At 45.9% G+C, this 144,179-nt stretch overlaps 3 protein-coding genes across 6 annotated transcripts in view; 2 read left to right on the top strand and 1 right to left on the bottom strand.

Moving 5' to 3' along the window:
- Positions 1 to 52,936: 52,936 nt before the first annotated feature.
- LOC119823197 (eukaryotic translation initiation factor 1) lies at positions 52,937 to 53,580 on the top strand. Its single transcript, XM_038343049.2, has one exon. It carries the CDS (start codon positions 53,068 to 53,070, stop codon positions 53,407 to 53,409), a length of 342 nt encoding a protein of 113 aa, XP_038198977.1. The 5' UTR covers positions 52,937 to 53,067; the 3' UTR covers positions 53,410 to 53,580.
- A 9,623-nt stretch (positions 53,581 to 63,203) lies between these two features.
- Positions 63,204 to 134,149, top strand: Fhl2 (four and a half LIM domains 2). Of its 4 annotated transcripts, none has more exons than XM_038344274.1 (6): positions 63,204 to 63,285; positions 105,602 to 105,781; positions 117,820 to 117,994; positions 126,665 to 126,834; positions 129,529 to 129,715; positions 133,564 to 134,149. In XM_038344274.1, the coding sequence occupies exons 1-6, from the start codon at positions 63,277 to 63,279 to the stop codon at positions 133,713 to 133,715; spliced, it is 873 nt and encodes a 290-aa protein (XP_038200202.1). In that variant the 5' UTR covers positions 63,204 to 63,276; the 3' UTR covers positions 133,716 to 134,149. The 4 variants fall into 4 exon arrangements, with proteins under 4 accessions (XP_038200202.1, XP_038200205.1, XP_038200203.1 ...); XM_038344277.1 differs by lacking the exon at positions 63,204 to 63,285 and adding an exon at positions 94,112 to 94,335; XM_038344275.1 differs by lacking the exon at positions 63,204 to 63,285 and adding an exon at positions 94,112 to 94,372.
- An 8,853-nt stretch (positions 134,150 to 143,002) lies between these two features.
- Positions 143,003 to 144,179, bottom strand: part of C9H2orf49 (chromosome 9 C2orf49 homolog) — an 18,685-nt gene continuing 17,508 nt past the window's right edge. The window contains 1 exon segment of the mRNA XM_042055767.1: positions 143,003 to 144,179. This exon segment is cut by the window's right edge and continues 1,568 nt beyond it. The gene's annotated coding sequence lies outside the window, so the exon portion shown is untranslated.

Here is a 144,179-nt window from a genome sequence, read left to right as displayed (position 1 = left end):
TATATGCACATGTATATACATACATGCATACACATGCATATATGCTTATATATGGTACTATTTCCCCCATGTATTATGAAAATGTCATTTAAAGCCAAGGCATGAGTAGCAAGTGAAGCAATTCCTTCCTACATGTGGTGCTCAGAGTCTGGATACAGATGTTAGCAAAAAATTGTAGAGCCTGGGACCTTGGACATCCAGATGCAGAAGAGACCAAGAAAGCAAGTGCCATGGTGTTGGGGCTCCAGCCAAGTGCACACAGTCCCTTTCTCTCCAGCTAGGGAGAGGTTAGGGTGCCTTCAAAGACATTCAAGGTTTCTCCCATGCCTGGAGTCTGCAGTCCTTCAGCTGCAGGTGATTAACCTGTTTGGTCAGATCACAGGTCTCCCCAGGCAGGTATAATAGAAAAGATGCCAGAACTTGGAAGCCCGCCCAGAGCCTGGGCTTCCTCGGAGAAATCCCACTTTAGTGACCAGGGGCCTGTAGGTATAAGGCGGAGTATTTGGAGCGAGGAAATTGTGACAAACTTTGTGTCTGGTTTGTCCTTAGGAAAACGGTGTGGGACAGGTCCACTCCTACAATCTTTTTGCTGCAGAAGGCTCAGAATAAAGGGGACCAACTGCTTGCTTAGCATTCAGCTCACTATCCAACGATGGTTGCTACTCATTCACAAAAACGCGTAATGACCTGTTTGTCCACAAGGGGGCAGAGTTGACTTTCCTTTGGCACTTAAAAAAAAAACCGCCAAAATGCTGCTTGGTTTTCTACAGCCGCCTTTTTTTTTTTTTTTTTTTTTTTTCCCCCGATAAAGCCCTTTCGCTCTAGCTGATGGCATAATCAAAGGACTCCCCCTTTTTTTTTAAAGTGTTGTGTTGTGAATGGTATCCGCCCCCCACCCCCCACCCTGCTTTCTTTCTTGGTGATCTTGTTAATAATATGCAGAAAAATTACTGATTTTCGTGTGTTGAATTTGGTCAGTGACTTTTACTTTGCTGAAGTCCTAAGAGTTTTCTGGTGGGATGAGAAGCCCCCTTGGAAGACGCAATCCTCAACACAACTTGGAAAAGACTAAGCAAACGGCTATAATATCATAATAGCAAACCATACAAGAGATAGAGAGACGCTTAAAACTGTGTCCATCCCACTAAGTTATCACCAGTGGTAGTAGAACAGGAAATGTCAAAACTTATGTAGGATGCCATGTGGCCAGAACCTTGCTGGTGGGAAACCATGAGCCTCGTGGTAAAATATAAATAATAGAAATGGGTTAATTTAAGAGCTAGCTAGAATACGCTTGGGCTATTGGCCAAGCAGTGTTTTAATTAATACAGTCTGTGTGATTATGTGATTATTTCAGGTCTGAGCAGCCCGGAATGAAAGAGCAGCCTCCACCCACTGGCTTTCATGTTAGAAAGAGTGACAGTTGAGACTCTGGTCCCCTGTTGACTCAGTCACCCGACAAGATGCTGTCTCACCAAAACTTAAAGGGAATTCAAGGCTCATGAAAGCTATGGGCTTGTGCTGGGGGCATGGTGGTCAGTGAGTGTCTCTTCACCAGGGTCCCTGGGCTTTCATTCTGGATAGTGGTCCTTCCCCCACCCCAAGCTGCCGTGGCTTCTTTTCCATGTGTGATGGTCAACCGTTCGAACGCAGCCATTGTGAGCTGTGAAAACTCTTCCTTTCTTAGCAAGAAAGTCTCTTCTTAGGCTGACCTGGGCCATGTGAAGGCAGCGTCTGGTCTTCCAACCTGCCCTAAAAGTGTTTTCTCTTGTCTCCATTTTATTCTGCATTAAATCTGAAGGGCAACGAATCCGAGTGAACTTCCGGTCTAAGAAATGCCCTAGCTTATATGTGGCCTGTTATCTACACTATTGGTAACTCCCTGGGCTACCACTCTCAAATACAAACGGCTTGGAGCAAGGCAGTGAATGTGTAACGAATCCCTGCAGTACCAGCTGAATGGTCACCCAGGTGCTCAACCGCTTGGTCACTCACGTGTCCAGGGCTTATTGTGTTAGTACTTTCCTATAGTATTTTAAACTCATTCATTCATTGTATTAAACACATTGTGATCAACTACTGTGGGTGGAATTTTCTTATATAGAAGAAAGAACCAGAACCAAATATATTTTATTTTCATAAATTTCCCGAGTATCTAATGTTAAAATCAGCCAATTTTTTATCGATTCTTACTCTGAGCCAGGCCAGAGCCACTAAGTAGTGGGTTTGTTTTGACGCTGGGAATTTTGCATAAACCCTGTGAATGAAATCCCCTTCTAATGCTATTGTGCGCATGAGGACGACATGTGCCTGGTCCAGAGCCACTCAACAGCAGGTGGCAGCAGCGGCCCTGCCTTCAAGAAGCACAGGACTTAGCTACACAGCTCCAGTAAATATGGGAGGAATTGAAAGTGGTTTTATTGTTATTATTATTGTTAATTATTATTACTTTTTTCTTTGAAGTAAGGACTGTGTGAGCCGCTGTGCTCATATGGAGGTCAGAGGAGACTTACAAGAGTCTAAGGGTCCTGCAGTTTAAAGTTGGGTCATTAGACTTGTCAGCAAATACCTTTACTGGCTCAACCATCTTGCCAGCCTTGTGTCTGTTTTGTGTCTAAATGAGCAGTTTTCCTTTTCATTTTGTTTTTGTTCCCTTTTCTTTCTTTCTTTTTCTTTTCTTCCCCCCCCCCCTTTTTTCTGGCTAGACTCAAACTTGTGAGTTCATGTGTTCATGTGATCCTCCTGCATCAGTTTCTCAAGGAACTGGGATTTTAAGTGTGCACAATCAACATGCAGCAAGAACATGTAGTATTTATGCATTACAGACTGCTCAGTTCTAAAGCCAGATGATTAGAGCTTGCCTCCAATTGGCAACTCAGTGCTGGGGGACCCAAAACAAGGGGGCAATAGCTTCCCTCTGAACAGGTGAGGCAGAGGAGTGTCATTCAAAGGGAGCATTTTAGGAGGGATTAAATTAGACCATGGTGACCCAGAAATTTAAGCCAACAGGCAGAATAGCAGTCTGTGGAGCAGCAGAACCAAGCCCTTGTTCCTGGCGGTGTAAGCTGTGCAGCTGGTCAGGAGGTGCAGCCAGTGCAGAGGGGCGTTCTGGCCAGGCTGGGTGTTCTACAGGAATCTGAAACGGCTCACGGTTTTTTCTAACAAGGTGACTCTGTTGACTTTGGACTGACCCTGTCTGTGGGAGACAGTGACACATGATGCAGTGCCAGGGAAATCAAAAGCTGGGAGAAGACAGGCGTAAGCTTCGGTCGGTTGGGGGTATTTGGAGGGAAAGAAGCCAAACTCTTGAAGTGGTGGTGAGGGGAGAATGAAACTAGTGCCTGGCTTGGCCACGTGCAAAGAATGTATTCATCAATGTGTGACGTCAACAACCGTAGACCCTCCCTCTAGCGTTAGGCTTTTGTGTCCAGGGCAAGAGTGGACGTTGCTGAAGACTCAGAAGTATTGATCTCCATGCTGCCCTTCTGTGAACCCCAACACTTTTGAGGTTTCAGCATGCCACCATTGCAGGGACGCTGAGCAGAAGTGAGTTGTGTAGACCAGCTGGGAGGGTTCTAGATTCACTCTTGTCCTTCCCAGGCAAGCATAGACCATGCTTGTTAAGCGTCCATCATTCCAGAAGGATTCTGAGTCTGTTTGCCCCTACTTGCCCCAACCCCCCACTAAGTCACAAGAGCACAGCAGGACAAGATGGTCCCACTGGAGCTGAAATCACAGCCTTTGATGCCATTCATGCTGGCATGCCCATAGAGAGGCAGCCACTGTGCCTGTCAACACTCCTGGAAGCAGCTAGAAGCAGGTCCCCTGGGATGGCCTCCAGCCCACACGGCATTCCACTGAGGGCAGGAGGGCAGTTATAGAAGGCAGCCTGGCAATGGCCCAAACCTGGCTGCCAGCCTCAGGAACCTGTCCCACACACTCCTGATCCTCAGCCAGGAAGACTCCTGTGACAGAAATACAAGGGAGCTGGATCTTTGTTCCCGAAGGAGACCCAAAGTCCTTTTGGAGAAAACATCTATATACATGTTAAAACAAAGTCACACATTTAGACCAGCCTTGACAGCAGGAAACAGCTCTATCGAGATTGCATGGCCACATTACTATCTGGAAACCAAAGTTTACATGCTAAAGGAGGGTTTCAGCTGCACAGAAGAGATCAGCGGGAAGGATGAGTGAGTGTGTGTGTGTGTGTGTGTGTCTGTGTGTGTGTTGTGAGACAGAAAATGTTAGTGTCCTTTACAGGTCACGACCCATCAAAGTAAGACTAGTTAGATTACTCTTTCTCTAACGACTGACCCACAGGATAGCCACTTATTTCCCAAAGGAATTTCTTTGCAGAATCCTTTCTTCCCAAAGTCTACATACATACACCACCTATGGCAGAACAAAGTCGGGGTATAAGGCAACCCCTTGGCTCCCTGCAAGCCCTTAGTGGGTTGAGTCCCAGCAAGGACCCCTTACACTTGCTTGCCCTGCCCCGGCATATCTGCTTGGTTGCTGTTTCAGGCCTGTGTTCTACAAGCTCATTCGACCCATCACTTTGTTCTAAGGTGAGAGTTCATGAGCTATGGCTTAGGAAGTCTCTCTGAGACATATTCATCAACATTCCTTCTCTCTCATAGGCTCCGGTGCCTTTCACTGGGGAGTTTGGCCTGAGGGCACCTTGATGCATTTGTCGCTGTCAAAGTCCTTTTAAAGAAGTGTAAGCATCCTGACCTAAAGTCAGGCAGGACAGTCACTGGTTTCCCACCCCTTGGGCAACTCCTCTGTCTGCTCTCACTTCGTCCGATTCTGCATTTTCATTCAAACGAGATCATCCCCCAATATGGCTCCTCAACACACACACACACACACACACACACACACACACACCACACACACACACACACACACACACACCACACACACACACAAATGAAACTGTCCCAAATTGTGTGTAAAGGCTGAGATCCCCTCCTAGTAGGAAAATAACAGCACAAGCTTGAAAGTGCCCAAGCAGGAGTCTGCTTGATGTGTTAAAAGGTATTATTCTCAGAGTTACTCTCTCATAGGAGCGGGAACTTCTCTGGGAAGGAAACAATTTTACTAGTGCAATGTACATACATGTATGTAGATGCTCACATACTAGAGAGACCTCAAAAACAGCAGTTAATGTGAAATATGCTATCATATTAATGATAAGTGACCTCAAAGCAGCATGGTTGATAGTAGCAAGCCTTAGCCTCTCGCTCCCAACTAGGAAGGTCAGTGGGCTTTGCTGCTCTTGACTCCAGGCTGTTAGTTAACTTTAGCCATGTTCCTTGTGTACAGATCCAGGGACTGGCAGACTGCTTGGAGCCTGCTTTCCATGTGACAATGACAGAAACAATAGAGGGGTAGAGGAGAAACCACAGTGCATCTTAAGGACTTGTCCCCAAACCGGCCTGATGCCCCTTCTGTCCACCTTCTCTTAGCCAGAGAGGCTTGTTTGACCAGGTTCAGCATCAGTAAGCCAGGGCGAAGAAGGGAACGGACTCAGCCACCATACGATGACACAGAGGTCTCAGGGGCATGGCAAGGGCTCAGAGGTAGGTTTGGGAACAGGACAATGGGGACACAAGTGTTAGAAGATGAGTTAAGGGAGATTGGGACTGACTGTGACAGGCATTGCTACCTTGCCAAGGACAGTGGCTTTTATCATGTAGGCAGTGGAATTACACTTAGGGGTAGGCATGGCTTGGCCTTGTTTTTCTTTGCTTCAGCGGCTCCAAGGAACACAAGAGCATGTGATGGCTGAATGGAAATCACTGCCTGCTGCCAGGGACAAGCAGAAGCCTTGGGGACAGGTCTGGGCTCTTGGCCAGTGTCACTGTGGGTATGCATGTCACATACAAACTTAGCTCTGACTGGGCTCATAGATTAACTGAGCTCCCTGAGGGTGCGTAAGGAGCCCCAAGGGTAAGGGCTGGAAGCACCTTGCTCTCCATAAAACTAAGTGCTCAGTCAGAGAGAACCTTGCACTTCGACCTCGGTTCCGCTTAACTAGAGGATCAGTTTCCACACTGATAAAACGGTTTTTGTTCCTGCACTTCCTAGACTTTGAGCCAGGATGAAGTAATGTAGGCCAAATTGGAATGGCTAATGAATATTCGTAACACTTGGATTTTCCTTTTTCTCTTTTGCAGTACTGAGGATCGAATCAGGTCCTTCCATACCCCAGGCACTGAGCTATACCCCCATGTTTTATTCCATTTTCCTTTGGAGGTATGGTCTTGCTATATAACCTAGATAGGCCTTCAACTCCTCCTGCCTCAGTCTCCCAAGTAGCTAGGGTTCCAGATTGCAGGCCAGGCCCACTAATCATTCCTTATATCGGGATGTAAGATGCTTACACGGAGGTTCGCTCTAGGGAAGCCAAGGGAAAGGTCCTCTTCTAGTGCGCTAACCCTGGACAGATGGTCCTCGACTCTAAGTTCACAACAACAACGAAGAAGTACACACTCAAAGAGCAGCTTAGAAAACCTTTCTTGAAATACTCATTACGTAGCTCTAGCTGGCCTGTAACTTACTATGTAGACCAGGCTGGCCTGGAACTCAGAAAGACCATCCTGTCTGCTAAAAGTCCTGGGGTTAAATTATGTGTATCTCCATATCCATCCAGACTTGAACTTTTGCATTTATATCTTTGTCTATGCCGGTCTTCTCTCCAGATGCTGGACACAGGCAGCAAGCTGCAACCTCAACTCAACCCTGTGGTCATTAAGGAGACAGTCCATATTCCAGAGTGCTCTGTCTGTCAACCGTGATGTCCTTCAGGTTAGACATGGAGCATTTTCAGCATACTTTCATGTATGGTACATGTCCTTATCAGGATTTGCTCTCATGGTGAGTCTAGATGCAGCTGTGGGTTTTGTGGTCCTAGCCCCAGCAGGGACGCCAATGAAAAAGACGCCAAGCATGGCTCCAGGAGATGAGGAGAAGACCCCAGTGCTCACACCACCAGCAAAGCTGGAAGGATGCTGAGCACCGAGACTCTTCATATTTAGCAAAATCAAGGCAGTACCAGCAACAACTGTGTGAAAACTGATTGGTGCTTACCAGACCCCGAGGGCTAGGAGAGAAAGCCCCTAGGAGATGTCATAATGGGTCTACCAAACAGCCCCTGTCACTGTGAAGCCATTTCCACAGGCAGGAGGAACGACTAGGAGCTCACCTTGCTTGGCTCCTTTGGAACGAGATACAATGTAATGATTTTTCTTCCACTCCCTGCACTTGAGAAACAAATGGCATGGGGTGAGGGTGTGGATAGGGGTCTTAAGCTTCCTGCATGGTAGATCCTGAAAAAGGAATTAACAGAGAGGAGGAAGGGCATGACAAGAGCTCAGTTGGTGCTGTAGAAGTGTAAAGTGTTGGGAGTACTCATTTCAACTAAAAATAACCATGAGAAAGGAGACACCCTGAAGTGGAGTTTGTTTGTATATTTTGCATCTGACAACGGAGAGAGCCCCAGAGAGATACCTTGGCCAGTTTCAGAGATGGAGACTTATTCAATTCTGGACCTGCTAGTGGGAGCATCAGGTTCCTCAAGTGGACTCATTCTTTGACAGACACGCTGGAAGCTAACGCTGAAATCCAATAGCTTCAGCTGGTTTGGATGCCAGGTTAGTGCATCTTCAGGAAGCTGGAACATTCCCAGAGGTGGTGAGTGCAGAAGGTCAGCTCGCCATCCCGGGGATGCCTGCTTGCAGCAAGCAAGCTCTGACAATGCCATTGTGGCCAGGTAAAAGCGTAAGATGCAGACTGCTGGAATTATCTGAACAGCAGTCGGGAAATAGATTTCCAACCCTGATACTTTGATGATTTAATGGAACTAATGGGACTAATAGACCCTGGAGAAGGCCCATGACAAATTCCCCCTCATACTGTTAGCATCAATGGAAGGATCTAGACTGTACAAATTACCTTCCTAGATTGCTTGCTTTTACAGGACCCAACAGAATATAATCTTATCAAATTGAATTCACACGCAATGAATTGAGAAAGATGAAAAGAGTGGGTGAAAGCTAAAAAGATTTGGGTTTTATTTTGGGCTCGTTCTCAACAAATACACACTCTATAATTTAGATCAAATTTTGCAAATGCAACCACGCGACACAGAGCCATGTCTTACTCAATAACGGAATGCATGCTCCACTGTAGGCTTATCAGCTTATATTGCCTAGTGACATCCTAGCTATCTTAGTCGGTGTGAGTCCTCTCTACAGGGCCGCATAATGATGCAATTACCTAACATTTCTTTAAATGCGTCTCATCATTGAGTAACACTTAGCTTCCAGCTACCCAATTCTGACCAGCTGTGGCTTGGGAAGAGAGATGATTATAACACTGAGATGCTGGAATAAATGAAAGAAAACACAGCCTTGTTTCCTTTCAGGGGAAAATTTCTTGAGGGTAGATATTATAAGTCTGCCTCCTCCCTTTGATCAAATCCCCAGGAGCCAGGATGTATGGGAAGACAGAATGTGAGTGTGGAACCTCAGATGACCATTGGGGAGGAGCTGTTAAAGGATGTGGGGTTTAAGGAGAGCAGCGGACACAGCTCACTCTGCCAGGGTGGTGTAGCCAGAAGACAGGTGGTGGGTGTCTGTCGACTTGAACATGGGGATCCCAAGGAAGATAGATTTCAGCAAATGTTTGGTTTTCGTTTTCATTTTCCTCCTCTTCGTCTCCACCCTGCTCCTTCTGTTATTCCCTTTGAGGGTTTGTTCTTGTACCAAATGTGTCCTAATTAAAACAAAAAAGATTGTTTATAACTTCCCTATGCCAAAGTATCCTTTATGAAAGTCAATTTCGTTTAGATTGTTTATAGTGTGGGACAATTTATGGCAATATTACTAAAATAGATCAAGGAATTGGGTTCCGCTTTTAATGCCTCCATGAAACTAAGGCTTGGAAAATTTCTTCCTTGTTTTACAAATATTCTTTTATGGAATATTTAATGTCTGTCAAGCTCTATGGTACATTTGGGAAACATTTCCCAAGTGCAAAAAATAGGAAGAGTGATATCTTATCTTCAGCCTTCCCAAACATGTCTTCTTAATTATTGGCTAAGACATTGCAAAGCAGAGGCGTCTGTGGTCCTCTGCATCCGTGGTCCATTCTGAGGCTCTGGGAAGGACCCACAGGCCTCTTACCCAAGGCCAGCTGGGGTGGAGCAGTAAGACCACAACAGGGGCTTCTCTGGTAAAGGAGGAGCTCTTGAGCCAGAACAATGCCCAGACCTGAAACTTTGGAGAATTCAGTATTATGAATCACAAATGAGATTTTAAAATAATGGCATGTATGGTGGATGAAAATTCTGACAATGAATTTGGAACCATGAAACCGACATAGAAATCTTGTGATAAAGAAGCAGAAGATTAAAGGTCTGCTTTGGCATCACACAGTCACACATTCCAGAAATGGACACAGAGAGATGGATCAGGGTGGTGTCATCTTCAGGTGTGGACTAAGATGCCACACTCAGTGTCTTCTTTCTGCCTATTGTCAACTTTCATGGGACCTCACAAGCAGATAACAATAATTATTATCACTTATTATTTTATTATTAATACTATTGAGATTGCTGAGAATGGTGATGTCATGCAATCAATCTTACACAAACATATCCAGCTAAGAATCTCTGGTTCCAATAATACCAAAAGAAATGAAGGAAAATCTTCCCTAAATCAGCTATAAAAATTGTACAAAATATTTAACATCTGTCTACAAGAAGTCATTTAAGAACTAATAAGATGGAGAATTATGGGGTAGCATCTGAGGAACAAGAACTCAAGGGATGAATTTGGAGTAGCAGGGTACCCCCACCTCTGAGAGAGCAGCCTGAAGTTTGTTGGGAACTGGGCGAGATTCTATAATAGTCCGGAGCTTTTCAGAGAAAGCAGATGGTGTCTCTGGGATTTTTACACTTTAGGTCATATCCTTAGAATAAGAATGAAATAGAACCAAATAAACTCATCCAGTACCTCAGATACTTTTAAAATTATCTCACATTCTGATCTTAGATAGGATTCCCAGATGTTTAAATGCCCTCTGATAGAAGTAAAGGAGCTTCTTTGGAGAAGCTTCTTTGGGGCTCCCCAAATTTATTTCTACAAGTTCACAGGGCACACTATACTTATACTATAAGATTGTGTTTCCTAGGAATATCAGAAAAGCTGAACTCATAAAACTTAAACAATTTGGCTTCCTAAACATGACCTGAACAAAGGCAACACCAATAGACAAGCTAACGTGGAAGTGGAGAAGCTCAGGAGGCCTCCACCCTAGACAAAGAACTACAGGCAGCTACCAAATGCAGAGACTGGGAGAAATAGGCTTCTCCTTGGAAGATCTCACCAACTGGTCATCTAATGCCAAGTAGTCAGCCCTGAAAATAGACACAAGTAAGTACCATTGTTCAGACTGAGCAGGCTGTATGCATGTATTTAGGAAAGAGAGAGAGAGAGAAAGAGAGAGAGAGAGAGAGAGAGAGAGAGAGAGTGTAAAACAATTAAAATGAGGCCATGTATTTGAAAGAGAGGAAGGGAGGATACATGGGAGGTTTGGAAATGAGGAAGGGGAGAAATTATGTAATTATATTATAATCTCAAAAAAATTTTAAATATTTAAAAAATAAATTAACAAGGTAAAGAAGAAAAGCAATAGAATAAACAAGTAGCAACAACAGATATAGGTCTGCAGGGCTCCCTACTCTGAAGTCCATAGATGCAAATAATGAAATAATCTTATATATATACATATATATGTATATATATATACACTATATACCACAGAAAATAGAAATTGTTTTCAAGAAATAAATCTTGGGCTTGGAATTTAGCTCACTGATAATTTACCTAGTTTATGTGAGGACCTTGGTTCAACCCCAGCACTATAAGGAAAAGGAAAATGAAATAAAACTATAAATGTATCATAAAGTCAATAAGTAGACTTTAGTGGACAATGACAAGGCTACAGTATCCAGAGTTTAACAACAAAATGAGCACAACTGAGAGAAAATAATTAACTAAAAAAATATGCGAGAAGGGACCATCCACAGCCAAGCACGAAAAGATGGAAAGATAGAGGTGATTATGCACAAACTGTCAGGGTAGAAGAAAAAAGTCCTCAATGCGTAAAGGAGGGGGAGGTGGCTCCTTCAGTAATGTGCCCGTCACGGCATAAGGGCTTGAGTTTGGATCCACCTGTGTAACCTGGAGTGGGCACACACAGACTCCAGCACTGAGGTGGGGAGGAGAAAGGAAGCTTGCACACAGAGGCTCAGCACTGAGGTGGGGAGCAGGACAGGTTCCTAAAAGATCTTTACCTAATGATCTTTCTGTCTACTGCCTAATGAACCATGAGCTCCAGGTTCAGTAAAAGGCCCTGTTTCAAAATAAAGTAGAGGACAATGAAGACACACAACACTGACCTCTGGCTTCCACCTGAGCTCTACACAGTTGCGCACAAACTCATGTGCACACACAACACACACACACACAGTCTTTATGTGGAATCAGAATCAGAGGAAAAAGTAAGGAAGAAACATAGCTTAAAGTGATAATGGCAGAGAAACTTCTGAGCAGTGATAAAAGACTTGGGCTTTCAAATTCAAGAAATTCTCTGATACACAACAAATGAATTCACACCAAAGGTCTAAAATATCTCTAAAGACAGGCAAGAAGAGAACATCTCAAAGAAACGAGAGACGAGAAATGTCAGCAAGAATGGGACACAAAGTCCATGGAACGGTGAAGCTACCGTAAGTTTTTAAAGGAAGAACTTGTCGTTTTCTGGCTATAAAAACATCTTTAGACACACTAACTGAAATTACTTGTGACCAGTCCTATATTATCCTATATTAAAGGAAATAGCAGAAGTATTCTATAAGTCGAAATGAAAGGAGCCCATAGACGTTTGACAATGCATGAAGGAGTAACAATTTTAGCAACTTGATAAATAATTGATTACATAGAATATTTTTGGTGACAAAAACACAGGAGACTTAGATGACAAAAATAAACCATGAATTATGTAAAGGACTCTATGGATAGAAACATGTTATTAGATTTGGTAAGTCAAGAATGCAGGCTGCCGTCCCTGGAGTAACCACTAAATGAAAAATGCATGGGACCGACCTAGACCCTCTGCATACATGGGACAGTTATGTAGGTTGATCCTCTTGTGGGACTCCTAACAGTAGGTACAGGGACTGTCTCCAACTCTTTGACAGGCCTTTGGAATCCTACTCCTCATACTGGGTTGTCTTGCTCAGTCTCCATACATGGGGAAATACTTAGTCTTACTGCAACTTGATATACCATGTTTTGTTGATAGTCATGGGAGACCTGCCCCGTTCCTACACAGACATGGAGGAGAAGTGGATTGGGGGTAGGAGCAGAGGAGGGATGGGGGAAAGGACTGGGAGGAGAGGAGGGAGGAGAAACTGTTTACCTGGATGTAAACAAATAAATAAATTTATTAAAAAATTCTACATCCACAAAAAAAGAAAACACAAATAAAGCTCTATCAGGGAAATAGTCTAGCATTCTAGTGTGCAGTCTGAAGACCACATTAATAAAATTCTGCTGATACAGGGACTTTATAGAAATAGGCAGATTTTTAGTGACGTGTCTTCCACATAAGTAAGTGAAGTGCTAGATAGGTTGCCTGGCTTCATTATAATAATAATTTTGCTGTCTGTATATATCCTGTAGCATCACGTTGTAAACTTAAGGTGTGCAAAAAAAAAGTTTTCCTAGAAAGTTAAATTTTAGGACATCTAGACATAGACACATCCAGGGGAGAAAGACAATAAAGAATAATGAACTGAAAGAAGACAGGAGACAAACTGAGAAGAGCATAGCAGGCTGCAGGGATGGCTTAGTGTTTAAGAGCACTCGCTACTCTTGCAGAAGACTCCCGTTTGGTTCCCAGCACCCACATGGTAACTCACAACAACCTATAGCGCAAAATCCAGGGTATCTACCGCCCTCTGCTGGTATGTGGCACACTGACATGTGGGCAAAACACACACATAAATAAAATAAATCTAAAATTTAAAAAAATAGCAAAAGGTGTACCCATCAACTCCTTGAGAGAAACTGCTCACATTTTTTTTTTCATGTACAGCTCACTAGTGTCCTGGAGCACAGGAACCTCAGGGCTGCCCTTGAAGCTGACCTTCTCAACAGTGCTCTGACTTCCTAAAGACCTCTGTAGTATCTTTCTAAAACCTCAGTTGTGAGTGGATATATAAGCTTTGTAAGCTTCAGCCTCTGAAATTGAGTTTAAAGGCAATTTCTGGATTTAATAGAACATTTCATTTCTGTCAGACACATCTGCAACCTCACCACCAACATCCCACTGCTGAAAATCTTCGTGTGGTAGAGAGGGAGAGATGGTCTGGCAGCGTGAGCCTTGGGAGCTCATGCTGGGAGCATGTGGGAGGCACGTTTAGTTAACTTTTGGTTTGCTTATTACGGTTTTGAGAATTTTATATTTCGTTACCGTATTTACAGCATCTGCACCTCCCATTTCCATCTCCAGCTGCTCCTGTATCCCCCTCCTTCCCAAACTCATGATCTCTTCTTCATTACTATTACATATAAATATACATCATCATCATGTATGTCCAGCAACTCTTAAGCATTCACGGGCAGCCTGTTTATGATGGTTCTCCAGTTGTTCCTATCCTAGGCAGTCCTAGATGCTTGTGTTATTGTCCTACCCAAGGTTCCACAGTCTTCCTTTATGCTGTCTATCCAGTGATTTGGGGCCTTCCTCTTCTCCTCATCTCGTGCACTCCTCCAAGCAGTGCTATCTTCGGGGTCAGCTATCATCATTCTCATTTCATGGCAGAAGGATCTCAAGCGCCGTTGCCGTATCCTGTAGTTGACTTCCTTCTGTAGGTGGAGAAGTTTCTTAATGCCATCAGGCATGTACATATGGATACATAAATACAACCTGTCAGCCGGGCAGTGGTGGCACGCGCCTTTAATCCCAGCACACGGGAGGCAGAGGCAGGCGGATCTCTGTGAGTTCGAAGCCAGCCTGGTCTACAAGAGCTAGTTCCAGGACAGGCTCTAAAAAAGCTGCAGAGAAACCCTGTCTCGAAAAACCAAAAAAAGAAAAAAGAAAAAAAAATACAACCTGTCAAGGCCATTTAGTGTTGCTTGTATGGATATGTTTTCAAGGATGCTCACTTGGGATTGGCTAACCAATCAAGGGGGTCATCCCTGGCAAAGACTGAGTCTCCCTCTCTCGGCAGCCATTCATTGCGGTCGCTCTTCATCTAGGGGAAGAGGCTAAAGCACGCAGGGTAGTGGTGGGAGGGAGGGAGGAAGATGCATCCCCTGCAGATGAGTGAAGAAACCCCAGTTGCCTTTCTGGGGAAAGATGGGCGTTTATAGACGTCAAGGAACTGTCCAGGCCTAACATTGTCTCCGAGAAGCTTTCATCCTTCATCAAGACAGCTGGTGGGAAACGAACTCTTCTTGGGAAGTCTAGATAGAACGTGGAGCCTCTATGCTCTATGGAGTTTGCCAAGATACTTAAAATCCCTATAATCTTCCTCTACCCTAGGGATAATGCTGGAGAGTTTTTACTGTGCTATGCAAGATGAAGGACAGCTAGGAAAGTTGACAGAAATCGAATCAGTATTGCGTCGGTGACGCGAAGCCAAGTTCTGCTGCCCGTCCATCTTCCCAGTGTTCTCTCCAGTCTACAGCTGCTGTCAGGACTGAGGTATTTCTCAGGGCTCCCAAAGTGCAACACCGCTCAACCTAAGGGGATGCACAAACACCTGCCTTGACTCACCCTGTACTCCCTCCCCAGGGTGGCAATCATGCCCCTCCTATCAGGCTAGGTTGGCCACTGAACTGGCACTATAGTTCTAGCTATGAGTCTTAAATTCTGAGGCTTTTAAATATATATATAAAGGGTTCACATAGATGTTGGAAGCAAAAACATCACTTTGTTCTCTGGGCTCTTTGCCCATCCTCAGGCTTATGAGGAAGTGAGAATCTGAGTTCTTTCAGATCAGGGATGACATTTTAGTATCAGAACTGTTTCTAAGGCACATGGTAGAGGTTGAGGGGTGTAAGGCTGAGTGCAAAGGGGAGTCTGTGTCAGCAGAGTCTGGAACAAGTGCTTTCACTGCCACCTAGCCAAAAGTGTGTTAGGGTTTCATCCCAGGTGGTGATGCCGGCTGAATGGGCCTTGTTCTCAAGGCTGAATATCTGAACCTTGGCTTCTCTGCTGGGAAGACTTTACTCAACATCCAAACAGCGAGAACTGGCTGGGATTCAGCAGCTCTGTTTCCTAGACACAACGTCGGCGTGCTTACACGCCTTTATCCTTTCTTCATCCTCAAAGATGCGTTTGGCTACAGACACACAGCTCAAGCAAAACTGAAGTTAGAATTTCAACAAGAAGAAATATGTGTGGTGGTTTGAATAGGAATGGCCCCCCTATGTGCGGCCATAGATTTGGATGCTTTGGTCATTAGGGAGTGGCACTACTTGACCGGCGTATGAGGTGTGGCCTTGCTTAAGTGCATTTGGCCTTGTTGGAGGGAGTGTGTTACAGGGTTTCAAATGCTTGAGCCAGGCCCAGCGTCTCTCTCTCTTCCTGCTGCCTGTGGATCAGGATGTAGAATCTCTCAGTTATCTCTCCAGCACCCTGCCTGCCTGCAAGCAGCAGTGCTCCTCATCATGATGACAATGAGCTAAACCTTTGAACAGTAAAGCTGGCCCCAATTAAACGTTTTCCTTTATAAGAGTTTCCATGGGCATGGGGTCGCTTCACAGCAATAGAACACTGACTAAGTAAGACAAGATATCTGAAGTTAACTCTAAACATGGTTCTCTGGGATTGGTAAGGGGTGCGTGAGAGGACTGGAGAGCTAGGGCAAAGAATGTTGGCACAGTTCTGAGGACTGCATGTGCAGGCTCCATGGTTCACAGTGATCAGCAAATATGTACCTTAGCTTTTTATTCAAAAGCATCGAGGAAAGGATTGGTAGAGATGGTTCAACAGTTCAGAGCATTTGCTGCTCTTAGCAAGGACCCAGGTTCAGTTCTCAGCACCCACGTGGTGGCTCACAACCCCTGTATTTCCAGTTCTAGGGAAACTGATGCCCTCTTCTGACCTCCTCAGGCTCCTGAAGGCTTGGTGTGCAGCACACACACGTACAGTGGAATAATAAATGTTTAAAAAGCATTGAGGAAACCCTAACCACATGGACGCTTATGAGATCAGAGAAGAAGAAACAACATGCCCTTGGGAGAGACACTTTCATGAATGTATACTCAAGGGAGCAGGAAAAGTACCTTGGCCTGAGTACTTCCGTTTGTCTTCAGACTCCATCTTATCTGTAGGGTGAAATTAAGTTCAGGTTCTCAAGCCCTAGGGGAGCTGAGAGCTTCCAATGGCTGACCAACCTCCTCCCCGAACCACTGACACAGTCTATTCTCCAGAAACATCATGGTTATTCCCAACAACAAAGAACAAGTGAATCTGATTGGCTGGACTGAAAGGCTTGCATTGTAAACTGATTGACAATGACGGAGCCCACAAAGAAGCCCCTCGCCTCTAAATCCTGATGGGTGAAAATATAACTGTAACTTGGCAACAAATGTTTGTGATTTTTGTGTTTCTAAACTCCCGCTCCTGCCCCAGCTCAGGGCTGTCAGGAGAAACAAGGCTCCCGAGTCCTTGCCCTGGAGCCCTGATCGATCGGTGACCTGCTTACGGTGAATTATTAAAGTGTTTGGAACCCAAAAGTGTTGTCTCTCTCCTTCCTCGTGGCACATAACGGGCTAGGTGTAGCCATACTTTAAAATACAATTAAAACAAGGCAAACAGGAAGTTAGCATGCTGCAGAAAGGCAGCTAAAATGGAGTCTGTGTGACGTTATCTGAAGTACTAGTGAGTAGCAAAAAGTGTGGGTTGATGGACTTCTGCGTTAGCATATTGTATTCCGACCGCTTCTCGGTGCTTTAGTTCCCGTTCTGAAAAACAGCCGTAATGATAATTATAAGATTTCCAGAAAGACTAACTAGTGCACGCATCACTTATGGATGGAATTCAGTGAAGTTTAACTCATAGCAATGAAGCAGATAATGACAGGTACCAGAGGGGAGGAGAGAAGAGGAGTGAGGAGGGGGAAGAAGAAGAGGGGAGGAGAGAGGGGAGGAGAGGGCAGTACAAGAGGAGGAAAGAGGAGAAGAAAGGAGAGGATGGGAAGGGAGGGACATTTGGTACAGTTTCACGCAAAGGGAGAACAGGTTTTGAGATCTATCACACAGCAAGGTGATCAACCCAAGCAGTGAGTAATAAGGCACTGCGTATGTTAGAATAACTAAGTCCATTTCAAACATCGCTTCCTAATGAGATGTCAAGTGAGGCGATTGGTATGCCAGGTACCATGATATAGCCGTGTTATCGTCTGTGTGCATCAAAGCATCATATTTCAGACACACAAACCAGTTTTAACGTGTCAATAAAAAAAACCTTAAATTAATTAAATCTAAAACACTAAGAACAATGCCTGACTCTTAATAAGGGTTCTCCTAGGAGGTTCATGATTAGTTATAAGGGGCACACTGCTAACTGTCCATCTATTATTCATCTCCCACAATGCACCACTTCTCTGCACAGCTCACCTCCCGCGTTCCCCAGCTGTTAAGATTCTGAACATCATTGCTTCACAGCATCTAGATATAATTCCTGTCACTTAGGCTTCACCATTTACTGTGTCCAGCTCATTTGGCTCCCTAAAAATGCACAGCACAGGGCTGAACAAGAGGCAGGTATCCATCAAATGTTATCAGAGATCCCCGTAATTACTGCCATCCGTGTGTAAACCAAGGGGCTGGAAGAGGAAGTAGGAGCCGTGGCCACCAAAGTAGTATGTTAAAACAATTCCTGCCTGAACCAGAGGGGGATGCTCTCCTTCACTAGGATGCAAGCAGTGATTTTCCGTAACTGCAGCATTTAATTCTCTAATAAATTCAGTAAATTAATATCACTCTTCTCCATCTACCCATTAACAAATAAAAACTCATACAGTTACGATATTTTTGCAAATGCTCACATCTGACGTGAAATGAAGAGGAAGCCGGATGCCAGGCCTGCTTTAAGAGAAACCCATGTCATTTCCCACCAGGTTACAGTATATTGATTTTTTTAAGGTTGATTTTATTAGTCTTTAAAATACATACGTTCGTGTATGTCTGTGTGTGGGTGTGAGCACATGCGTGTGTGTCTGTGTGTGGGTATGAGCACATGCATGTGTGTCTCTGTGTGGGTGTGAGCACATGCGTGTGTGTCTGTGTGTGGGTGTGAGCACATGCGTGTGTGTCTGTGTGTGGGTGTGAGCACATGCGTGTGTGTCTGTGTGTGGGTGTGAGCACATGCGTGTGTGTCTGTGTGTGGGTGTGAGCACAAGTGTGCAAGTGCTCAGAGATGGAGGCTTCGGGCTTCCCAGAGCTGCAGTTCCAGGCAGTTGTTCTTGTCCCATGTGTACAGCAGAGCCTAGGGGAGGACCCCAAACTCAGGTCCTCTGGAAAAAGCAGTACATTCTCTTAACCACTGAGCCATCTCTCCAGCCCCCTCATATTGATCTTTCATGTGGCGAAGCGTGGGGAATAGTTACAAATAAAAAGAAACCAGAAATAGACCATTGGTTTCTTTTCTACTTTACGTTAACACACAAAAAAAGTTATGTCTGAGAGTTCTAGTGTCTTATTTCAGGCCACTAATGTATACGGGGCACAGTAGGTTTCCCTGAATATTCTGGACAAGGCTAGGCACTGCCTGAACTGGGACTCACTGACTTTGCCGCTGGGGCAAAGGTGCTAAGGGACCCCAAGTCTGGCACTGTGATTTCAGAGATTCCAAGCAGGCTGTAAAAATAGGAGCCGAAAGCTGGGCGGTGGTGGCGCACGCCTTTAATCCCAGCACACGGGAGGCAGAGGCAGGCGGATCTCTGAGTTCGAGGCCTGCCTGGTCTACAAGAGGTAGATCCAGGACAGGCTCTAAAAACTACAGGGAAACCCTGTCTTGAAAAACCAAAAAAAAAAAAAAAAAAAATAGGAGCCGAGAAGAGAAAGCATCTCGCTAACGAGACAATGTTGACACGGGAAACATCAGGAAAGAAGACAAGGCAGCAAGTAGATGAACACACTGTGTGCTGACAAGGCTCAGGAGGGAGACCGGGGAGAAAGGCGGGTACTCGATTTTCACACTCCGTCACTCACCACCTGCTGGTTCTTTTGCTGCCCACTGGTTAGGCGCACACTCAAGGTGAAGGACTGGCTCGGTGCAAGAGCATCTCGGGCCTTTTCCTGTTGTATGTGCTGGTGGGAAACCCCAGTGCACTGATGAGCAGACAGAGCTAGACTTCGGTGACACCTTTGATGTGGGAATCTACTTCCCGGGTGTTTGTCATCCAGGAATGCCAGAGCCGACGTGGCAGTGTGGCTTCCTTCTCCCGTAGTGTCTGGCACAATGATTTGGTGCCTTTTGATTTCTCATGAATAGAATAGATCCATCCTTGCCTTTGGATCTCTGCTATTTTACCCCTAAAGTCTTCTCTGACTTTCCCACAAGTCTAGGAAGGTAGAGCTGGCACCTGTTAGCACATTCAACACGTTAGACCACGGGCTCCCAGCCCACCCCCATTCTGACCACCTCTCAAGTCTGAGCAGCCCAGACACTCTATTCCCAGTGTAAGTCAGCTACCAACAATGTTATCGTGATTGAGCTTGATCAAGTTTTCGTTCAAGGACCCGTGTGCCAGACTCCGTTGCAAGCACTTGTAGGAGCATCTCATGTCACGCTGGAGGAGCCTGTAACACCTGTGCTCTTTCAAGGTAAAGATGCCAGAGGCAATGGACTCACTCCAGGTCTCCGGGCTAGCATCAGGAGAAGCTGCAGAGCACGCATATCAGGCCTCCTCCTGCTCTCCAGACCATTCTCTCTGGACAACTCAGACAGGACTTCTACTGCGCCCTCAGTGACCACGTCTGCCCTCCGTTTCCTTTTCAGACTTGTCAAGAGCACATAACTGACAGGAAAAGTGACTCCTGGGCTGACAGCCAGCTGCTCCTCTGGGGGCAGTGCCGTTGGCCAGGCTGGCACACAGGAACACGTGCTCCCGTCTCTCCATGCTGGAGCAGCTGTCGAGTACACAGCCTTTGACATGACCTTTTGGGATCCTTACTAGCCTGCTCCAGGCAGTTGTCTTCCGTGAGTTCTTGTGATGCAGATTTCCACACAAGAGTTTTTATGTCTCCATGTAAAACAAGCATATTTTTTTACTAAATATTTACAATATAAGAGATGAATTATTTGTTTAGTTTCCAGTTTCATCTCTGATTTTTTCTGTAAGCTTACCTATCTGTTGTGTGTTTCTAGCTGACATACATCAAGACCTCAAAATGGAGAGACTGGGTAATTTGCATTGTGATCTCTGCTGTCAAACCGGCCATAGAAATACTGTTTAGATTTCAGACTGTTTATGTCTGGGCTGGGGGTGGGAGGGAGGTGGGTATACAAAAGCCACAATCAGGACACTGGGATCAAAACCACTTAGATATTTATCTGGGACAAATCCTTAGAAATATTATTCCTCGGGAAAACAGTGTGGGTTGGGGCAGCGTGTACACTTGTGTGATGTATAATATGGGAGGTTGAAAGGGAACTCCAGAGATAGTTGTGGTGGTGTGAATAAAGATGCCCCATAGAGACTCATATTTGAACACTTGGCCCCCCTTTGGTGGAACTCTTTGAGAAGGATTAGGAAGTGTGGCCTTCTTAGTGAAAGTACATCACTGGGGGTGGGTTTAGAGGTTTCAGGAACTCGTGCCATTCCCAAATTATCTTTCTCTGCCTTGTGGTTGTCTCAACAGGTAAGCTCTCAGCTGCTGCTCCACCCCCAAGCCTGTCTGTCTGCTGCCGTGCCCCCTACCATGATAGTCACAGACTCTACCTCTCTGGAATTATGAGCCCCAATAAACATCTGTTATAAGTTACCTTGGTCATGGTGTCTCTTTACAGCAGTAGGAAAGTAACTAGGACCATAGTGCATAGAGGTGGTAAGTGAGCCATGTGAGAAGCTTCTCGTTATTCCTCTGTCCTAATGAGCACACAGTGGCAGCTTCCTATGGCTCAACTGAATAGCAGAGAGGAGGGAGGAGGAAGGTGGCAGTAGATTCAGAAGACAGACTGAAGAAGACATCCACTGTCCCAACGGATGGCCCTCTCCAGGCAGGGGATCTGAAACAACAGGGGTAAGAAGAAGCTCAGGAATATTTCGCGGATTTAAGAAATACCAGGAGGACAAAGATATAAATGAGTTGCCGGAGATTCATTTATTACTAAAACTAAGGTCCATATCTGAAGCCTTGTGTCTCCAGTGCTCTGATGGCCCGGGGTTTCAGGGACGGAAGTAAGATCTAGAAAGAGAGTCAGGCTGATGATACAGATAAACAGTTTCCTTGGGACCAGAAAAGTATATGAGGGGTGTGCAACCGAGGCCATTCGGTTTACTTGGTGCATGAACTATGTGTTGAGAGTCCTTCACTCCAGTAGTAGGTCTGACTGTGTGTGCCTGGTTTGGGGGACAGGACAGTGCGGGGAGGGGCTAATAAAAGGAGACAACATAAATCCAGGTCAGTGGCGCTGGCAGGCATCTCCCTGAACTCCTCACATCCCTGTGAGCAGAGGACAGGGTAGAGAATAGGCCTTGGAATGTCCTGGGATCTGGTGCCCCATGTGACCCTGGTTGACAGATACTGATCAAAACTGCCAGTTGGATACTAACTCCTCATTCCTGATCATTAAACTGCAGAGGGCTTCAAACTGTGAGAACAAAGAGTGCAGCCAGCCAGCCCCAGGCTGCTCAAAATATCTTCCCCAGGGTCCCTCGGTAGGTAGCAGGCTGCCCTTTCCAAGAATGTGTTTATCAAAAAGGCAACTGGAAACTTTGCTTTCCTGAGAACTCTGTTAACTGCGCAACTGGAGATAGCCACACATTGCTCCTCTTTGGAGAAGGGAGGGTCACTATTTATAATACCGTCTAGGTCCATCACCTCTCCTCTGAGGCCTAAAAGTTAGGACACATCCATGTGCCCCTCCCTGTCGTCAGTGGCCTTGGATGCACCCACTGCAGCGTGAACTCCAAACACTTCCTTATAGGTGCAGGCTTCTTCTTCAGCAGTGTGAGGAGCTCCTGGAAGCAGCCGCTCGGGGTGTATTTCTGGGGCTTTCAAGAGCTGTGCACCTCCAGAAAGAACTTGCCTGGCTTGTACTGCAAGATGCAGGCAAGACCCAAAAGGACAGCAAGCATGATTCCATAGTGAAATTTTTATCTCCCAACTAGGACTTCAATGGGGTCCCTCAATTTTCTAGTACAGGAAGGAAAAAAAATGGATGCAGAGCAGAAAGATCCTGCTCTGTTCTAACCAAGTGGTTGTCCTGCCACTTTTAATTTAAATTCTCAGCTCAGCTCAGTGTGCTAGTCTTAAGCCCGGGTATATGAAATAGCCACAGGAAAACAAAACCAGAAATTAAAAAACTGCCAAGCCATCCAAATCAGCACAGGTTTGCCCTGCCCTTCCGGTGCACCCCAAAGTACAGTCGCATGCTGGTTGGGTTTCCCTGTGCACACTGGCTTCTTCGAGAAAAATCCTAAACCCTCCAGAAGTCTATCCTCTCTGCCCACAGGCCCTGTTGCAGAATGCCCCTCCTCACCCCATCCCTGGATCTGAAGCTGCCCCCCCCCATCCCTGGATCTGAAGGTGCCTCCTTCCTCCCCCGTATCTGAAGGGGCCTCACACACAGCTCATCACCTCTGAAGCACCTTGAGCAAAGTCGCCAGATGGGAGCTACCAGCAGCCAGCGGCCTGTGAAGGGACCAAGAGTGCGGAGTTGTGAAAGGAGGGCCTCAGATAACGGGCAGGTCGGAGGCCTTGCCTTTCTGAGGAGAGGTCAGCCTACCTCGCAGTAAAACTGCATCTGAAAATAGGAAGGGCATGTGGCGTCAGAGGGGGCCCCAGGAAGAGCTGGCCAGTAGTTGTGCCAGTGTGTCCCGGAAGTCCCAAAGTATAAAGTATGAAAGCTCAACTTTTCCGAATAAGAAATCACACTAAAAAAAATCTCACCTCATCTCTGGCCCTGAATTAGTTACTTTTCTATTGCTGTGGCAAAAAAAATACCATGACCGTGACAATCTATAGACAAAAGAGTTATTTGGGTTTGTGATTCTAGCAGGATTAGAGTTCAAGACGGTGGAGCAGAGGCATGGTGGCTGGAGCTGGGAACTGAGAGCTTACATCTTCAACCAAAGCAGGAAGCAGACATTGGGAACTAGAAATGGTACAAGTCTTTAAACTCTCAAAGTCCACCTTCAGGGACATCTTCTAGAGCGATGGCGGTGGGAGGGGGTATTTGATTCAAACCACCAGTGACGGTTGTTTCTTCTGAGATGATGCTTTAGACTCCAGTCTAGGGACTGAGCAGCCTTCCAAGTCGTGGGTTTTGGAGTCAGCCAAACCTGACCTTGAAGTCCAACCCTGTCACTTCCAACACAGTCCTGATCAATTTCCTTGATTTCCCCAAGCCTGTTTCTATAAATGCATGTGGTGGTTTGACTAGGAATGACTCCCATAGACTCACAAGTTTGATCGTTACGAGGTGTGATCTTGTTGGAGTGGATGTGACCTTGTTGGAGAAAGTGTGTTACTGTGAAGGTGGGCTTTGGGGTCTTACATGCTCGGGCTACACTCAGTATGACGCACAATCTCCTGCTGCTGCCTGCAGATCAAGAAGTAGAATTCTCAGCTCTGCCTTCACACATCTCCCCCATAGTGATAATGGACTAAACCTCTGAAACTGTAAGCCAGCCCCCATTAAATGTCTTCTTTAAGAGTTGCCATGGTCCTGGGTCTCCTCAAAGCAATAAAACCCTAACTAAGGCAATGCAAAATATGGAAACCATTAACAAATTGAAGGGTCGGGCTGGAAAGATGGCTCAGTTGGTGGATGTGCCTGCCACCAACCCTGGCAGCCAGAGCTTTATCCCTAGAAGCCACAAGGTGCAAAGAGAGAACCAGCTCCTGAAGATTCCCTCAGTCTTTTAACACCATGTATGCTCAGTAGTACATATCCAGGCTTGAGTTTGCATGCTCGTGTACACAAGACGTTGACTTTTGTTATGTTTTCATTATGTTGAAGATTGAACAATCTATGGAAAGAACTCATGTCCCGTGGTACTTAGGCATAGCAAGCGCTCCACGGTGCCATCGTATTTGTCGAGACGAGCTTCCTGGTCCAGGTCAACCATTTTCCTCTCCTGTCTCCAGAGCTGACGTCTAAGATTTCTTCATCCCCTTTCCCCCTTTGCTTCTTTTCCACAATAGCAAACATACTTTAAGTCTGACTCTAGAAGTCAAGATTAAAACGCCATACAAGGGGCCAGGCGGTGGTGGCCTGTGGTCCCAGCATTTGGGAGGCAGAGGCAGGCAGATCTCAGTGAGTTTGAGGCCAGCCTGGTCTACAGCGCAAGTTCCAGGACAGCTAGGGCTGTTACACACAGACACACACACAAAAACCCTGTCTTGAAAAAAAGAAAGAAAGAAAAGAAAAGAAAGAGAAGGAAAAGAAAAAAAGTCATACAAGGGGCTAAGTGCATAGTTGAGAGGTAGAGTACTTACCTAGCATGCTTGAGGCCCTGGGTTTGATTTTAAGCATTGTAAAAGATGCATAAACTTCAGCCTGGAATGTATCATTCAGTCATTCATTCCTTCTTTGAGAGTCTCCCTCTGTAGTTCATGCTGATCTCTGTGTGGTTCAGGATGCCTGGAAATATGAAGCAATCTGCCTGCTTCAATCTTCCAAGTGCTATACTGGCAAGTGTAACCCCCCCACACACACACACACCCAGGTTCGGTCCAGGAATATTTATTTTTAAGAATATTTTAGAGTTTGATCCTAAAAATACATTCTTAAACCTTGAGGAAATGGAAGTTTTAGCTCTTAAAATACTTCTCAAATACAGTAAAGGAATTTTATGTTCAATTAAACCTGAGTTAAAATAACAGAAATGAAAAAGAATTTTCTTTCTGAAGGCAATTTGGGTTTATATAAAATGAGTAAGAGTTGCTAGAACTCTAAGGAAAAGGAGGTATTTATACAAAGACCTCTGAAGCCTTGATGTTTACAAATTAATCAAAGATGAAGGATTTAATTTTTTAAAAAATCTGTAACATAAAAGCAGAGAGTGAAGCCAATAGGAAAAGTAAATTGCAAGAAACAGAAAATACATAGACATTTGAAAATAACTCATTATTATCCCGAGAAGGGGGGATTTTGTATTCACCAAACAACCAAAAAATTCATTCTTTAAGAAAGCATTCAATACCAAACTAGTGCTCTATACAAATAAAACTAATAGTAGAGGTGAACATTTCCATTAGGTATTTGGGAGTTTAAAATAGAAGGAAAAAAAATTCAGAATTTGAAAATAGAAACATGTTGTCTGAGGACTTCATCAAGATGGTTGCATCCATTAACTTATTCACCCACCATCTTGGTTAGTGACGTCGTCATGAAAGTGGTAACAATCGTGTGATTTCACCATCGTCTTGGCCAATGCAGTCACAGAGCACGAATCAAAATAGTGGCACCCATAAAACTTCTCGGTCCCGCTGAACCCTCAGGAGATCATTGTAACCCCTTTATATTAGATTAAGGAAGCAACGGGAGACCTCATGGTATTTTGTTGCTGTTGTTTGTTTTAGTTTTTTTGTTTGTTTTGATTTCATTTTGATGCATTATTTTACGTGACATGTTTACTGGTTTCTAGAGGGAACTTTCAAAGTTTTTCTAGCCACGTGCCTCCAACACTAGCCAAGTAGCCAAGGGAGCTGATAGTTTGAAATTGCTAGACTGGGAAAGCGCTTGTGAGTTTGCAAAAGCCCAGAGCTGAGTCTTGGGAAATCACGGATTCCCCAGGAGAGCCAGAAGAATCAACTGCCAGGTGCCAGACCAGCTGCTGTCAGAGGCAGCTAACAACAGCTGGAGGAGGCAGAGAGCCTGTTTGGGTTGGAAGCTGGAGAGGCAGCCGGTTCTGGGTCTCAAGGCCTTCTCTCTCGGCCTCACATCTCCAAGTCTGTTCTTCTCTAGCTGAGATACTTAAGACTCCTTTGCTCCATGTTTGTCTACCCTTGTTTCTGCCCCCACTGTACCCTAGGAACTTTCTAGTTGCTGTGGCATATTCATTCTACAGAAAAAGAACATTCGGATATCATCTTTTTCCACGTTATTTCCGATGCTTTCTGTTTTCTCTGTCCTAGAGTCTCTACACTATGGGTACTTAATCTAAATTGTGTGCAGTGAATTCCACTGTGGCCTTTCTAACCCTCACAGCTAGACTGATAGGAAGCTACCTTTAAAGGAAGGACTTTGCCCTTGGTGCTACCATGCTTGCCTCCTATTTAGATTTATTTAGATTGAAAAATAAAATAGGGATTGACAGATTATAAATTTGAAAAAAATCCTCAAAGGGAGTGTTTAAAGGAAATATTGGAAGTTTAACTCACAAGGGAGACAAAAACCCTCCCTAAACTACACAATTATTTAAACTGACTTGCCATGTGAGGTTCAAAATATATATCCACTCCAAGTTTTGGTGGATGATAGATCCAACACAAGCAGGTTAAAAATCACCCAGACTACATACAGTACATACAGAGACCATTCATTAAGGTCACAGGAAATTAAAAAGTCACATGTATAGGAGCAAACAACCCTAAGGGACTCTGACTTCTCCATGGTTGCTAACAAAGGAGAGAATACAGATAGACTTAAAACTATATGGATTCTTATTTAGAACATTTCTCACTAATGATTTTCATCTTTATAAGAAAATTTCTGTCCAGATATAAGACCTCAGATCTTGGCTCAATTCAAAACTGCAGTACCTACCTGTAGTCAAAAGAGACAGGGCTGCAATTATTTTAACCTAAAAAAAAAAAAATCAAATGATGGTTGTTAGGTTTCAAACCCAGGACAAATGGCTAGCTAAGGTGCTTATTAGCATGTCAAAATGGACTCTGGCCACCAGGTTCTCCCAGCACCCCTCAGCCCCTACCTGGTACAGGCTCCTCCAACACCAGGCACACCCTGCCTCCTTACCCTGAACTATCCAGGTTCTAGGCTGGGTTTTGCCTTCCCCAGGACTCTCCCAGATATCCCTGTCTCTGCTCCTTTCTGTACCCGCCTTCAGATCTACAGTGAACCTTCTCCTCCACCATACCTAGGAGCAGCCAGGTCCTCCTTTTTTGTTTCTCTCTTTCACTCAATGGTTAAATGTCTTTTCTTCGTTCCTCTCTGAAACCCATCTGAGAGGAACCTCACACTGCTTCTAGCCAATCCAACAGCTTTCAATACACCTGAAAACACATCTTGTTTTCATTGCTGTCTACTCAACCTTGAAGGTCAAAAGGACAATGAGGAGGAGCCCAGCAAGAGGATGCTCTTGCTCCACCATCAAGCCGACTTTGATTTAACTTTCAGAAATACCCCGTGTTCTAGTCTCTCCTGGCTACCTCTCTTGAATTCTGACATTAATAACTTTTACTGTTAACCTCTCCCCAACATCTCTTTTCAGACACCAGTCAAAGACTTCCTTTCCTCCCTACCTCTGACAGTTGCGGTCTTTTAGATGGACCCTCTGAAAACATACCCCCAAACAGCCCCTCTCAGCACCCCACATTCACTTGGGAAAAGCCAGATCATTCATCACCCCAACTCCGCAATGGCACTGAGGGTTACATCTTCAGATGGATACGCGGGAGAAGGGGAAGGTTGATTAGAACGGGAAGTAGAAATTAGCTGGGTGGCTTAGAATAAAAGGATCCCAAAGCAAAGTAACTAGTTTCTCTCTTGATTAAAAGCTAAAAATGCCCTCATGGCTTTTGGCAGTGTCATCCTTGCCAGAGACCAAATGTGCCTAATGTGATTTGGGAAGCTTTGATTTCTGGTCTTATTTCCCTCTAAGGGAGGCCAATGGTTAGAGGAGCAGTTAGAGAAAACTCCTAATCAGTAGAGTAGGCCTGAGTGGAGACCTAACATTCCAACCAGGCAGGTCACTCTCCAAGCCAAAAGACCACCCCTAGGACAGTGGGCTCATCTTAAGTCACACTAAAGTAATAGTTGGGATAATTAATTCCTTGTACTTAATAATTATCTCAGGTTTATCAAGTCAGTTATTATTAAACAATCCTTGCCACCCCACTCCCACCACACACACACACACACACACACACACACACACTCACACAGCAATTTCTTATTCCAAGACATGACAAAGAGTGTTAACGTCTTAATGAATTTGAAGAAAAGAGTGTTTAAAACTCAGAGGAGGGATTTGTAAGAAACATTAAGTGTGAGTCTCTTCTGTGGAATACAATAAAACAGGGACTTCATAGGTTTCCTATCTCCCGAGCCTTGTTAAGCCTTTATGCAAATATCTTAATCCCTGCACCCAGGAAAACCTTTGTTTACCCAAAGCCTCCTTGAATTCTGGGAACTGGTTGAGCTGACTGCTTTTCTCTTTCCTTCATTTCCTGTGTGCTGATTCCTATCAGGCTAGCCCATCTGTGAGGTCAGACTCCAGCCAAAGAAGACAGTCACCACCTGCTTTAAAATAAAACCCAAGCGCGCTTCCTGACTCTGTGTACTTCCTCTTTGGAACACAGTCTTGGTGGAGAGTTAGGTTTTGCCTTCTCGAGACATTTCAAAATACATTTAAAAATAAATAATTTTTTAACAGAAAAAAAGTGGGGGGTTGGGAAGAGGCAGTAGTGGGAAAATTAGTGGATCCATTTGAGATAGAAGTTCCAGGAAGAGCAAAGAGACCATAAAGGTGAAAAAAAATAGTTAATAACGTAGATAGAAGTTTCTTGAAGGGCAAAGAGACCATTAAGATGAGAAAATAATCAATAACACAAGTACCCAGAAAAAAAAGAGTATATGTGGAAACAACAGAAACAAAAACCCAAAGAGCCAAGAGCCGTCATGGTAAAATTACAGAACATACTGTATTGGGACTGAGAGAACTCCTAACTCCTAAGTCCCTACAAAAAGTAAAATAGCAAAATCAACAGGTGACCTTCGATGGGTGCAGAAAGGGATTGCATTGAGTGTGCCACAACCGATGGGGGCAGAGAGGGGTAGCATTGAGTGTGCCACATTCAATGGATGCAGAGAGGGGTAGCATTGAGTGTGCCAGCAGAAAACCTGCGTTCAAGACAGCAGAGAAGTCAAATTCCAAGGGAGAATTCTGTCCTTCTTAGAATTCAACACCGAGCTATGATGTCTGTGAGGGAATGGTTCTAGGATCTCCTCCCGATACTCAAATCCACAAATGTTCTAGTCTCCACTATAAAATGGTGAGGTGTTTTCCCACCTGGCCTCAACTCCTCCTCCTACACACTGCAAATCATCTCTACCCAGCCTCATGCCCCAAGGTGTTAATTAGCTCCTTCCTGGGAAGCGCTGATATCAGCACAGAGAACCTTACCTCAAGCAGAGGGGAAGTCACCAACTCATCACTGAGGAGGCAGGTGTGAGGCAGGTGAGGAGATATGGGAAGGAGGGCACTGGGTTTTGACCATGAAAAAGATGACCTTCAGGAAACAAAACCTGCGGGCACTGGTCTCATTTTCAGAACATCAAGGTCATGGGAGATGCTGGTTTTCATAGCACTTCTGTGGATTATGCCTGAGAAATAGTCCCTGTGTGATGCTCCAGTTGGGGTCTCTCAGGAACACTGTACTTAGCATAGGGGTGGGTGACATCTCAGGAGAACTTTAGATGAGGGGTGGGTGACATCTCAGGAGAACTTTAGATGAGGAAACTCATGATAAAACTATTCACATGCCTGGGTATGTTTGGAGATGTTGAGAATAGTAAGCTTGGAGACTAGAAGGTGAAGATGGGACACCATTAATTTTCTGTAAGTTTATGTCTGTCATGCAGACAAAGAATGGTCCGTAATGAGCACTTCCAAAGCCAGATTCATGTCCGTTCTGGGAGCTCGCCACAGGCCCATCTGTCTATGTCATTGTGTGTCCCTTCATAGAGCTATCATTGTGACCTTCAGGGAGGCAGTGGCTGTGCGCTACCTTTATGTCCCCAGCTGTCAGGGACCACGCCTGACGTGTGGCAGACACTTCACGTCAAGAGTAGGTGGATTTGGGCTTAATATAGCTTTGGCTCAAAGATCATAAAGACACAGTCAGCAGTGACCTGTCCCTTCTGTTGAGGTGCTGAGTAGCTGGTGGCTAGAGCCACCAAGAGGAACTGGATTCTCTTCACTGTCTGTGTAAAGGCTTATAGCTGACATGCAGATCCCTTCCAACCTCTGGGGCCCTCAGCTGAGGCTAATTTCTAGCCATGGTTGTGAAAATCACACCCATTTTGGAGAAGTCGCCAACTAAGCTTTAAAATGCTCATTTCTGCCAATGCAGTAATTCTTTTTTTTTTTTTTCTTCTAGAAATCTATTCAAAAGATACAGACAACAGAATGCCGGAATGGCTGGCTAAAGGCCAGTCTGACAGCAACAGCTCCTGTACCCACTTCTCAGGTAGATGGAGAGAAAGGGACAAATTCAGCATGAGAGCTCACTTTGTCGGTGTCCGCAGTTGGTCTCAAACTTCTGGAACAACACCATCTACTTCTGAGACCAAAAAGACTTTATAGATTTATAAAACGGAATAGAAATATTTAAAGGGACCATAGAGGCATAACACAAAATCTGAAGGAAAGCAAAAGCAACAAAAGAAAATTAATACTCCTCATGTCTTGAAGTCTCCTCTGGTCCTATCTCCCAATCCACCATATCTGAATTCATAAGATATGAAAGAATTCGTAGGAAAAAAATTAAAGAGGTGAGAGCAAGAAATACACCACAAAGCCAGAAGCCACCATTCATCCATGCTGATGGAGATGGCACCATCTAGCCTTGAACAATATGTAGCCTTTACAGCAAGACACGATGGCCCACGTGGGAATCAATGCCAGCCAGAGGGGAGTTTCTTTTACCATAGAAACGAGGAGAATGGGGATGTAGTTAGATCCCAGAGAAACACCACTGGCAATAACAAACATGCTCCAGCTTAGTGTCCACACTTGCCAAGCAGCTTTGGCTATTATCTACTGTCTTTATCCTATGGTTCATTATTTGTCTAGTTTCTCCCTAAATACACACCTTCATAGCTTTTCCAAAGGACAGATGTATAACTTAATGTGCTGGGGTCTCTAAAAGTGACACTCTGGGAATGGGGTGATCAACTTTCATTGTTCCCTGGTGCAGCAATGTTCAATGGTCCTGCTTTGAGAAAGGAGGCAGGGAGCAGAGAGTGGGGAGGGACATTGGAAAGAGTGGCGAAGACAGCCTAGAGGAGGTAGTGAGCCTGTGCTGGGTGCAGGTGGGCCCCCAACACCCTCCTGTTTTATGACTCTTGGCTGCCTGTGTCATGGAGCACTGGGGACATCTGTGCTTAGAAATCTGTTTTGAAAGACTTCGTTTCTGGGACAGAGCAGATGGAGAGAGAGTAACTGCCTAACAGGGACAGAAAGGGCCAGAACTGATGGCATTTGAAGATGTGGCGGCATGGAGGCAGTGTGGTCAGTGTGCCTAAAAGGCCATGTATTTCTTCCCTCAGATGTTCCTCCTCTTGTTCACAGCAGCTAGTGTCTCACGTTACAGGCACTTTTAAGTCCACACTGAGTTTTCTGTGCACGTGAATGTATAAACTGGAATCGCGTGCCAACGCCCGTGAGGACAGATGTGAGTTCATCAATTCAGTGTTGGCAATGCCACTCAAGTGATACGGCTTCCACACACAGCATCAAGAGCCTAGAAGAACCCCTGGTGACACAGAGAGGAATCGATGAGCCAGGTTCACCAAAAACCACTCAGGAGGTGGAAAGGTCTGGGATTCTCTCCTGAGTCCTCTTCATGCACCCTCAGACCTTGGAAGAAAGTGGGAGACAACGACCTCTTCTCAGGCCACAGTTCCAGCAAATACCTGACCCCAAAAGGCTATGCTGCTTCATCCTCTCCACAAAACCAAGTGGCTCCAACTGGACACTTGGAAAGAAAGCAGGCTTGGATAATCGTGGTTAGACAAACAATTTCCAGATCATTTGGCCTGAGTGTTTAGAAGGCTCAGGGGGCCCGAAGAATGCAGTGGATTTACAGGAAGGGGGACAAGAACACACATTCCTCCCGAACACCCAGTCACCAAGCTCTTGTTTATTTTTTGGAACCAGTAATGTCTGGAAAGAGGTCATCTTTTTTTGAGGCTGGAGAGTGAAGACATGCCCTGAGGTCATAGCCAGACAAGACAAATGGCATGCGGAAGGGTGTCTAATGTTTCTAACAAAAGCTAACTCTAATTCAGAGGTGGGAACTGAGAACTCTGCTGGAGTCCTCTGTGAAACCTCCCAGGGACTCTGCTCTGAGGGAGTGTGGATGTGCTCCTAGCTCCTAAGTGTGTAGCTGGCAGTAAAGGAGCCGTGGTTTGGTGTCACCTAAAAGTCTGCATTGAAGGTTGGTCACCCTGTGATGTTTCTGGGCTGTGTTAAACTCTAAAAGTAGCAGGAAGTCAGAGAGACAACTGAGGAGGTAAAGTCACTTCCTCCCAAGCACGGTAGCTGAGTTCTATCCCCAGAATCCACATCGTGGAAGAAGAGAAAAAGCTTTCACAAGTTGCTCTTTAACATCCAAACCATGGTGCATGTAGGTGTGGGTGCACACAGACACACATAGTCACACAGACACACAGAAAATGTTCAAAAATGATTTTAAAGTAATTGTTGTAGGCTAACCAATCATGAACTGAAACCTAACCTATAGACATGAGGAACAATAGCTACCCAAGACATAAGGGGCAATAGTTTCCTAAGAAATAAGGGATGATAGCTACCAAGACATGAGCAACAATAAGTACCCAAAATATGAGGGACAGTAGGTACCCAAGACATGAGGGACAAAGCACACAACTCTGTCTTTGGGGGGTGGAAGTCATTGTATGTCAAATAGCTCAGTTGCCAGAGGAAACTGAGAGAGACACAGGGACTTGGCAGACTCTAGCCAGGGATTGTTGAGATACCCAGTCCATGCTGCTTCCTTTGGGGTAGCCACCTAGCCAGATCCCCGCGCCTAAGACCTTAGAGACCTCCATGTCTCTAATTCTCTGGTGGCTGACTCTGCTGTTTTAGCTCCCCATGCTGTGCAGCTCCAACGTGAGGGGAATGACAACCACCACCTGATGTGAGCATGGGCTGAGGAAAGAGCGGGCTTCGTGTGTGTGTGTGTGTGTGTGTGTGTGTGTGTGTGTGTGAGAGAGAGAGAGAGAGAGAGAGAGAGAAATAGGCACTGACATGTACTTCCCACAGAAATAATTTTCTTTTTTCTTTTTTTAACTTCTCAATTATTTTGAGTGCTTTAAAAATTACACTTTTTGATGTTTAATTTCCATTGTGTGTTCATTATACATAGCTCCACGTGACATAAGGGCATCTCCAAGCATGTACAGTATATTGAGTATGTCCCTAAATCTCCTAGTACTTTTCATTGTAGAGCAGTTACTTGAAAATGGTGTGGTGGGATTCATTCTTTCAGCATTGTAAGTGTGTATCCCTGGCCAGATGTTTTCCATGGATATTAACTGTATAAACTAATGTGTTTCCTTGAAGCTTTTCCATGTGAGCCTTTTCATCCTATTCCCTACCCCTACCCTCTCAAATCTCCCCTCCTCCATCCATATGCTCTCCCCAACAGCTTCCGCTTTGACTTGCATGTCTTTTCAAGATTTCACATATGAGAGAGAACGCGATTTGATTTTTTTTGATTTTCTAAGTTGCATTAGTTTTGCTTTACACAATGGTCTCTAACCATTTTTCTGCAAATGACCTGATTCTTTAGCCTCTTCATAACTAATACATTATGTATCGATGGCTTCACACTCCTGATCCTCTTGCCTCAGGCTCCCCGGTATTGGGATTACTCCCAGTTACGTGATACGTTTGATTTGTCTGCTCTTCTGCTAAAGGGAACCTCAGCTGATTTCATGTCTTGCTTGGTGTGAACAGCACCATGCGAAGCATGTTTATGCATGTGTCTGTGTGTGCTGATGTAGGACCCTTCAGGCTTATACCCAGAGTTGCTACAACTAGAAGCTGGTCTTGAGGGACCTCATGCTTCCCTATCTATGGCTTGCTCGGCCTGCTTTCATATATACCCAGGTCTACCTGCCCAGGGTGGCACTGCCTACAGTAGGCTGGTGCCACACACCGTGTCCCCGTGTCTGCGTTCGATGCGCTGGCACCCAGTTTGCCAGCTTCGGGCAAGGGGCTGGAGGTTGAGAATACACATGCAGAGACAGACCGACACACAGACAGAGAGACAGCGACACGGGTCATCCTTGAATTCCCCAAGAACGCCCCCTTTATTGTGTTCAGGGGCAGATTATATAGAGATAGCCACGCCCCAGCCAAACCCACCAGAAACCACTCTCCTGCCATCAGGAACTCCTGAAGGTCTCGTGCTCAGAGCAGCTGTAAGCACTCAGATCAGGGGATTACAAGAAATTCAGGATCTGGGGTCTCACTGCTCCCAACAGGCTGGGCCCTTCTATTTCATTAATCAAGAAAATGCGCTATAGACTTGCCTATAGGCCAATCTGGTGGAGGAATTTTCTCAGTTGAGCTTCTGTCTTCCAAGATGATCGTATCTTGTGTCAAGTTGATAAAAACCAGCCCATTATGTGTGTGAGCGTTTTGCCTGTATGTATATGGTTGTGCACCACTTGCAAGCCTGGTATTCTCAGAGGTCAAAACAGGGCATCCAATCCCCTGGAACTGGAGTTACAGATGATCGTGAGCCACCATGTGGGTACTGGGAACCGAACCCAGGTCCTCTGCGAGTAACAAGTGTTCTTACTGCTGAACCATCTCTCCAACCTTGGTTCGTAGGTTTCTTGAATGACTGATTCATTGCCTTTTTACTTGATAGTCAGGATCTCTTAAAATGATGCTTAAAAAGGTATGTGCCATTCTTTTTATCCTATTCTTTTAATAATGTAACTATCTCTGTTAACCCTTCTAAGGACACAGTTATCTGCGTTTCTGCCCTTCCTCCCTCTCTAGCCCCCCCCCCCCGTGTGTGTGTGTGTGTGTGTGTGTGTGTGTGTGCATGCGCACACACTTTCTTTTTATACTTTACTCTGGAGGTTTAGAGTCTGAATTATACTTTTAATATAGACTATAGACTCTCCTTTATCATTAGCATCTATAGATTTTAGTCTGCATCTGTACTTCTCTCAAGATCACTTATTTTAAATGCAGCGTGTTCATTAGAGTTCCATTAAATTCTGACTTACGGTCAACATCTCTAAGCATCTTATGAGACCTTTTATTTCTATTTTCCTCTTAGTTTTCAGTTACTTGGTCTTAATTTTTGTGCGGTTTATGACTATTTTGAATTCTGAACATAACGCATAAAAATAGTCAAGGCTCTGGAAGAGGTTATCTTTATTTCAGCCGGGTTACTGACCATCATGACCGTGCGGTCATCATGACCACATCGTCATGACCACGTCGTCATGAATGACCACGTCGTCATGACCACGTCGTCATGAATGACCACGTCACCATGACCACGTCGTCATGAATGACCACGTCGTCATGACCACGTCGTCATGACCATGTCATCAAACAGAGAGCAGTGCTGTAAGGGGGAGGTTCCTATTCTAGAGAGGGGAACTTCTAAATACTGAAAATACCCCCCAGCTACCTGGCCCAAGGGACTCTGAGTGTTTGAATCATTTCTTTTTCACTTCCTCTCTAAAATTGGAACTTGAAAGAACTTCTCATCTGACCTAAAGGAAAAAGCCAAGCCTGAAGAAGAATAATGGGCTCCTTCCCAGAACAGTGAGGGGCTCTGTGGAAAAACACCCAACAGAGGTTCCTAGAGGAAGCATGAACAACCTTGGGGTGCCAGAGTGACTCATGGAAGAGACTACAGGATGGGTGTTTCTGCTACAGTCTCTGAAGCCCATGCATAAACTCTGATCCTCTTGATCTCAATGAATGGACTGTGTAAGTGTAGCCAGCCCCCTGTTTACATGATGAGCAGTTTACTAATGGTATCATCATGCTCTTATGGATGAGAAGAAAGCATCACCAGTGAGAAAGGCAGAGTGGCTAGGGTTGAGTATCTGCTTCTGCTGTTTGTGATGGTGGCATCCTCTTATATAAAATGAACACATTCCAAGGCGCCCACTGGGTGAAACCACAGGTAGTAACTGTGAGAATTCTGATTGTTGACTTCATTGGATTAGGAAACAAAACAGTGGTACTGGCTGTAAAGCAGATGTGAAGACGAGGGGAACAGAAGATAGGAGGCTGAAATGAGCCCACACAATTACAGCCACCTAAGTTTTGATAAAGCCATAAAAATACATTATAGGAAAGACACCTTCAACAAATGCTGTGAGAAAACTAGATCAATATCTCTCACCTTGAATAAAAATCCAATTCAAAATTGACCAAAAAACTTAATGTAGAACCTAAAATTGTGAAACTACTAAAAGAAGACATGAGTAAAATACTTTAAGGTACAACACAAGCAGGGATATTCTAAATAGGATTTCATTAGTGCAGGAAATAATCCTAAGAATGGCAGTGAGGTTACATAAAACTAAAAACATTCTGCATAGCCCACAAAATAGTTGTCAGAGTTAAGAGCACCTACAGAATGGGAGGAAATGATTGACAATTACACTTTAGATAAAGGATTAATATCCAGGATATTTAAAGAACTATAAAAACCTAAATACACAGAAAATAAATCATCTGATCAATAGATGGACTAAAAAGTTAAATAGGCTGTTCTCAAAAAAAAAAAAAAAAAAAAACCCGCAAATGGTCAATAGATGTTTGGGGAAAATGTTCAACATCTTTAGCCATCTTCAAAATCCTGCCTCATTCCAGGCAGAATAATAACAGCAAGATAACAAATGACCAAAAAAAAAAATGCTTGCAGGGACGAGGAGAAAGATGAGCCCTAATTCACTGGTTTCCAGTCTGTAATTACAGTAAATTATACTACAGTAAATGTGGAAAAGATGCTTCTGAGTTCTTGGGCTTGTGGCCTCAGTGCTTTGCCCAGTATCTTCGTGTGTCTTATAAGACTGTAGCAGAGTAGTAGAGACAATGTCATTTTTAACCCATTTAACCAACAGTTCTGGAGGCAGGGAAGTCCACATCTCTGGGCCGGTACCTGCTCCATATCTGCATAGCCTTCTTGTCACTTCATCCCATGGCAGAAGCATTTGTTAAAGAGGATTTAAAAAAAAAAAAAAAAAAAGCAAGTGATCAAGCCCTTTGATGAGGTGGACCTGTTGAAAGAGGTTTCTGTCCCGCCTGGTCCTGCAGCCGTTCAGTCCTAAAGAATCACACAGAGGTCTACATTAGTTATAAACCGGTTGGCCTATTAGCTCAGGCTTCTTATTAATTTTTACATTCAACATTAAGTCATAATTCTTGTCTGTATCAGCCACATGGCTTGGTACCTTTGCCAGTGAGGCATTCTCATCTTGCTTCCTCTGCATCTGGGTGACGACTGCAGACTGACTCTTTCCTCTTTTCAGAATTTTCCTGTACTCATCATCCCACCTCTACTTCCTGCCTGGTTGCCTTGCCTATACTTCCTGCCTGGCTACTGGCCAATCAGTGTTTTGGTTTTTTTTTTTTTTTTTTTTTTTTTTTTTTTCGAGACAGGGTTTCCCTGTAGTTTCTAGAGCCTGTCCTGGAACTAGCTCTTGTAGACCAGGCTGGCCTCAAACTCAGAGATCCGCCTGCCTCTGCCTCCCGAGTGCTGGGATTAATCAGTGTTTTATTAAAACAATACAATACCATTGTCCCACAGCAGTGGACCCTCATGACTCACTCTCTCACTGGGCCCCATTTCCCAACATTGTTGCTTTAGGAAGGTTCTTAGAAGCACGTATTTCTGGAGGACACATTCAAACTACAGCATAGAGAAGGGCAGCAAGGCCATACAAGCAGGTTTCATGCACACTCCAAATACCAGTGTGCTTCTTGCTTGTGGACTGTGTGCTATTGCATACAGGCTATGACAAGTAGCCTTCCCAAGTGTCCTGGAGTCTCTGTTCTTGGTGGTCTTCCACAACTCAGCAGGAACAGAGAATGGAAGGCAAGAGACTGTGTAGCCTCTTTTGGTCACTGTGAATCCACTTGTCCACAAGTGAACCATTGTGGGCAGTGTTGTGATGCTGATGGGACATTATACTCCCATGACATAGGACATAGGCACCACTGCTGTTTTTGAAAGTGAACTCTGGCTCCAGGTCAGTTTCCATATGTGGCTGCCTTGTGTACCATCCCGGATCCCACGTACCATACCAGCCTGCAATTTAGTGATCAACTACTTCCTTAGCATTGCAGCCTTTCCACCCAGCCACTGTGCACAGCCTCTCTGCTTCTGCTAAGTGAAGGTCGCCTTCCTCCACAGTGTTTATATGGGATTGTTTGTAGAAAAGGAGGGGGCCAGGGGGACCCCAAGCCAAAATAGAACTGAGGATTGTCACAAAGAATTGTTCCTGCTGACTGTTATCTGACATCGGGCTATCTGGAAGCCATCTGCTCCCTGGAGACTTGAAGAAATGCTAGGAACTATTTTTAAAATAATTTAGATAAAGTCTCGCAAGTCCTACTCAGAAGAAACCTGCCTCAGAGTCCCAGAGACTAAAAGACAAAAAGAACATAAGGGGAAAATACTAAATCACCTGGGATGCACAGAAAGCTTGCAGGGATAAACTTAGCCCTCCTGAGTTCCAGAGATTTGGGGGAAAATATAAAAACAAAAACCAGAAGAAGTTGGCAGCACTCAGTCTATGTGTCCGGATAAAATGGCACAAAGCAAATTGAGGCTTCTGCTCTAACTGGCCTCCTGTTCACCATCTCCACCCTGTCCCCGTCTAGTCTCTACCAGTGGTCATCAGACCTACAGAGTGTCCTGGGGTAGTTAATCTAAACAGCTATGGTGGCAGCCTTGATATGTGTGGGGAGTGGCGCTGGCCATAGGTTTCTGATGCCCTGGGATTTTTTTTTTTACCCCTTTTATACTGTGTGGGGTGAGCGGTAGTCTAAAGGATGGGTCACGGGGACTCCCAGCCCAAGCGAAGCAGTATAGATATCACCTTGGAAGCTACTGAGGGTGGTCTGAAGGTGGTAAGCAAGTACTGTGGATGTTTTCGGATCCTATATGGAGTTTCTCGTCGGAAACTCCAGTCCTGTTCTGCTGAGCAAGGCCATGGAGAGAGACCACCATTCCTGGTTTGTCCGAAAGCAGGAACTGCCGCGGAATGCTTTCCCAGTAAGAGCTCATTTGGAACGGCACAGACCAGCTGGCTGCACAAGGACATCTAGCTGCTTGTGTGAGAATCCTGGCTTCGCACGCTTGTCTCGCAAGCATAGACCACCAACAAGCCTGCTTTGGCTGTAGGCTAACATAGGTTGCCAACTCCTGAACACTATCAGCACCAGTGAGATCTTATTCAAAACACCTTCTGAAGCTTTTCTTTTGGCTAAGACAACCCCAAGCTTTCTCTTTGTTTTTCAGATGTACCAAAGGCCACCAAAGAAGGGAGGAAGGAAGGAAGGGAGAAAGGGAGGAAGGGAGGAAGGGAGGAAGGGAGGAAGGGAGGAAGGGAGGATGAAGGGAGGGGAGAGAAAGAGGGTAGGAGGGATGAAGGGAAAGAGTGAGGGGGAAGAAGGAAGCAAGAAAGGAAGGAAGGAAAGGGTTGATGAAATCTCATGTGGAAAATACATCACCTTTAACAGAATAGTGACTCTCGTATCTTATTCTGTGTCAGAAAAAAAGATTCAAATTTTAATCTTTTTTAATTAAATTTCATCAAAATTAGACTCTTATCTATTAGCAATAGGTGGATCTCTTACGAGGGATTCCTAAATCGGCAGTGTACTCTGTGAAGACTTAGGAGGAGAATCCTGAGCAAGTGGGACAGAGTCACAGAGTCCCAGAGTCACCAGGAGCAGCAGCATTCGGCCTCACTGTGGTGGCAGGGCAGCCCCTGGAGGAGAGCTGGCCCTGGAAAGTCAAGCCGACAGTCCCGGCCTGGGCCCTAGCAGGTGCTGGCCAAGACTTCCAGATAAAGCCTTGAAGTTTAGCCTTCGCTCTCCTAAGTCTGGTTCTTTCCACCCATCTCTTTTTTTCTTCCCCTCTCCCTCCTACATTTTTTCAGTTTAAGCAAAACAGACCTTGAGTTTCTTGCTTCTGGAATGTTACTGAGAACAGCCTACTCAGAAAAGCTGGCTTTCCATAAATACCCAGATTTATGAGGGAGAGGGCATGATAAGCGGGAAACCGCAGACATTCCTAGCTGGAGCTTGTTTGTTTGTTTGGCTTTTCTCGGGACGTGGTCATCCAACGCACACATTCTTTTCAGATATACCCATTCGTTATGGAATCGGGACTCCAATTCCTGAAGCTAGAGGAGTTTGCAGCCACTGACCCTCCTGGCCCACAAATGGAGCCAAGCTGAAAGTTATTACCCATTAAATAACAGTCAATGACATTAGGGGCTATCGTTGCTTCTTTTGCTGTGCCTAGCCAAGTCAAAACAAGAGATTAAAGCAAGAAAAGTTACCCCTTTAAGGACCTCTATTCTCCCATTCATTCTGTGCTACCATAGCAGTGGACCAGCGAGCCTTCGAGTGTCTGGAATGAAGAGCTGGCAGGGCGCTGCTCATCCTTGCAAGGATCGCAGCTGGTTGTCAAACACCATCTTCTACTCAGTTCTCTTTTCCATCCTTGGTTTCAGACCCCCTTGGAAATGACCCTTGACCTTAACAATTTAAATCCAAAGACATGCTGGCTTGCCTTTTTTGGAGAAGGGTTTTCTTGTAAAGGAAGGAAGGAAAGAAGGAAGAAAGGAAAAGGGAAGAAGATATTATGGTTTCGTTTTTGTTAAAACGTCTTATTCCTACTTCCTGCCCACCTTAGAGGGGTGTGTGTGTGTGTGTGTGTGTGTGTGTGTGTGTGTGTGTGTGTGTGTGGTGGGTGTGTGTGCGTGTGTGTGAATGAGTGCATGCTTGCATAGAGTGCATGTGGAAGTTAGAAGACAAATTTGGTTTTGGTTCTTTGGTTCTCACGTTCCATTTTGTTGGAGAGCAGGCTCTGTCTCATTCACAGTCATGTATACTGGTCTAGCGGACTCATTGAGGGGCTGGGGAGTCTACTGTCTCCTCTCCCTTCATAAAAAAGCCCTGGCCCAACTTTCACCTGGGCTTCTGGGGATGGGAACTCAGGCTCTCAAGCTGGCTCAGAAGCACTTTACCACTAAGCCATCTCTCAGCCCCTCTTAGAGGTTTTAAACTAGGCACCTCCTAACAGAAGATGAATTTTTACCTCCATACTTGAAGTTTTCTGCTTTATTTTTGCTCTAAAGACAATACAAGTTTAGGATATGATTTTCCTTGGCATTTTTTTACTGATATAAGTGGTTTCGAGAAAAGGGTAAGTAAATCTTGTGAATTTGTAGACTATGTATGTCAAATGGTTTTGAAATTTTTCATCATAAAGAAATGTTAGTTGAGGGAACAAATACATTTAATCTGATGTAGACATTATGCAACTTATAGATGCGTTGAATATTATTACATGCTATCCCACTAGCCTGTACAGCTCTATGTTTTTGTATCAATTAAAAATAAATTTCTTAAATGATTAATATTCTCGTTCCTATAAAAAGAATATGTATACTACAGTGGACATTTTCATGAGATAGTACAAAACCTGAGCTGTGGTTTGAATGCATGTCTCTCTCCAAATTTGTATGTTGAAATCCTGACCACCAAGGTGACAGTATTAAAACTGGAATCATTAGGAGGTGCATAGATAACAGGGATGAAGCCTCATCAGGAGGATCAGTGCCCTGATGTAAGGGCACCTCCTGGCTTTTGAACTTCAGGAGGCCACGTGCGAGGGGAACAAAAAGTCATCTATAAACCCGATGCCCAGTCTGCTAGGGCCTTGGTCTTGAACTTCTGAGTTTTGAGAAATAATCCTCCACCGAGTACAAGCCATCAGTCTGTGAGGGCTTGTCTTAGCAGCTGGAGTAGACTAGAATCACCTCTATGCATGGAGCCAAGCACCAGTGGAGGGAAGCGAGCATGTGAGCCGTTCTACAGGACTGCCCAGGAAGGTTTGTCGTTTGTCTCATCCGGTTGACTAAGGTGCTGACCCTCCCGTTACCATGGAGACCGAGATCTTTTCCTGTGCTCTTTTGCTTTCAAGATGTCGTCTTAATCAGGGAAGGAACTCCGGTTCCACTTGTCTGTGTCTTTTTGTCTTTCTTCCGAACATCCCTCCACATCTTCCTCCCTGACACAGTGTCCCCACCGCACTCTGCGGGACATTTCTTTCTTTGCCGTCACCCGTATCTCTTTAGACGTAAACTCCCAATTAGACCTAAACTCACACAGCTTGTAGCCCGACCGTGAAAGTCCACCTGGAACATAAATGACGGCCAACCTGCCTTCATCAGCTCCAAGAGAGCAACATATCTCTGAGGCTCTGTGAACACATCTCTGTGGGACCCCTGAGGCATCAAAGCATGCGTGAGTGTCAGGGTCACTTTCCACACACTCGCAGAGTTACCCCGTTTTACTCATTTTGTGGTTGAGTACCTGGACTAAGTCGGAGAACAAGGCCTCCTGTGTTGAGCAGGAAGAGTTCATTTCGAGGGGAGGATAATAAATAAGGTGACATCTGACTGTGTCACACGTCACCATTTAACTTTCAACTCCTTGGGCTTAACAAAACCAAATCTCTCTCCCTTCCTGGACTTTTTCTAGCTTTCCTGTGACTGCTGAACTGGATGTGTACTTTAAATGAAATATAATCCCCGGGCTTCTCCCACGTTCATACTTGACACAGCCAACTGTTACCTTCTTTGTGTCCAAGAACACTTTTAAAAGATTTGTGGAAGCCTCTTTTAAAGGACTCTCTTCCTCCCGGGCCTCCAGACAGGATATTGTGTTTTAATAAGGATAAATCATTTTTACCATTTCCAAAGTCTGAGTGTAGTTCCATGCCAGACGCCCAACATAAAGAGGCTCCTGAGTTTGCCAAAATATCTTCTGTTCCTTCTTACTCAAAAGTACGCTTTTGTGAATATCCCAAGCAAGTTTATACCTGCTATGTAAATAAATGTATCTGTGTCAGTATATTAGATTGTCAATATGATGTGGATCATTGATCTGTCATCAACTTAGTGCTTTGGGTTTTGATGCTTAGGGCTACATGGTCACCCAGTTCATACATAGATATGGCGAGTTTGATATTAATTCAGAGCAGGCCAACGCTGGAGTAACAGCGGCCTCCAGAGTTCCCCCTCCTGACACAATTTCCTTCCAGCTTCCTGTCTGTCTTTTTCCATCACCGCCCCACCCTTTTACAGCTAGCTAGTGCATTTTGTTAACTGAATTGATTTGTGTATTAGTTAGGGTTCTCTCAAAGAACAAAACTGATAAAATGACCAACAATATTTTGGGAGGTTCTTTGCCTCATAATACTAAGTCAGGGTTTTTTGTTTGTTTGTTTGTTTTGTTTTGTTTTAACCTTACAGGATTTTTGTGTATATATTATGGCTTCTGGCTTATGGTGTTTATGGGAGGGACTCCGATGCGTGCGAATATGTGTCTCTGCATTTCCATGTGTTTCTTGGAATCTTTTTTCTTGTCCGGTTGTTTGGTTATATTCTGATATGTTTTTGAGTTATCTTACGCTGTTTTATTATTATTATCCCTTAGAAACCTGTTTGGATTTGTAAGGAGAGACAGGAAAGGTGTGGGGTGGTGGAGAGAAACTGGAAGGAGTGGGAGGAGGGGAAACTCCAATCAGAATATATCGAAAAAAATCTACTTTCTCCTTGGGAAACAACCTTCCTGGGAGGACTGAATCCCCAGTACTGCTTGGAGAGAACAGAACAAATCACAATATAGCAATGACACAGAAACAAAACACATCTGTGTTACAGAAAGATGGCATTTCAGAAATATACTCCCATCAGTAGCAGTAGAAAAGAAATGGACAAAATAATAAAGAATAAATTCAGATGTTGAATATTAATAATGGTGGAATGAAATATAATGGAAGACAATAGAGAAGATTAATATTTAAAAAGCAAGATTTTTGTATGAAGAAAAGGAAAAAGGCAAGACTTTATAAGATTCAATTAAGGAATAAAATAAGTAAGCCAAATTCAGTAAAAAATGAAAGAGAAAGGAGGAAAGAAGAAAGAAAGGAAGGAAAAACAAGTTTAACATACCCATCTGTGCACAGGTGCACAGATGGCAAAGATTTTCAAATGGTAGAATCTACCAAATACGGGGGTGCTGGGTTACAACTGAAGCTGTTGTAATTCTTTTAGGCTCCCACCAAGCATGTTGGTGCTAGAACGTAGGAGAAGCCCTCCCTCACTTCCCACCAGTTTGAGTAAGTGTATATTATCTGCTTCAGGGTTATACTCACTCCAGAGCCTCCCTAGAACCTTGGAGGGAGTAGGGGCTGAGGAAGGTGCCCATAGTTGCTGCTATCCCTGAGGAGCTTCAGTGGCATATGGACTGGACCAGTGTCTACTTGCTCCAGGGGCTTTTGCAAATGTCAATGCCCTGATATGTCTCCAAATGCCTCAGAGTAGATGGATCCACTGGGTCCTACACTAGAGGGAGAGGGGCCAGGCTGTGGGTACTGAGCTTTGTTCTTGGCCATCTCAAAGCTGCTCCTGGAATACAGTATACACTGCTGGTCTTGGGCTCACCACAGACCATGGGGCCACCAACCACAAATCTTCCACAGCCCCTGTTCCTCCTGTTTACATTTCTAGTAAAGACTTTGAGAACCTGCCCACTCCGCAACTGCCCCTAGTAGCCCCAGTCTGTGGCAGGGTCACCCTGGGGACCCTATATTGGAATTGTTTCATACTTTCTGACCCCTAGAATATTTCGATCCTTGATAGGACCCAACTAAAGATGTTCCTATAAAGCCCTCAAGCTATGGTGAATTATGCAATTTGTTTATTCTCTAAAACTAACCTGACATGCAGGAAGAGTTTCTTTCAAACGGAATCCCAGGCCTGGATTTAAAGCTTTTAAAAGTTTGCTTGTTTCTGAGCCTGGGACTGCCAGGCTCTTGTCACCAGGGCTGGCTGCGCTCCAGGCACACCTGAACCTCTGCTGGATTCCCCTCCTCACCACCTGGGAGCTGTCTTCCAGCTGAGAGATGATTCCCACTTGGTTCTGAGCTGCCTTGTTGCTTCCCTGTGCTTTTCAATGCTCCCATCCGCGTTTTGGCTGCTGAGTCTTCTGTCTCTTCTCAGAGTGTCATCTCTCTCCTGGAGTCTCACTCCTGGAGTCATGAAAAGGGCACTTACATTGCATTCTTGTACCCTGGCCCTCTCGCCACTTAATTTCCACATGGCCCAGCTGGATGTCTTCCTACCGTGGTTTTAATGTCTCACACCTTCCCTAATCTCAAGGTCATACAAGCAATTGTGATATGATTCCCAGCGTCTTACAAAGGGGCGTGATCTCTAGCTTCCAAATTCAGGAAATCCACACCGTTGGCTTGTCAGGGTTACCAGAGACAGTTTCTCCCCCCACCCCTAAATTCCCTTCATAGTGCTAAGAGGATGGAAAGCAACCTTTCCATCCTGCTGTAATTATAGAAGGTCTCCATCAGCACTTGGCCAGGCCCTTGCTAGGGGCTGGGTTACCCGGTAGGTGCCAGGAGTAACTCTGACACGATCACAGAAAATAAACATCAATTATCGCGGGAACAGCTGTTTAGCTATGCCTCCAAGACTCCGCTGGGACTTGGGCCACATGCCTTCCCACCAGCGCACATAGGCTGAGCACAGGCTAGTGTTGTGCCATCTGCCGAGTTAACTCCTCGACAACTGAACATGGCTACTGACTGGCTGTTTCGTAGATATTTAATCCTCAGGAGGCAAGGGTTTCCAGACTGTGCTCTACTGACACAAGGCCAAAAAATGGCTCACGATAAATCAGAGTGATTTAAAGTCAGATAAGGGATCGGGAATGGGTCGTGACAGAAAATTTCCTCTGGAAACTTCTTCCTATAGCAGAATCAATAGATTGTTGTTTGTTTTCGAAGCACTGAGGATCAAACCCAGGGCTTTTTGAATGCTAGGCAAATGCTTTGCCGCTGAGCTGTAACTGCAGCCCAGAAGCAATGGTTTTGACGCTAATGAGAAGCCAGGGTGAGCAATGACTCCCTCGGGCTGTACGCAACACCACTGCACACTTCACATCAAAGGCCATATGCAAGAGTTTAAGGAGTGAACGAACCAATGAATGGCGCTCTCTGAGTTCACTGCTGTTAGAATCAGCAAAGTTTAACTAATATTTTTGTGGAAGGTCATGGTGAAAGACCAAATGCAAAGGATTCTGATCTCTAAGGAAAAAGAGATTGCTACAAAGGCCTTTGGGGGGGCGCTGTAGAGACGGTTTGGTGGTTGAGAGCAGTTGCTGCTTCTGCAGAAGATTCAGATATGATTCCCGGCACCTACACAGTAGCTCACAGCCATCTGCACCTCCAGTTCCTAAGGATCTGATGCCTTATACAGACCTCAGCAGACACCAGGCGCACATGAGTGCACATACATACATACAAAATAAAATATTTTTAAAAATGCCCTCGTGGAGAGTTTGGGACAGAGGTTGGAAATGCACTTGCAAAACCTGAGCAGTTCTTCTCATCTAAACCATTTCCTGCAGATGGGACTGTCCCATTACCGCCCCCCCCCCCAGCATGCTCCAGCTCACTTGGAGTTTCCTGTCCTCTTAGCAGTGAGTCGCACTTTCTCCTTTTGTAAGTTCTCTCCCATCATCAGCCCAAGACATCCTATGAGAGCTCATCCTGCAACCATTAGGGGTCTACACGGGTCTTCTCCCAATCTAGTGCAGCCCCGGCTACCTACTCCACTCCTTGCAATCACTAGCCTGGTTCTTGGTTACTTGTGTGATGCCAGGAAGGGTAGAATAACAGAAAATGCACCTGACGGGGTACCTGGTTATTTGATGTCCCTTGTGTCTCCAGATCATGTGATGGTTTGGACTATGAATCAACAGACGTTCACAAGAACACCTTGCTGTGTGTACCTGAGGCTCTGGAAGCATGGGAGGACCCTGGGAATTTGTTGCAGTTCCGCAATCCAGGTCCCTCCCTGCCCATACTACTTGAGGAGGGCTCAGCTACACCCTGGACTACTCAGTCCGGGTCTCTACTCTTCTGTTAAACTAATGCCCAGTCTCTTTCAGTACTATGAAATTTAATATGCTTTTTCCTCCATCTAATAGATATCTCTCGAAATGCTTAATTGACTGTGGTCTTGTTATAGTCCAATTCCCATAGCTTCTCCCTTACTAGTCTTTTATGGCATTTGACTAATTTCCCCCACAACTTCTAATGCACTGATGAGCTCTAGGGCCAGTCTATAGGTTACAAAACCTGCAGATGCTCAAGACCGTGGGAATGAGGCTGTGTATGCCTTGACTCTGCAGCTCTGATTTCTATGGTCTCTTCTATGTCTCTACAGCACTAGGATTACTCCGAGTGTTCCTGATCTCAACCTCTTGGCAAATACTTCCCTGGCTTCTGTCCCCACCCTCACCTTGTCACAACTGGCCCCAGACCCTTGTCGCTCTTTCGATGAAGTCATCCTTTAGTGGCATCAAAATCCATGGATGCAGGAATTACTTATTTAAATAGCACTCATGCCAGATATAGTGGTGCACACCTTTAATCCCAGCACCTGGGAGGTAGAGGCAGGTGGGTCTCTGTGAGTTCAAGACCAGCCTGCCCGCTCTACAGAGTGAGTTCCAGGACATCCAGGGCTATGGAAAATTAATAAATAAATAAACAAATAAACAAAATAACCCTGCACACAGCTTATGTGCATGCTTCAGGAGACCTTAAGCCAACTCTATGAGATGTAAACAGTTGCCAAGCCAAGTTGTTTTTAACTAAAACTTAGATTAGCACACACAGCATGGTTTTAGCATTCTTTTTTCTATGTATGTGTTCTCATTTATCCTGCTCCCCACTGCCCTGTCTTATGTCCATTCCCCTCCCCCAGTTGGTTCCCTTTCTCTCTCCAGTTAGTCCCAGCTTCTGCTTTCTTATTACAATAGCTCTTCTGTCTCCACGCTCCCTTAAGATCTCTTCACCTCTTCTCATGAATATTCCCCTTTCTAGTTTTAGAAAACACACAAGGGCATATCTGTAATTTTAGATCTAGGTCCTGCCTACTAGAGAAAACATTCAGCATTTTGTCTTTCTTAGTCTGGCTTATTTTGCTTAACATAGTGATTTTCAGTTGTACTCATTCACCTGGAAATGTCATAGTTTCTGCTTTCATTACAGCTTGTATATATGCATCATATTTTCTTTATCCCTTCACCCATTGGCATGTATCTAGGATGGTCCCATTTCCTGGCTGCCAATAATGCAGCAATAAGCATGGATGTGCAAACATCTCTACGATATGTTGATGGAAGGTCCTTCCGCTGTAGATGTACGAGTGGGACAGCTGTCACGTGCTATGTCTGCTTTCAGATTTTGTGAGGTATCTTCATACTGATTTCCACAAGGGCTGGGCTGCACCAGCTCACATTCCCGCCAGCAATAAATAAGCGTTCCCTTCCCCCACATCCTTGCTAGCGCTCATTGTCATTTGTTCTCTTGACATATTGATTGTATTGTTTAGGAAGTGGTGACAAAGAAAATCTCTATATGTCCAGTAAAAGATATAGGTTTTCCTTCTCAAGCCTTCCTTCTCGGATATTTTAGTTTGTCTATTCACAGACATGAGGCCACAGATGTGAAAACCAGCCAGAAGGGACTCAGCACCCGAGCTCTCTGATCTTAGAGAACCCAGGGCTTACTTACCTGAAAAGTTAAGTCAATCAGGCTTGGAAGATAGGAACACAATTTTACTGAATGTGAATGGACAGGTGTGGATGAGGAAACCTTAGCAGTAAGTAAATCTGGGAAGTGACCTAAATAAGAAAACAGACTCAACTCATTCCCGCAGGGGGTTCTGCTGGGCGATGGATACATAGGCAATGGCACACTGAGATACTACCTGGGAGGGTGAGAAATCCCTGTTGGTAGTAGCCGCATGACCTCTCAGAAGTTCAAACTATGGTAAAAACCCTCAACAAACTAGAGGTCCTACCAAGAGAAGATGAGAAGATAACAGGTGTGGTGGGGTGAAAGGAAATGGTCCCTCAAAGGGAGTGGCACTATTAAGAGGTGTGGCTTTGTTGGAGTAGGCGTGGCCTTATTCGAGGTGGTGTGTCACTGTTGGTGTGAGCTTTGAGGTCTCCCATGCTCAAGTGCCTACCAGTAAGACAGACCACTTCTTGTTCCGTGCAAGATGCAGGACTCTCAGCTACATCTCTAGCACATGTCTGCCTGCACGCCACTATATCCCACCATGATGATAATGGACTGAACCTCTGGAACTGTAAGCCGCCACGTCAATGAAATGTTTCCTTTTGAAGACTTCTTGTGATCAGGATGATTTTTCACAGCAATAGAAACACTAAGACATCTGGCTTCTCACACCTTCACTTGCCAGTATCACCCAGTGGCTGAGACACCTGAACCAGGAAATACAGCCTGGTGACATGGCTTTGACAGGACAGAGTGGACCTACGATGAGGTCAAAGCGATGAGCTCAGAAGTAGACCAAGGGCAAAGGGCAGAGCTTTAGTCTTCTCCATGGACAGATCACCACCCACAGCTACATGCTCACAGCAAAGGATGCTCCGGGGTCTCCCTGAGCTTCCAAACCAGACTCAACCAGTTCCTACCCCCTGATAGAGAACAGCAGCAGCCCATGACCTTTACACCCACTGGCTAGCGCAACTCAGCAGCCTGACTGCATTGGTAGCTTGCTCCAGCAGAGCCCAGGAACACAGCCTGAACAATGTATCTTTAAATAGACCGACTAAGGCTCTCACAATTGGTTGGAGACTTGCAAAAAGCCAAGGGATATTTCCTGAATACCCACATTTCTAGATTGGGACACATACCTGCTTCAGGAAACACCCATAAATTCTGATGGCCCTCCTAAGTGAGCCCCTTGACTGGGGTTTCTTGTACCTAAAATTATGAGTATGTTCATTTATTCTGAAATGTATGGGGCAATTTAATGGAAATAAATCTCTTTTTTTCACTTCATACAACCCAACTCTCTGTTGATAGATGAGATGAACAGTTAAATAAAATATAGCATACATTGTACTAGAAATTATTTAATTCAGCCCTGCAAAAGGAAGTGCTGACACAGGCTGCAGGATGAAGGAAAAAATCCCAGCACACACACAGAAAGCAGAATGGTGGCTGTCGGGGCTGATGGGAGGGTGGGTGAGAAGTTAGTGAGGACAGAGTTACAGTTTGGGAAGGTAAAATGTTTAGGAGAGGCTGGTGTAGACTCTTGCATGACAATGTGAGCACACTTGTAGATCCTGAACTCTGTCTTTGAAAGAGTTAAAGTACACCATAATACAGCACCTCGGCTTGTGGTTTCCTTCTTTGTCAGGTATTTACGACATTTGAAGACAGCTTTCGTAGGTACCTTCTGAGTCATCAGGCTTGCTCTAGTGACTCATAGCACAATCTTGTCTCGCAATCTCTTGAGTCTTTTGATAGGAGCTAGCACTGCCCTTGAGCCTGAGGAAGACTGGGTTAGTGAGCACACAGCTGAGTGAGGGAGAGAAACCTCTCACTCCCAGGGAAGTTGGAGCAGGGTCATTCAGCTGTTCACATAGGATATCGTGGAGTGAGAAACCTATAAACAACAGATGTTGGATTTGTCTTGTGGCTTTGGGGGCTGGGAAAGCCAAGGTCATGGGTCTAAAAGTGCTGAGGGCCTTCTTGCCCAATTGAAATATGTTGGAAGAAACATCTGAGGTTGAAAGAGCTAAGCTGGCTTTTACATTGAACTCACTGTCATCATGAAGCCAGTAATCCATTCATGAGGAAAGGGGGCCCACGATCTAAACATCTCTTCCCAACCCATTCCTCAGTGGGGTCATCCTGAAGATTAAGATTGGGAAACACACTCAGCCTAGGTAATTGAAGCAGCAGCATTCAATCCAAGGAACCAAACGAGGTCAGCACTTAGAGAAACAAACAAGAGACAGTACAGGAACCTGGCGCTGGTGCTGTGGGAACCATCAATCCTTTAGGGATGCGGTGATTACCTGAAGTAGGACTGTCAACTTGAAGTACTTCTGCAGGGTGGTTCTAGGCTTCCAAGAATCTGCCATCATTCTCCTCCTGCTTTCTAATTTCCACTGGTCCCTTCCATTGGCTAAACCCAACCCAATGCCAGGCAGCAAAGGAGCTCTCTGGTACCTCTTCAGTGGGTTACATTTTTCTCAATGATCTTGCTATGGGATGATTATAAATGAGTCTAGTCTGTTTGCCTGATTCTGTTTATTACTTACAGTGACAGCTGAGGTCCAAGAGTAGCTGACTAGTTTTTCTTTATACTCTCCTCCTCCTCCTCCTCCTCCTCCTCTTCCTCCTCTTCCTCTTCCTCCTCCTCCTCCTCCCTGTTCTCCTTTTCCCTCCTCCTCCTCACAGCCCCTGCCTTTCTGCACTACTATAGATGGAACCGACAGCTTCCTGCACACCAGGCGGCCACTCTACCACTAGACTACTCCGACTCCAGCTCTTAAGAAAGTTTCCTGTGCAAACTCTGGCTAGTAAAGCATTCAATCCACTCTCTCCTGTAGTTCCTCAGTGGGCTGTAACTTGTCACCATTGAATTTGCCATCATCTCATTAAAACACATCAATCGCCACATGTCTGGTGCCGTTAATGGGACCAAGAACCTGTAGCGGGGGAGTCATAAACCTTAGCGGAGAATCTACTAGCATTATTCTGATAAATAGGCAGAGTAATAAACTATCCCCCCCCCCCGTGTGCTTTTCTTAATATTCACAAATGAACGTATCTCTCAGACTCCATCAGGGAAGCTTCTTTTTACAGAAGATGACACTAACACAGGAATCTATGACCTTCCGGTGTGCAGAGAACAAGAGACTATGAAGTGTTCAGTCCTAACTGGGACAGAAATCACACCCCCTCCACACAGGGGTCAGGGATTTTCATGGGCCAGAGAGTGGAAAGATTGTAAGAGTCAGAGGTATCAGAGGACTGTTGTGAACAGTGTTTTTCAGACACGACATGGCTGTTACACACACGAACGCCCAATGACTGTGACTGCATGCACAAGGCTTGCACTAGATCTGGCCAACCACTCAAGAAGTCCCCTGGCTGAGGAGCTATAGGCAGTTGATGGCTGCTAAGGGAGGAAGAGTCAGTGTTCTTCAGGAAGCTGGCCCTGAAAGTTACTCATGCTCCAGTAGATAGCCATATACCCAATATGCCCATGCGCACACAGGCAGCTCTAAGTAGACTCAGTGGGTTTCTTTTAAAAACAGTTCATGAAGTTGGCAGGGAAAAGTGGTGGGGCTGATAAGGGAGATATTGAAAGGGCAGGAATGGGGGTAGCCCTTATTAATATGTATTATATGCATGAATGAAATTCTCAAACAATAAAACTAACAAAATTAATTAAAAGAAAAGACAATTTATCGCTGCGCTGTTACCAGTCACAAAAGTTGGTGTGAATAAAATCTTTAAAAGCAGATTGGGAGTCACTGAGCCGCCGCCGAGGACTCAGCTGCCTCCCCCTCGAGCCCCCTCGCTTCCCGACGCTCCGTCCCCCCCGCCCGCCTTCTCCCGCAGCCGCCTTCCGCAGGCCGTTTCCACCGAGGAAAAGGAATCGTATCGTATGTCCGCTATTCAGAACCTCAACTCTTTCGACCCCTTTGCTGATGCAAGTAAGGGTGATGACCTGCTTCCTGCTGGCACTGAGGATTATATCCATATAAGAATTCAACAGAGAAACGGCAGGAAGACCCTTACCACAGTCCAAGGGATCGCTGATGATTACGATAAAAAGAAACTAGTGAAGGCGTTTAAGAAGAAATTTGCCTGCAATGGTACTGTAATTGAGCATCCAGAATATGGAGAAGTAATTCAGCTACAGGGTGACCAGCGCAAGAACATATGCCAGTTCCTAATAGAGATTGGACTGGCTAAGGACGATCAGCTGAAGGTTCATGGGTTTTAAGTGCTTGTGACTCTGAAGCTTAAGTGAGGATTTCCTTGCAATGAGTAGAATTTCCCTCCTGTCCCTTGTCACAAGTTTAAAAACCTCACAGCTTGTATAATGTAACCATTTGGGGTCCGCTTTTAACTTGGACTAGTGTAACTCCTTCATGCAATAAACTGAAAAGAGCCATGCTGTCTAGTCTGGAAGTCCCTCATTTAAACAGGTCAAGCAGTAGCCCCTGCAGTGTCCAGCCTGAAACAAAGCAATAACTATGTTTCAGCCAAGCCCAGAGCCCCAAGTTCATAGGCTATGTCAGCCCAGAAGCTCCTTGGCTCTCCCTTTACAGAATCCCCTGCCCTAGGAGAATGTCACCACTTGAACAGCCCAGGTGAACAAGAGAATGGGTAACACCACAATAGCAATGCCACTAGAGGGAATCTCTAGCAAGAGCCCCTGGTGTTCCGACCAGGTAGGCAGAATTCAGAAATGGCCATCTTTCCCCAGGGGGTCATGGGCATGTGGCTTGCCACCAGGGTGATCTTTTTAGCCAGTCATATCGCAAAGGATGTTGGAAGAACTGAAGGGTGGGGCCAGCCTTGTATCAATTAAACTTATGACAAGGGAACAAACACCAAACTGATGCCATTGGTCATGTGGCTAGCTGTATGTTTCAAATCAATGGTAGCAGCTACCCAGTGCCATGTGAAGTAACAAACTGGTTTTTTGGTTTTCTTTTCCCTTACAGTTTTAATGTTATGTAATGTATTTAAACCCTTATTTAAATAAAACTTGTTTTCAGAAAAAAAAAAAAAAAAAAAAAAAAGCAGATTGGATGGGAATGATAGTAATAGAAAATGAGGGTATACAGCATCTGTAATATGGGGGTGATACTGATCTGTAAGCACCTACTGTGATGCAGTGTGTGTGTGTGTGCGCGCATGCGTACTCACACACGTTTCAGTGTGACAAGAAGCAAAATGACCTACCGAATCCAGGAAACCTGAACCACAGAAGCCTTGAACAACTGAGAACCCCTTAAGCATTTGTTTGCTTGCTGAAAATACTGTAGGGGTAGGGATGGAGAGACCCTGCCCGCCGTGTGAGTCATACTCTATAACAAAAGACTGCTTAACAAATATGGTGGTTTGGATGTTTGGTTTTGTTTTATCTCATGTTTTGTTTTAGACAGGCACTCACTGTATAGCTAAAGCTGACCACAAACTCTTGGCTTAACTTCCTGAGCAGTAGGGCCTGCAGATCTACGCCACAACATCCAACACTGTTTTGAATAGTAAATGTCTAAGCTGATGACTCTTGGGAGATTTAGAAGATGAAACCCGTGGAAGAAGTTAGATCATTGAAGTCCTTATTGTGAGTGGCATAGTAAGTAGACCCTTTATTTTCCTCCTGCTCCTCCTTCTTTTCTTGCTTCCCATGAAGTGAGCATCTTGGCTCTAACACATGCTCTCCCTGTGGTATTCTGCCTTGTCACAGGGCCAAAATGATGGGGCCGAGTGACTGTGGCCTCCTGAAGTCACAAGCCAAAATGAATCTTTCCTCCCTTTAGTGGCTTATCTCATGTATTTGCTATGGATACAGAAATCCAGTAAAAATAAATTTATTTGATTACAGTGTTACACGGCACAGAAGCCTACAGATTAAAGAGCTAAAGACCAGGGTGAACAATCTCTTTTCATCTTTAGGTTGGCAAAGTGCAAACAGCTGTGTAAAATGTGATTGCACTAAAGTGTTTGAGCTAATGGACTAGACCCGGGGCAGGAGGCCAGCAGGCCCTGTCTGTTCGGGTTCCTCATGGCGTCTCTGGGCAACATTCCTTTCTTCTAGATGTGGGCAGAACCCTTTCTGGAATTGGGGGTAGTGGTGTCTTGTGACCTACTTAGTGTGCTGTAGATCAGAGAACTTCTTTATGGTCAGCTCTTCCTGGACATAGTAGCTAGCTATGGAGAAAGATTTTGGATTCTGTGATCCATGCTGGGGAAGGGTCTCCATGGTTTGCCTTGAGGAAGTGTCTTAGTCACTGCTGCTATGAAGACACCATGACTGAGGCAATTCTTATCAAAGAAAGCATGTAACCGTGGACTTGCTTACAGTCTCGGAGGTTAGTCCATTCATCATGGCGGCAATCAGGCAACATGGTTCTGGAGAAGCCGCTGAGAGTTCTACATCCTGATCCTCAGGCTAAAAGAGATACTAGGCCTAGCTTGAAACCTTCTCTAACAAGGCCACACCTCCTAATCCTTTCAAATAGTGCCACTTCCTTGTAAGCATTCAAATATATAAGCCTGTGAGGGGGGGGGGGCATTCTTATTCAAACCACCTCAGGAAGAATGAAGGGTGGCAGACAGGAGGGCAGGAGAGGATGAGGGAATGGTTTAGAGTCAGAAGCTTTTAAGGTGGGTGTTTGGTTTAATCTTAAGAAAAGCTGCTCCGCCGACACAAATAACTCCAATTAGACCGGATTAGACCAAATTAAAATGCTTGCGTTTAATAAATGCGGTACTCTGGATCGAGACAGCTTGCCGGGGAGAAGAGCCCATATAAACCCCAGAGACCACGTGTTCCTTTTTATAGCCTAAATAGCCTGTGGGCGTGGTCCTGACCCTGGTGGGGGTGGGGAGGGATAAGCGCTTTGCAGGCTGGGAGACGGAGTCCAGGCCAAGGCAACTCCCAAGGGGAGGGGCCTGAGATGGAGCTTTTTGCTCCACTGGTGCTCGATGGATGACTGCCAGGGGCTGGGGTGACACCCCCAACTTAATATTACAGTGGGGTATTATCCTCTAAGCCCCCAAGAGAGTGATGGTTTAGCATGCCAGACACTCCCATCTGAGTTCTTGCTTGGAAGGTAATTTGGTTCTTCTCCACATCCAAATGAGTTCTGGCTAAGCCACACTTAGAAGGAAGAGGTGCCTGGGTTCTGTCACGTCAGCAAAAGCTGGTGTTATTTTTTTTAGGTTGAGACTCTCCAGAGCTGCAGGGATGTGTTTATACTGCAGACATTTCTGCAGCCGCCTTCCCGGTCATTGTTCTGGGAAGTGCAGAAGGGCTGTTTACAGGGAACTTTCAGTAAGATCAAATCCAGTGGCTAGGTAATCCCAGCAACCACTTGAAACAAAGCTGACTCGTCCTCCCGGCTCTGCGGATAGACAGCTGGTGAGTAAAACATTTCGCATCTCACGGAGACTCACCTTGGTCCCGCATCTGCGAACTTCCTAGTCCAGAACCATGCATTTTTCTTTGCCTTTGCTCTTCTTTCTCCCAAGCGACGTTGCCTCCAGGCCTCTTGACCCAGCACCATGTTCCTCCTTCCCTTCCCCCGCAGGCTCCTTGGCGTCATTAGGTGTAGGAATCCAGTGACCACCTGGCTAGGTAGGAACGTGCACGCTCGGCTGATAAGGAGCTCTTAAGGCGCTCCAGTTTCCTAGTCTGTCATCAGGGTCACAGCTGGCTCTCCTGTAACAAAGGACAGGCTAACCAGAAAGAAGCATGGCAAATTCATGTCTAACTGATAGTGACCCTTCAGAAACCAAGACCCAAAGCTTCAGGGAAACAATCGCTGTTTATGCTTAAGTTAGTGATATAGAGATCACTGTGTAGACATGCGATTGGATGGGAGGTTGAGCTAATGGAAAAGAGATGGAGGGGAACCCAGCCAGGCATGTCCGTGCAGAGCAGAACTCTTCCCGATGGCTTTGTGCACCCTTCCTTTAGCCTGCAGATGTGGGGCAGGACTCCAAGAAAGGAAAGAGGGGAGACAGTGACCTGCTTATGCTCCCTATCTTATTTTGCGAGAAGGAACAGATTCTTCTAATCCTCGTCGGGGAAGAGAAATTTTGGTTTCTGTGGCTTCCTTTGGGGAGACTAGGAGGTAGGAGACAGGAAGTCGAGAGAAGAGCAGAGAGACCTGGGTTCAAAGGACTTCCCATCTCCATTCACTCAAAGCACTCAGCATAAATAAAGCCAAAACCCTGAAGAATGGTGTTCTGAGCACCCAAGAAAGGCAGTCACGGCAACAGGCAAGCTCAGTGAGGAAAGGAAGGGAAGAAACGTGGGCTTTCTTAGTCAAGGTTTTTATGGCTACAACAAAACACCGCGACCTAAAAGCAAGTTGGGGAGGAAAAAGTTTATTAGGCTTACCTTTAGCATTGCTGTTCATCACTGAAGGAAGTTAGGACAGGAACTCAAACAGGGCAGGATCCTAGAGGCAGGAGCTGAAGCAGAGGCCATGGAGGGGAGCTGCTTGCTGGCTTGCTTCCCCTGACTTACTCAGTCTGCTTTTTCATAGAACTCAGGACCAACCCAGTGATGGCACCACCTACCATGGGCTGGGCCCTCCTCCATTGATGGCTAATTGAGAAAATGCCTTGCAGTTGGATCTCATGGAGACATTTCCTCAACTGAGGCTCCTTCCTCTCGGATGACTCTAGCTTGTGTCAGGTTGACACACAAAACCAGCCCGTATATGGGCCTATTGGACCTCAGAACTGACAAGAAACACAGACCCCTGATGGGCAGTGCACAGGGGCCATAGCTGCTAGCTGCACTCTGACAGGCTCCGGAAGCCACAGCACCAGGATCCCAGGAGGAACACAACCACTGTCGGCCCACCCCCAAACAAGGAACAATAGTGTCAGAAGATTTCAAGATCCCATGGTAAAAACGCCCAAGTATATAGACATAGGCCAGGGGCAGGAGACTGGGATTCTCCAGGAGACCCTGCTGTGGAGGGCTCTCCCTACTCAGGATAGTAGGCAGCCAGGGATATATTCTCCCTTCTAAGTCTATCGCCTCTCTATGCTTGTTCATACACAAATGAGGCGAAAAATCAAGATAGAATCACTCACTGTGCTGAAACTAAGTTGCTCCTCTGACCTAAGGAGATATTAGGCTTGAGAGATGAAAACCAAACTCCCAAACCGCCATCTGTAACAGGCATGGTAATGACACTCCCCCTGTCTCCATCCTCACACCAAAAAGACATCCAGATTTAAACAAACCAGCTGGTTTTCTCCTGTTCTGTCTTGGTGTCTCTACAAGCACAGGTACTTCCTAGTAACCTGCCTATTTTATGTTCTTTTCTGCTTCTATTGCTTCATCCCTTCTCTGTCTACCCAAACAACTCCTGTACATCCCATCAGGATGTTTATTCTCCTGTTCTGTGGGATAAAGTATAGTACAATGCAACTATAAGTAAAGCTAGTAGAATGCTTTATGTTCTCAGGCACAGTGGTTCCAGCTTATACAGCTTGGAAGGGGATAGGTAGATAGATAGATAGATAGATAGATAGATAGATAGATAGATAGATAGACAGACAGACAGATAGATGATAGATAGATAGATAGATAGATGATAGATAGATAGATGATAGATAGATAGATGATTGATTGATTGATAGATAGATGATAGATAGATGATTGATTGATTGATAGATAGATGATAGATAGCTAAACGATAGATAGATAGATAGATAGATAGATAGATAGATAGATAGATGATAGATAGATAAATGATAGATAGATGATAGATAGATGATTGATAGATGATAGATAGATAGATAGATAGATAGATAGATGATAGATGATTGATAGATAGATGAAAGATAGATAGATAGATAGATAGATAGATAGATAGATAGATAGATCCTTTCTCAAAATGATAATGGTGATGAAAATCTTTGAACAACACTATAGGGATCTTGTCCATCTTTACTATGCATTTTGCAAGCTGAATCACTGCTTACTCTAGGCTCTTGACGTTGGTCTCTGAAGTTTTGGAGAGCACAGTCTAGAAGCATCTTTTTTGAAGCTGCAAAAGATGAACAAATGCCACAGTCATGACCAGTTCTCCCTGGCATGCCTGGGCCTGCATGATCAGAACCCAGAATGCCAGGCCCCAGCTGCCACAGATGCTGTTCCCTCCCACCAGTGGTGGCTCCAGTGGGTGGGGTATGAACGTCAAACAGACTGCCTGCCACCCACCCCCACAGCTGTAGCAAGAAGGATGCTACTCACAGAGACGGAAATATGCCACACCGAACCTCAGGCAAAGAGATCCTTTTGTCAGAGGAATTTACATCTATCAGGAAGCTGCCATTGATAATCTAATCATCCCTTGCTTTTCTGCCTCGAAGTTACCAAGAAGAAATTTTTCTCATCTGTCTTGTCTGATAGGAGACAGTAAGACTCTCACTTCAGAGAGATCCTATTCCATATTTGGGAGCTCTGTGGAGGGTGGGGGAATCTGAGCAGAAAGGTCTAACCAGGTTTCTCCTTCAGTCCCCTTTTCCAATCACAGTTTCGCGTGCTGGTCACTGTGGTGTTGCACTTATTCTCTTGCAAATCTGTCCTTGTTTACAGCATGTCACAGCTAAGAACCAGAGAAGGGCAAGGAGATACCTAGTTTTCCTTCACTTGAATCCTCCAAACTCACAGATTCTTTTCAGAAGGTCCTTCCTTGTGAGGACACTTGAATTCCCGGTCCTTGGTCAGTTCCTTTCAAGAGAAATTGTCTAGCTGGCTTTCTCAGCCCCCAGTCTCCTTGCCTCCCTCCAGAACCCCCGGGGCCTAGAGGCTGATCTCAGACTGGAAGTTCCAACATTGCAGGAGAGCAACTCTTCTTCATGACCACCGCGGCCAGCACCACCGTAGACATCCTTCCAAGAGCAAAGCACATGAAGGCGTTTGCTCACAGATCTACGTGACACAGGAGCATGTAGACTGGAGACTTGGAGACTACCTGTGTTTATGCTTAGACTGGTGAAGTGTGGGTAGAAACGTCACTGGACAAAGAGGTTGGAGGGAAATGGAAGCACAGTGGGAAATTCCAGACAGGCATGGTGGCTCAGGTTCCTGCTGACCCCTCTGGGACTGAAGCCTCAATTCTCCAGACTGTCTTTCTGAATTGGGGAATCAAAGCCCTTGGACTAGCCAAACCTTTCCTGAGGGTAATAGCCCTCCATAATGCAACACCATAGCGATAGGGGAAGAATCCTGGAGGGGAATAGGATTCCTCTGACTGAGGGTCTCATGAGCAAGGCAAGCTAGAGAATTTCTTTGTCACCGACTCTTCCATTGAAACGCCAGGGAGAGTTAATGAGGTACTTTTAGGTTTAACGGCTGTGTTTAAGGGGGAAGGAAAGTGGTTCTGATGTCTATAGCCCACACTGGGGAAGATGAATTATCATCCTCTTTGTGGTCTGCCTCAGAGCAGAATGAGCAGTGAGAGCCAGAAAGGCAGCACAACCTCAGAGATGTCTCGCTTTGAAGCCTCACTTTGGGAATCCCACCAGCCCAGTGACATCAGAGGCGGGAAATCAGGGCTATTACCCTCAAAAAAGGTTTGGCTAGTCCAAGGGCTTTGATTCCCCAGTTCAGAAAGACAGTCTGGAGGGTCGAGGCTTCAGTCCCTGGCTCTGTTCTTGGGTTCTGTAACCAGGCCACAACTGCTTGCAGCTGCCACAGACCCTTCTTCGTGACAGCCATCTGACAGGTAGGCTTCGGAAATCCAGACTGTTCTGTGCCTTAGACAATATCACAGGGATAAAAATAGTTGCCAGAGATGCAACTTGGTGGGTTGTATTTTCAGTATTTTCTGGATCCAGGGTTTCCACAACCCACAGTTGAATCTACAGATGCAGAAGGTGAAGTTGCAGAGATCTAAATTACCTGAGTATTAACCCGTGTTAATAGCTATGTGGCAGGCTTTATTAGCCATGCTCTCCTATCTTATCCTCCATTACCAGTCACCTCCAGAGTGGCCAAGCCTCCGTTCTTCTCCAAGCACTCAGGATGTCACATAAGCCTGAATTATCTGACTCGTCTTCAAGCCTAGTCTTTTATGGGATCCTAGTGTTGCTAAAATTTTGAAACAATGGTCACCCCTCCTCCTTAGGTCTCAATGACAAACTGAGGCATGATTGTGCTAAATTTCACTCTGGGGAACTATGAATTTGTTGGGCTTCCTTATGGAGGCTAGAGGAGGGCATTTCCTCCTCTAACCAGTTACCCCATCTATACCTGTCTATACCCAACAAGAATAGATAGAGATCCCTGCCTTCTAGTCTTTCCCCAGGCCAGGTGCAGAGTTGCCTAGTGGCAGGGAGTATCAGGATACTTGAGAGAGAACTCTGTCCCTCTATGGGAAGGTGAAACACATTGACCAGCCTTTCTGGGCAGTGGTGGCACACACCTTTAATCCCAGGACTTAGAAGACAGAGGCAGGCTGATCTCTGTGAGTCTGAGACCAAGGCTGGTCTATAAAGCAAGTTCCAGGACAGCCGGGGCTGTTCCACAGAGAAACCCAGTTTCAAAAAACCAAAACAAACCAAACAACAACAAAAACATTGACCAGGCTGGCTGGGATGAACGTTTGCAAAGGGGTGGGGTATCTTCAGTACTGCTCTGTTACTGTGAAAAGACCCCAAAACCAAGGCAACTCATATAAAAGAAAACATTTAACTGGGGGCTTGCTTACGGTTATAGAGAGTCAGTCCGTTATCATCATAGCAGGGAGCAAACAGGCACAGTGCTGGCGCAGCAGCTGAGAGCTTAAAATCCTGATCCACAGGCAGCAGGCAGAGAGAGACTCTGGGCCCGTGACACCCCTCCAACAAGGCCACACCTCCTCCAACAAGGGCACGCCTCCTAACCCTTTCCAAACAGTTCTTCAACTTCATGCAAATATATGAGCCTATGGGGGCCATTTTTATTCAAGCCAATACAGAGGGCAGCTAAGCTTCCCCAAGATTAGGACAGTTACTCATGACAGTATGCATGTGATTAAGATGGTTTTCCTCCTGCTACACTGTTTGATATCAATTTGTTTGGATCCTGTCCTGGCAGGGTGGAGGCAGCCATTTTTCTTCTCCTCTATAATTTACACAGTCTGTTCTTGCTGAGTAGGAAGGTGATGGATGGGTTTCCCTGATGCCTTGAAGAGAACTGCAGGAACCACCCTTGCTCACCATCTGCCCACAGCACTGGTTGCAGTGGTCTGAATTCCCAAGCTGCTTTTCTGTGGGAGCTCAGGCAGCTAGTGCCAAGCACACAGCATAGGGATGGTGTTGGGGGCAGGGGCCATGAGATACCACTTCCATCTGCTCATAAATTGGAAAGTTAAGGAGGTTCAGGAGTTCCTGCTCCCCTAGTCTTTTCTTTCTTCTGGCATACAGGCTGCCTAAAAGACTTCAGTAAACCCTCTGCTTCAGTTCCACACAGAATCTCTATGGTCACACGAGGATGACGGAGAGGGCATGACTTTCTGGAAATGTATTTCAGTCCACAGCCAAATGCATGCCTGGTGCTTGAACCCATGACTCCTTCTGTACTTTCTAGAATACTTGCCCAGGCAAATGCCCTTGTCCTCATAAGCTGGAGAAGGAAGGTCAGCGAACTCTTTCCAACAGGGAGCACCAGACACCAGGCTTTCCCTTCTGAGCCTGTGGAGGTGCTCCTGTATCCCCAGAAAAGTGCCCTCCCACTCATGCGCCAGCTGCCTGCAGCCTCCAAGCAAGGCATATAGCCTTGGAGGTTCTGGACCCAATGGCCTCCCTGTTTGGGCTGCTCTTGGATTGCTGAAATACACGTGAGGCCTAGGGTGTCCTTGAGACAGGCAGGCCAAATAGGAACGCGTACACAACAGCCTCTTTCCAACTGGGGCCTGAGACTTCTTACATTTAAAGACCAAAAAAGGTTTGCAGGAGTCAGGGTTGGGCTCTTATCTGCTGGGCTGGGCCAGTGGACATGCCTTATTTATAGCGCTGTTGACAGAAGCCCACAACATTGAGACAATCCAATGAGGTGCACAGCCTGCACAGCAGTGGCCCTCATCCCCACTGGTCTGGTGGCAGAGCAGAAGGAAGCGCTCTGATGCCACAGGTAAGGATCACATTTACTCGGGATTTTCCTCTTCACACCTGTCGGTTCCAGTACGTGTCTGAGTCATACTCCCATGCCCACTGTGCCTAGATGGCATTGTGCTCAGTGCCAAGGGTGTGCCCTAGACTCTGATAGGCGCTGGGACCTCAGGACACCAGCTCCCCAAATGGCTGCTGTGGTACCTGCTTAGATGCTGAGAACAACCCTAGCCCGTCTTCACCTTGGCCTGCCTCTGTGGGAACCAGAACTGCCAACCAGAAGAGCTTTTAGAAGAGAAAGCAAAGGAAGAAAAAGAAAATCCTAAGATAAACACAGGCTAGGGTCAAGCTGCGGTGTACTTAAGAACCCACCCCCACCCCCATCCCAGTATTTCCGGGAGGCCTGGGTGGAAAGGCCAATTACTGATGTGTCGGATTACTCTGGGAAAGTATGTTTATACAAGATGACTTACACGCTACGGCCGATGGTTTGAAAGTCCAGAGCTGTTGTGCACTTTAAAGCGAATGTGTGCGTATCTTACCATTTCTTGCCGCTTAGATGTACAGGACTGAGTGATGCTCTGGCAGATTGCATAATGTTCTCAGTATTGATAACCCTACTCAGGTGACAATCAACATGGCATAGGCCAGCATCTCTTACTAGACTCGATCATAATTTAAAAATATTCCTACCCCAGTTTTTTTTTTTTTTTTTTGTTATTTACTTGGTTGGTTGTTGTTGTTGTTGTTTTGATTCTGAAGCATAGACCAGGCACCCAAGTCTTAGGTTTATATGGCCTTATCTCACAGGTGCTGTTTATTGGTTCATTGCTGCTGCTTTCTTGTTTCTGCGAATTGAATTCTGTGTTATTATTGGGCTGATAACCGATTGGTCGGTGATAAAGCATTGGCACGTGGTGGGATTCATCCTGTCTTTCATTGAGTAGAAGACCTATTAGTTCAAATCATTGCATTTTAGAAACTTTTCCCAGTATTTACAAAAGATTAGGGGAGTGGAGTTAGAGGTCTGGAGTACTTGCAGCTCCTCCGAAGGACTGGAGTTTGGATCCCAGCAGCCATATTACAACCACCTGTAACACCCGCTCCTGGCCTCTGTGGATAACATGTACGTATGTGCATGTACACACATAGGTACATAAAGACACTCATACATATACAAAAATAAATAATGAAATAAATGATTTCCAAAAATGAAAAAGCCAAGGATCAAATCCAGGGCCTTGTGAATGCTAGGCAAACATTCGGTGACCAACCTAGACCTCCCCAGCCTTAGAAAATATAATATAGAAAAATCTACTAAGAGCTGTGCATTCTTCCCAATACAGGGTTCTCTGACTGTGCAGACACCATCTGTTGTTAAGCATGTTTTGAACTTGTACATTTCATCATCCTACTTAGTGCTTCCAGAACTTTCCATCCAAGATCCTAGACCAACTCATTCTTTTCCTCAGTTTCCAAACCTAGAGTGAGGATACCTTGCTCTTCATCTCAGAATACTTAGTACTTGGAATATGTGACCCTGGTGTTCATTTTAAGTCTTGTTTACCCACCAAAATAGGAGGTAAAACCATATTCTTGGTGCTTATATTTTCCATTGCTTTTTTTAAACGATACAAATAGTGTTTACTTGTCATAGAAAAAGCAGAACAGCAGAAAGAGAAAAGGAGAAAATTGTGTGTGGTTCTACCCATGATAACCATTCTTCCATTTTTACACTTTTTCTTTTTTCTTGTCTTGATTTAATTTTTGTTTGTGTATGTGTGGGACATGACTGTATGTGTATGTATGTGCATTCACATGTGTGTGGTGCATGTGAGGGTGGTACAAGTGTGTGCTTATGTTTGTGGAGGCCAGAAGTTGACGTCAGGTTTCTTCCTTGACTGATCTGTACATGAAGGAAGAGTTCATTATTCCAGCTAATCTAGCAGCTTGCTCCAAGGACCCTCTGCCACCACGTCATCAGCACTGGATCCTAGGCTGACTGCTACACCCACCCGGCATTTACTCTGATGCTGGGGATCTGAACTCTGGTCCTCAAGCTTGTACAGCCAGTACTTACCTGCTGAGCTATCTTCTCAGTCCCATTACTGCCTCTTGATTCTAGACATCCTTGCTGAAGAGCAATCATCAACATAAACAGTTTTAAGGGGGAAAAGGAGATCTTCAGCCATTTGGGTTATATCTTCCTTCCATAAGGAAGTGTTTTTGATTCATCTTAAAATAGGTTGTTCATTATAATTTAAGAGGACCTGGTTTTTTATTTTAAAAGTATATAACTACACATTAACTATAAATATACTCAGGTTATATGGTAACCTATTTTAGGTCTAATTTATGGTCCACATACTTTTACTGTCTACTCAAAATCCCATGTTTTGAATACTGAGTATTTCTACATGGCAGTGTGATTCCTCTTAGTTCTTGTGTTAAAATACTAGTCATGGTTGCACAAATGGGATCAAAAGCATAGCTGGAGATTTTGCCAACATTTTATTAGACTGTACCAACCGGCTTCTAGGTCAGATGGGTCCCGTGATTTCTCCAACTTTTACTGCAGCCTTTTGAGTCGTACAGAACTCAATTGTTCTTACCCTCCCTTCAAAACCTTATCATTATTGCCCGTATGCATGTGTCCATGTGCCATCGCATGCTTGTGGGAGTCAGGGGACATTCTTTGGAGTTTGTTCTCTCCTTCCACTTTTATGTGGATTCTGGGATTGGATTCAAGTCATCAGGCCTGCACCTGCAAACACATTTCCCTGCAGACCGAGCCAGCCAGCCTCACAAATTTGTTTTCCTGAATTTTTTTTTTTGTTAATACCACTGGTTTATCCAAAGCGTATCACTTTATTCCCATTGTGTTAAACTGAGAGTGAATATAGAAAGGAACAAAGAGAAGCCTTGGGCAATCTGCTATGTAACAGATGTGCTTCCTAAATATGGTATTTTAAAAGCTAAAATTAGTAAAGATAAATATTTTAATTTTTTGGTGCTGGAAATTGAATACAGGCCACTGTCATACGACACAAGGCCTCTGCCATTTAATTTTTCATCAGATTTTAACTTCAAAGAGTGCGTTTTACAATTTACTGCTTCGTTTGCATTTAAAGTACACATAGGAATAAAAAATAATTAAAAACAGGTTTTTGTTACAATTTAAAAAATAATATTCAGAGTCAAATCAAAAAGGAAAAACCCGTATCAGTTAATAACATAAAATATATGTATCTAAGTTTGACTTCTGTTGCTGTGACAAATATTATGGCCAAAAGCGATTTGGGGAGGACAGTGTTTGTTTCAGCTTCCAGCTTCCAGTCCATCATGAGGGGAAGTCGAGGCAGGAACTGAAGCAGAGACCACAGGGGAATGCTGCTTACTGGCTTGCTCCTCTTGGCGTGCTCAGCCTGTAGGAAGCAGAGATGGATCCCTGACGTCTGTGAACACGGCAGTGGGAAAGACCGGGGACAAGATGCAGAGATGGAAACAAATGTGGTTTCTCTAAGGCCCAGGAAATCCACGAAGTGTGTGTTTGAAGTCTAATGATTTAGGGACTAGGGCTGGTTTACTTTTTTTTGTTCTTGTTGGAGATTTTCTAACACTCAATATTTTATGAAAGGGAATAAAGAAGTGTCTTGGCCCCTTCAAATAAAAGTGGAAAGAGAAAAAAAAAAGGCAAAGAACCTGACCATGTTGTAGGCAGCGCAGCAGTCATGGTGGCTGGTGTGTCTGGAGGGATTTTTGGTCAGTGAATGCATTTGTCTGCCTCCGGCATCCACACAGAACCTCACATGTCCTTACGCACACACATACCGTTTGTATTTTCTTTTTCATTCAGCTTGAATGGGAGGGAGAAAAGAAGTGGGTGCTGAGGTGTGTATAGGCCCAGCCTGCACTGTTGTGAGTGTATCACACAGCTATGCTTGTGCCCCACAGGGCTCATGCCCTTCTCTGAGGAGGCCTGTTAGATCCTCGCAGGTGTGGAGGCTCAGAAGCAGTGAGTGGGAGAGCAGGATGGGGACCACCCACAGTGAGAGCAACGCAAATGGGAACAGAAACTGGAAATGCCAACCTCCCCTCCCGTAGATTCTTCAGGGTACCCTGCATCCCTGGAGCTTGGTATTTACCTTTCTTAGTCAGACTCAGAGCTGGCACAGTGACTCACCCAACTGTCTAGCAAACATTTGGGAAACTAAACTGTACGGGTCAGTTCGTACTTAAGAGTTCTGGGAGTCCTGAAAGCCAAAGGGAGGAGCTTGGATCTTTCTCCATTTTGAGATGTTGGCTGGCAAGCAGGCTTGATGTTCATTCTTGACCCCTTTGTATACCGTATAAGAACATGGTGCTTAGAATAATGTTTTAAGTGGCATTTTATTGGGGACTGAACACTAATATTTGATGATAATGTACCCTTGAGTAGATCGTCTGCCTTGGGATTCTCATTCTCCACAGTGTGGGGGTGGGGCCAGTGTGTTGGAGGTTGGCCAAAGGATGCTCTATAAATTCCAAAGTTTAGAAGCTTCCATTTCTGAACAATCATCCAATTTTTAGCCACAGTCTTTTAATTAATTTTAGGAGACATGTTTTTCTCTCAAAATACAACTTAGGGAACAAAAACAGTATAGTCTTTATTTCAAAGCCAGTTTTAACTGTGTTGAACTGAGGTCCCATGGTCAAGAGTTCTTCTCTTCCAACCCCAGAGTCAGAAGACAGAAGGCTGTCAGAGAAAGTCAGCAAAAGAGTGGTAATGTACAACAATCCACAACGCTAAGAGAACTGATTACCCACACAGACAAATTTCACTGTAGGCGCCCCTTTCTTTGCCCCGACAAACTGAAAATGCGAAGAAGTCCTATAAGCAGGTGCCAGTGTGTTGGCCCTCTAGTGAAGCACACCTGGCAAGCTTCCTTGAGAGGAAGAAATAATCCCAGTCTCCATGCCATTCTGGCACACACTTCCAGGTGGAAAAAAACTCTGCAAGATGTAGGGAAAGGTTGAGAAGGGACCTTGTGATTCAAACACGGTCCTCAACAAGTCAGGGGCTTAGGTTCCCAAGTGCCAAGGTCACAGCGCCAAGGTCAGTCTCCTTCATGTGAGGAGATGGGGTGGAAGAACGGAGAGGCCGCAGTCCTAGACTCTAGCAAGAGCAGCTGATCCTCCTGTCTGGCTGCTGATCCACTGGGCGGGGCCTGGCTCTCTTCCCTCAGCTGCTCTCCTTTCCTAAGCAGCACCCCTCTCTTTCCTGGGCAATACCAACGAACCAAGCCCAAAGCAGGAGCATCCAGACAGCCACAAAGACCAGAGTGCACTCAACCTCACATCTAGCTGCCTTTACAAACCTGTTATTGTATGTGTAACTTGAACTCGAATACAGCTTGCCCTCCCCAAAACCCTAGAAAGGCTTCCTGAGTCAGCACAGCCAAATTCTAAGCATGGCCGGCAGACTCCTGCATGATCCAGGGGCCAGAAAACTAGTCCCAGCCTGCATGTCCTCCTCTCTATTTAGAGGTGTCCAATCACATTGACCTCCTCCCAGCTGGGTCGAGGACCTTCACACTTGATGGGGCTTCTATCCACCATGCACGTACCTAAAAATCACACATCTTAGTCTCTTCTTTATCAAACCACATCTGAGATCCACCTGTCACCCCATCTAAAGCTGACAGTCACCTTCTAGTGCCTCATCTAACTTGCTTCTCCTTCTATATTTTCTTCAGAGCATTATCTTACACATATATACACCTGGAAATACTCTATGTGTATATACATGTATAAATGTGGCATGTACAAAGTTATCCCTCTTTATATACAGAGAATTCGATTCAGGATCCCTTGGGGTTCTAAAACCTACAGATGTCCAAATCCCTAAAATAAAATGGCACAGCATTTACTTATGAGGAAGCTATTCATGTTCTCACACATCCATCTCTAGATGACGTGCCAAGAGCACTGAATATGCAAATATGTAAATATGATGCAAATGCCATGGAAACAATGGCTTCACTTTCACAACCGTTAGGTACTATTATAATCCCTGGCTTTCAAATGAGGAACCGCAGTGAAATCCACACAGCTGAAGCACAGTGGTGACTACATCAGTTTCATATTGAGGCTGTCCGTCGGGATCAATGTTCTGTCTTAAACCTGTCGAAGTTCATGGTCTTCTAGCCGTGAAGGTGGGAAGTCTGTCGTGTGTCTCCGTGAGCTAAAAGTGAGGCATTAGAATGGAATACACACTAGAACAAATTCGTTTCCTCGACTTTGCCAGCTCTGAAGGCTGCCTGTGTTTAGAGCCTGTGGCTCCTGCCTCCCCTTCCAAGGCAACAGCAGAGCGTCTTCAAATCTCTCCCTGACGTTGCCTTTCATGTGGTAAGGGCTCTCAGGAGTGCACTCGGCCCACCCAGTTAATCCAAGACAATTTCCTCACGTTGTGACCCTTAATCACACATGCAACGCCCATTCTCCTAGTCAGGCACCATGCCCGCAGGTACCAGGGATGGAGTGTGTACATCTTAGGGGAATGGCTCTGTGGCAGAAAGCTGGCTTAAACCCCATCACCCTGAGAGGTGTTCTGTAGCCTCTTCCCGTTTGTTATGAGAGAGGTGGGAAGCCCAGGAGCCTGGCTTGGGGTTCCTATGGGAAACTGCACGGGGTGGTTCATTCTTCTGTCCTGCTGGTTTGCAATACAGGGTGCCACAGATTCCCAGTGAACTTGGAAAATGGCCGTATCTCACCAAATCATCAGTCTCACAGGAACCCCAAACATATGATTGAGACCACAGATATGTGATAAAAATCAGTCTCAGGAGAAATGAAAGCCCTGCTGGAGACGGGCTGAGCTGTACCTCCCTCTCACCAGGAGCCTGGTGACTGTGCAGAGTGCCAGGAGCAGCAGGCAGACCCTGAAGGAGCCCTGGGACAGAGGATAGATGGAGGAGGGGCCTCTAACTCCTGAAGGAGCCAACAGAAAGACCAACCTAGTTCAGTGTCCTCCAGGACAAACCAGGCCCAAGTAGTCAGGAAACGGAGGTTGTTCAGACCAGGACAGGCAGAAGCTCTAAGAACAGATCAGCAGGGTAGCAGAACAACGTGATGTATCAAGACAAAGGGAACGGTGGGCACAGTCACGGGTCCACAGCAGTTGCCAAAAGCCCTCTCTAAAACAGGGGTGACTGGTGTCAAAGTCAGGTTGTAGGGTCTACGGGAGTCTCAACTTCCTGAGACTAGACAGAGCCCACAGGCAATGCCAAGGCTGGCAAAGGAGATGCCCCAGATAGCAGGCTAACTTAGTGGAGAGAGAGAGAGAGAGAGAGAGAGAGAGAGAGAGAGAGAGAGAGAGAGAGAGAGAGAGAGAGAGAGAGAGAGAGAGAGAGAGAGAGAGAGAGAGAGAGAGAGAGAGAGAGAGAGAGAGAAGATTCTTTAGGTCTCAAGCAGTGAGTCTGAGCGGAAACCAGGAGTCAGAGGCAAGCAGCAGCTGTCAGCACAATGATATTCACAGAGTGGTGTTTGAACTTTTCCTCAGAAGGCCATTCACTGGAGTCTGCTGAAATCAGCTAGCAATTGCTGGGTTAACAGGAGGGACAGGAAGGCATTTGTCAGAGTGTAAACTGTACATGGCCTAAGTGGATGGAAATGAGGACATATAGCCACTACAAGGGACAGTAGAAGAGAAGGTTTTCATTGTACATGAGTGAGAGTCCAGAGCAGGGAGAGAAAGCAGCAGACTGGACATGACCAGCAGACTGAAGTCGGGCATGAGAGGGGAGGGGACTAAAGCTGTAGAGAAGAGAGAGAGGGAGGAGTAGGGACCAAAAGCAGAGGACCAAGAGAGTGAGGACCAAGCAAATAAGTGGCTGAAATGGCAACAACTTCATATATATATATATGAAAGAGAAGCTGGGGGAAGGGAAGACAAGACCAAGACCCATGGTTAGAGCGGTTCAGGGTAGGGGTAAGGGTGGGAAGAGCAGAGAGGAGCCACAGGCACTGAGTGAGCCTGGCGGTCAGCAAGCTGCTAACAAGTACTTTGGTATGCTAATAGGCACCTCAATTAACTATTTGTCCTGGTCCTTTGGGACCGGACAATAAGAACCTTCAGATTAAAGAGCACAGGTCTAGGAAGAACCATCCATTTTCATGCTTGGGGTCAATAAGGCAGGAGCTGCTGTACAGAGATATGACCAGAAAAAAGTGATGACCCAGCGGAAACAGACAAATGGGAAAGCCACAGGGCTTGTTCCTATTGTTTGTGGCCGCTTGGTGCCGCATTCCTTCCTCCCAGGTGTGAGGCAGGGCCCTTTGGAACTGGAAGTCTATAATCTACTCTCAGACTAGATAGACGAGAGAATTTCCCTGTGGCTAACTCCTAAATGAAAAGGCAGGAGAGGTTCTGGGGAGAGGGCTCAAAGGGGTAAAGCCCTTGACTCACACACATCAGAACCTGATTTTGAATCTTCGGAACCCACAGAGAGCTACACACAGCATGTATTTGTACGAGGTCTATGGTGAGAAGGGAGGTGGCCATGTGAGAATCCTTGGAAGCTTTTAGAGTAGCTATCTTTGCATTTACAGTTGCAAACAACAAAGAAACCCTGTCTCAAAGAAGCTGAAGGCAAGGGCCCAAACCAGACGTTGTCCTCTGACCCCCACACAAGCATCATGGCACTCATATGTCTGTATTCAAACATATATGTAAGTAGTTCAACTCTAATTCCTATAGATAGGAAAGTTAGAGGACAATTTTTGTATTTCATGACTGACTTGGGAAAGAGGGGTTCCAATTTCCATGACCTGGGCTCCTATGGCTTGCCTCAAGGGAGAAGGAGGAACAGAGGGTCAGGAGAAGGTCAGTGAGGAATTTTGCTCCCGAGGCTTTCATTTTGAGCTGTCATTTCCCTGAGCCTCAGCATTTGCCACCCTCTTGGCTCCCAAACCCTTCTGATGATCCTATCTAGACCTAACCCATAAGAGGCACAGGGCTGTCTCCACACGAAAATATACAAATGTTCCTGGACCTGCAAGAACCCCAAAGGGGCCTCTGTTCCTCTAGGCCGGTGATTCTCAAATTTTCTGAAGCTGTGATCTTTTAGTGTGGTTCTTCATGCTATGCTGACCCCCAACCATAAAATTATTTCCATTGCTACTTCATAACGGTAATTTTGCTAGTGTTATGAATCGTAATGTGCAGAATATCTGATAAGCAGCTCCTAAAAGGGTCTAGACCCACAGGTTGAGAATGACCACTCTAGGCAGAAGGGACCAGGGGACCCTCAGCAAGCTCCTGAATGACTGGGTAAGGGTATGTACCTGCAGTCAGTAAGTTGTGCCCTGTCTGCCCTTTGCTTGCTATGTGTGTTGCAATGTCAGAGAAGAGAGGCGAAAGTACACATTTACAAAGTGTATTGCCCAAACGGAGGCCCTTTGGAGAGTTCTTTAAATGTGCTTCAGAATGGCAGTTAGATCAAAGCAGACACCACCACATTAGCATGGTGGAAGTTGAAAACAATGGCTCTCACCAAGGACTTTTACTATGTCTTTTCAATATTTACTTACTTGAACCTTGCCATGATGTTCCAGTTGTCTGCCATGCTCAGCGCAGTAAGTAGCGTGCTGTGCTGCAATAAGAAGCAGTACACTGACCCTTCCAGCCCGCACGTGTAGGAGGCCACACCATCTGAGGTTGAAGAAGAGCATGCTTTGCAGCTCACCCAGTGACAAAATTGCCCGATGATGAGATTGCCTAACTTCATGGTTCTCAGAACGTTTCTCCATTGTTTAAGGGATACATGCTTGTTGGGTCCAAAAGTTTGCTTTTGGGAAAGTCTCTGTTGCCCTTCCTGAAGGCAAAACCAAAATCTGTTGACTGGAATTCTCAGAACACAGACACCCGGGGCTCCAGTGGTGCTGCTGACACTATAAGCATGTGGCTTCTGTGAGCTTGCCTGCAGACTCACATATTTGAATTGCTTTCTTGTAGAAAATCAGAAAGGCTAAAGTCCAGCTGCTTTCAGGCTGACTCTAGGAGCCTCCAGCACTATCTGTCAATATTGAAGAGCTGGCCCTAGTCACTTGCTAGTTTATGGCATGGCTCTAAATTAGCCTTTAGCCTCTACTATCCTCTCCAGGGGTTCAAAGGACTCCCGCCTTGTTTGGGTCTCCACAGAACTCTTCAACCCTTGCCCTCCTAGCATACTGAGTCTTGATAGTTGCGTATCAAGTCCATGGAGGCAGACCAATGTATTCTGAACAGCAAAATGAAATACGCTAGGAAAAAAAAAATACAAAATCAGAAAAGAACCTGAGCCTCGGAAAGGAAGATTAAAGAGTTCTTTCACAATAGTGTATTGTAGTGGTATTATTCTAGCGCCCTGTCTGTCCAAGTCGAGAAGCGGCTATGACTTGCCCTCCGGTGCCATTGCTGCCGAGTTCCTGATCTCTGGACTTAGACTGTATGGTTTGCTTCCTCTCTGTTTTCGTCTGGATTCTTAGAACGACTCGCCTAATAGTATGCATTCTCTCAAAAATCCTCCAACTGCGGATGACAAGGTTTGAGAGAGCAGATGAAGCAGCTTCCCAGTTGTTCAGTTCGATCAGCACGTGTATTTTTTGAAAAAGAAAAAAAAACAGTACCAAAAGTCTGCACTTTTCCCTGGAAAGTGTCAGAATCACTGGTGTGGAACTCTCAGAGAAGCACGAAACAGCTACGGTGATGACGGCCACGGCAGCCTCTGCGCGTACGCCAGGCTCCATGGCATACGTGGAGCTCTGAGCATTTGCGTACGTATGCTCTGCCCCAATCCCCTCCGTGCCACGTCACGAGCGGAAAATACCCCAGCCCGAAGCTAGGCCTTACTATGAATTGTATGAGAATCTGTGAAACTGCTCCCGCATCCAGCCTTTTCCCATCATGGAGCAGAAGGTTGATGTGGGAAACCCCTGCTCTCCGTCACAGCCCCCTTTCCTGCTGATCAGGGAGGAAGACAGGAGCCCCTGAGCACCCCCCCCCCCCCACCGCAACACACACACACCCATGGAACAGCCTCTGCAGCCCTCGGCAACATGTCTTGAGAGAGCAAACTGCAAAGGTACTTGAGTGGACATGTTGTTCCCATCTTCGCCATGTGTTTTTCATTCCCGTTCTGGTTACTCTTGGCTCTCCTTATGGAGCTTAGTTAAGGTAACGTGGTTGCAATTGCTTTTAGACATCAAAACTGGAGAGTTGATTTGTCTGGGGTGGGCTAATGAGGATGCTACGTGGCTAAGACAGAAAGCACATTGCCTTTCTAGAGATCTGGAAAATTCCTTTCTTCCTTCTTCCTTGTGGGAACGGAATCTGTTTGTAAAAGAGCCCGGGGAGCTCTGGCTAGCGCAGATGGTAAAACTCAGCCTCCAGTGGAGCCGGAGACCACAGAGTGTGTGGCCATGAGGCTGCTGCGCTGGAAGCAGCTGCCTTTGGACCAGAGAGCAAGATGCAAAGATAAACATTCTTACTCTTGCAAAAATAGGGTGGCTTGCTAAAAGAGAAAGCCATAAAAAGAGATGATAATAATAATAAAAATAAAAGAATGGTCCACTTATTAGCTTAAAAAAAAAATCCTGAAATAGTGTTAGGAGTAAAACTTCTGTAGTGTGGTGGGTAAGATGGTTCAGCAGGTAAACACACCACGCACTATCAAGGCTGATGACTTAAGTTCTCTCCCGAAGACCCATGGTGAAGGGAGAAAGCTGACTCTTAGTTGTCCTCTGACCTTCTGACCTCTACATGTCCACATCCATGTGCAGCTGAGACAGAGAGGCAGAGAGGCAGAGACAGACAGAGACAGACGACAGAGACTGTTTTCATCTGGTACCAATGCCAGAAGTCTTATCAAGTCTTATCTCCAGCACACCTTTCTCTCTGCCCCTCTCTCTCTATTCTTCCACACTGCAGATAATTGTACTCATATGGTACAATTATTATAGCATTGTTAGCACATATGAAATAAGCTTTTGACATCTTCAAGAGGTTACCGAAGGTAACCCACCTTTGTGTTGATGCCATCTTGCCTTTGGTGGTGATCTCCGTACTGTTGACTAGTCCTCATATCTGAGTATCACTGCTAGCCTCAGTCCTGCAGCAAAATCTAGAATATCCACATTGCTCTGGGGGCAAAGTCAAGGAAGGGAAGGAAGAGTCACACCAGGGACCTGGTCCTAGATCACACTGCTTAGATGAGACTCAAAGAAAACACCCTGTGTGTTGGTGGTCTGAAAGAAAATGGCCCCCAAAGGGAGTGACACTATTAGTAGGTGTGGCCTTGTTGGAGTAGATGTGGCCTTGTTAGAGGAAGCGTGTCACTGTGGGTGTGGACTTTGAGTTCTCCCCGTGCTCAAGCTGTGCCCAGTGTGACATGTCCTTCTACCCTTCACTCCCTGCTGCCTGCAGATCAAGATGAAGATCTCTGAGCTCCTTCTCCAGAAACATGCATGCCTGCATGCCATGTCCCACCATGAGGCTAAAGGACTAAACCTCTGAAACTATAAGCCATCCCAATTAAGTGTTTTCCTTTATAAGAATTGCGTGGGCATGGTGTCTCTTCACAGAAATAGAAACCCTAGCTAAGACACCCTTCTTGTTCCCAGAGTTACTACTGTGGGATATTGCTGGATTCCTGGGTGCTTTGAGTTGCAGAGGAATAAAGAAATGAGAAAGTTAATGTCTTGACAGAGTGGGCCGCATGCCATGTTTGCTCTGACTTCCTTCTTAGCTGATAGGCGTGGGCTGGTGGTACAAATGCCAGCATGAAACCGGACATTCTTTGGTGATTTTGGAATGCAGCCCAATGAATCCATTCACAGTATTCTGATCAAGACAATGACCTTCTTCATCAATCACATAAAGCGAATGAGACCAACCTAGCCCATGCCAGGTGGTGACACTTCAAACTGCAGGCAGCCTTTAATTTTGACATCTTGGATCTGCAACGTCATCCAGTCATAGCTTTGCAAACAAAATAATAGGAAAACTAGTTTTCGTTTTCTGTAGTTGGTCTGTAGGTTATGTCTCATCTAGAACTATAATCCTGAAGTCAAAAGAAAATCAAAACAAAGGAAATCATAAATCAGAAGAAGATATTTACCTTTCTGTAATCCCTTATTTCCATCTCTGTTTCATTTCTCCAACGCTTTGCCGTATCTGAAAAAAGAAGTCTTTTCCCATGAACCTCTACTCTTTACAGCATAAGCCGCTGACTTCCAAGCCCAGCTTGCCCCACACTTAGGAAAGCCAGGAAGTAGAGGGCAAGCAATCCATATCATCTTCACTACAGTAGATAGGAGCCTCTTGAAAACCCAGATCAAAAAAGGCAAACCTGTTGTAATCCCGAGCTAACCAGTAGTTCCCCTGTGACTTGCCTTCCGATGCACTTGCACTGCAGAATATGTGGCATGTTGAGGAACCTGCAGCAGGAATCTGGGAGGGTGGCCTCCATTGGAATTCCTCTCTGGGTGCATTGCCCTCACATTGGGAACTACAGGATCCCAAGAGGGACAAAAGGCTAAAGAACGTAAAAATACTATCAATATTAATTCCAGGGGAGAACTAGCATAGCATGGAAGCCAAGACATTTTTTTCCTGTTAAATCAAAGAAATAAATGGGGAAAATGAAACCCCAGGACAAGGAGTCCCCGACAGCAAGGATTCCACTTATGAGCTCAGTACACACTGTGCTTCCCACTCCACTGATACCCTTGAACTTGGCAGTTCTGACTTCAATGTAATGATGTTGATTTGGGATAAATTTGTCTTCTTGATGAGAGCTGGGTTTATTTTCTTCCCTCAGGCATTTGGCTTTCTGTAGGACATATATCCACAGGGGATTGGTTCCAGACCTCCGGATACATGGGCCCTCAAGGGCATTGGATGGTGTCATGTTTGCACATAAGCCATGCACATCTGCACATAGACTACCTCCAGGCATACCTGGCACAATGCCTACATATCACGTCATACATGCAATGTGGTATAATACTCTTCATGTAGCAAATTCAAGATTTGCTTTCTGGAGCGTTCCAGAATGCTGCTTTGACCTTTTCTTATGCGTGATTGCTTGAATCCTTAGATGAGGAACCCACAATTTTAGGAAAAGCCAACTGTAACTGTGATCAATCTACTCCAACCCTGCCACTCAATTCGCTAGGGATTGACTGCTACCCTTTGAAGCCACATCCCTAACTTCCGGCAAAGCAGAGTGCCACTGTAGAGCCATTATCACTAGCACCAAATCAAACCCACGAAGACTCTGTCCTGTACCTATGAAGGACTGGCTATTCCCCGGGCTGATAGATGGATGATAGCAATATTCACTTTATTTCCACCAGAGAGCCTTGTTCCCAGGAGATCTGGAATAGATGGAGTCTAGACTGACTCTAATCTGTACCTCTCCTTTAGTCTGGCTAAGGTGTTGAATATGGCCCCCACCCCCAAAACTCATTTGCTGAAACCCTAATCTTCAACAACTCAGAGTGGAACCTCATTTGTTGATAGGGTTGGTACACCAGGCCACGGTGACTCATGCCTTTAATACCAGCAGAGGCAGGTGGTTCTCCGAGTTTGAGGCTACCCTGGTCTACAGAGTAAGTTCCTGGACAGCCAGGGCTTTACAGAGAAAGTCTCAAAAAAAAAAAAAACCCAAACAAACAAACAGAACAAAACAAACAAACAAAAGATAAGGTTGTTATAAAGGCAATCAGTGAAGACAAGGGAACAGCACGCATTCCAATTCAGTAGGATGCGTGTCCTGATAAAAAGGAGGACAGTCGGACGGAGAGACTGTGTGTGGATGTGAAAACTGAGATTGGGGGTGACGAGTCTACCAGCCAAGGGAAGCCAGCAATGACCAGCAACTCACCAGGAACTAGGTGGGAATCAAGGGATGGCTTTTTATCTGTGGCCTTCAAATGAGACAAGCCTACTGGCACTTTGATCGAAGATGTTTAGTCTCTAGAACTATAAGAAAATGAATCCGTGTGTTTAAATCACCCAGTCTTCTTGTGGCAGACTAGCACAAGGGCCGTCAGGTGGATTGTCCTAAAGAACGAGAACTGAATCCAAGCACTTAAACCTGCTCTGGAAGCATCGGCCAGTGCATTCTGGACCCCCCTCCCCTTCCCTGATTACTGTGTATTGCTGGGCTATCGGTGTGGGAAAAGAAAACAACCCTTTTCTCTAGCCTCACGTTCTGCAGATGAAGCTTGTAAGTCAGACTAAGAAAACGGATGGCCAGGAGAAAAGACACAGAGCTATGTTTGCTGAGGATTTATTTTCTTCCCCAGAGATGTTCATAGCAGAATGGAAAGCCAGAGAGGCAGCCAGACCCTGGAGTTAATAGTCCGTTTTTAACAAACAACAATGGATGTATGAATTGCTTTTTTTTCTTTCTTTTTTTAAACAAAGGAAAAAGGTGTTGGGCTTCTGGGAACAATGAATTGTGGGAGGGGAAGTTGGTGGAAGAGAAGTCTGTTGTACAGACCCACCATGGTGCCTTGAGGGCTGTTCTGATTCTGGAAGGTGGGCAGGGCCTCAAAGGGAAATTTACGTCTTGTTTTTACCCAGATGGGGAACAGGGGTGGCAGAACTGTTCTTTCTGCTTTGACTGTTTCTCAGATGCTTAGGCTCAAAATAACTGTTACACCGGAGTAGGGGGTGGCACTGGGGGTGGTACGGCCTGGTCCTTTTTGGTGGCCTTTTGCAGATCTGTATAAATGCCTTCCTGGAGTACAGAGACAGGAAAGCCTGCTGTGTAGGTGTGAGCCATAAAATGAACAAGGCACCTCTCCATAAAGATTATGCCAGAGACTTTGGCGTGGGGAAGGGGGAAGAAGATGGGCAATACGTGGCTCAATGCAACTGAGGATGGTTCCACAGATAGCTCCGGCTCTCCACATTCCCCACTTCAGTCGGTTATAGAAAACACTGAGTCGGAGATGTGTTTCTTGGCGTGGCTAACCCGGACCAGTGCACGGCATGGGCCATGTCCTCACCGAAGAGTGTGCTCTGTCAGGGCGTCTCCTCTGTGGAACCACTCGGGTGTACGGACGGCTGTGTTCTGAAAAACTTTGCTTTGTTTCCTTTTCGGTTTGGTTTGTCTTTTGGTTCTATTTTAGGAATATCTTTTCAGCTGGCTCATCTCCCCCACATATTCTAGTGGTATTTTTTTCCACAGATGCAATTTTTGTTCTTCTCATTCTGTTAGGGTATGTTGCCCTGCCTGACGTGAAACACCTTCGGTCTCTATTTGAAACCATTACCAAATTGCACGACCTACAGGCAGTTGATTAATTTTTACTTTGTTGCGGTTGAGAAATTATTCACAGAATTACAGGTTCCTTGTCAGGCACATAACCACTGGAGAACATCTCTTTCCCTTTTCAAACCACCATTAAGTGTCTATAGATACTTGGTGTAGAAGAGGCCTCCTGAGCCCCTTCCCTCTAGCTTCCCTCATTTGCCTGTGGGTTCTGGGGATGGGAGGGCCCAAGGACCCAGGGTGACAGGTACAACCTTACATGGGTCTTGCCAGTATCTCAAGTGCCATGAGACCAAGGCTGTAAGAGCCAGGACACATTCTGAAGATAGTATTCTATTCATTTTCCCCCTTCCCTGGCCTCTGGCATGCTTCCCACCAGTCTTTCACGATGTTTCCTGAGCCTTGGAGGAGTAATGTAGAGATCCTATTTGTGGCTGAGCATTCAACGGTTTCTTAATCTCATCACCTTAACCATGCATAAGTCTTGGCAGTTATTGTTGCCCACTACACAAAGGAGCGTCCCTTCCCAAAGATGATAATAGCACTAATCTATGGGTATACACATGATTCTTTAGGTAGTCATTTGGTGGGGACATCATGTCTATTTAGCAAAGCAAAGGCAGTAGCTTTTCCACTAGGGCCTATGATTTCCCCAGCCACAGGCTTTAGACGAGGTTTACAGAACCAGACACGGATTCCCTCCTGTAGAAGAGGCATCAAAACCAATCAGAGGATTAGTTACTCCTTCCGGAGATTTGTCACTATGTCACCAGTGGGTACTTCTCACCCGATCCCCCAGGAGCACAGTGTGCAGACTCCATAGCCAAGTAAGGTGTTTGATGACAGTTCTCCCCCAAGAACCTTGGTAGTACCATCTGACACTATGGGAACTAACCAGCAGGGTGGAAGCTTCCATTCTGGTTGCAGCTTGTTTTCTCTGTCCTGCAACCAAAGCATGAAGTATCTTCAGCAATAGGGTCTCACTATCTAGTTCCTGTGGGCAACAAGCAGCTATTACAAATGCCATTGTACAGGGTGTTCTCGTAAGTGGGCAGATACTCTGCTCTCACGCATACAGACAATAATGCTCTCAAATAACACTGCCTTCATGTCTATTGGAGCCTACATGTGTCTCCTCTCCCTCCTGGATGCTCCACTCTACTCCTAGGCAAAGGATGCTGTTTTTCGGATGAGCTTTTTTTGTGATTTATTTTGTTGTTGCTGTTTTAGGGGTGGACGGACAGGTGAGCTCTCTCGCTCTCTCTCTGTCTCCCTCTCTGTCTCTCTCTCTCTCTGTCTCTCTCTCTCTGTCTCTGTCTCTCTCTCTCTCTGTCTCTCTCTCCTGAACATATACAAACTTTTCATTCCTTATCATCATCCCCGAAATAATCTAGTGTATCAGTATTGTGTAGCATTTGTGTTGTATTGGTGTTATAAACCATCTGGGGATGATTTAAAGTATATTCAATGACATCCTTTGGTTATATCCCAAATACTCCACGATTTTATATAAGAGAGTCAACCATCTTCAGATTTGGGTGTCCTGGAGTAACTCCTGGAGCCAGTCCCCCCTGTGACTCCGAGGGATGACTATGTACACACGCATACACAATAGCTTACACTAGTGTGACAGATGACAAGTCCCAGAGTCAACAAGGGAGTCAACAAGCTGGAACCCAAAGGGAGCCTGCGCCTGTGAACTGGGAAAAAGGAGAATTGCCGTGACGAGGACGGGCAGGCTCTGGACACAGTTTCCACTCGCAGCTAACGATAAGAAAAACCTGATGGAAAGGCCTAGAAATGTCAGGCAGAAAGAGTTCACTGCCACGCGGCGTAGGTCAGGTTTTGATCTATCCAGGCCCTCACTGATTGGAGGGCACTCACAAAACAAAAGCTAAACTGCTTCGTTCCTTGTTGGGGTCCAGTGCTAACCCAGACCATAAATTATTTCTCTTGACCAGACCCCAACATAAACGATCTCTCTGAACTGGTGTGGAGGCCATTATGTTTGGATTTTAAATGCTTCCCCCGAGGTTCAGGTGTTGAGATTTTGGTGCCCAGCTGAAAGCACTTTTGGAAAATGGTGAAACCTTTAGGAGTTTGGCCTAATGGAAGGAGATTTAGGCTGCTGGCTAGTGCCCACAAATGGCACATTGACGTTCTAATCCCCTCCCCCCCCATTAGCCCCTTTTTTCCTCTTTGCTTCCTGGCCACCATGAGGTGAGCAGCCTCCTTTTCCGTATGCATCTGCCGAGGTCTTCTGTCTCACCACAGAGCCCAAGCAGCATAGGCTGAAGCTTTGGAAACCCCGAGTCAAAGCAGACAGACCTCCTCTCCATTATTTAAGCCGGTTCTCTCTGTCCTTTGGTCTCCGCTTCAGAATGCTGATTAGCGCAAACGTCAGTCTCGTCTAAAACTCCAGAACAAGGTTGGCCAAATATCTTAGTACTTTGTAATCTACTCAAGTCAACATATAAAATTAAGCACCGTGCCTATATTTCCATAATTTCTATACACGCTCTTGCCATACGTTTACCCCACTATCTTAACCACTGCGCAATATCTGCTTCAGTCACACTGTGTACTTGCACCGGCTAGAGGACCATCTCAGGCTCACGCCTTCATCTTCTGAAAATGGAAAGCTGTTTCCAGTTCCACCGCCCCTCCCCCACTTCCATCCTACCCAATGCCCCCAGGCAGTTTCTGGAACTTACTGAACTTCCTGTCTGCACGACTCCGACTGCTTTGTGGATTTGTACTTTTGTGGCTGGCTCATTGCATTTAACATACTGTCCTTCATTTCTACGTATGCTGTAGCGTATGTCAGAAGTTCCTTCCTTTTTAGGACTATGTAATGTTTGTGTGCGTCGTTAGACTGTACATGCTGTAGTTTGCTTATTCATTCCTCTATCTATGGCTGCTTCAGTTAGATGCGCCTCTCTGCCAGTGTGTTTACTTTCTACGAGAGTGGATACAAATCTTGCTTTCCAGTCTCCTTGATACACTTCTAGAAGTAGGACATGCCTTTCAGATCCTAGTTCTGATCAGATCTTCCCGGAGTTTCACCTTTACTCAGCTAATTCCCTCTCTTCTAGTCCTACTAGAAGGGGATGGGGAAGATTAATTCATCATGGTGGCACTATAAGCATGAGTCACTTAATAAATAATAGGTTCCTTCTTAACAGCTTCCTCCTGGGCTCCCTCCCCTGCTCCTGGAAGGATTCTGTATGCCACCATACACACTCCTGGGGAACGCTGTGGGAGCTTGCGTTTCCATTGCTATCATTCCAGAGATGGAACACAAAACCTTATCCATGCTTAGCAATCGCTCTACCCTGGGCCCTACGAACTCTGAAGGTCAGAATGGCCTCAAGTTCTGATATTATGCTCACATCATTCATTCTAAATGTGAGGACTCTGGATGAATCAGAAATAAAGGACTTCACTTAAAACCAGGAATAAGAGATAAGAGTCACTAGACTGCTTGGAAAGGGTTAATGAGACAGAAACCTCGTATCCCACAGTTTATTGTCTGAAAAATGACCTCCAAATGGGACAGCACTGATATTGATACTTCTTCTAAAGTTATACTTTCTTCCAAGTAACACTTTTAAACCAGCCCAGAGATAACACAAGACGCGTACACTAATATCCTCTAACTTTCTGTGAATTTTTAGGATGGACTGGGTGTTCAGGATCGGGTTTTAAACTGAGATTAGAGAAAGTGGCTGTAGGCATCTCAGGGAGAAAGGGCACCGTGTGGCACCCTGTTTGCTCCTGTTCCTGTTCCCCTTTCCCCTTTAAGTTTCACGACAATTCAGTACACAGCCATAGATTTAAGGTCAAAATGGTGGAGATTCGGCAAACGATGAAACAGACCTGGAGCAACCGCCAGCACCTTCTGAGTATGGGTCCTGTGGCTTCTCTTGTGAGTTGGATTTACTGTGGTGTGTGGCTTCCTAAAAAAAGCTAGCATGTGGGGTTGGGGATTTAGCTCAGCGGTAGAGGCTTGCCCAAGGCTCTGGGCTCAGTCCTCAGCTGGAGGGTGGAGGAGGGCAGGCACACAAAACCTAGCAGGCTTCTATCACATAAGCCCTCCTTCCTTTACGCCAGTGGCCACAGCTGTGGCTGCTCCTGATTGGCTCTTGAGCACTGTGAAGGCAAATCCAGAAGGGCCAAGCATCTCGTTGCTCCTTGCCTGACATCCTGCAGTACTTTTTCCCCACCTCTGTGGACCTTCTGACTGCCAGCACGACAGAACACAAGCTGATACAAGAAGACATGCATACCACACACTTCCCTCTGGAGCCTGAGCCAAGAATCCTTCTTGCCTGAGAAACACAGGCCAGTGTTGGTTTTGGACACCACCACCAACTAGCAGTACAATGCATGACCTGTTTTCTCGGAGATTAGCAATCAAAACAGACTTCAAAAGGTTTCACCCTAATAGACCTGCTGGCACATAGCTCACCAAGGAGCTATATCGGAGCAGGTCCTACCGAGGGACTGGTACAGTAGAGGTGGCTGAGGAAAAGAGGCACGCTATTAAAACAGACCCACGTGAAGGGTAACCCTCCCTCAGCATGGAGAGCAGCCACACAGCCACCAGATGCAGAGAAAGTGCTTCACTCTGCTGATATGAGGGCCTGTCTGGAACACAGTCCCTGCACAGACTGTGAAGGGAGAAAGGCTAAGGAAGCTAGGGGGTGGAGGAGTTGCTGATGAAGTCACCCAGGATTTAGCCTTCCCCGTCCTCCCTTCCAGCTGGCCAGCTGCCTGGCCCCACCCTGATTACAGTTGAGAGATAAAACTGTCAGTCTACCCTCCCACTTTTAATCCCATTCTGGTTCCTACCCAGGTTACCAAGTTCCCTGCGTCCAGCCCTGGACTTCGGGTCCTGCCTTCTTTCCAATTGCAGACCTCGCTTGCAGCTCCACCCAGGGGGCAAATGGTGACAGGGCTGAGTCACTGTGATCCCTGATCTCTGTAACACCTCTCCATTCCAGTAATGTGATGTAGACCCTGTCTAGGAACCAGGCACGCGCCGACTTGTTTACCTGGCCAAGACACTGGGGTAGGTCCAGCCCCCAGCCACGGCTTTGGTGTCGGCTGCCATGGGAAAGTGTTCCCCATCTTTTTCCATCTAGCCCACACAGATGCCTCAGGGACCCCAGGAGAGTTAAAAAAAAAAAAAAAAAAAAAAAAAAACTGGCCTAAGAGGCAGCCTCGTGATGAGTTTTATACCTACCTCTCTGCCTTTTTTTTTCCAGACAGAGAACCTAGATGGCCCAGGGACAGTAGTACCGTATCATTTAGGTTCTGCCTTTGGGCCCCCGCGGTGAGGCAGTGTATCAAAGCAGGGATAATACACTAGAGCCAGCTCACTCCCTGGCTGAGAAGGAAGAGATAAGAGTAGAAAGGGATAGGTCTGCTCCAGTCCCCTTTAGGAGACACCCTCAGTGACCTGGAGACCTCTCACTATGCCCCACCCCCAGTTATCTATGGGCTTAGACAGCCACAGTCAAGAAAGGTGTGGACCTTCTGACCCTGTCTACACAGGTCAGTGTTTTCTATTCACAACTTGAGTCTCTCAGTCCAAGTGAATGTGTCATAGGCAGGTAGTGTTGAAAGGGAGGTGGGAGGGCTTCTGCCCAAGGACTATCAGAAATACAGGAAGAGGTCTGAGGAGGCCTCGTGAAGCTATGACTGAGCCGGTGACGTCGGATCATACGCCTGCCTGCACAGTAACCTATGCTCATTCTGTTAGGGAGGAGAGATTCTCAGGGGACCTGTGGTGGGGAGAGGGATTCCTTGCTTTATTTGCACAGACAGAGATTTCTAAAATAGTCGACAGACAATTAATGTGATCTTTGCAGAAAGACATGCATTCCGATGCAGTTCCCTGAAATGAAAAGAGGGGTCATTTGCAGAATGGGGACTTCCTGGAAGCCGCCCTGAACAAAGTTCTCTGGGGTTGAATAGAGCTGTGGTGAGCAGTGTCAGGAATGGGCAGGCAGAGCAAGTGGGCTCCTGAGCTCTTCGAGATTTCCCACGTGTGACTTTCCTGCAACCTCACTCCTTGAAGCAACTACAAATGCTATGACCTGGTGGTCACTTCCCTTAATGCAGGAAGAATTGCTCCCAAGCCCAAGTACGCTGCCAATTAGGCTTTTCAAATTAGCTTGTTTGCAAGGTCCATCTCAGGGCAAAGTCCGGATCACGACAGTGCCGGAGTGGGAATCGGCCCCGACTTCTTTGGTCCAGGCAGGTGATGTACAGCACAGCGTTTGCAGCCTTATACTTGGTTCAGGTATTCAGGAAACTTGAGTTCAGTTCAGTAAATACGACCACATTGCAGAGTGATGTGAACACGGAAATGTCCCAGTCCTTCCAGTGAGAGGCTCACATCCTTTCCTTCTGCTGATACGCGCGGGAGAAAGATGAGGCATGATCTAACACGGCGCATGCGCATGTCCTTCACAGAGCTTCTGCCTGGAGTTATTGCATGTAGTCTTTCGACGCGGTTAGGATTGGAGTTCTGGGTAATAGAGGAGAGAGGACAGATTCATTCTGATAACTGGGGGTGTAGGAGAGAGAGGGGGGGGTGGGAGAGGGGGAGGGGAGGGAGAGGGGGAAAGGGGGAGGGGGAGAGAGAGAGAGGGAGAGAGAGAGAGAGAGAGAGAGAGAGAGAGAGAGAGAGAGAGAGAGAGAGAGAGAGAGAGAGAGAGAGAGAGAGAGAGAGAGAGAGAGAGAGAGTGTTTAGCACCTTCAAGGTCCTGGTACAATACAATACTGATATGGAAATAAAAAAAACTCTCTCTTGAAAGCGCTCTCACGTCTCCGGGTGAAGGCATATCAAGACAAGGTGGAGACAATGAGGATAAACAGGACGGGGTCCCAAAGCCCCTCGTCTTGCTTAGGACTGAATTACAGTCTTTGATTCCCTGGCCTGGTAACTGGCCAAGCATATTCTTGGGAAAAGGAAACCTCCAGTATGTCCTTCCTCTACTTTAAACCTGACCTACTACAGAAGTACAAGTTACCCACAGCAACACAAGGAAGCAGACAGTGATCTAATAGGGCAGGAGAGTTCATCCCAAGGCCATGAAGCCAGAAAATCAGACCACCTCAAGGATATATGCAAAATGTAGAATTTCAAATTGTGGAAAGGATGGAGAAGGTGGCGGGGGCAGGAGGGTGGTGGCGTCGAGGAGTTTGACCGCTTGCTGGCTGTCTCAGGTGTCTGACAGTTAATTGCACTGGAGCTCCCTGGATCTGTCCCAGAAGGCAGATAACCAAACCACTACAACTGTACAGAATCGCCAGCATCTTTCCTGTGCAGAAGATTCCAAAAAATATTTGTATAGTTAGTACAGCCTGAGCGTCATTTATTTCTTTACAAATATATTTGTAGTTTTCCGGCAAATATTGCTACAGAAGATGTTGAATGCCACACGATTCTGAAAATGTATTCTTGGCTTTCCAACAGGCAAAAAAATACCCAGCTCAGGGATGTGAAAAGAAATGTGGTTGTTCTAGAAAGCTCTGCCATGACTCCCAGGCCCAATTTTAAAGTATCCTCCCAATAGGTAGAAAATTGTCCTCAATTTTCTTACTGGGAGAACTTAAAACATATACAGCTAACTTTCTCCCGGTACAGAATTATCCACAAGAGTCTTTCTAGAAGTGTTCCAGTTGAAACCCACCCACAATTGGATTAAAGGAAAGATAGAGAAATCAGGTGTTCTCTTCTCCTGAGGTAAAAAGAGAGCCACTGTTCCCTTTGCTTCACAGGCGATATGAGGAAAAGTAGAAGGGCTTTCCCAAGTCCCAAACACCCCTGCTGCTCTACTTGGACTTTATTATCCTCCCCAAACCCCAAACCGAATTGGAGCTTGGTAGAAACTGTGTGCTAAGCATATACAAAACTTGGGCTGGATCCCCCGAACTTAAAACAGACAAACAGTAACAACCAATCCCTGGTTCCCAGCGGGTGACTAAGGATGTCCTTGTTGGTGACCAGGGAGCCCAGATCCTGAGGGTTTTACTCCTTGGCCTTGAGGTGAATGGCTTTGTTGTTGTTGTTGTTGTTTGTGTTGTTTGGTTTTTCGAGATGTGGTTTCTCTGTAGCTTTTGGAGCCTGTCCTGGAACTAGCTCTTGTAGACTAGGCTGGCCTCGAACTCACAGAGATCCTCTTGCCTCTGCCTCCCTAGTGCTGGGATTAAAGGCCTGCACCCCCACCGCCCGGTGAGATGAACGGCTTTATCATGTCATGCTGGCATAAAGCCTCAGCACAGGCCCATGCAACCGAGCCAAATTAATGGTCCCTGTTGTGACAGAAAGCTGCCGTAGCCCCACAGATTCTGGTCCTGAGTTTAGCCCCCTCCCTCCTCTAGCCAGGCTGGTGCGAAGCCATGCTTGGACAGCCCATTCAGATGGTCTGCCAATGAGAAGAAGAGAGAAAGATCTCAAAGTTGCAAGTCTGACTCGCCAAATTACTCCACACAGGGAAATAGTTTTGGTGTGGCTTAAGTAAACATCCCAGGAACAGGAGACGCATGAGATTGTCCCCTTTCAGGGATGCAGGGAAGAAGGATGAGAGGCCACATGTGCAAGCATTTCAAGGTGTCCTGATCAGGGCACGAGAGAGTGAAACAGTCAGAGAAGACAAGCCGAAAGAAAGGCGGATAATTCTCTCTGAGAGCAGAGAACAGAGGGGTCTCAAACACGCGGCTCATGCTTGTGAGTTTCGTTTCCCTTTAAGAGCTCAAATGAGAAGCGAGAAGCACGTGTTTTCAGGGTCCGCACAAGGCAAGTTCTCATGAGTAAGAGTTCAATATTCGGCAGCATTCGCTGACAGGACTGAACTGTGATGCCAGCGTTTGTGTTTTTAGTTTTTCTTTTTTTCCTTGCCCTTGGTGGTTGAGCCAGCCAAGCAGAGCCCTTCTCGGTTGTGCTATCAAAGCCACAGTGGAAACTTGCGTCCAGCGTTCCAAGCGAGCTCTAACCACCCATGGAAAACTCAGAATCATAGAGTCATTTGTGGGTTTGGCTGGGAGTCAGACGTGTTTTGAGGCTTCAAACACTGACTGTTTGCATCCATTAAATACGTTTGTGGAAACGAGAGAGAGAGAGAGAGAGAGAGAGAGAGAGAGAGAGAGAGAGAGAGAGAGAGAGAGAGAGAGAGGAAACGGGTTATGGAAACTGCACCCAGAGAGCCAAGCATCTTCCTTCTAAACAGAGCCTGAAAGGAGACCAGGGGGATGTAGCGGCCTTTGCTGGGGCGCTGAGCTTCTCTTGGGAGTCTCAGGCAAATGAACAGAGTATGGGTTCTAGGAGTGGGAGATGGTTCCCAAAGGCTTCCTCCCCTTCATTGGAGGAAGCCTTTGGGAGTCCTTGTTTGCATAAGCTCTGAGAAGACCGGAGTGCCCTGTCAACTGTTCGGTTTTCCTGCTAAGCAAGGCAATAGTGCTTTCTGGAAAGCGTGTAGAACCTGCTAAGCCACCACACCAGGATCTGGTTCTGTGTCACCTAGACACATGCAAACATCTGCCTTCAGCTTCCCAGGTGGAGAGAGCATGGTGTTTGATCGTTCCCAATTGCCTGTCCCGGCTTTCTGATCCTAGACACTTACTCACCTTCCAACCATATGAGGCAATCGGAAGATGAGCTCTGAATCAAGGCTGAGTCATCCAGGCAGCTTCCTGTTCAGGGTTGAGTGGGGATGTCTACGTGGGAGAAATCGCTCTTCAGTGGGACAAACGTGCTCTTAAAGTTATCCAGTGCCGGTGGCCATAGGGGGAGGTCTGTCTCCTGGCCCTGTTTCATACGTTCCCCTTCTTCCTAGTGATTAGGTCCTCCTGGTTTCTATAGAGGGGCCACCATCGGAGGAAGGGGACCCCAGTCTACTCCTCACAGGTGGGCCTGCAGCCAGCCTCTCTCACTAGCTGACTTGCCACCAGGTGGTAGCATCCGCCTGCCCCAGGCACTCAATCTTCAGGCTGGTGCAGGCCAATGCAAGATCAGCATTTGGATCCCTCTGCTCCACAGACCCAAACCTTTTGACATTGTGACATTGCTGTGCCGTTTTCCCGTGACAGAGGATGATACATGAGATTGGGTTTTGGTGTCCCTAACAGTGTTCTCTTCCGCCTTTGCTCTCCCTTCTTCCCTCCCTCCCTCCCTCGTCCAGAGACTGACAGGGAATCGCAGTAACCTCGGCCAGGCAGTTGGAATTCCAAGGAGTTGCTTCACTCAAAGCGCCTTGGGGTCACCTGGAGGGCTGGTTCCCTAAGGACTTCCCCTCTCAAATGGTCCCTGTGCATCCTGGCAAAGCTGGCCACGGGTTTTGAGACACGCAGCTAGGAGCTCATTCCCCTCAGCTGTGTGGCCCCAGGGTCCAGAGAGTGTTGGCTAGTGACGGAATTACAGGCCAAGAATTCAGTAACCTATCGTTGGCCCTCATTGTGGCTTGGTTCTGCTTATGGAATTAGATTGTCTCTCAGTTTCCTTTTCTTTGACCAACTAGCCTGTTATCTAGAGCAGAGTTTTTCTCTCCAGAGGAAAATCTTCCATTTATAGAAAGGAGCTGAGCCTTAATCTCCTTCCTGGTGAGAAGGCAGTATGTTTCCTTCTCATCACCCCTTTGCTGTATGTTTCCTTCTCATCCTTGGATTCATCACCTCTTTGCTGTTGGATAAAAGCCAGCATTTACTGGAGACCTACTGTGTGCTATACTGTTTGGTCCTGGGTTGTTTACATGCAAGACCTCTAAAGACTAAGGGCTTCCACAATAATTCTTTAAAATAGATATTAGTTAGGCCATATTAGAAATAAGTAAGTTGAGGGCTAGGAAGTCTCATGGTTTACCTGAGGTCACAGAGCTCATCACAGGGCACTCAGGTACAGGCTTGAATTCAGGACTCTATTCTTCCATAGTAGAATTTATATTTTTCAGTATGTTTTATCCAAGGCACTATAAAACATCATTAATTTAAAAAATGAGAGATTGTCCCAAGCCGTCTTTCAGTGACTGGTCCGTTCGTGCATCCAGATTACATGATAATTTTTATTTTTAAATAGTTTATTCTTTGAGTTGTTGATATGAGTAGATGATATTAAAACCAGAAATTGTAATTGTCTAACCTTCCTGTTTCCCGAAAGTCCCTTGACTCTCTAATGCTCTCTAAGCAACAGGTTTCTTATTCTTAAATGAACACGTTACTTTCAGCATAAGAACATTTAACTAATACATTTTTTAGCGGCTCATATGTTTGGGTTTCTTGAATGTCACAGGAAAGAAGTAAAAATACACAATAAAATAGCCTCCTTTCCCTCCTGGCCCAAGCCCCAGCCTGCAGGCCTCGTCACAAACAAGGCTGTATTGTTTCCCCTCTCTTTGTTCACGAAGGCAAATGATTGGTTACAATCTAGGAAATATTCCCTACCTTTATTTTTCTTGGTTGCTGTATCTCGGAGATCATTGCCAAATCAGTAAATATACTTACCACATTTTTAACAGCTACGCTCATAAATAATTTGGAAACGTACCGTGCCGTGTTTAACAAGTCCCCTGTTGGCAGACACTTGATCTGGCCCAGTATTTTGCTGTCACAAACAGTTCTTCAGGGACTGCTCTTCAGTACATATCATTTTGCCTAGGAAAAAAGTACATACAAGGTAGGTTCCTGCTAGGGGAAAACCTAGAAACGGCTAACAGTGTGTGCATTTTCAACTTAAAGACATTTTTCATCATGAGGTTTCTCAAGCATTGTGAGGGGAAACGAGAGATATGATGAATTCTCAACATTCACTGTTGAGCTTCAGTTACTCTAAAAGCCCACAGGTGAAACTGTTTTACATGTACATCTTAGCTCCATCTACTTCCTCTGCCTCAATTTATCCTGAACCAGCTCTGGCATGTTACTTCATTTGGGAATGTTTCTGAAAGTAAGGAAGTTTTGAAGAATAAAAATGTGTGTATATGTAATTTCATATAAAAATAAACCATCAACTGGTGGTAGTGGCGCACGCTTTTAATTCCAGCACTTGGTAGGCAGAGGCACAGGTGGGTCTCTGTGAGTTCAAGGCTAGCCTGGTCTACAAAGTGAGTTCCAGGACAGGCTCCAAAGACACACAAAGAAACACTGTCTCAAAAAAAACAAACAAACAAACAAAAAACCTTACTAACTTATTATAATATCAAATAACCTGTCAATTCCAAAATTTCCCAAATTGGTTCATAAAAATTCCTCTTTTAATAGTTTGTTCTGTAATCAAAATCCAAACATAAGTGATGGTTAGTTGGTTGGGTTTGGGGGGGGAGTTCCTTTTTAGTCTATTGGTTTCTCCCCCATCCCTCTTTTCTCAGCATTGTAGAAATGGGTAACCCTGTCTGAGAGACTGAATTTTCCTGACCATATGACTCTTGAGATATTTAATACCTCTCTAATGTCGAAAGGGAAATATAAAAATAAATCATAGAACTTCTAATAAAGAAAGCACCAGCATAACAGAATCAGTGTGACACAGCTCCAGCAGTTAGCAGAAGAAGCTTTATGTAACTTATTATGTCATTAAGGATAAAACTAAATGCATAACTCTCAAAATGTAAGCAAATAAAACAAAAGGAAGCAGGCAAGAATAAATGCAAAATTAGTGTTTCATTATTCTTTGAACTTGTATTTTAAAACTGATGCTTAAGACTCACCATCTGATACCGTGACGATTTTGCAATCTGTAGCTTTTACATAGAGAGAGTAAATGTTAGTAGCCTCGGAGTGACTGGTCTGTCTTCATACACTTTACTTGGACTCTAGGATCCAGCCTACCCTGACCATTAGAGGAGATTCACTTAGGGTATGCCTCACTTGGAAGATGGGAACAGGAGTGGGATGGATTCTCTGTGTCAAGTTCAGCTTACCCACCTCCTCGGAGGAAAGTGTTAATCTTGGGGAGTCCCCTGAGTGAGTGACAGGAGTTGAGAATTTCTGATCCTTTACGATGCTTGCATGGCCTTGCTATCTCATAGACACCAGTGCAAATCTCAGCTGGAATAAAAATCATTCACCTCATCTAGAGCAAAAGTCACATAACCGAGATAACTAACTTTACCTAAAGGGGCTGAGCATCCTGGGCGAGGCCAGATGGAGCAAGTGCTGAGTAAGGGACAGATCACGTGACACCTCGCCTCTCACGTTCCGAGAGTCCACCATGCAGACTCTCTTGTGACACCAGTCAGGAAGTGTCTACCAGGAGAAAGCCATCACACAGCTCTTCCTGCCTTCTCTGAAAAACGTGTTACCCTGAGCCCCCCTCGAGCAATGAAGATAACATGCCCACCCACAAAACCCCTTACTACTGTGATGGTTCTTCAGTCAATTTGACTGGGTTTAGAATACCCTAGGAGACACACCTCTAGAGGACTCTGAGGATGGTTTCCGAGAGGTCTAATGGAGGGGAAAGACTGACCCCCAAAGGTGGACAGCACCCCTCAAGAGCTGATTTCTCAGACTGGATGAAAAAGGATAAGAAAACTAGGCACCAGCTCTCATCTCTTTCTGCTTCCTGACTGAGAAGGCAAATGACCAACCAACTTCACATTTCCACAGTGGCCCTGCCATCTCAGTGACACCCAGCTGTGGCCCTCCATAAACCCTGCATTCAAATGTCACAGCACTGAGAAGTGACTAACTCAGGACTTCATTTCCCCTCCACATGCCCATCTGCTACTGTGTCTGCATGTGCGCCCACTCAAGAGCAGATGCTGCCTTTTCTAGGCACGGGGATACCGATGCCTCCCACCTCCATGATGGACATTGCCTCCTGCCCCTATTAAGGGCCAGCTCTGCTCAGAGAACCTTGGCTTTGAGCGTGAGGGACACATTAAGACCTTCATTTGCCTTCTGCCCTGATGGAGCCACCGAATGTCAACAGTTCTCTAATTCTGAGCGTTGGGCATAGGACCTTCTCTCAGTCAGCTCCTTAGTGAAACAGACTTAGTAAGGATTCTTTAGGTCATTGGTTGGGTTCATTCCCCCATGGTGAGTTATCTGCAAAGCAAGGTCCAGAAGACCACCAAGTCAAGGCATGTCTTGTACATAAACCGTTCCTCCCCCAAATCTCCAAATGGCCCACCCATGTTTGCACTAGGCTGTGACCAGGCTCAGACCCAGAAACCCAGAATAGAGTCCTGGTGAGAGTAGATCCATGTCATTTCTCCTTTGGGTGGCAGCGGGCACAGCCGTCTGCACCGCACCGCCTCCGGCCCCTGGAGCCAAGGCCAGGGCTCAGGGAGGCTTGGCCCTGTGCGCCAAACACCGGGAAGCAAGGAAGAACGTTAAGTCAAACAAAGGGTCTGCAGCAGCTGCAGCAGGGAAACACGCGACGACAGGCGATCGTCGAGGGGCGCTCGCCACCGCGCCCTGCTCCCTTGGCCCGCGCGCCTAGCCCGCCGCCCCGGCGCGTCTGTCCTTATATGGTCAAATGACTCGGCGGGGGTTCTCGAGGGCGGGAGCGGCGCGGGCTGCACTCCGCCCGCTGAGCCGAGCTACCACCACCGCGCCACAGTCCGCTGGGTGCCCTAGACCCCGGCCCTGCTGCGAGCGAGTACTCCTGCCGCCGCCCAGGCCACAGTCTGGCCTGGTACACAAGAATAGTCACCAGACAGCTGCCCTAGCACGCGTGAAGAGACACCGGTAGCCAGCGTACCCCGACCGCGGGGCGGAAACCCGGGAGACCGGAGCAGGGCTGTGCAGACCGCACCGGGGTAGGGACCCGAAACGGAGAGAGGATAGATCCTGACGGTAGGAGAGCTCTGTTTCGCAAAGGACACCCGGGATGGGGACCTAAAACGGAGAGGACAGATCCGGGGAGAAGAGAGCTTAGCTGGGCAGGGGATACCCAGATGGGGGCTCGAAGTGAAGGGGAGGGTCCCAGGAGGGGAGGGGACGAGTCATGGAGACGGTGCACCGGAAACATGGGAGAAGAAGGGGAGTCTTGAAGGGGAGACCACAGACCCGGGGAGCTGATCTACGGGAAGACACCTCCAGGAAGAGCGGATGCGGGTCAGAGAGGACCAGATCCGTGAGTGCCAGGGATCCGAGCATAGGAGAGCTTAACTTGGGAATGGTGGGGAAGAGACCATTGGTGTCCTGAGGGCGGACTGCAGCCCTCTAGGGGTGGGTCGCCGCCAGGTGGTGGGAGACGGTGAACCGCCTACCGGCGACCACCCCTTCCCCCGGGGGACGAAGTGGAACTGGTCTGTGAAGTCTGTGTAAGGGAGGTGACAGGATGGTCAACACGTGGATGTCCAGGCATTTCCCTTGGGAAGAAGTGGGAGTTTGCCTGTGGCCACACATCTTGACTCATCCACAAAATTGAAACCTGAGCCATAGGGTTAAAAAGAAAGTAATACTTTGAAATGAAAAGAATTCTAATCGATAGATTGCAGTCTCGTGATGTCTTGTGGAAAGAAACTCTTCAGTGCTCTTTCTGGTTTTAAAAGGGAGAATCAGCCGTATTTGCTCGATAGTTTTCGGGTGTGTCTCTGGAGCTCAATGAAGTAGGCATTTTATGGAATATACAGCTGTCTTCGGCAGAACCTACTTGTGGGATGCACTTCGTTACACGCATTTTGGAACTAGTGAGCTACAATTTGAGCTTATGGTCAAGAGAGTGTCTTCAAAACACTACTCTAAATGTGTCTCATGTGCTGCTACCCTGCATATATATATATATATATATATATATATATATATATATATATATATATATGATCTTTTGCAGTAATGTAGTAGAGAAAGGTTGCTTGTGGTAGGGTGTGTGTGTGTGTGTGTGTGTGTGTGTGTGTGTGTATTGTTCTTGTTGTTTGAGAGAAAGCCTCCCTCTGTAGCCAGGAAAGCCTGGAATTTACCATGCTATCCCAGGTGACCTCAAACTGGTGCCTATCCTCCTACCTCAGCCTGCAAAGTGTTGCAATTGCAGGAGTGACCTAGACGTCCTGCAGCTACGGTGATCTAGAACCTTCCCCTCAATCACTCCCCCCAAACAAAAATTTGCCTGAGGTCTTAGAGTCTATGAATTCTTAACCCAATAACTAAAGGTCAATAGAATCAGACTTTAAAATGCTTATTTTTCTCACTCTTTTTTCAGATTCAGCTCTTTCCTTGTTTATCACAGAACAGTGGGTAGCATTGGTGGCCCCTGTTCTGGCTTCTTTTTGTTCTGCCTCTTTGCTGTCCAGCCTCACAAATACAACATGGAGGGGTGTAGAAGGTTTGACTGGCAGATAGATGCACCTGGAACAGAACCAAGATGCCAGGGTTAGCACTGGGACCTCTCAGCCCACATGCCTTTGCCTACGTCACAAAATCTATTGGTTCCTCAGTTTCCTCCCATAGAATCCGATAACAAGGGAGCTTTCCTGGCAAGGTTGATCTATCTGTCTGTCTGTCTGTCTGTCTGTCTGTCTGTCTATCTGTCTATCTATCTGCCTATCTTCTATCTATCTACCCATCTCTCTTACCTATATCTCTCTTTCTCTCTCTCTATACATATACACACACACACATACACGTACACATATATACATACACACATAAACATATACACATATGTATTTGTGTATATGTGCATTATATTATGCACATTATGCACAGGGTATGTAGATTTTATAGCCTCTTGTTCACAGAGAAGAAACCGAAACAGAATGATTAAAGTGACTTCGCTGTCCCAAGTTTCCCAGCCTGTAGATGGCGGCCCTGAGAGCGACCTCTAGAGAGCTAGACAGCTGGGTTCTGACCTCTACTCTGTGCTGGGCCACACTGTATGAATATTTTCTTGAGGCCCTGTGCTGTATATTTTGACCTAAGATTGTGAAATGCCTCCAATTCTGATCAATATTTCAACTGTAAAGAGAAATGCCCATCAGGACATAGAAAAAAAAAAAGTTCAGGAGGCCAACAGGTGTGGATTCTAACCCTATTCTGCATGGAGGGCTAGGTACCTAGCATCTGACACACCATGTCTGAGTCACTATTCTATGGTTGAGAAGAGACACCATGACCAAGGCAACTCTTATAAAAGAAAGCATTTAACTGAGGACTGGCTTACAGTTTCAGAGGCGTAGTTCATGCTCATCGAGGCCGGGGAGCAAGGCAGCATACAGGCAGACTGATACTGAGAAGTAGCTGAGAGTTCTCCATCATGACCTGAAGGTAGCAGGGAGAAAGAGAGTCTGGGCCTGGCATGGGCTTTTGAAACCTCCAAACCTACCCTTAGTGATATACTTCCTCCAACAAGACCACACCTTCTAATCCTTCCAATTCTTTCAGAGAATTCCACTCCCTGGTGACCAAGCACTCGGACATACAAGTCTACAAGGATCATTCTCATTTAGACCAGCACACACCGGCTTCCCCATTTGTGAGCAGCTGTAGTGTGGATATGATTTTTCCCTAAGACTCATGTGTTGGAAGCTTGGTTATCCTTGGGTAAATGTTGGGAGGTAGGGAGTAAAGTCTAGGGGTTAGAAAGATGGTTTAGCAGTTAAGAGCACTTACAGAGGGTCTGAGTTTGACATGCAACTCATAACTCCTTGGAACTTGTACTCCAAAGGATCCTACATCTTTTTCTGGTTACCATGGGCACCTACACACACACCTACAGACACATACACACTATGTAAAAAATAAAAATAAAAGAACCTAAGAGAGGGGTCCTAGTCAGCAGAAGGCCACCCTCGGGAGGGACAGTGGAACCCATCTCTTTCAGTCTCTGCATCCTTTGGCACTGTGAGCTCACTCTCTCTACATCCTCTGTGAGAGCCTCACCAGAGCAGAACTGAGGCCTCTGAGTCTCCAGAACCATGAGTTAAGGAGCATCTGAACAGAAAGCTGCAGAGTTTAGGATGTTGGGAAGTGTCTTTGGAGCCAGCAAATACAGCTTGTCGTACAACCAAGACTGTCAGTCAGAGAACACATAGACCTGGGCTTGTTGCAACCTTTGGAGCCCAGTTAAGTTAGGCAATCAGTGAATGAGTGGAAGGAAGTATGCCAGCCTCTCTTGATGGAGCCCTGATATGGAACGCTGAGGCAGAACCACAAGAGAGAAGGGCTACCATGCAAAGGAGGGCAGTTGTTCCTGGAGTCGGGGAGGCTTGAAAAGGCCACAGAGGTCCGCGTAAGGAGCTGGGGCTGGGACAAAGAGGCCAGGCAGATGAAGACCAAGCTGTTAGGGATTTGTATCTTGGAGAGAGAAGGAACCTGCCTAGAGAGAATGGTTGGCTTTCACCCTGCTGGTGCAGAGCTGACAGTATCAGTCTCTTGTTCTCACCCTTGAAGCAGTGGTAGAGCCATGCGGTGGGATCTCCTGCCAACTGGAAGACTTGTGAAGTTGAAGCAGCTTGCCCTTCCGGGCCTCACCAGGCTGTCTTGTGGAGACCGAATGGGCATGTTTTGAGAATGGATTGTTGTGATGGGATCTTAAACAATGACTTGGCCATAGAGTCAGGCCAGGGCTGTTTGGCAGAGTGCCTTTGTTTTCAGCTCCTCACTGCCTAACACGGTCCAGGGACATCTCGGCTACTCAGTACATTCTTTTCACTGGATTGAAAATGTCAGAAGCATATTTCTTTTAAAAAGTATAGCTATTCTGTATTGGTGGGTTTCAGATCAGAAATTTGACATTTATTGACTTTCATTACTGAATAATCCAAGGATCATTCAGAAGACAGCATCCCTTTTAAACACAAAATATATCTTAAAATTCTCTGAGACAAGCCAAGATTTGTTTTCATTTTCGTTTTTCAAAAGTTCCTAGTGTATATGGCACACAGTGACTCACCTTTCCCTCTGCCCTTAGGTGCACTATCCAAGGAGGGGCTGGCTACGTGAATTAATAAGCATACACTTTGTAATCTAAAGTGTTTGCAATCCAGATATACAGAGGTTGATCTCAAGTGGATTCTAGGTAGCTTGTTCTATTTTCAGACACATTTAGACACATGGGTATCATTAGAACGGATACCAGTCCCTTTTTACCAGAATCTCGACTTAAACTAAGTCAGCTTGATTAGACTAACCTAGACCAGAGAGCACAGTGTTGAGGGAGCTGAGTTTGCCCGTCAGTGTTGCCATCCAGGGAAGACAAATCACACCAGAGCAGATGTCCTCTGACTGGGTGTCTCTGGGCTTAGGTGGAACATCATTGATTACAAACACAGCATCCACCAGGGGATTTTTCTGACCTCTGCAGCCCACGTCTGGATCTGTCCATTTTTCTCAAGGCCTGGGAGTGTCTCCTGGCTGGCGTTTTGCTTCTTGACCTATGCAGCTGTGTATTGGCTGGATTCAGAGTCCAAACACCACAAGAAAGTTCTCCCTCCTGTGGAAGCAGCAAATTGTCTGGAAGGAGGGATGAAAATGGTGTTGAAGAGAAAACATAAGGACCTGGATTGCTTATTGCGGAGATATTAATGCTGTCAGATGCCAAACTACAGTGACTTTTGGGTAGATTATACATAGAAAACCTTCTACCTTTGCACTCTTGACCTTTGCCCACATTTCTACAAGATACTTTTTTTAAAGTATTTATTTATTTATTTTATGCCCATGAGCATTTTAGCCAGATGTATGCTTGTGCACTGCATCCATGTCCGATGCCCAAGAAGGTCAGAAGAGGGCATCGAATCTCCCGGGGCTGGAATTACAGACAATTGTGAGATTCCGTGTGGGTGCTGGGAATCAAACCCCGGTCCTCTGCAAGAGCAGCAAGAGCTCTTAACCACTGAGCAAATTCTCTAGCTAAGACAGTTTATTAATTTGCCCAGCTATTCAATTTTCTCATCGGTTCTACACTTATTTACAAAGGCCCTGTGTGTGCTCCCTGCTGGGGAGCCCTCCATGACGTGCAATGCTCCCTGCCCAATACTGCATCCCTACAAAGCGCTCACAGCTAACTCACCAACTTCGTATTTTTTATTAGCAAATTGTGCTGAATTGCTTCTTAGCGTTGAGATTTCCTTCCTAAATCTGTGGTAACAATTAAAGATCAGCATGATAAGGGCCAGATCTAGTAGCCTCAGCTTGCAATCCCAGCTCTCTAGAGTCGCAGGCATGAAGAATGCATATTTAAGGTCAGTCTGGCTTGCCCAGCAAGACCCCGTACCTCCGTGAGTGAACACATGAAAGAATGAAGGAAGGAACATCAACTGTGTCCCAAAATGGCTGAGTTGCTTCTACACGTGTTGTGTGTGTCGGGGGAGGGGGGTCCTCCGGAAGAGTCACGGGTTTCACTTTAGCTATGGCTACATGAGGAAAGCCACAGCAGTAAGGTTAATACACATGAAACATGGTTGGCTTCCCTTGGGATTTGAGTGGGCCCGCAGTGGGTTGGTAAAAATAAACAGAGAAAAGAAGTATTGAGAAGTATTGCCTCTTGGGGACTCTGCCAACTCTAGCCTTGTGTGGTGGCCTACCTTATTTCACAAGGACTGACCTGAAACTCAAAGACCTGGGCCAGTAGGCCAAAAACAGGCTTTAGAGCATCCTAGCCCCTGCCTTGGAAATCTTTCTCAATTAAGCAGAAAAGCAAGAGAGCTCTCTGACTACTCATCTGCCTCTTGCCCTTCCTCCTTTCTCCCACCACTCCCTCCTTCCTTTTTCTTTCCCCCGGATTTGCATGGCGCTCTCTTTCCTCTTTGTAGCTCTGACACTTCCCTGTCTGAAAAAGTATAAACAGAACCGCAAATGTAAGCCTGTTGGCTCATGCAGGCTTTGTCAGTTTTAGTAGTAGTTGAGCCCTGGGCATCCTTGCTCCATTGACCTCTGAACCTTTATTCTGCAAGAGCCAGGAAGCTGGCTGAGGGCAGACATAGAGGTCAAAACCCTTGTCCCCAGTGCAGACCCCCCCCCCCCCCAACAAGCTGTACTGGATCCAAGCTTCTCCCAGTACAGGTAGCTGAGTTTAGCCTCCTGTCTGTGCTCTGAAATCCAGCTTCTTCAAATACCCTAGTTACTCGCAGCTGGAGGGGAATGACATCAGAGGATGATTTCATCCTGGGAAGGTTGAGAACTCTGGCACCCTGTAATTTAGATTTGAGTCAGTCAGCAGTTATACCTCACATTCAGGTGTCTCTCTGCATGCCCTTACTTAGTCCTTCCAGCATTCCTATGCAACAGGTAATAGGCAGGAATTATATACATAGCCTGGTGGGAGAGAGAAGAGTTCAGAAATGGCAAATGAACTGTTCTCAGTTGAGTGAGAAACTCCCTGTCTTAACCACTAGTCTATTGCTGTGAAGAGACACAGCAACTCTTACAAAAGAAAGCATTTAACTGAGGGCTTGGTCCATTTATTATCCTGACAGTGAGCATGACGCCATGCCGGCAGATATGGTATTGGAGAAGTAGCTAAGAGTTCTACATCTTGATCTACAGGCAGAGTAACAGAGAGGGTCTCTGGGCCTGTCATGAGCTTTTGAAACCTCAATGCCTACCTCCAGTGAACATTTTCTCCAAAAAGGCCACACCTCCTAGTCCTTCTAATTCTTTCAGAGTCCTACGTCTTGGTGACTAAGCACTCAAGTTTGTGAGCCTTTGGGGGCCATTCTTTTTTTTAAAAAAAATATTTATTTATGTATTTATTATGTATACAATATTCTGTCTGCGTGTATGCCTGAAGGCCAGAAGAGGGCACCAGATCTCATTACAGATGGTTATGAGCCACCATGTGGTTGCTGGGAATTGAACTCAGGACCTTTGGAAGAGCAGGCAATGCTCTTAACCACTGAGCCATCTCTCCAGCCCCTGGGGGCCATTCTTATTCAGACCACCGTCTACATGTATGTTTGGAAAGGCTGTTCAGAACTGAAATGAAAAGGGCAGGGATATGGATCAATGGTAGAGTCCTCACCCAACGTGTGCAAATCCCTGGGTTTGAGTCTTCCCACTAGGTGGAGGGTGGGTGGGGGAGCTCAACAAACAAAAACTTGACTCTGACAGCATGGCATCATTCTTAGGAGGCATTGCTCCTATTTTGTCTCCCCCAGTTTTACATGTTAAAGTCACTTTTGTGCAGTAAACATTCTCTACTCAGTGCTGTGCAGATTTTGGGAAACTGTAAAATCCTGCTGCCTACAGGGAATACCAAAGTTGGTGAAGTAGGCCTCTCCCCCTTCCCATCCCATCTGCGTATGTTTCCTCTTCCTGGTTTGTGCATGTCCAGCAGTGTTTTTTAGACTGTGGTGTGGCCTTCTGTGCCCTTGCCTGCAGCATGACCTGACCACCCTTCTCAACACAAGCACTTCCCCTCCAGCAAGCCAGCTCGCTAACTCCTGGAGGTTATATTGCTAAAGTCTGTGGGTCTCCACTGAGCTCCCAGCCTGGAGCTTCTGGAAGCTGACACGAGGGCTTTCTTCTATGCTGCTCATCCCTCTCTCATCTTTGTAGCCCCAATCCTTTGTCTGACACCCAGTAAATAATTCCAGCTCATTCAATCATTTTTGAGTGAATGAAAGAACAACCAGGCATGTTGTAGGTTTTAAAAATGAAAACTTATAGGGAATTTCTAATATAACGCTATGGATGTACATCCTTATGAAGCATGACATAAGACGGCTTATTAGCAAAGCAGATAGTGGTCTGCCTTTTAAAAAGGTGGCTTAATCTGAGCGTGTAACTTTAAACATGCAGGTTTTCACAAAGAATATTCTGGGGCTATAGATGGAACTCATTGATAAGCACATGCTTCTGTGTCAAGCCCATAGCAATGCGCGGCCTCCAACATAAAAATAAAAGGGATGAACGGGTTTAAAGCCCCTTGTGACAGTGAGACAAGCCCTCCAAGCTCTTGAATTGAGAACTGTTGTTTCTGACATAAGGAGACCTAGCAAGACATTGCATGTTTTATCTTAGATATTTACACCACACACACACACACACACACACACACACACACACGCACGCACGCACGCACGCACGCACGCACGCACGCATTGGGAGAATATTTGAGAGGATTAAAAGGGCCAGAGAAGAAAAGGACAAGGGAAAGTGATGGTTGCCAAATATGAGCAAAGTATGATACACATTATGAAAATGTCATAAATAAGTCCGTTATTGGATTAAAGACCTTAATGTAAGACCAGAAACTCTCTAAGAAAATACTTCAAGATAGAGGCATAGGGAAAGACTTTCTGAATAAAACTCTTATCACTTAGAAAATAAGGTCAACAGTGACAAATAGAAGCTCACGAAACTAAGAGCTTCTGCCCAGCCAAGAAAAAAGCTAATCAAGCAAAGACAGCAGACAGAACGGGATAAAAATCTTCATCATACTTCGGACCAAGGATTAATATGTAGAATGTACAGATTCTTTGAAAATTTAAACCACAAGAAATCAAACAATGCAATCAGTAAGAAGACTAGCAAAACGAATAGTCAGTCAGTTCTTGAAAGATAAAACACAGATAGCCGACAAGCCTGAAAAAGTGTTTGGCCTCAGTACAGAGCAATACAAGTCAAAACTGCGCTGGGATTCCATCTGACCCCAGTCACAATGGCAGTCACTAAGAAGCCATTAACAATGAATGCTGGTGAGGATGTAGACAGAAGGGACCCCGTATGCATGGCTGGTTGGTGTGAATGCAGACTAGTCTAGCTATTACACCGAGGAAAGTTTATCTTGAAAAACAAAAATTAATTTTTAAGAATGAAACTTCACTAATGTATGTCTTGCTATCTAGTGACAGTAGTTCCTAATGTGCTCATTTTTACGCTTTACACTAGTTGGTTAAGGCAGAGTGACCTCTCAGAAAATAGAAGGAACAAGGCAGGATGGATTCAACCATTATGAGAAAAGATTCCATGGAAATGGGACCAAATGCATCATTCCTGTTAGGCCTCCAGCGCAGAATGCAGCTGCTGCATCATCCCTGCCGGAGACTTGGGTTCAACAATGGGGATATTTGGTTTTAGATGGCTTTATATTGAACAGTGGTAGAATCCCTGCTGATTCTCAGAGGTTACACCCTTAATTTTGTTTTGTTTTGTTTTTTTCTCTCTCCATACTTGACCTATAGAATCCGATGAGGTGGAAAACTCATGAATCATAACCAGAGTGAGAAGCACGTACCCCTCCCTGGTATCAGATACTGACAGTGGTATTTATGCAGATAGCTGCATACCTCAGGAGATAACCTTCTTTTTCCAGAAGGCTGGTGCTTATCTAAACATGGTGCCACCTTTCTGATTAAGATCGGTTCACTTTCTCAGTTAGGTAGCTCTTGGGAGAGCCTACGAGACTCCTCGTTCATCCTTATTTTTGAATTACAGTTTTTCCATCCCTAAAATGAGGTCGTTGTTTTAGATGATTTGGGGAGTGTTTTCCAGCTTTCAAAAATCCCCTGATTCATAGTTACTTCATTCCCCATTGTCCTTCTGATTGTGTGGACAGAACCGACAGTGATCTCACTCCACTGCTAAATGGCAACGTTTAATGGAAAAACATATATGTTGGAAGGCCGATATCCCCCCCCTCCCCAGGAATGAAATAAGTGAACAGGCATTTTCAAGGTCATTAACTGAAGACTTACAGGAAAGCATGCGATCCTCTGCCAGCATAGCTACTACAACCCAGATAGCCTAAGCAAAAATGCTATTCTTATGCCATGTTTCAGATATTACTCAAGGGCCCAAGGACCTCCTCTTAGGACGCAATCACGGGAATGTCCAGACAGTTTTCTTTAACTCCGGGAAGAGCGATTTAGAAGGAAGGATCTTGCCACATTGTATCCAGCTGTGTGTTTTGTACTCTCGGAAGCAAATTATTCCATAAACACAGAACAAAAGCCAACAACAAATGCTTATAGTCACAGCAACCTTGTGTACACAAGGTATCAAATTAATAGCTGCTATCACATTTACTGTAACCATAAACCAGACAGCAATACTGTATTTTGCCTCAGAGAGCCAAATTCTGGAAGTTCACTCTTGAATGACTTGAAGTGACTGGAAATTGAGTTGGGTTTGCTTAGCGTTTGTGAAATACTGCTTAGTCATAAAAACTAGCTGGCGTGCCTGTGAATGACTGATAACACTTTTCACTTTTTAACACATTAGTTATTGCCAATTATGAAAAATCTCCTGGGGGGAAAAAAAGATCAAGTCTGAAATTTCAATGTGCCAGAGGCCTTGGTCCATGCCATTATTCTCAGAGTGGGCTTTCTGTATTCAGGATCGTCCTAACAGGATCTTTAGGTATGGTGGCTTAAGGTGGGGAGGTGAAAATCAGTCATTTCCTCCCGCCCCACTCTACAGAACATCTCTTTCTCTCGACACTGCATACTCATCCTGGAAGAATGCATCGTGTCTGGCATGGAGACACATTCTTGTTCCCCCTTTGCAAGGCTTGAGGTGTCTCCTGGAAAGTCACTGAATGTAGTCATTGCATTCCCGACTGTGCGCTAATCCCTGTTCTTGGAGTCAAGCCTTCCTCTGTATCCTGCTTTCGCAGTACCTGGACAGCTGAAGGAGGGAGAATGACTCCCTAAAGGAAGTTGGTAGTTTCTCATCACCATTGTATTTCCCAAAGCTGGCTCAGGTCAAGGTCAATACTCTCCTGGCCTCTGACTACAGATTTTCCTGTCAGATACCCTTGCCTTGTGCTGCCATGCTTTCTTCCTACTCAAATTTATGAATCATAAAGCAGAGCGCACGGAAAATCTTTTTATAGAGATAGACATATTGTTTCTGCTCCTGCCTTTCTATTCTGAGGGCAGAGAGGTGAGGCAGGGTCAACGCGCTGGAAGCTTACACGTAGCAAGGGTGAAGTGGAGGCCCTGCTACCTTTTCTGAAATCCGACATTCTGAGCCAGTCAGGAATGCATGGGGCGCCTTCAAGCCCCAAACTCCCCCAACTAAAAAGGGCTTCACTGAAAAGGATGAGTGTTGAAAGTCTGTCTGTCGCCGTGCCCTCGTAGACAGGGAGCGTGGAGTGTTCCTGAAGCTAAAGTCTGGGTTTTTCTCCTTTGGTCGCAGGTTGCTGTAGAGCTGGGTGTCAACATGACTGACCGCTTTGACTGCCACCACTGCAACGAGTCCCTGTACGGCAAGAAGTACATCTTGAAGGAGGAGAACCCGCACTGCGTGGCCTGCTTCGAAGAGCTCTACGCCAACACGTGTGAAGAGTGTGGCACGCCCATTGGCTGTGACTGCAAGGTAGCTGCCTACTGGCTCTTGGCAACGCCCCCCCCCCCACCTCTTAACCCACCCCCGCGCTACCGTCCCAAGAACAAGCTACTTCTTGGCATCCTTGTCGTTATCGCCCGTGTCTAAGACAGCCGCCTTCGATGGCTTTGAATTCTCGTGAGGCCGGGCAGAGCTGCTCACTCCATGGTCTAATTTCTGCCCGTCAGAGGAGTGCCGTGCCAGGTTGTCTGGTTGGTGTTCTAAGTCCACGCTCCCTCTACTGGTTACTAGGGCCCTTATCTAACCCCACCCTTCCGGGCAATGGTAAAGCCTCCTCCTGCCACTGCTGCTTGCCTCTTGGTGACTAACAGGGAACAGGTGCTGCTTAGTAAATATTTGATGAGTGGATGTATATATGCATTATCTAGTCATCCCCCTGGACAAGTGGGCCCAGAAAAGCAGCGAAGTCCTTGGGATCTGATGGGCTCTTTTCCCTTTGGGAAGAAGAATGGGGTTTGTATTTCATTTGTACAACAAAGGAATCAGCAGCTTCCCACAGATGGCACAGCACGGGTGATAGGAGCCTCTTCGTTCCTGCTAATTGATTAGTGATGAAAGGTCACACATTGCCGAATGTGGGCTACACAAGGGAGGGTCTGTCTTCGCTCTCCATCAACGTGACAGCCTACCCAAGAGAACAACTTCTAAGGAGCAGTTTAATTTGGCTCATAATTTGAGACCTTCCAATTCTTGTGAGGTTGGCATAGTCACCTTTGGCCAGCACACCATGGCAGGAGCCTATGACAGAGAAAGCCTCTTTCCTTGCGATAGAGAAGCAGGAAAGGGTTAAGGTCCCAATATTCCCGTCAAGGGCACATCTCTAGTGAGCCCCTCCCCACAGGCTCCACGTTCTGAAGGTGCCACCACCTCGTAGCAGCACCAAGCTGGACACCAAGACTTTAACACGTGGGTCTTTTGGGGGAAGTCTCGGACCCCAACTATAGTGGGGGGTTCACGTACGATTCTTGTTATCTTTACTGGCAAGAGTGCTCCTAGAACACACTTGAAAAGCAATTCAAGTGACTGCCACCCCCACAGCCACAGAACTGATTACCAAAAGGGGCAACTTTGGAGTCCCTAGGGAATTTCCAGCTTGTGGACTCAAAGGAAATGCATGGCATCGGGCAGTCTAATTTCTGCTATCGGTACTTTCTCTTCCGTTGGGATTTTTACTACCCTCCTCCGTGACCATAAAAACCAATACGTAACTGCCGACTAACTGACTCAGGCTCTGTCGGCAGTAGGAACATTCCAGCATGCCCAGTGCATGGCCCTTACTCATTCTTTTTTTCATCTGTCTCCTAGAAAATAGCCAAATGGGTATGCCAATAATTTCTGTTGCTGGGTATCTGCGTATTGAGGAAGGATTTCTGTCTGGGCCAGTGATGAAGGGTGTGGACCTGGGTCACTCAAAACCAAGCTGCAGCCAGGTAGCTTCAGCTTCAGAGTGTTAGAGACAACTTAGCAGTTGCGGTCATGCCAGTGTTAAAAACGCTCAGAGGATTGATGACCAAGAGCAAACAGCTAACCTGACCCCATCCCAAATGGTATTTCTTCCTTTCTCCAGTTTTTGCTGGTGTGTGTCATGTTCCAGGTGATAAGCGTTCTTACGCCCCGAGTCAGCTTTCTATCATGGTAGCATAGATCACTTGCTCCTAAAGAGTTATTTAGGCTTCCAGCTTTAAGAGGGCTCCCTCCACGATTGGATGGACACACCACTTTTATTGAGGCCTGTGCCAAGGCAGCCCATCATGGTAGATGCACACGGAAAAACAAAGCTGCTTACTCTGTAAGCTGAGAAACAAAGCAAAAAGGAGGCAGGAGCCAGGGTCTCACAACCCCCTTTTAAAGCACACCCTCAGTCATCTAAGGCCCTATCTATCTTCAAAAGGTTCCACTGCCTCCCATGAGCTCCCGGTGGGGAGCTAAACCTTTAACACATTGGACTTGGGAGGAAACCTAAGATCCAAACGCTACCAATCTCGCCACCTATTCAATAGGCCAAGCATTAGAGCTCAGCTGCCAGGCAGTCTCATGCCTTTCTGTTGAACTTCATCCAGTTACTTGACCCCTCTGTGCTCTTGTCCACATCTGTAAAACGGAAAATGAGGTGTCTGCCGAATAGGGTCGCTGTGATAAGCGTCCTCACGCAAAGTCCTCGCACTGAGTGGCAGCTGCGATATTGCAAGCCCCATGCTTCTGCCCTCGCTCCAATTCCTCTTCCACTCTTCCTGTAACACACTCCTCCCAGAAGCCTTGCCCTCTCTATCTGTTTTCATGATGGCCGCACCAGTAAAAATGTCAGTGTGGAAGACAAACTCCTAGGCAGAGACAAAAAGAAGGATTTTATTTATAAAAAAAAAAAAAAAAAACCTTCTCTGGGCAGGAAAGCGTTAAGCTGGTGAGAGGTCTACATAGTGTTCTGATGATGAATGTTAGCTTAAAGGAAACAATGCACATATCTGGGGCTAGTCATCCCTGACCAATGGCTGAAGTGAAAACAGGACAGAGGTCACTTATCATTTCTCCAGGATGATTTAATGGAAAGACCCCAAAAGGCGGTCTTCTTTCCAAAGACATTTTATGCACAAATAAACAAGAGTCCCTCCAAGGGGCCAAAGTCAACAAGACTGCTGAAGGGGTCAGAAGCTAGCACGTTGAACTTTTCAACCCACAACCAGCAACTTGAGATCAGTGGGTGTGGGTCCTGCCCTGTGATTTTCCTCATTGGGGAACAAAGAGACGTGGGGCTGGAGGGAGACTTCTGCACTGGAGGGTTTTCCTCTGGTTGCTGTGGTTTTTCTTGATCGTCGGACGTAGTTGTGTAGTTGATTTTGTGGAGGAAGCAGTGATCAAAAAAAAAAAAAAAAAAAAAAAAGGTTTCTGTCACTTCAGGAAGTGAACTAAAACATTGTAGCAGGAGCTAATGGCCGCTCGGTCTTCAGTCTTCTTCTTCTAGTCCAGGCGTCTCAGACTGCGTTGAGCTGTCTGGAAGACAGGCTTATGTGTAAAATCTTAAGATAAACTCATGCCTGTGGGAACGGAGCTGATTTTGAGGCACCGAGATAGATGCGTTTTGAGAACCTGTCCCTGTCGCTAGTATGCATCTGTTTATTTGATTGTCTAGGCAGCCTCCTAGCTCCCTTCCTGTCTCCAGTTAGCCACTCTGGAAATTCTGTAATAATCGAGGCGGGACCATTGATTCTGACAGCCAGTGAAATAGTTGAGAAGCCACAATACAAATGTAATTTTATTGTCCTGCAATATTCCATCTTGCTTAGTTTTTCTTGGTTACCCATAGACAATAGCAAAGGAAAGCATGTGTTGATTATAGGATTGTTTTTTGTTGTTGTTGTTGTTGTAGGTTTTTTTTTTAAGCAACCTGAGTTCTGAACCACAGAAAGTGAAGAAAAACAGACTTCTCATAGAGCACTATGCATCTAAAAAAAATTAATGACTGTAACAGAGGGCTCCGACTGAACAGACCGAATATTCTATGTCTTTTTGCAAAGTCCTGACACTGGGCAGGCTGTCATACTCCAGTGTACCTTGAGGAGGCGCTGTGATGAGAGCAGTAATAGTAATGAAAAAATGCCAGTAGAGGATGCTAGCAGCCAAAACTAATCTTAAAACTTAGCACCCGTTGGGTAGTTACTTGGCTCTGGCACTTGGAAATGACTCCGTTGTGTTATCTAAACCCCTCTAGAGCCCTCCCACTGATGGACTTTTTCGCCCCATCATGTGTAGAAACCGCTGAGGCTTAGAAGAACTGAAGGTCTTACTGAGGGGTTAGGAAGTAGTAGCGACAGACGACAGCCGCGAAAGGTCCCTAACCGACAAGCTATGCTCCCTGCCCACCTGCCCACAGCCTTGGCCATGAACTTCAGGTCAGATATGGACTCTCAGTGGTCGGTCCTGTGAGTAAGAGATCTTTGCGTGACCTCTGCCAGTCGTCTCCCTATAAAAAAGGTCCTTATCCTTCTCCTGTTCGATGGCAATGAGAATGCTGCAGAAATGGTGCCGGGTTTGGGCTACAGTTCTTCTCCAGCTTTCTGGTGCCACTGTGGCACACTCACTGTGTCCCCTGTCCCCGTCCACCACAGCGTGCCAATCCCTGAAATTGTGAGCTTCCAGTAGTGTTTATCCCACAAGCCTGTGGAGGCTTAAGTCTCAGGTCCACTCCCCAGGGCAGGGTTGGGATATTTACAGGTTAAATAAGGAGTAGGAGGAATAGACTGTTGTATCAAACTTCCTCATCTGCGGACACCAAGGCCAAAGCTCAGGTGTTATCTCTGCTCAACTAATAACGATAGCAGATGTTGCCTGGAGGGTTGATTCAGGAGCTCCAAGCACATTCACTGGCCAATCACTGGCTTTCCTCCTCAATTCAGAGGGAAACATCTAAGCACTAATAGGATCGCTACCAATTCTCCCTATCAGGATGCAGTTTCCTACTTAATGCTGAAAAGTTTTTAAACAGAAAATCTAGGAGGTCCTTGTTTTGGGGGACTGCATGGGTGAGCTCTGAGGTAGACTCTGGTCCTCCCACGCGCAGGGAAGACCTAGATGCCTGTCTTGCATCTGAGAAAGTTTTTGAGCACCGGTGGAGTAGGGGGCTGTTAGGAAGGGGCCAGTCTTCTGCCGGCACGATGCAGGCCTTGCCTACATCCCGTCTGGACCCTTCTCTGCTAAGAGTGCTGCGCCGTTCTTCCTTTTATGGCCTCTTGCAAACTTGATGCTTACTCTTTGGAATGATTTTCGAGTTTTTTTTTTCCTTTCAAAAATATGAGGTTTTTTGTTGGGTGTGGTGGTTCGTGCCTTTAATCCCAGTCCTCCAGAGGCAAAGGCAGGTGGATTTCTGTGAGATCAAAGCCATTCCAACTGACATAGCAAGTTCTAGGCCAGCCAAGGCTACCCTCTCTACAAAATAATAATAACAATAGTTTTAAATAGTGTATCAAGTCAGTACTCTCCAAATTTGGATGTTTAAGCTCATTTTATTTATTTATTATTATTATTATTACTGTTGTTGTTATTATGACTTTGTGTTTATGTGTGTGACCGTAGGTATATGGGGGTCATTGTGTGTTTGTGTAGAAGTTAGATGGCAACTCTTCAGGGAGTCTGTTTTCATCTGACTGATGGGGCCCAGGGATCAGGCCTATACACAAGCTTTTATGTCGGATGAACCATCTCTTGGCCCGATTCCTCAAGTCTCAATGTGCAAGCCACGCCATGCATACTCTGTCCATAGACTTTGTAATGAGCACAGACATCGTGGGTACAGTAATGCCACTTGTCTGCCAAAGTACATTCCAAGATTCCTGGACCCCTGACGTTATGATTTCTCCAAGCACCAGGACACCCTACAGTCAGCATGACAAGAAGTCACTGCTGGGAGCCGCATATACAATGTGACAAAAGAAAATTCGTGCCCTGTCTGGGACAAAGTGAAATGTCTTGAGACGTTGTCATGCTTCTCAGAATGTGTTGCAACTTAAAACTGAAGACTCATCTATTTCTGGATTTTCCCATTAATAATTTTGTATTGTGGTTGGCTTAGGTGTCTGAGAACATGGAAAGTAAGAGTGTAATAAAGGGTGAATATTGGATTTATTTGGACAAATTTTAAAGGAAATTCAATAAATCGGGACCTTCAGAGTGAGGAATGAAGCTGGGTTCTGTCAGAAAAGACCTCGCAGCTCAAGAAGGCCCGGCAGCATCCTTCAGTGGCGTGCATCCTTCAGCTCAAGATGGGACCCGGGAGCCGCCCTGCCTGGGTTGATGCCTGGTTCCATCTTCATTCAGCAAGCTCTGTGACAGGAACCAGCTCTGGCTCCTATGAGCCTCCTTTTCCGTATCTGTCAAACAAGGTTGCTTACCTCACAGAACTGTCAGGGAAGTTAACAATGTGAGGAAATTCTCCTTCTCTGGGATGCTGTGTGACAGTCATCCTTTCTCCTGCCCTCCATTCCCGCAGACTTCATTTTTAAGGATCTGAAAGAATGTAGTAGAAACAGGATCACCTAATAGTCTCAAAGCAGAGCTTCTTTTCAGCAGGCTGGGCATAGTTGGTGAGCAAATCCCCTTACTCTCTGAAATCAGCTTGAGAAGCAGTTAGTTTGGGGAAACGGCAGCCAAACATTTCCCAGGTTAGGTGGAAGAGTATGCAGAGGAACTGTGGAAAGGCAGCCGGGTGCAGTAGGGCCCTGCTGTTTAGAGCTACCTCCAGCTACGTAAAGGCCCAGCAGAACTCTAGAGTTCAGCTGAAGTCCCAACACGGGCATATTTGGAGGCAAGCAACAAGCATGTTCACAATTGGGAATGGCCTCAAAGGGAAAACTATAGTCTGAAAAGAAGTGTTTGTGCTGTTCTTCCGTGTATAGCAACATTTTCCTGCAGTTCATGACCTTCCTGTGGGCTCAAGATTAGCCTTAGTGGTTTTCTCTTTGTTTTCCTGGGAAATAGTAAAGGTCTTTCCCCTTTTTCCAATTTCTCTAGAAAACTTAGTCTCTTTCCCTCCCTCCCTCCCTCCCTCCCTCTCTCCTTCCCTCCCTCCCTCCCTCTTTCCAGTGTTGAGATGAGCATAGGGCTTCATGCATGCTCACCAAGTTCAAGCTGCCCCTCCCCTCAACATTTAAGTGTCATTGTCATTGTCGATGCTCATGATGCAGTGTGGTCCTCAGTATCTGGAAGAGACCGGGTGGTTGGTAATAAGACATGGAGATCAAGTCTCTTCTACGGAACAGTATAGCATTTCCGTGTAACTACACACAGCCTCCAGCATCCTGTAAACTGTCCACAGGCTGTTTGTGATATCCACTGCAGTATAGATACTATGTAAAGAATTGTTGTATTATTTAGGGACTATTAGCCCACCCCCACCCTCAAATTGTACGTGTTCAATCCAGATGTTGTTTTAGTTTTGAATCTTTTCCATCTGTGGTTAATTCAACCTCAGGATTCAGAATCTGTAGATATCTGAGTCATTTGTGCAGAACAATATAGAAAAAAACTGAACTAGCCAATACTGTCCTAATACTAATCATGAAAACCAAGGTTCTGTTTGGAGCCGTGAACCTAAAGAATGGAACGATCACTTGGCACCCCGTCTTCCTGATGAATATGTGGCGTGTAGTGTCAAGCGTTGGTCAGCTCTGACCTATCATCTCAGGTTTTTTGAGTCGCGTTTTTGAACTGCCTCTGAGCCCCAGGGAATCCTGGGACTAAGTAAGACCTTGTCTCCCACTAAGACTCAAGACACTGAAACCAGGCAGGCCTGGAAACCGCTCCGCTCTGAAGCAAGTGCAATGCACAGTCTCAGTCACCATCTTCGCACCGTAAGCTCATTGCCCACTTCCTGGTTAGTACCGTAAGCAGAGAGATCAGGAAGAAGATGTGACAGCGTTATCAAGTGATCTCAGAGCACAGCCTGAGAAGCCCAGGAAGAGCCCAGTGGCCTGATAAGTGATGTACTGTATGGCTTTGCATGTGTGAGTCTGAACGACACGCATGAGGTTCTGTGTTGGCCACAGCTTTCTCGGGGTAGGTGAGATGTGGACTGAGCCTGCAGCTGAGCAGCGTTTTCCAGAGAGGAGAGACATAGATGGAGGCGTAAACGGGTGGGGCTGGAGCAAGCCAAGGCTTGGTGAGCAGGTTGGGATCAGTTTGGAAAGGGCTAATGCCGATGTGCCACCTAAAAATCAATCAATCAATCAAACAAACAAAAACGGGAGCAGAGTTTGGTTTGTTGAATCAGTGAAGGTAGAAATCTAGGATGCTGGGGGAAGCATCTAGTTTTTTGCATCCTTGTCTCGAATCTGCTCATGCATAAACATAAAGCTTTGTCTCATATGGTTATTGTATGGCTTGGAATAGGCAGGATGAATTTAGAAACATATTTTTAGACTATAAGGGCCGAGGAAATTTTAAAAGCACTATACGGAATTAGAGTGCTGGAATTCTTCCTGCGGGAGCTCTTAAGATGTTAAAATTTTTTAATGGGGTGTGGTGTCTCATGCCCAGAACCCTCGCACTTGGGAGGCTAAGAAAAGAGAATACTTAGTTTGAGTCTTGGTCTCCACAGTAAGCTCAAAAACAAAGAAACAAACCAAGAAGGCACAAGAGAGAAAGAACGTCTGATTTTCATTGCCACCTTCCTGTGGAAATTTAGTACCAGTGAATGATGTTCAGACCACCGCTTCCATGACTGCTGATGAGCTAGCATTCACTGAGCAGTCCTGATGCTGCAGAAACCGCTGCACGTGCTTTAGGTGTATTAAGGTATCCTCCTGCCACAGCCAATAGCAGGCGCCGCCCTTCCAGTTTTCTGGTGAGAAGTCTGAGGTTGAGAGGCTCAGTGGTTGCCCTCAAATAAGTCACTGGTATATGGAGGATCGTGGGTCTGGCTCTAGGGCTCCATAATTGTTGAGTCTCCTGTTTCTGGGATCTCAGGAGTACCCAGCCCATAATAGCACTCACCACGTAAAGCACGTGACACCAGGCTCTCCTACTGCCTGCGCATCACACGTACTCTGAGTCTGGGAGGTCATCACCCTCTCCACCTGGAATAGGGGACGGGCCCATTCCGAGCCTCCTACCCACCCATCCAGGACCTGCCAACAATGGTGATGCAACCCTGTTTAGTGACGTTTTTTTCTCTCTGGTCCACTGCTGAATTTAGGAATATAATCAGAGGTTGATATTTACCTTCAGAGAAAACATGTCTGTCAGAAAGGGTTAAGAGCGATTAATAGGCACCATACTATTCATGGCGAGTGTGTGCGTTCATGCATATGCACTTGAGTGCATGTGCAAGACAGGCAAGTGAATTAGGAAAGCCTCGGGAAATGCATCCCAAGATCCCTGGTCGTGGGAAGGCAGCTGGGAGTGAGTGCTCTGCCTGACTCTTGCTGGGCATCCTGTGTTCTCTGCATGCCTGGCTGGGCTCCCTGAGTGGGATGGGGTGGGTTTTTTTGTTGTTTGTTTGTTTGTTTGTTTGTTTTTGTTTTGCTTTTCGGCTCTACTCTTTGGCAGTCTGAAAGGCAGGGCAGCATAGGTGGAGGCCAAGAACAGGCCCTTTCCTTCTGGTCCACGGGTGAGAAGTCAGAGTGTCCTGTCAGGAGCTGTCAAGTCAGTAGGAGCTTTGGCCTTGGGCATGTCCGAAGTCCTACGTTGATCCTTCTGTCTAAAGGATGCGACAGTGCTCATATTTATTTTTGTGTCACATGACTATCAGCAAGGCAGTCTTTACCCGTTGCGTTTTCATGGCAGAAGTGTTCCCTGTGGAAAGGACAAAGAGTTTCTGCGGAACCTTAGAGCGTTCAGTCAGCTTTTCTGCAAATGTCTCATTACATCAACGCAAAGGACTCTGTCCTTCTAGGGACTCATTAACCAGGGTAGGGACTGGTGACATGTGGCAGCTTCACTTTCATACTCTAGTTTTTTAGGTTTCTCCCTCTGTTTCTGTCATTTCTGAAGGTTGCCCCCAAATACAACTTTCCTGAATCCTTGAGGTGCTTTGAGTGACATGCCCCCCTGTAAGTCTCAGGCATTTGAACACTTGGTTCCCAGTGGATGGCTGCTTGGGAAGGATTAGGAGGTGTGGCCTGGGTGGAAGAGCTGTGTCACTGAGGGCCAGTTTAAGGTTTCAAAGGCCTTTGTCGTCTCTACGCACTGCACACCTGCCTCCTACTTGCGGTTTTGAGACGTGAGATCTCGGCTCTCCTTGCCACCAGGATTTTGCTCCACCATCCTGGATTCTAATCCAGTAAAACTTTAAGCCCAATGAAATACCTTCTTCCCTAAGTTACCCTGGGCATGGTGCTTTGCCCCTGTGAAAAGCAACGAACAAAACTCTTGTTTTTCTTCTCGCCAATAAAAAGTGACAGCGTGTGTGTGCGCGGTGCCCGCTCCCTGAGCAGAGTCGCCCACCAGGTAACCACAGCTCAGCTTACAAAGGTGGCTCTGACTTTGCTGCCTCGCTTCTGACCAATGGCGGCCTACCATGGGAAGAAGTGCAACCTTCCCACCAAGAGCCCTCCTTATCCCAGTAGGGTGACTTATCCCAGAGGAAGGCCAGCTAACGTCTGCAAAAGCGACCTTCCACTGACCCATGCCACAGCTTTGAATCAGGATTTGAGCCCAGAGGCTGATTTGGGTACATGCCAGCTGTGTAACTGTGAGCAAGCCGAGGAGTGTCTCTGAGCTTCAGCACTAATTACCTTCTAGGTCTGTGTAGGATTGTGACCTTAGCACACAGTCCCAATTATCAGCAATAGTGCAAATTTCTGTGGTTTATTTTTTATGTCTGTTTTATTTTCTCTGCGATTTGGACCCCTGATGTGTTTTATTTTGAAGATAGGGTATATGCATAGAGAGAAAACAGGTTATATCCAATTCCAAATGATATACTATAGCATGTGATCATATATATATATATATTTATATACATATAATGGTAACATATACATTGTGTTAACTTAGCAGTTTGTAATGAGTTAACACAGAGACCTGTGAGTTCAAATTAAAGCAGTTTATACTTTATTTCACTTAAAAACTAAGGACATGTGATCTCCCCCTGCCAAAAAAAAAAAATCTAAAATATTTAAGCATTAAACCTGCAAAAGAGAGGCTGGGCCTCTGCTCTCCTACTCTCATTATTCACAGGCTTGTGAGAGACCAGTGTGTTTGTTGGTAAGCTGTGTCCCTGGTCCCCTTCCTCAGAGGACCAACCCACTGACACTTGGGATCTGGGAGAGAGAAGGGTCAGGGTGTCAGCAAGAGAACTGCTGTACTTTGTTTCTGTTCTGAGTTTGGGTTGGGGACACTTAGGGCTTTCTAATCAAGTCCACTAGATCTGTGTTCACACCCCCTCCTTCCCCTGGGTGTCACTCTTAAGTGTGACCTGGGTGCAGCTCACAACGCTTGGGATGTTTGCTCTTGATGCCCTCTGCTTGAGCAGAAGTGCCCAGGAGATTTTCAGCTGGAAGTTCACCCAGGAAACATGGTAGCTTCATCTTCTGTTTCTGCCTGATAGATGTATGGATGGTGGTGGAACAGAGACTTTCTAACGTGAATCTGGGCATGACGGCTGTGGCTTTGCTCCGTTTTGCCGCTTTCAAAACTCTAGGGCCCATGTAGACAGGGCTTTTCTCATCCTTCAAGCAAGGTCAAAGGCAGCACAGAGTCAACAGGATTTTCTCCCCTGGACTCTTTGGTCCCCGCTATCATTTACTAAGGCCTCTGCTTCTCTCTTCTCAAGGCTTTCCCCCTATGTGTATTGTTGCCATCTGCAACAAAGGTAACACAGTGCAAACCCTCACCTCTCTCCCGCTCAGAGGCAGCTCAGTGCCCCCGCCCCCAGTGCTGACCCTTGTCTTCCTCTCCCTGTGCCCTTCTCATTCCCACACTACAGCCTCACTGCTGCCCCCTACAGCCTTCAGGATGAACTGAACTCCATGCTCACAGGAACAGAGCCTGACTCATCCGGACATGAACTTTCTCACCCTGGGCCTGTTGCCCTCAGTGACACGAGATCTGACAGGCACCTTGTCTCCTGTCTCTCCTGTCCCACAGCTGTCCACACTGATCCTCTTTCTCCTTCCTGATCCACTTCCTGCTGGCCCCAGAACCTGCCCTGGAGCCTGTGTCTGAATGCCCCAATACCCAGGGTCTCCCTGCTGTGCCTGTGACCACAGTGGCCCATCTTCTGAAGATACTTTGTACAGGAAGGACAGTTTGCAAAAGCCATCCTCCTTCATCCCCCTGCATCTTTCACACACATGTGCACACGTGCGCACACACACACGCGCACACACACACACACACACACACACACACGCACATGTGCACACATTCTAGCACTGTAGCATACCAAGGCTCCCAGGCTCCAGCCCACCTGTGCCCTCATTTGTCCTGAGGGCTTCGCTGTACCCCTGTGCTATGATGAGTTAGACAGCAGCTGCACCTTTTCTGTCCCACCTCTGACTGTGTGTCTGGCTCTCCAGGACTTGTCCTACAAGGACCGGCACTGGCACGAAGGCTGCTTCCATTGCTCCAGATGCGGAAGCTCGCTGGTGGACAAGCCCTTCGCCGCCAAGGAGGAGCAGCTGCTGTGCACCGACTGCTACTCTCACGAGTACTCCTCCAAGTGCCAGGAATGCAAGAAGACCATCATGCCAGGTCAGAACACATGCCTCTCCCACGCGCACATGGCGCAGGAGGGCCTGAGCCAGTCTAGTGATGTGGGACTCTCACTTGGTCATAGACACTGGTAGTGATACTTCAGGGCTGTCCCCTGAACTACAAAATGTGTTTAGTGACCTAAGAGGTGGGGTTGGTAGCACACACCTTTAATCCCAGCACTCAGGAGTCAGGGCCGGTAGATCTCTGAGTTTGAGGCCAGCCTCGTCTACAGAACTAGTTACAGGACAGCTAGAGCTATACAAAGAAACCCTGTCTCAAAAATTGAAAAAAAATGCAGGGGTGTGGGATCTCTAAGTAGAACTTATGTTCAGTCACCCCTTGGTATCTCCAGGCATTGGGTCCAGGCACCAACAGACACAGATCCTTAAGTTCCCTATGAAAATGCCCAGTGCTTACATAGAGCATCTTCCCGTGTATTTAAAATCATTTGCAAGTGCTATATGAACACCGTTATATTGTGCTGTGTGGAAAATAATGACAGAAGTTGATATAAATTCTCTATGGAGACAATTGTTTTCTTTGGGAATTCTTGATCTGCAGCTGGTTGTCAATAGCTAGAGAGAACTGACCGGTAAAAAGAATGCCGGGCATTCCCTGGGAAAACAGTTCCTCCTCTCCCTCTCTTTCCCACTACATGTGTTTTCTCATTCGGCCCTGCTTGCTGAGTTTGTACTCAGTGATTTCAGCAACTATGACTTGTTACCTGGGGTGTCAGGACTGGCCAAGTACTACAGATTGCTTAGCTGGAGTCCCAGAGCCCCATCGTCTGCCTGACTCATGGAGTTATGTCCTGAATAGACAGACATCATAAAAGGACAGAACCTCAACTGGGTTAAGAACTAGGCATAATGATAAAGTGTCTCTTTTTTCACACTCCCCCCTTTTTTGGTTTTGTGAATGAAAAAGAAATCTTTACTTTTAAAAAGTGAGGAAACAGCCCAGGTATTGAGGTACTCATCTTTAATCTCAGCATGCCAGAGTGCCAGAGGGAGAGGCAGACAGATCTCTGTGAGTTAGAGACCTGTCAGGGTAAGTTAATGAAAATATATGGAGGGCAGGTGTAGCTCAATAATAGAGTGCTTGCCTAGCACGTGGGTTTGATTACCATAACTGCAAAAATACACACAAATACACATGCACAAATACGGGATTGAAGAAGCAAATCTTAGCAGATACATGACGTTAAAATGGGCATTAGAACAGCTCAGAGAACCTGGCCTAGGATTCTGGTGTCACCCCATTTTTTTAAAAAAAAAGGTGGTACAGGCATGGGGTAAGTTCAGGAGCCACCATGAGAAATAGCCTTTGCATGACCTATTAAAGGCTGTCCAGATTCAAGTTGCCTGGTTCAGCCAATAAAAATACAGGTCTTGGGCTGGAGAGATGGCTCAGACACTGGCTGTTCTTCCATTCCCAGTAACCACATGGTGATTCACAAGCATCTATAATAAGGATCTGGTGTCCTCTTCTGGTCTTCAGGCAAAACACTGTGTACATAATAAATAAATAAATCTTTTTTTTTAAAATTTTTTAAAAATGCAGGTCTTCACTTACTTTAAGAGCCAGGGAGCTTTTAGTATGTGTCATACATGGCTGCTGAATAGCTACACAAAGCCGGCAGAGAGCTTCCATCCCTGGAGTGTCATTAGGAAGTATAGGCCCTTCCTGAAGACTAGGTAGGCGGAAGCACCAGTAAGCAGGTCACTTGGATTCAAGGGGGATGGCAAGCTGACCGACGACAGAGACATCTGTGAGCAGATAGGATTCAGGAAAACGTAACTGGGTGCATGGGGAAGGTAGACAGAGCCTGTGCAGACAGTGGTCCAAGCAAGGCCATCAGGCGTCCTCTAGTGGAGAAACTGTGTATAGACAAGAGAACTCAAATTGTTTACAATTGACTGTTAGCAAGGTCCTGAACCTGGTCAGTCGGGAAGCTGAGGCAGGAGGAACAGTGCATTCCAGGCCAGCCTGGGCCATAATGCCAGATTCAATGTAAGATAACTAAATAATTTAAAGTCTCAAGACATCTTCTTTGGAATCTTTTAACTATAGGGAGGGTTAGAATCAAGGGGAAGCAGACACATTGAGAAACTTTAGAATCACCAGGTGTATCCACTCTGTGGCCCACAGGCTCTGTGTGTCCCAGAACAGCCACGGATGCCAGCAATGTGTTTGTAGATCACAATATCATGTTGTCAACTGGTGACACACCCCTGAGACCACCGTAATATTAAGTCACCGCTAAAGTGTGTATGAGATTTTAAAAATGTAAATTAACCTTGGGATTCTGAGTTTTAAAGTACACATTGAGAAAGCGTGATTTTAAGTTGAAATTTCTTAATGTGTTAGCTATTTTAGCACTTAGAATATTTCATTATTCATAATACCCATAATTTTAATTTATTTTTGGTACTACTTAAGAATTTGAAGTTTGTTAATCAGAGAACTTTTAAGTAGAGCTATCAAATATATTAAATTTGAAAGTGAGGTTTAAAAGAAATTCAGTTCACCCTACTGGTTACTGAGACCAACATAAAGCTATTTTAAAGTATTTTTCTTAAAGAATCATATTCGGTGGCAGGTATGATGGGGCACACATTTAATCTCTGCCCTCCATCGATAGAGAGAGGCAGATCTCTGAGTTCGAGGCCAGCCACTTACATGATGAGTGTCTGTGTAAAAGCAGAAACAAAAGAATCAGATTCGACTGAGACCAAACATTTAAGACCAATCTGGAAAATATAAGCATTATGATGGGGGAGGGGTTGAGAGAAAGCTCAATTAATCCTCCTACCTCGGGCTTCCTAGCTGCTGGAACTGTAAGTATGCACCCCTGCCTGTCTCTGGTTGAAGATGTTTAACTCCATTGTGCCAGCGGAAGCATCAATGAGGCATGTGAAAGTAATTGACGTTGGAGCTGGGGAGATGGCTCAGTCAGAAAGTGCCTGATTCCTGTCACCCTCATAGGGGTGTCTGAGCTGCGAAACCTCCATGTTGGAACGGCAGGGGAGGTTGGAAAGGGGTTTAAGGAGGGGCTTCTGTAATAGTGTTCACACTGATCCTCTGTAGTGTTCACACTGGTCCTCTGCAGTGTTTACACTGATCCTCTTCAGTGTTCACACTGGTCCTCTTCAGTGTTCACACTGGTCTTGAACAGTGTTCACACTGGACTAACCAGGCGGGCATTAACTGACACCTTTAGTCTCTCTCACTTGTTGACTTATTCATGCTTTGCATGTGGCAAGCAGGCTTCCTCACACAGTGGGAGTGACAGCAGGACAGTCCTGGGACCATTCTGTGGCCACTCTTACTGCCAGGCAGCTCACAGGAAGAGCAGTGGTTGGTCACTGGGATCAAGTGTGTACCCAGGCTCCAATTCTCAGCCACAGACGTGTAGTGCTCCCCCATGTGGCAGAGCCATGGTGAGCTCTTCGTGGGGACTTGCATTTTGTTGGAAAGATGTTGTTGCCCTTTATTTGTGGTCTGTCTGCCCCACCTCGGATACGATAACCATTTCTACCAAGGATAATAATCCATTACCACAAGTCCCAGAAGCTGTTGAATCCTGAAAGAAGGACAGGCTGGAGATGGAGTGACTGCCTGTTCTCCCTGGCTCTTTCTAAATGTTTGCCTTCACTGCTGGCCCAGGAACGTAGACGATCTGGCTGTTCAGTGCTGGCGACAAGAACTGTCAGAGAATGTGTCATCCTGTGCTAAAACACGATACAGAATCTGGAAGATGCCGGCCAGTGTTGGCTAGTCAGTGCGCCCAAAGTCCCCATGACAAAAACAAGGTGGACAGCCCCTGAGGGACAACACCTGAGGTTGACCTCTGACCTCTACACATATGTGTACACATGCACACACACACATAACACACACACACACACACACACACACACACACACTTGGGGGATATGGGGAAGTCCAATTCGAGTCAAGGGTTTTGAGTTTGTAGTTTCAACTTTAAAATTTAAAGCACCCAACAGAATAACCGTATGCCATTGGCAGCCAGGTCCTATGGATGTGTGAAGTACATGATACTCAAGAGATAATTTAGAGTCCCACTGTGACACTTGGTACAGTGGATGCTTGCGGCCACTGCACGCCACTGCTGCTGGGCTATAGCCACAGCACTCAAGCTCCGACCCTTCTGTGGGAGAGCAGCTAACCAGCTACACTTTTGGGATTTTGTTGTTGTTTTTGGCTTGCTTTGCTTTTGGCAAAGAAGAGATACTGTACCGTTCTGGGTGACAGACCGACATATGGGAAGTATTTGGAGAAGATATGTGGGACGAGAAGTGTTACTTCTCCAGAAGAGATAATTAGACCTTTGGTAAGGTAGATTCTTATTGCTATAACACATTTCTGGTTAAAACGACTTTTAAATGACGGTGATGGAAGCACCCAGCCTGAAAGCACAGCTGGGAGGAATGGGGAAGGCAGAGCTAGCTGCAGAACAATTCATGATGGTTAAATTCTAGGCTACGTTAGTTAGAAACTTAGGGCCCAAGAGGGGTATGACAGTGGGCATTGAAGCATCGCCCACCAAAGGCTGATCCTTCTCACATCAATCATCAACCTATAGACCGATCGGATGGGGGCACTTTAGTAATTGAGGTTCCTCTTCCCCAGTGATTCTGCCTCATATCAAATTGATAAAAACAGACAAATCCAACACCCAGCACATGAGTCTATCTTAAAAAAGAAAAACAAATTAAATCTCTGATAGTCTTCTGGACAAGAGCCCAAGAAAGTCAGTTTGCAGTTCCTCTGGTGGGCAGGGTCCCTCTAGATCCAAGCCTGCAGCCCAGCCACACAGCCGCAGCCCAGCCACCCTGCTGCAGCCCAGCTACAGTCTCTACTTCCTCCTATCTCTGTTCTCCCACTTTGACTGTTTGAGCTCACCTCTGCAGTGGCCCCACCACCTTCTATGTGACTCCTGCTGACTGGTCCCTCCAGTTTGCCTTGCCCTTCATGCCTAGAAGACCAGTGCTAGGGTGCTAGGATCTTTTGTGCCTAGGGCTAGGCAGACAGGTCCTGGGGAAGTAGAGGTACAGAGAAGGGACAAGTGTCATTAGAGAGCCGCTGAGACAGCATCTTGGTGAACTACACCAGCATGGGTGCAGGACAAGTGAACAAGGAAGCCTACATAGGCAGGGTGGCTCATGAACATTGTGGTGAAGGTAGACACAGAAGGCACAGAGCCCTTCTGCTGTAGTGAGTACACACAGTCTCTCTGGGAGGGGATAGAAGAGCAGTCCTGGGATCCATCCCAGTGAGACATCCCTATGTGGTCCATTGTGCTGGAAGAAGAACCTAGGTGTGGCCAGGATCTTGGTCTGCTCACCAACCAGGGAGGGCATGGTCTGCACGAGTCTCCTCTACCAGTGCACAGTTAAGTGGGTCATGCCAATCAGAGAGACTTTGAAGTCAGGAGCAGTGCAGCTGATGGGACCGCACCACACTCATGTCCCCCTGTGCACTGCAGGACATTTGCCACAGTACTGACCCTCTGTGCTCAGCTCCCCCTGAAGCCTCCCTGATGCTGTGGATGTCCTTGCTGAATGGCAAGTGAGCCACAGGAGATCAGTTTGTTTTGCTCCTCCCTCTGCGCTGTCAGCCCAGAACATACCCTGGCTGCTGCTCTGGATCCCTCACTCTCCCCAGTAGAAATGACAGTTCTGAAGTCACAGACTCCCGTGGGGACATCGCCTCTTCTCCAAACAACTCTTCAAAACCCATCTGCCCATGATCCATTGAAGTGGTTTGGAAGTCTCAGTTCAAGCGGATGTTGGAGATGTGAACCCTCAGTGCCAGCCAGGACCTGGCTTTTTGATATTTTCACCCGACTTTGAGACAGACCCAAGACAGGCTGTTAGGGAGTGCAGAGGTCAAGGGACTGCCTCTTGTGATGGTGGAGAGTATGACATCTGAGGGGCATCCCCAGACTTCAGCTTCCACGAAAACATCCAGATTCCATGGGGCAGCAGGCTGGAGGCACACAGGTGATCTCTGAGCTAGCCCTGAGATTTCCTACCCTGGAGGAAACCTTGATCTCTGCTTAGAAGGTCTTCAGCTGATTGGGTGAGGCCTCTCTGTTGTCAGGGGTATGATCTGCTGTGTTCTAAGTCTACTGGCTGCAGCCAGTCTTACCCTCAAAAACCACGCTCACAGCAGCATCAGGACCAGAGGATTTGGTGTTTTTGCTATTTAGCATTTAAGAGACAGGATCTCTCTGTACTGCCAGGCTTTCCTGAATGAAACTCCGGCTCAAGTGATCCTCCTGCCTCAGCCTTCCGAATGGCTAGTACCACAGACATAGCTGTACCTAGAAATGGTCATGATTTGACCACGACTCACTGTTTACAATCATTACTTAAAGTACTATACCCTGTTAGATAAATGTAAAATATCATGTAATAGTCCTCGGTGTGCCCCTAGCCACCTGCGGCACAGATGTCTCCTAACCAGCCTTCCAGCCAGCTAAAGCAGAGATCATATTTTGCTGTTTTGACTGAGAGTTAAGGAGTGGTTCACAGCCACTTGTCATCCAGTTCCTTTTGTCGGGTCTGGAGCAGTGGGCCCTCCAGCTGCCTCTCTACATTCCTGGGGCCCAAGTGAAGTCTGACGGATGTGCCATTACCCAGCCCATATTCAACATCCTTTATATGATCCTCCCAGCTGAAAAAAGGTCTCCCGTCGAAGCCACAAATGCCAGATGTTGTACTGCAGGGAGAATCCCCGCACTACTCTAGCAGCTGAGACAAGAGGATTGTGAGTTCAAGGCCAGCAAGGGCTAGATAGCAACATCTTATCTATCATTTTTTCTTTAAAGCCAGAAACATGTTGTTTTTATGCAGTTGCAGATAACACGGTCTCTGCCACAAACTCAACTATTCTGCACTGTTGGAAAAACAAAAACCCAACCAGAGATTATAAAAGTAAGTGGATGGACTCGGCTGGGCTCTACAGAGACCCCGTTTGTGGGCTGTAGGTATACCTCAGCCGGTAGGGTCTTTCCTAACACACAAGAGGCCCCCTTAGTCAATTCTCAGTACCATAAAACAGACATAAACCCCATTGAGGAAACAGACAGCAGCATGGGTCTAGCCCACAGACTGTGCTGTGGGCTGCCCCTGAGGTATCACATGTAAGAGACCCCACTCTCCTTCCTCTTCACATCCTTTCCCAGTCTACCGCTTCATACAAACGGTCCTCGCACCCAGCTTTGGTTATGTTTTAGCTCACTGTATAAATATGCGTCCATGGTGGCGGTGGCTATGAAAATAAGTCAGTCGATAAAGACAGTGTTAGCTGCTGGTCAGGGCTGCGGATGAGGGAGTAAACAGAATGTGTTTCTGTTGTCTAGGACATGCTGACTGATTGGAAGAGGGAGAAATACCCAGTGGCAGTAGTGATCCAAGAGTAACTTATTTCCAGTTCCTAGCTCAGTGTGGAGGACCAGAGGAATCCATTACAACGTGGGCCTCATGGTCAGTTGCACGCGGCAGGTGTGGCAGGAGTGCCCCCCTGCACTGGGCCGGAGGCTCCAGATCACCAGCTCCATGGGCATTTCTTTTATGTATTGTTATTTTGTGGGTCTGCTTGTGTGCACGTGTGGGGGGTACGGAGTGTGGACGGGGCATGCACATGCCACAGTGCTCTTGTGGAGGTCAAGGGCACCTCTTGGTTTGCTCCTTCTACGGTGGATTTTGGGGATCAGTCTCTGATTGTCGACTCTCCCAGAAAGAGTTTTTACCTGCTGAGCCACCTCAGTGGTGCTAGTGGTGCTTCTGCTCCACTGGAAATCAGGGGGTGTTGATTAGTAGAAGCTCGACAGGAGAATGTACAGGATCCCCTCCATCCTTAGCAAGTATAGGCTGAGACCCATCCATAGTACTCACCCTGCATTTCCTCTGCTTTATGATAGAACATAACGTGTAAACTGGACATGGTAATATTAGGTAAAGTTATGTGGACCCAAGAACTGTGCTACCATGATAGCTGGTCTTGTCACTGAGGTGGGTGGGTAGCACACACACTGTGGATGCACAGGGCAATAGGACAGTGCCCGTCCTTAGCAAGACTGAAGAGGGGAATGTGGTACCTCACCATACTCCCCAGAAGGATGTGCAATTTGTTTTTAATTGTTTATTTTTTTTTATTATTTGTATTGCTTATTTCTGAAATTTTCCATCAAATGTTTTCAGTTTGACTGAAGTTTGACCACAGATAACTGAAACCATGGAAAATTAAACTAGGGGTGTAGAAGGGGACCGTTATCATCCCTACATGGCAACCTTCACCAACGCCACCCCGTAAGAATGAGCTAAGCCTGTAGTTATCATCTATGTTTTGTAAAGCAGAAAAGCATTCAATGTCTGTTTTCATTTAACATTTCCAACCACCGTATCTAAGGTAACTCTCAAGTGCCTACTACATACCCATTGTGTCCTAGGATCGCATGTAAAGCGTTGCATCTAAAGGCAGACTAGGAACTATCTCCAGCTAGAGGCAAGCCTTTGAGAGAAGGAAAGACTAGCTGTTTCATGAAGCTCAGCGGTAGCAGGCTCTGGAGGCACATCACTGGGACCCCAAGCCAGCCTAACGACATCTGCTGCTTTCTCTTGCCTCCCACTACAGGTACCCGCAAGATGGAATTCAAGGGAAGCAGCTGGCATGAGACCTGTTTCACCTGCCAGCGCTGCCAGCAGCCCATTGGAACCAAGAGCTTCATACCCAAGGAAAACCAGAACTTCTGTGTGCCCTGCTATGAGAAGCAGTATGCCCTGCAGTGCGTGCAGTGCAAAAAGGTGCTGAGCTCCCCCCCGGGGCCACTCGAAGTTCTCATTTGCTCGAACTTCTCATTTCCCTTCCTTGGCCTGGCTGCCGTGAAGGAACACCTATCATAGCTCCCTGCTTAGAGGGTGTGGCCATTTTTGCCTTGTTTGTTCTTGTGGGTGTCTGTGCATTAATCTATTGGGTCTGTGATCCGGTCTCTGTTTCAAAGAGATGAGCTCTGAGAAAAATTCATGCCTTCCAGAACATTTCTGAATGTTTATGGCCTGATGGTGGAGGGAAGTAAAACTCCCTGTCTTAACCTCTCTTTGTTCTGCTGATCTGAAATCAACAAGAGCCACAGAAGGGGGCTGCCACTCTCTCCCACATACAGCTCCATGGTGGCGACATTCCCAGGGCCTCACTGCCATTAGGACTTCTGCCAGGCTGTTTAAGTTATGTCTTTCCCCTCCCCGACTTCCCTGCTCACCTGTGCCCTCCCCTCCCCGACTTCCCTGCTCACCTGTGCCCTCCCCTTCCCCATTTCCCTGCTCACCTGTGTCCTCCCCTCCCTCACTTCCCTACTCACCTGTGCCCCCTTCCTCCCCTCACTTTCCTGCTCCACCGGCCCACACCACATTGATGGTTGTTCTTTGTTGAACACTCCCGTACTTTAAATCCTTGTTTCTTCTGGGATATCTTTCTGCTGTGCAGCTACCTCTTCTATCTTGGAAACAGTTTGGTATTTTTCGGCGAGGCTTATCTTGATGTGGTGGGGGAAGCTCCCATGTGAATTTACCCATCATGAACTCTGTCAGCAAGGCGGGTATCTCATTCTGAACTCCTTGTTCACTTACGTGTGTTTGATGGCCATAGAATCTATATGTGAGGCCTAAAAGTCTCTTCATTTGTACTTACGCACAACAAAAACTGATCTCTGTTTGGAAATCATTGACCTGAGATCCGCCCCATGGTCAGGCCTACAAACCCGTAGGCACCCCTATAATCTCCACATTACAACACCCTAATGGCATTCCCTGCACCTCCTCTGAGTAACTCCCTCTGTTACACGCCCATCCGTGTGGTTGTTTTAGTTACTGAAGTGCAGGTGGCACAGCCTTGTGGGGTGCATGCCTTTGTGTATGTGCTCCCCAAATACACTCAGGATTTCCAAGCCAGAAACATCCCTCCTCAGGCAATGAAAGCCGTGGAGATCCAGGAATTGGGGGGCCAGACAGGACACATTCAAAGGCTGGATTTTAACCTAGATGGAGATGACTGTGCAGCCAGTGGGTGTCTTGATACATGTCCCGTGGGACAGGACAGATTGTTCACAGAGTAGGCAACAAGAGAAACCAGCTAGGCTGGGGTGTGGAGACTGGGGGTGCTTAGGGAAGAAATCTCTGAGGAAACCATGCTGAAGTGAAGCCGAACCTGCTGATGGGGTGTGAAATAATGGGGTGGGAGGTTGTGAGGAGAGCTGAGGGAGAGGGTGGAAGGTACGAAGAGAGGTGGGGTGGTGAGGGGCTAATAGAAGGGGTGAGGAGAGGTGGGGGAGTGTGAGGTGTAGGAGACAGTGGGAGTGGGATCCAGGGCACCGGAGGAGAGCCTCCAGGCAGAGGAAATGTCACCTCACAGATCCACGCCTCCTGAATCTCCTCAGCGCACGGAGGGCCAGAATATTTTCCATAAATCCTGTCCCTGGCATGAGGGAGTGACTGGCCAATGGTCTCTGATGGGTGGCTTAATGACAAGAGAGCAGGGCAAAAGGGAGTCCCGATTCTTCCTGCCTTGTCATTAGCCAGCTATGACTTCATCCTTGAGCAATGCTTGGGTTTCGGTCGAGTCCTCTGTAGCACGGAAATAGCATCTTGCTGCACAAGCGTCATGCAAGAACCCCGGAAACTGAGGTGTGGCCTGGAGTGTTTCCATCCCACCTTCCTTCACTTCCTCCACTGCCCGTCAAGCTGAGACTTTCTTAGACTCCCCCGATCTCTGACTCCACTATTCACCCAGTGTTTAAATTCCTGCGAAAAGCAATATTTGAAAGCGACTAGATACAGTTGAGGAATGGAGAGCTGTTTGCCACTCTGCAGCTTTCTTCACAAACCTATGTCTGGAAGGGTGAGGATAAAGGTTCCCAGAATGCTGGTCCCTTCAGGTCACACCAGCAGATATACCAAGTGTCTTTAATCCTCTTCCTTCCTGATCCTCTAGTTACTGTACAAGCTGGGCACGGGGATAGAGCTGGAGAGGTCACTGCATGCTGGTATTTAAAGAAATATTCCACAGAGATTTGTCTTCCTTTTTATCAGTGCAATGTCATAGCTAGAAACTATGAGGTGCTGAGGTCTTTAGCCATGGCTCTCTCTTCAGCGACAGGGCTGCTCAGAAGAAAGTGTCTGCATCTTCAGTGCTGTCTCTGATGCTGACCTTACCACTGTACCAGCTTCTTGTTTGGGAAGGTGACAATGCCCCATAGCGCCCATACCTTCTGTTCCCCTGCACTAGTGACACCTAAAGACCCATCGTCACTAGGGAGAAAACCAAGAGCAACAGCGGTAGGGGGGATAACACAAGGTGCCTGAGGTTTGAGGCTCCTTCACCCCTTCTACAAACCAGACATTTGCAGGGGGCCGGGGCTATCTCACGTTGTCTATTGGCAATAATGGTGACAGATGCCTACCAGAAACAGGGCTGGCCCTGACTCTCGCATTTGTGTCCTCTAGCCCATCACCACAGGAGGTGTTACTTACCGGGAGCAACCCTGGCACAAGGAGTGCTTCGTGTGCACTGCCTGTAAGAAGCAGCTGTCTGGGCAGCGCTTCACAGCCCGGGATGAGTTTCCCTACTGTCTGACCTGCTTCTGCGACTTGTACGCCAAGAAGTGTGCTGGGTGCACCAACCCCATCAGTGGTAAGCATTCCGGGAAGGCCGCTGCCAGGGATAGGCACCGCAGAGGCCTAGAGTGTTAGCATGGGTGTTGTTAGCATACCGGGGCTCTGCTCTCAGTCTACCTTTCTGCCCCCCTGCTGCTCATCCTTGGCACACTGCTTGTGCTTTGGCAGATTACTGAAAAGTTCCCCTTGCCTTGTCATGGAGAACCATTGGCCTCTCGTTGAGTGTTTCTGCTTGGGTCTATGAGCCTGTTATAATCACGTGAGCAAAAATGTAGGATTCATTTCGGCCCCAAGAGCAGACTTGGCATGTGGAAGTGTCCATGCCGGCTTAGTGAGACTTGTCTAACCACAGACCGCAGCTACCTGGAGACACAGGGCACATTGTGAGTCGATCGTTCGTAGCACAGTGTCCAAGCTGTTTGACAAACTGAGATCTCAAAATGTGCTTGGCTGGCCGGCCAGTTATCTGGTCTAGGGTATCAGACATGCTGGAGATACTGAAGGTGGAGACGAGATGGCTTCAGACGAAACATTCGCCATGTACCAATCAGTGACCAGGTGGGGAGAGAAACTCGTGAGAGTTCTGTCAAATGGAGGAATGTTTCTTGAAGTGGATTTTCCAGCCCAGTTCATTTGTTCCATCAGTTCTAGTTTGCTTGTTTTTGCTCTGATAAACACTGTGATCAAAAGCAACTTGTGGAGGAAAGGGTTGATTTCCTCTTACTGCTTACAGGTGAGCATGAAGAGAAGTTAAGGGTAGGAACCTGGAGGCAGGAGCTCAAGCAGAGCCAGGGAGGGGTGCTGCCTTCTGGCTTGCTCTCCATGGCTTGCTCAGCCTGCTTTCTTGTATAACCCAAAACCACTCCCCACATTAGGCTGGGCCCTCCTCCCACACTCATCATAAGTCAAGAAAATGCCTTACGGCCTACTTGCCTACAGGAAGAGGTTCCCTCCTCCCAGATAAACTCTAGGTTGTTGAGTTGACAAAAGGCTATACCAGCCCACCATTGTGGGCCCACCGTCAGCAGACATGTATGTCAAGGAACAGCAAGAACTTTCCCCTGCAGCTTTGCAGGGTCTTTACACACTTGCACACCACTGTTCACCTTTACACAGACACACTTGCACACCACTGTTCACCTTTACACAGACACACTTGCACACACTGTTCACCTTGTCTAGAACCAAGTCGCCTTGGTCCTACTGACCTTTCTGGCTGACAGGACTCTGGAATGTACCCAGAGCTCACGCTTTATTTACATGTAAAGTTAGAGTATATAGAATCGTCACGTTTTCCTTTGTCAAGACATCTGACTCTAGCGCCCACATGCTCCCAGTTCCTCGAGATTAGGTAGGGAGGAGAGCAGGGCATCTTTCAGCGGCACGTCCATGTTTGCTGCTGTCTTCATAACTTCTGCTCGGGGAAACATCTGCAATGCTTTTTAATCTGTGGGAAAACAGCAAAAATGTGAAGTCCTTTCATATTTGACAGGGATGTTCGTGCCAGTTGTGGTAGTTTCTGGAAAAAAAAGAAAACCTCTAGGAAGAACGTGGTTCTTCCTTTAAAACGTCAGAATCAATTCTCTGAAGAGCACTGATGGATTTTCAGAATCATACAGAAGGACTGTGAAATTGCAGCTGAGATGCTCTCTCAGCCAGCTTTCCAGAGACTTACACACCAAGCTTGGACGAAGCATCAGAGAGGTCTCTAGGGTGTTTCCTCTTCAACACCATTCACACTGCTTCTGCGAGTAAATTGGAGACCACTGCAGATCTTTATGTGCCGCAGCAATGCCCACTTGTCATCCACAATCGTTCACTATTTACCCACACAGGTTTGCAAGCATGTCTAGTCTTTAAAATTGATTTACAACCTCAAATCAATACCCATGGTGCTCTTAGTGACCCACAGATGTGCACAGAGCGGCAGTAGGTTTGAGGTCCCAGGCATCTGTGTTTCTGGTTGACACTGGACAAATGAAGCCCCGGCTCTGTGTTCTAGCTTCCTTGCCAAATAAGTACATTTTTGAAGGCACATCCAATGACAACGACATGGGTGTTTTCCCCCACCTTTTTCTGACTGGGGAGATAGCATTTCCCTATAGTGCCCCTGGGTGTTAAAAGACAATATGCCTTAACAAAGGAGATATATTAGAGAAAGTTCATTCAAGTGTCCTAGTGTGGCTGGCCACAGTTTTAATACCAATAACCATTATTATAAATTATATAAAAGTGTTTCGTATTCCAAGAGAAGCACATGGAGGGGGAACATCTTTGAGTTGGCCTGCTGAAACTTGATGGAGGAGTTTAGAAACCTACTCTGTCTTTCTTAGTTCAGTACTTGCTAATTCAACCTTGTTAAGGGCGACTAGGTGACTCAGACATGCAGAAAAGTTACAGTGTCAAGTCTGAAGCCTCGATAGGGTTCTGCCCAGGACCAGGGGCCAGGCACTGGTTTTTAGGAACACGTAAGGCAATTTATATGTAAACTAGATACTCATTTTTTTTCTTGTGGTTCTGTGGATCAAACCTAGGACATCACACACACTAAGCAAGCACTGTGCCATTGTGTTACACCCTCAGCTCCAAGAACTTGCTTTTTTTTTTCCCTTTTTAAACAAACAAACAAACAAAAACTCCACAAACTACTCAGGGAAAGAAGGCTGATGAGGTTTGCTGGCTCATCCCTCCATCATGAGCAGAGGTGGCCTTTGGAAGGACACGGACACTTCGTTAGAGACCGCTGCTAAGACCTAGCCCTAGCCTGACTTGCCAAAGAGAAAAAAACTTGACACTCTCCCGGTGTGGAAGGGTTACAATAGGAACTACCTGGTGAGACAGAGTTGTGTAAGTCTGAGAACGGGTGTGGGTGTGGCTACTTTGTCAAAGTATGGTTTATCACACTGGACTCTTGATATCAGAAATTCGTCATCTAAATTTCACCAGAACACATGGCAACTGTGTCATAAGCCCATGTATTCCATTCTTCTTGGTTGCAGAGTGGCCACCTGTCGCTGATAGCGTAATCAGCACCCTGTGTACCTTAAACATCTCGTGAGGACTAGTCAAACATGAGTCACCAGAAAGGACAGAAGTGAAACTAGTTAATATGCTTGTTTACCAATACTGGAGCAGGGCTGTAGCTCGGTGCTCAAATGCTTCCACGGCATGCCTGACCCCGGGCCTGCCTCCAGCACTGCGCAAAGATAAAACCGTGGTTTTGCTCAGTCCTTGAGTCTTTCAGGGTCAGCTCCGGCCTGCGACCCCATCTTCCTTCATTGTACTGTACCCCTACTCACCGAGCCCCTTCTCGCATCCCCGCTCCTGATCTAGAGCTGGTCCCAGGGTCACCCCTCTGCAGGCTGCTCCTTCCCTAGCCATTGCTGAGATGATCACACCTCTCTTCTCCTGCCTCCCCACATCTACTCCCTTTGCTACAGCACCCAGCAAAGGCACAGGATCCTGTTCCCTTTTCTCGTGGGGAGCAGGTTTCATTTCAGGAGAAAACAGATAATAATCCAGGAAACAGCAGGCACTTTTCTTCTCACAGTGCCGGGGTTGGAAGCCAGAACCCCACACTCAGTAGGCAACAACTGAGCAACACACCTAGCCCAAGCAGGCACGTCTTCATAGCGTGTTATCACACCCCTGTTGGAACCGGTTTCTGTGCCCGTCCTGAGTTCCTTGAGGCTTTGTAGGATTGATGATTATATGTGAATTCCTGGCTCTCCGTCACTCATCTGAAGGTCGCATGTGCAGTAGGCACAAGGTTGAAGCGGATCAAACTGTAACTAACGCCTTTTTTCAGCTCTGTGGAGGCTGGTCACCTGGAGACGCCTCACCCTGTGTTTTTCTTCCGCGCAGGTCTCGGTGGCACGAAGTACATCTCCTTCGAGGAACGTCAGTGGCATAACGACTGCTTTAACTGTAAGAAGTGTTCCCTGTCCCTGGTGGGACGCGGCTTCCTCACGGAGAGAGACGACATCCTCTGCCCCGACTGTGGGAAGGACATCTGAAGGCTGCGCGGAAGCCGCAGCCTGTGACGCGGAGATTCCGATGTTTTCTTTCTTAACCAGGCAATGCTGTGTTCTGCTTCCCACCAGCCACCGCAAGGCTTTCTCTCCCTGTCTCAGCTTTATGTTAATTGAAATCCTTTAGCTCTCTGCACCCCTTCAGTCCTAGCGGGGACTGTAAACCCTGGATGGAAAGATGACCTGGAAATTTTTGGAGATACGAGGCAGAGTAAATGAAAAAGTGCTCCAGCGTGTCTTTATACAGCATCCCTCTTTCACTGCCTATTTAATTTTTAAGTGCAATTAACATTGTTATGAATGTGTTCTTAAGGGAGAGCTGGGATTTGCAGCTTTGTAACTTCCTTTTTGTGTACACCCAGAGTAAGATTTATGTGACTTAGAATAAAGTTATTCAGAATAAAACCTTTGGCCAAGCACAGTGTGTAAAATCATGATTAAATGTCGGGGTCTCCCTTCAAATAACCTTCCTAATGCTGTGCCCCTTTAATATAGTTCCTCGTGTTATAGTGACCCCCGACCATAAAGTTATTTCATCGCTGCTTTATAACTGTAATTGTGATGCTGTTATGAACTGCATTGTAAGTATCTGATATGCAGGGTATCTGATATGTAATATCAGATATACTTTACTGAGAGGGCCAGTGACCACTGCCTGCAGTGGGTCCCAATGGGTCAGTATTTGGTGAATATTATTGGCCCAGCAGCTTGGATTGGGGCAGCAGTATTCATCAAAATTCTGCCACACTTTGTTTCAAGAAAGCCTCCGGGCAGCACCTTACTTCCCGATGCTAATTTTTCTCCCTCCCAAGCTCTCCTCTTGTAACACAAACGTTCTACATTAGATGCATGAATCTATGCTCCATAATATGAATGGCAACAAGGCTAATGACGGGGAACCCAGGTTTCGAGTCTCGCTTTCGGTAGCAGAACTTGGCTATATCCCATCAGCACAGATCTGTGTAAGCCAGCAATTCTCAACCTGTGGGGTCTTGACCCATTGGGAGGTGGTTGAATGACCTTTCCACAGGGGTTGCATATCAGATATCCTGCATATCAGATACTTACATTACAGCTCTAAACAGCAGCAAAATTACAGTTATGAAGGAACAATAAAATAACTTTATGGTCGGAGGGTCACCACTGTAGGGGCCTTTCATCTGTATTTTAATAAAGTTTGCCTGAGGATCAGAAAAGTAGAACAGCCACACTGGTCAGCCTTACAGACCAGGCAGCAAGGACACGCACCTTTAACCCCAGTAGCCACACTAGCTTGCCATCGAAACCACATGGTAGTGGTGCACGCCATTAATCCCAGAACTAGAGAGGATTATGAAACAGACAGCTCTCGCATAGTCTCATTCTGAGATTCCTGAAGGCAGAATCACTACTTCAGACTGAGGTTGAGGTAAGAGGCAGTGACTGGCTGTTTTGCTTTTCTGACCTGCAGGTTGAGCCCCAATTTCTGTCTCAGTTGTTTTTTTTTTTTATATATATTAATCCTGCTTCACATAGCAACATGAGGAACTGTATTAAAGGGTCACAGCATTAGGAAGGCTGGGAACCCGATTGGCTGCCTTCTCATGCACCAAGCGAAGACACAAGTGACTCGAGCCACAGACAACACCAGTTTCTTTCACATCCTCAGCCCAGCACCCTAGCAAGGGGAGACACACGGAGACACTGAGATCTTCAGGGTGTGTGTTTGTGTGTGTGTGTGTGTGCATGTGCACAGATGCTTGAGCCTCCCAAGTGCTGGAGTTACAAGGTGGTTTATTGTATCCAGCTCACCTTCAGGCTTTCACTAAAGAGGAAAGACAATAGGCAGCAGCCCCTGAAAGAGTCCTCTGCCTAGTGGCTGAACTAGGACACGGTGAGCCAATCTGTGTACCTGACCATGCATTCATTTCTCTTTGGGATGGCAACATGGTAACTTTTCTCCCTCTTCTTTCGTAAGAAAAGACAGTATGATACAGAGGCAAGCTGTACAAAAAGAAATACCTCTGTTCAATCATGTAAAGTCAGGTGTTTTTTAATGGGTACAGGATGTCCTTTCATTTTATTTTTCACAATATCAAACATGTATATAACGTATATGAGTCATTTTTTTACTCACAATTTCCTTCTCTAGTCCCCTTCCCACTCCCGCTGAACCCCGAAAAGTCTTCTCCTACCTTCATGTTATAATCCACCTAGTTTTGCATGGGTGAGGTTATTTATTCAAGCGTGGGCAATTTACCAACGGCTATGCTACTGAAAAAAAAATTACTCCCTTTTCCAAGCAGTCATTAATCACAATAGTTCCTCAGCGAGGGGTGGGGCCTTATCAGTACCTCATCCCTACATGGTGGGATTCTGAGGGGCCCCATCATGTGCTGATAACCAGAACTACTGATTTCATGAGGACAACAGCCATGCTATTGTCAGAAAGCAACATTTTCTGTCAGTCCTTCCTGTCCTCTGGCTCTTAGGTTCTTCCCTCTTTTCTGCAGTGTTTGCCGTGATATGGGTGACCATTTAAGGCTGAATACCCAATAGTCACTCATTCACCCCCTGCTGCATTAATCATTGCCCACTGCAAGGCTGAGAGCAATGCTAATCTATGGGTATAAACAAATATTGAGAAGGCAGTTTGATACCACACGCCTTTAACCAAACAGCAGGCTCTCCACTAGTGCTTATGACTTTCCCACAGACTTTTCAAGTCAGTTTCTTAATCTGGGTGATATTTAATAGCATGTAAAGTGGGTGTGGTGGTTGGAATGAGACCTGTTTTTCAAAGTCACAAGCATTTGAACACTTGGTCCCCAGTTTGCGGTGATGTTTGGGAGTTTATGCAACCTTTAGTAGGTGGAGCTTTGCTGGAGGAAGCATGTCACTGGGGGCAGGCTTTGAGGTTGTATAGGCTTACTCCATTTGAAGTTCATTCTCTGCTTCCTGTGTGTGGCTACAGATTTGATCTTTCAGCTCATGCACCTGCTGCCAGGTGCCCCCCATTCTTCAAAAATGTCCTCCATAAGTTTCTTTGGGTCATAATGTCCTATCACCGCAACAGAAAACTAACACCACTATGGATTGTCTTTTTTTTTTGGGGGGGGGGGATAGTCTGTGCTTTCTAAATTTTAATTTAATGTAGATGGGTGTTTTGCAAGCATATGTCTGTGTAACCGTTTGTGCGCAAGTGCCACCACAGGCCAGAAGAGGGTATCAGATCCCCTGGAATTAGAATTACAGAGTTCTGTGAGCTTTCGCATGTGTGTCTGGGTCCTCTGGAAGAGCAGCCAGTGTCTTAACTACTGCGCCCTATTTCCATTCCTTTATCATTTCTTACTCCTGATTCCTTGGAGTTTAGATTGTCCTTGTTTTCCTAAGGTACTGTGGTTCATCATTATGCTATATAGTCAAGATCTTTCTGATTTGTCAACATATGTACTTATAGCTATAAACTTCTTCATAGAGCTGCCTTAACTGCATCCCAAGTGTGCTCGTAAGTTCTACTTCGAGTTTCATTGATTTTGAGAATTTTAAACATTTCTCCCCCAGTTTCCTCACTGACGCACTGGTATCAAAGATACATTGTCCATCTTGTAACATCCATGTCATACTCGGAAGATGTTTCATGTCCTTCCTCCCATCATCCAACTCTTACACTTTTTCCTAAGCCTTGGAGAATTTGATCCAGATGCTCCACTTAGGGCAGAGTCCACAACAGTCACTCATTCTCAGCTTCTTTAGCGCATATTGAGAGTGTTTGCATTTACTGGTTTCCCGCAAAAAGAAACTTCTCTGATCAGTGGTGAGTGATGGAGGATTCTCATTGGCTTAATAAACAAATTGCCTTGGCTTTTTGATAGGGCAGGATTTAGATAGGTGGAGTAGACAGAACAGGAAGAAGGAAGTGAGGTAGATGGCTCAGACAATTGCCCCGCCTCTCCTCTCTGGGAAAGTCGCCATGACTCTCTTCAGTGAGACAGTCACCATGGAAGCCAGCTACCAGGTCAGACATGCTGAATCTTTCCTGGTAAGACACCACTTCGTGGTGTTACATAGATTATTAGATATGGGTTAAAGTAAGAGATGTGAGAATTAGCTAATAAGAGGCTGGAACTAATGGGCCAGGCAGTGTTTAAATGAATACAGTTTGTGTGTTGTAATTTCAGGGCATAAGCTCGCCAGGAGGCTGGGAGCCGGGTGGGATGAAAAGCAGGCCTGCCCGCAGCTCCTCACTACAGGTGAGAGTGGCATTTAGTTATTGGGATGGGGATAAGAGATGACAGGGTGGGGTAAGTATCATCAGAATGCACTATATACACATATTAAGTCATCAAAGAATAAATTTAATTAAAGAATAATTACATTTTAAAATAACGTTTTATATTAAAATTTAAAAATAATTTTTAAAATCCTTAAAAACCAGTCATTTGCCCATTCTTTATATATTTGTTTAGTTTCTATAATTTCTCTTTCTACTGAATTTTAGTTTTATTCTACCATGATCTGATAAACTGCAGAAAATTATTTCATATTTTGGAACATTTAGTTTATGGTCCCAGATGTGGTTTGTTTTAGTGCAAGTTCCATGGGCCGCTGAGAACATGTGTTCTGTGTCTTTTGGATGGAATATTCTGTGTATATCTGTTAAGTTCATTTGATTAACACGGGAAACAGTCTTTCACGGGTGTTAGAACATACACTTTCAGAATTCCAATATTGACTGGCAGCTCTCCAGGACTTCCCTAGGACTCCAGTACCAGAACAGGACTGCTGAGACATCCAATCTTATGGAATGAATAATTACTAGATCCTTGACCTTCTCCCAGGAGATATCCATGTTGGATTCCTCAAATCACAGCCTATTAATCAGTCCAATAAATCATATATACATACATATATATATATATATATATATATATATATATATATATATACACATACATCCATTCACTCCATTAGTTCTGTTCCTTTAGAGAATCCTAATATGAAGTTGGTACCAGGGAGTGGACTACTCTGTGACAGGCTAGATCATGCTGCTTTTGGGGAGAATGTGGAAGATTTGGGATTTTGGACTAGGAAAGCAGCTGAATGCTGTAAGCGGGGCTTAATAGAGTTTGGAAGACAGTAGCACCAAGAGCCATGTGGACCATGGAGGCCCAAGAGGCCCAAAACTCAAGAGGTTTCAGAAGGGAACATTAGTAAGTGGGCTACAGACCATTCTTGAGACATTCTGGCAAAGAACATGGCTTTCTGCCTTTGTCCTGAGAATCTGCCTGAAGCTAAATTGAACAAGACTGGATTAATTTCCTTGGCGGAGAAGATGTTAGGACAGCCTAATGGTGACTGTCACGTGGCTACTAGCACTCACTCTTATTCAAGTCTACAATGAAAACAACAAACGGGGCAAAATGAAACACAATTTGGGGAGGCAAAAGAGCACCATGAAATTTAATGTTAGCGCCAAGGCTTGTGCTGAAAAAGATAAAGGCCTGATTCAAGATGGAATAAAGGGACAAGTGCCCTCAGGGCAAGACCCCACCAAGGTAAGTGTCCAACTTGTACAAAGGAAAGGTCTGAGGAATTTTTTGTTCCTAAAAAGCAACAAAAGAAAGCTGTGGCAGGACAGGCAGGCAGTGGTGGCACACACCTTTAAAGAGTTTGGCAATGTTCTTCTGTTTCTATTGTGTGGAGCAATTTGAGGAGGATTGGATTAATTCTTCTTTGAAAATCTTGTAGAATTCTGTGCTGAAACCATCTGGTCCTGGGCTTTTTTTGGTTGGGAGACTTTTGATGACTGTTTCTATTTCTTTAGCAGTTATTAGGTCTATTTAATTTGCTTATCTGTTATTGATTTAATTTTGGTGATATTTAACCAGAAAATTGTCCATTTCCTTTAAGTTTTTCAATTTTGTGGAATACAGGTTTTTGAAATATCTGATAATTCTCTGAATTTCCTCTATGTCTGTTATCATGTCCCCCTTTTCATTTTTGATTTTGCTAATTTAGATATTCTCTCTCATCCTTTTGGTTAGTTTGGATAAAGGTTTGTCTATTTTGTTGATTTTCTCGAAGAACCAACTCTGTCTCATTCTTTGTATTGTTTCCTTTGTTTCTTTTTGATTTCAGGTCTCAATTTGATCATTTCCTGTTGTGTAGTCCTCCTGGGTGAGTTTGCTTCTTTTTGTTCTAGAGTTTTAAGGTGTTCTGTTAACTCACTTGTGTGGGATTTTCCCCAATATCTTTATATAGGCATTAGTGCTATGAACTTTTCTCTTAACATGGTTTTATGTCCCATAAATTTGGGAATGTTGTATGGGCACTTTCATTAAATTCTAGAAAGTCTTTTAACTTTTTATTTCTTCCTTGACCCATTGGTAATTCAGGTGAGCATTGCTTAATTTCCATGTGTTTGTGGGCTTTCTGAAATTAGTGTTGCTGTTGAATTCTAATTTTAAGCCATGGTGATCTGATAAGATACATGGGGTTATTCCATTTTTTTTTAATCTGTTGAGGTTTGTTTTGTTACCTAGTATGTGGTCAGTTTTTGAAAAGGTTCCATGAGGTTCTGAGAAGCCATATTCTTTTGTTTGGATGGAATGTTCCATAGATGTCTGTTAAGTACATTTGATTCATAATATCTGTTAGTTCCCTTATTTCTCTGTTAAGTTTCTGTCTGGCAGATTTGTCCAGTGCTGAGCGTGAGGTGTTAAAGTCTTCCCTATTAGTGTGGGGTTTAATGTGTGATTTAAGCTTTAGTAGTGTTTCTTTTACATATGAGGGTGTCCTTGTATTTGGGGCATGGATGTTCAGTATTGAGATTTCCTCTTGATGGGTTTTTCCTGACAAATATGAAATGTCCTTCTTTGTCTCTTTTGATTGATTTTAGTTTAAAGTCTATTTTCTTAGATAGGATAGCTATATCAGCTTGTTTCTTAGGTCCATTTGATTGGAATTTTTTTTCCCAACCCTTTACATTCCAGGTGATGTCTGTCTTTGAAGTTGAAGTGTGTTTCTTATAAGCAGCAGGATAGATTCTGTTTTTGTATCCAGTCTGTTAGCCTGTGTCTTTTTATACGTGAGTTGAGTCCACTTATATTATGGGATATTAATGACCACTGATTGCTAGATTCTGTTATTTTAGTTTCCTTGTTGGTGATGTTATTGTGTGTATGTTTCCCTTCTTGGGATTTGCTCCTGTGAGATCATCTATTGTCTGTGTTTTTGTGATGTAGCTAACTTCCTTGGGCTAGAGTTTTCCTTCTAGTACCTTGTGTAGTACTGGGTTTGTGGCTAGGTATTGGTTAAATCTGGTTCTGTCATGGAATATCTCTTTTGTCCATCTATGGTGATTGAAAGTTTTGCTGGGCATAGTAATCTAGACTGGCATCTGTGGTCTCTTAATGTCTGCATAATACTTGACCAGGACTTTTCTGTCTTTCATTGTTTCAATTGAGAAGTCAGGTGTAATTCTAATAGGTCTGCCATTACATGTTACTTGGCCTTTTTTCTTGGCAGCTCTTAATATTCTTTCTTTATTCTGTATGTTTAGTGTTTTGATTACTATGTGGTAAGGGTACTTTTTTTTATTGGTCCAGTCTATTTGGTGTTCTGTAAGCTTTTCATGGTTTAAGGGATTTCTTGATTTCTTCCATTGTTTCTTTGAGAGAATTTTCATTTCCTCTTTAAGGGCCTCAAAGATTCTCCTAAAGTTTTTCTTTAGATCGTTTTCTTCTGCTTCATCTGTACTGGCGTGTTCAAATCTTGCTGTTTTAGAGCCACTAGTTTTTGTTGGTGTCATGTTGCTTTTTGTGGTGTTAAGTGTCTTCTTACTTTGTCTACCCCATCTTTCCTCTGATTGGTGTAGTTGGGACTGTGTCTCTGGTGATCACTCTTCCAGGTGCCAGTGGATCCAAGGCTCAGATGGATGCTCCTTGTGGTGGAGTTGGGGCCACAAAGCCAGTCACCCTGGGCAACACTGCATTCTGGAGGTTGCTGCAATCTTGGAGGTCATTCACACGCCTGCTCCCATGGAAGTCGCTGGCTTGGGCCTCTTCTGCAGAGGTCATTGGCTCAGGCCTGGTGCCATGGAGGTGGTTGGCTTGGGCCTACTCCCGTGGATGTCCCCTGGCTCAGGCTTGCTCCCACAGAGGTTGCTCACTTGGGCCTGCCTCCTGTGGAGGTCACTCCCTCGTACCTGCTCTGGCTGAGGTCTCTGGCTGGGATCTGCTTCAGTGGAGGTTGCTGGCTTAGGCCTGCTCCAGCGGAGGTTCCTGCTTGGGCCTGCACCTGTGGAAGCTGCTGGCTCAGCCTGGTCCCACAGAGGTACACTCCCTCATACCTGCTCCGGCAGAGCTTGCTCGTTCAGGCTGCTCCAGCAGAGATTGCTCTGGTGGAGGTCACCTGGCTTCCTGGGAATAGTGTTTTATGACAGCTATAGAAAAGTAACTCAGCCATAACCCAAGCATAGTTTCCTTGCATCTATACATAGATTACTGAATAAATTATGGTTTACACCTCATCATTTCCATGTTCATTGACCTACCTTCTCCATGGAATCAGTAACTGAAACACCTCACTCAACCCCTAAGATACACAATATCAGGCATTAAAAATACAGAGTAACTCACATTTTTAAGTTTTGTTTCACAATAAGGAAATTAAGTTATTAAGCAACTAAAAAGATTAAAGACATTTCAGTTCATAAAGCACACTAGTAAAAATCAACCAAAAGCAAGGAGAGTTTTGTCTTTGCAGTTTTGTTGTTGTTGTTGTTCAAAATGGCAAATTACCAAAATATCTTCCAAGTTCCTTGATTAGAACTTCATTCTTCAAATGCAGTAACATTAAGATTCTGGCTAAGGAATCAGTCATTTAAGCTCAGGGCTGTACTCCTGCACTGAAGAGGTGTATGTCAGCAAGAGGGCTGTGGTGGGGCCACCTCTGCAAAGTGCTCGCCTTTGGGAGAGGGGGGCGCTGGTGACTTCAGGTCATTTGCCCTAAGTCTCTTAATCAAGTTCTGCTTTGTCCCATTTACTCATTCTTCAGGAAGACTTGGGGATATGCATCTTTATGTTAATCAAGATGTCTCAACCATGACATCATTAACTGCCCTCTTGATTACAACAGGTCATCAGGTCGGGCTGTGTTGAGCACAATGAATGCAATGTTGAAAAGATTATGCTACAATGATACTTCCTGAAGCAGTTTTCTTCAGTCCACATCAACTTAAATGAATATTTTCCATTTATTGTTTTGCAAATGACAGATCTGCTCCAAGATAATTTTATTCAGTTATTTAAATAAGGACAGGGCTACTTAAAGACTATACATACAAAAACGTACATTCAAGGTCAACCTTTTCTATACTGAATTACAAAACTTACACAAGCATTTAGTAAAAGCACACTTAAAAAACATGTTGACCAATAGTAGCAACTCAACAATGCTCAAGTTCCACAGCAGTATGTAGAGGGAAGCTCTAAACACATGGGGATGAGTTAATCTACTGGCAGTTTTACTTAATGTAAGTTTTAAATATTCATTGCTGTTGAATGAGTCTCTACATCAGTTTAGAACTGTTCTCTCAAACTTAAGTCAACCAAAATAGAATTTCAAATAAAAACTTCAATTCTTGAAGATTTTAACACCAGCACATACAGCCTCATGTGAGTAAGCTGCTCTTCCAGTGTCCGGCAGCTGTCTAGACCAGTAAGGCTACTCTGGAAAACTACGCTGCTGTAACAGCCTTGGGAAGCAAGTAGTGCCCTGGTGCTGCAGGGCTTCAGACTGCAGGACCCACACAGTGGTCTATGATGCCTCAGATGTAAGAGGACTGGGGTCAGACTGTCTTCACCCCTTTAGCAAATGGAGTAAGGTCACAGACACAATATAATTTGCAAATCTAAGTCTGAGACCTAGAGAAAAAGGAGAATGGAAACGAGAGTAGGATATACACAGTAGGAGAAAAGAGCACGGCCGACTTGCCGATGGCAGATGTGGTACCTCTTGTACCTCACAGGCTACCCACTGATGCTAGTGGCATTTGTTTCGCCCAACCCAGTAATCAGAACAGCTGGCCTCATTGGGATACAGAATCGGAATGCAACACTACTAACCCTATGTTAGTAAGTGAAGTTACTCCAGAATGGCTCAGCCACTCACACTGAGATCCTTCTAACCCACATGGAAACACTTCAGAACGAGACTCCCATGGTTGCCTTCTCCAGATTCCCAGGGCCTGGCATGCTTCATCACATGGAGGGAGCCAAGTTCCACGATCCCTTTAGGAGGCACAGAGCTGTGACAGAGAGAGTACGTAATACACAGTGCCTGGTTCAATGCTTCTCCACCTCTCAAACTCAAACAGCTCAATAAAATCCTGCTATGTGAGTGTAGATGCTGAATGTTCGTAGTATAAACTTCAATTTGAAGCAACAATGTTACACAGTTCAGCTG

This window comes from Arvicola amphibius, chromosome 9 (assembly GCF_903992535.2).
Source record: "Arvicola amphibius chromosome 9, mArvAmp1.2, whole genome shotgun sequence".
NCBI lineage: Eukaryota > Metazoa > Chordata > Mammalia > Rodentia > Cricetidae > Arvicola > Arvicola amphibius.
This window is presented reverse-complemented; position numbering and strand designations above follow the sequence as displayed.

What these genes read in the sequence shown, in the direction of transcription:
- LOC119823197 (XM_038343049.2), top strand. Translation starts at nt 53,068, where the DNA reads ATGTCCGCTATTCAGAACCTCAACTCTTTCGACCCCTTTGCTGATGCA.
- Fhl2 (XM_038344274.1), top strand. An exon ending in CAAGAAGACCATCATGCCAG is followed by an intron (nt 117,995 to 126,664) that starts GTCAGAACACAT and finishes CTCCCACTACAG; the next exon opens with GTACCCGCAAGATGGAATTC. An exon ending in GTGCACCAACCCCATCAGTG is followed by an intron (nt 129,716 to 133,563) that starts GTAAGCATTCCG and finishes TCTTCCGCGCAG; the next exon opens with GTCTCGGTGGCACGAAGTAC.